Here is a 136,017-nt window from a genome sequence, read left to right as displayed (position 1 = left end):
TCTCCTCCTGCAGAATTTATAAGTTCCATCCACCTTGATGAATATAATGTTACAAATGCTACCAAAAATACATCAATTCTGAGGTCATATGAGGGATGCCAATGGGAATCAAGATTTAAAAAAAAAAAATGTATGATGATAACGGTGGTAAGCTCTGGCCATTTTTGTCTCGATATGGATAAATATAATATCACACAGAAATAAACGTGACAACAGCCAGACAGTGCATGTCACTAGTAAGTCTGCATGTCCTATAGATCTCTGTGTGAATGAGTGGCATATTTTTGTCTACTACACAAACCGGAACACACATGATGCTCACAATTTTGCAGAATCTGCGGTGTCAATATATGAGGACATGAACACATAAACTTGATCTCCAGAGTCACTTCCCCAGCATTTTACTATTTCATTTAAGAAAAACTACTATCAAATGCACACAAAATTTATGATGGAAAAATATTTCAATTGTATACTACCTCTCAAAGTAATAATATTATTTTAAGGAATATTATACAAGATATTATATCCATTTTTCATCCAGTTTTGTTGTGCAGCATCTTATTTGACCAAAAAAAAAAAAAAGTTGTTCACGTTGTATTATTACTATTATTTAACTAGACACAATTCCTGATGATAAGTCACAAAGTCATAAAACACAAGATCCAGAAAAAAAAAATGGAATGGATTTTCACAATTAAAAGGTACCTTACTCTGTGGAGTTTAACTGTGAACAAACAAGATATGGAGGGAGTTGCATAAAAGAAAGAAATCTTAACATGGATCTTTAAATGTATCCAGATTAATCTTTCTTTAGAAAGCAAATGAATATTTACTGGAATAGACATTATTTGAGATTTTCAGGAGCTGGACAAAAGAGGTTGGATGCAAAAATGGGTATAAATTCACTCATCACCTTGTATAATTAACCCTCTGGAGTCGATTAACGCGTATACGCGTTTTGGGGTATTTTCTCCTGATAACCCCGAAAAGAACTTAAATTACACTTTCAGTTTTGATCGTACAGAGAAGAGCAATACATCAATCGAATCTGTAAAGGGTCTACTTTTTTTTGTATACAGACATAATAACAACAAAACTTTGTGCACTTATAAAATAAAGATAACAAACAAGGAGTGCTGTCTGCAGCCTTTGTCTGCGCTGATCTTCAGTTACAAATGCGTCATTAAAATGAACTGTAACTCAGTGAATACTCAAAGAAGAGACATGAGAGAGATATCTATAGAAAGCCTGACATGTCTACTTTTAAAACTAAACGAGTGCTGCTGAAAACAAATATTCTGTGATAAAGTAATCCATATGAAAACAACCCGATGTCCGTTTTTCACGTCTTCCTTCATTATCTTCTAATGCGACCATGCCCCGCGCCGAGCGCGCTTTTGAGATTCAAATGTTTCACTGAAGCGCGCGGCTTTTGAATACGCCCACACAACAGAAGACAACAGCGAGACTGTTCTTCAAGTTTTTTTTATTTTACTGTTTGCTTCGCGATGAGAGGAATAAGACATAATTCACCCCAAAAAGATGTGATGTGGTTGAGGATTTGAGATTTGGATTTCCTCAGAAAAAAGAATGAAGCACTTTATTCAGCAGAGATCATAAACATGAGTAAGTCTCTTTTTATTTATTTATATACTTAAACTAGTTTTCACATAACGTGTAAACATTTTACTAGTTAGACTTTTTCCAAAGACTTTTTCCAAACTATAATTCCTGACTAAATGTATAATCAAGTGAAATATTATGAAGTTTCAATAACAATATACACTACTATACCATTCAAAAGCTTGATGTACATAATATAAAAGTAACAATAAATGTAACTGTAACAAAAGTAACAATCATTGCTGTTCTTTCAATTTATCCCCCCTAAAAAACCTAAAAAAAAATATTCTCAGCTCTTTTCAACATTATTAATAATAATAATAATAATAATAATAATGATAATAATAACAATAAATGTTTTTTTAGTAGAAAATAAGATTGTCTCTTCGATGTCATTGTTGTAGTGCCAGGATTTTAATTTTCTTTTACAAAAAAATAAATAAATAAAATAAAAAAATACTTAGAAAACAAAACTGAATCGAGCTAAAGCTGTTTATCTGAGTTGTAAAGCCCTGTTTTTAACAAATTTTGCAAGTTTATGTTCATTCTGATAGCACCCACCCACCCACTCTCTCTCACTCACACACGCACACACACACACACACACACACACTCACTCACAAAAACATTCACAAGATGTACACAAGCTGACAGTACAGCCTCTTATCCGAGACAGCAGCTTGAATTGTGTGTGTTCTCTCATGTTCTCAGAGATTCAGATGTGTTTGTCATGCATAATTGCTGCAAAAGAGGTAAACAAGGTCAGTTTCTCTCAAAACACAGGGACAGATGTTTCTATGATTATGAGTGTGTGACAGTTGAGAATGTTGGATGGATGGTTGAGTATGTGTGTGTGTGTTAATGGGTAGGTTTATGTTAGAGAAGGTATAAGTGTATGTGTAGGTTTGCTTGTGTAAGATTTCTTTCAATTCCGCACATTGTAGCGATACGTGCTATATTATAGGCAGGAATAAACCCCCTACGGCCCATCTGTGAGATGTAGATACTTGCAGCTGTGTATCTACAGATTGTAGCAAGAGGTTTTATCACATCTTCAATCAGATAAGACAATAGAAACATTGTGATAGCTTGCTTGCAAACCTCTCAGGCAGAAATGTGTCCTAACCCATTGGTTATTGTTAGTACATTGGAAATTATATTAAATGTAGGTTTAAGTATGGGGAGGATGTTCATTTTATCCAATCAATTCTTCTAGCATCCCTTTATTCAAATGCATTTTATTTTGTATGAATATCTGTGATCTTTATTGGTTGGGTAATGTAGAGCTGCTTAACTTGCATTTATTTTTAAAACTACTTCTTAGCCTCAAAATTGAAAATTCAGCACTGTCAGGATATCTTTGCTACCAATATACTACCAATATTTTGCATCAAAAGAGTAGCTGAAGGAACACATTAATATTCATCAAGCACAGAGACAGCAGAGTAAACACTGACACAAACACACAGGATATTTTTTCCATTCATCTTCTTTCAGAATCTGGATAGTGTGTTTGTCATGCTGAAGTTCATTATACGGTGCTTTTTCCTGGAAGTCTCTCTTCTGTGAGCATCTTTTGGACCTCTTCAGCTGAAATGCTTCTCCTTGTGATAGTAATAGGACATAAAAATCACAAGAATGGTGACAAAAGTCAGCATGAAAGGAAATTCATCTGTTTTCTAAATGAACGTTGTAGATCTTATTGTGAATGATTCATTCATATGAAAGTACTTCTCTCTAGTAACATACTGTATATGCCAGACTCCAACCATTTAGTTTGCTTAAACCCTGTCCATTTCTTGCAATAAACTACAAACTCGCTTTCAGATCTGCCTTGACGATAGAACCCTCCATACATTTTAATTTTTATTTATTTATTTATTTATTTTTTGATAATCTCCTTCTCTCAGATATATGGCACAATACGGGAGAAAAGATCTGTCACTGCAGCTGTACGAGCATCTCGTACAGCTTGCTTCTCAATACAGTTAAGTATAATATCCTCCATCATGGACAACCATTATCACTGCATCCTGAGATATAGAAGGTGGTTTTTAGGTAAAGAGCACATTACAAGACAAGCCCGATTAAAACTATGTACCTGTAGTGTTTCGTAAATGTCGAAAACGTGTAATGTTTCAAAGCTTAGGAAACACTGCAGGAGACACAGCTTGTAGCATCTCCACTGAGACTCGGCAGAGCGCTGACTTTAATGACCTCCACGGCTGTGTTTGTGTGTGCACAAACTAGTCTTGTCCTCTTTTTAGCTCTGTTCTAGAACTTAGTGTGCTGCCTCACTGCCTAGGCAGCTGACTTCACAAGAAGCATCCTTATGGTCATGGAATCTCATAAGTGACTGATTTAGAACAGATATTCTAAATATTTCTAAAACAAAGTATGTTGAGACTTGGTGTTAGCATGTTGCAAGTATTATATTAAACATAACAACACATAGCATGAAGTCTTTTAATTTCCCCACAGCTGCATTTATTTGATCAAAAATGCAGGAATATTGTAAAATATCACTGATTTAAAATTAACTTTTTATTTTAATATTTTAAATCTAATTTATTTCTGTGAAAGCAAAGCTGAATTTTTAGCATCCAGTCTTCAGTGTCACATGATCCTTCAGAAATCATTCTAATATGCCAATCTGATGCTCAATAAACATTTCTTATTATTGAAGTTTAAAACATTTTTTTAATAATAATAAGCTCAAAAGAACAGCATTTATTTGAAATAGAATAAAATTAAATAAATAAATAAATAAATAAATGATTGAATAAATGAATATTACTTTACCCACATTTTTTGAATGGTAGTTTTTGAATTATTTATTTATTTTTCTATCTTTATCTTAATGTGTATTTTCTTATTTTTTCCTTTCTTTTTAAATTTAATTATTTATATTTTAAAATACATTTTTATTTTTAATTATTGCTTATAATGAACTTCTTTCACTTTGTCTGCTAGCTACGATTGAATTTTTCAGGGATCTTGGCACAGTACCTTCCGGGATTGCATTGTCTATGAAGAATACATGATGCTGCTGCCTTTAAATTTGGCCCATATGAGCAGTTGCATAATTGAGTTGCCTACTTTTTAGAACAGCCTTCGCACTGGAAACACACCTATGTTGCCTTAAATGCTGCCTCCATAAGCAGCTTATTAAGGTCTGAAACAGAGCATCTGTCTAGTGTTTTCCTGTGTCCCTATTGGTCCCCTCATCCCTCCCTTCCTCGCTGACTTATTCATTTCTGTCCTCTGTCTGCTTCTTTTCTTTCTCTGCAACATCATCCTTCACTTCTCCTTCTCCCTCTCTGTAGCACACTGTTGGATGGTGGTAACATTAGCAGCAGCTGTTAGTTTCTGTAATCCAGCCAGATTTAGAGAGAAGCTGTGCATCTGCGCCATCATGTAGAGAGGGAGAGGGATCGAAGAGGAGGGAAATGGAGTGATTAATAAATATGAACGAGGAGACAGAAGGGGGTAAAGAAGGCCAACAGGGGAGCAGCAGAGAGGGACACATGTACACATTCAGTGATGAGAAGAGTGATGAGGACTGGTAAACCACTAGAAAGAGAGGGAGTAAAGCAGGTCGCGCAGTGGTGGAAAGTAATGATGGTTGGAGACCGTGGTCACAGAGGGAGGCTAATAGCAAGATGGAGGGGATGAAATAAACAGAAAATGAAGAAGAGAAAGTGATATGCAGGAAGATGGTGGCTGTAAACTGTGTCTGTGTTTTGTCCCATATGGGTCATTTAATTCTTGTATTTGTATTAATTTCCCAAATGACCCACCATGTGACACTGAGACAGAACTGAACACAAAGCACAATGGATTGTTCTAGAAAAAAAAAAAGAATGTTGTGAATGCATTTTTATTTTCACGGGGGAGTTCAATAAGAATTAGATGTGTCTGCTAATAGGACTGTTTATTTGCGCTGTATGCATTGTTTTTAGTGCCCGATTCAGTAAAAGAATTATGCAAATCTGCGCTCAGTGCAATTTCTATGGTGCAGTTACCGCTCTTGTGAGTTGGCGTTGTGGAGGACACAGCAAACTATCAGGATCTGGCATAGATTGGTGGGGCTGTAAACAACATTACTTCAACACCACCGCAGTCCAAGTACTTGAATCCAGCACTACACTGCATGTCTGGATAAATGCCTGCTTGTAAAGCTTCTAATCCATTATTTGATGAATAACTGCTGCTGTGATTAATAGAAAATGTTGACATGTCTCATTTAAATGTAATTCTGTTTACCTGCTTTCTGTGGGGGAATTAATGCATCATTAATTACAGCAGATTTTTTGAACAAGGCAGAATCTATTCATGCAAATTTGCATAAAAAGCTGACATTTTTTATGTCTGTGTGTGTAAATATATGTTATTGTTTAAAGGTTTGGGATCAGATTTTCTCTTTAAGAAATTAAGACTTTTATTCAGCAATGATGCACTGAGTTGATCAAAAGCTACAGTAAACACATTTACAATAAAATATATATTTTAAATAAATACTGTTTTTCAGAAAATATTAAAGGGTTAGTTCACCCAAAAATAATTCTGTCATTATTTACTCACCCTCATGTCGTTCAAAACCCATAAGACCTTCGTTCATCTTCAGAACATAAATTCAAATATTTTTGATGAAATCCAAAAGCTTTCTGAACTTGTATAGACAGCAACGCATCTACCATGTTCAAGGCCCAGAAACGTAGTAAAGGACATCGTTAAAATAGTCCATGTTAAAAATAGTCCATGTTAAAAATAGTCCTAGCTTAATTTTATGATGCCACGAGAATACTTTTTGTGTGCAAAGAAAACAAAAATAATAACTTTATTCAATAATTCTCTTCCATGTCAGTCTTCGACACGCATTCAGGAAAGTATCATCATGCATGCGTATGGTGCTGCTGATGCGTTGCGCCTTGTTTACAAGCAGAGGAAGTCTTCGTAAACATGTCTGAAGATTTCTACAGAAAGGATGACTTGCAATTTTTTTTGTCCAGCCTTACTTATTCAAACAAAAATATACAGACAACTAAGAGAGATGGATGTTCCATGTCAGAACGCTGGCTTGGTAAAAAAAATAAAGGCAGCCTTGGTAAACTTAAGAGACTTCCATCCACAATACACATACTGTATATAGAGAGCAAAGCAGGTCACACAGATACACACATATCTATGTAATTGCTTTGAAAATCTTATTTAGATATAAATGTGCTATGCATAAATAATTGCTTCTCAGAATGTCAGTTACAAGAAAGGTCGGGAAAAAGATTAATTTGGAATCAAAATTTTGAAGCAGTGGAATCAAAAGAGGTAATATATAATTTCATTCAGTTATATGTTTTCAGTAAATCCTGTGAAGAAGACATCATCTGTCAGAAAAGTGTCAGAAACACTCACACACACGCACACACCCACAGATTTATGCACACTTTGTTGTTGTGGCTTGACTAGCAGGAATCTCTTGAAGGCTTCCTCCCTAGAGTCGACTAATCAGAGCTCTGGGCTCTGAGAGCTGGAGAACTGGGAATGCAAATGAGAGTCTTAGTGTGTGCTTGAGTGTTTGCCTATGTATGAGTGTCTGTGAAGACTGCTGTAAAAAGATGGCAGATTTTGTTTAACAGGCTAATTAAGCACTAAACTATTTCAGATCTTGCTAAGAAACAGTGAGGGGCGGAGAGTAAGGGAAGAGAGAAAAATCCTTTCCTTTCAAACTGTTTTAATCCTGCTTAGAGTTTTCTGGCTCACTCCTTCAAGCAGACAATGCATCACTGCCCTCTCACTCTCTCCGACTCTCTTCCACTTTCTCAAGGAATCAATGTGACTGCTGTATCTTTGGCCATTAGCCCACGCAATACATCAGACATGTAAAGGAATATAAAACGTGTAAAAGATCTGTGCTTTTACAAAATTGAACAGGATTGCTCTACTCACCCATCTCATTTAGAATGAATTGTGACCTTGCTTTTTTCGAGCTTTGCTTTGCTGCCCCCTCTCACTTTGACTGATATCAGTCTGCAACACAGAAAAATGAGAAGCTGTCTGCTCTTTACCTGCTAAAAACCAAAAATAAGAGAGGGATGATAATATCACTGTGCAGAGCAGATCGAAAAACATGTTTATCTGGATTTGAACTTGAGACCTTTCTCAATGATTAGTAACGCTACTGCATTAGCATCTATACACATTTATAACACATTGTTGAGGAAAATATGCAATTGGGCTATTACAAGTTTGCCTTTTTCTTTATTTGTAATAATTTTGTATTTTAACTGCATATATTGAAAATATATTATTGGGAAAGTGGTATATTAAGAAAGACACCACACATTATATTGAAATTGTTTTATTAGACAAATGGTTTATTAAGAAATAAACCACACATTATATTTTGAAATTGTTTTATTGGACAAATGGTTTTTAAGAAAGACACCACACATTATATTGTAATTGTTTTAAAGCATTTATTGAGCAAATATTTATAGCATATATTTGCAAAAGTATAGCTAGAAATAAAACATGTATTAGAAAGAGTTTTGTTAAAGAATGAAGAAAAGAGATGTTACCATAGAATGCTGTGTTGCAGACGCAGACCAAGAGCAATAAAAAAAAAAAAACAAAGACCCAGAAAAAAAAAATGTGAGAAGGCTTCTTATAGAGTGCTTCTGAGGGAATTTCCAGACCTCATGACATCACAAGACATTGGAATCCACCTGCTCTCAATAAGGGACTGAAGTGCAGTGAGGAAATCAGATGCTGGTTCTGTGGAACAGCTTCGCCGGTGCCAGCGGCCTTCCCATTGATGCCTCTTAACAACCGAGATTGCAAATTATATCTTTGTTTTTTTTTTATTTTTTATATTAGTATTTTGTTTGCAACATATTTAACCTATATACAATAAACTTATAGTTAACTATAACTAAAAAGCTCACCTGCCAAAAGACTCGGAGAAGTCTTCTGTGATCTATTTTGTAAATTTTAAAATTTTAAAATTTGAATCCTTATGAAATAGGACAGCTTTGACTTGCTTTACCTAACCTGAAAATAAATAAAATAAGGTAGAAGGTGTAGGAAATTTAGCACCATAAAACAATATATATAGCCTATATATGTATACATAAAGAAAACAGTGCTGCCTGAAAGTTTGTGAACCCCTTGCAGAATCTGTGAAAATTTTAGAAATTTTAACAAAATAAGAGAGATCATACAAAATGCATGTTATTTATTTATTTATTTATTTATTTATTTTCGTTATTTAGTACTGTCCTGAGTAACAGGGCCGTGCACAGACCTTTTGAGGGGCATGTGCTGAAACTGAAAAAGGGCACCCCCCTCCCTTTTTTTTATATCCAAGATTATTTAGTAAGCCTGCATAAAAAAGGAAGAAATGGTCACATCTTCATGACAAAATTCACTTCTAATAACACAAAATAATAGTCTCAAAAGCTTTAGATTTATTCACGATATAAATAACAACAATAATAATAATATTAGGATAATTAGATAATATAGATAAACAGGGTTTTTAAAGGGCTTCTTTAAACCTAATTACAACAGCAACCTTCTGTGAGCCATGTGCTTGAAGATGTTTATGACTTCACTGTGATCCACTGGGATGTCCCTCTCCCATATATATTCTCTTTTTTAGCTATTCTTTTTTAGCTATTCTGTTTTATAAGCTAATTTGTATTATTTGGTTAACATGATTATGAATGACATTGAGAAGAGGGGAAGGTGAGCAATGAGTCAAGTATTTTTGACAAACTTTTTTGAAATATAATTTAAGTAATTATGTCCAACTCAATTCCAGATTATAAGAAAACTATAGCCATACCGTTACTATAACATATCCAACATGTATCCGCCTACCTGGCAAAAATTTGATACTGTGTTGGACCAGGGATGTTGGTCTCTTGAAGGTTTTCTTATTCACTACACTTTCCCTAAAATAAGCCAGCAATGAAAAAATAAATAAAAATAGTGTGAAAAGTACAGTTGCAGTGAAAAGCATTTCTGAAGGATCACGTGACACTTAAGGAGTACTGAACTGGAGTAAGTGATGCTGAAAATTCAGCTTTGATCACAAAAATAAATTACATTTTAAAATATATTCAAATAGAAAACAGTTATTTAAAATTGTAAAAAAATTACACACATATTACTGTTTTTGCTTGTATTTTGGATCAAATAAATGAAGCCTTGGAATGAATCATGAATTACATTCTGCATGATAAAATATAAAGATTTCACATTGATCTTCTGGTATTTTTTTTTAGTTACTACTACATTACTGTAGTAAACCATGTTTTACTACATTTTATACATGTGAGGACGAGCGGAGAGTATACCATAACATGATTAGCCTAAATGTTAATACAATTAAGTGTATCAGCAATCATAAATCAAAGAAGAAATTTCTTATATATGTTATCTAGGAGACGAGGATCACTCGTCGCTTTGTGTAAGTTCCAGTGCGGGGGCGCACCTGTTATGATTTTCCGATGGTAAAAACAAATTATATATTGTTGTATTACTTATCAATATATAGTTTTTGACCAGCGAATGTGTGCAAATGTGAATTTTGTTTTTTTGTCCGTCATTAAAACGGCGACGGCGCCTCACATTACATTTTCATCTACAGGTTACAAACTAGTTTTTGTAGCTATATAGACGGAGCACTCAGTTTATTACGGAGCCCCTAAAGGTTCATTGTGGTGGAAAAAAATCAGATTGAGTGAAAAAATTTCTGATAAAAATAAAAAATTTATTTTTTATTTTTTTGCGTTCTCTCGCAAAACTTTTGCGTTCCCTCGAGAAACTTTGCGTTCCCTCGCAAAACTTTTGCGTTCTCTCGCAAAGATATTTGCGTTCCCTCGCAAAATTATTTGCGTTCCCTCGCAAAACCTTTGCGTTCTCTCGCAAAGATATTTGCGTTCCCTCGCAAAACTTTTGCGTTCTCTCGCAAAACCAGCTGAGTTCGGACAAACACTTCCTGTTTACTTTACAGCTTGTAGTAGGTTTTTAAACAGCTCCATAAGTTCACAATGGAGCGGTTTCATAGAGTTTTGTTTTGAACTTGGAGAAATAGTCAGTGCATGCTTATTACGGAACGGTTTTGGAACATACTAAAACGCTTAATGTAAAACACTGTGTGAGAGCCGTGGGAACGGAGCGAGGCCGGTGCAGCACCTGCGCCATTCACCGGTAACGAGTCCCGCGAAGGAGAACTGAAGGAAGGACTGATGACAGTGTTGGACGATAGAGGACCAGGCTCGGACTTTATTTTGTGTTTTGGTTCTGTTTGTGTGCGACAGTCGTCCACGAGTAGGCTGTCGCGGTCTTTTAGGTATATTTTATTATTAAAGTTTTGTTTGAATGTTCGCCGGTTCCCGCCTCATTCTTCCCGTGACTATAACGTTTGTTACACACTGGATGACTAAATTCAGTACACGGATTACACACCATATTATTAAAGTAGACAGACAAGCAGAATAGCCCAGAATATGAACGTAACCTGGTAAACTGCACTTTAAGCGTAGGCTATCCCTCATGCTTAGCTTAGAGTTTTATTTTTAAACTTGGACTCAAGTTCAAATAGGCTACAGTCAGCTTTACCTATAGTTTAAGACATGGTTTTTGGGACATTCTAAAACACTTGTGGATGTAGCTACTATAAAAAAGTGACATTGGAGGCCCAATTCGGTAAGGCCTAATAAATACTATTAATGCTAATAAAATTGTAATATTAATAACCTTATTAATAGCTATCAGTAAAGCAAATAGCCATAATACAACGTTTCTCCCCCCATTTAAAAACCGTCAGGATATAGAAAGGATCCTTAAGGGAAGCTGGACAAAGACAGTAGGCTATATAGGCTAAAACCAAAATATGGTAAACAGTTTATTAATAGAATATAGCCCTATTATGCACAGGAAAGCAGACAAGCCCAGAATAGCTAGAAACAAGCCAAAACCTAATGTAAAGCGAAACTGGGCTCACGTACAACAAAATAATAGTTCCAAATGAGCCCCGGCCCACTCCAGTGCGGCACATTTTTGTTCATTATGATTTTTTCTTCAAATACATTGCGAATATGGAAACATTTGGATTTGTGATGAAAGAGAGCAGTACGTGAGCCCAGTTTTCGCTTTACATTAGGTTTTGGCTTGTTTCTAGCTATTCTGGGCTTGTCTGCTTTCCTGTGCATAATAGGCTATATTTTATTAATAAACTGTTTACCATATTTTGGTTTTAGCCTATATAGCCTACTGTCTTTGTCCAGCTTCCCTTAAGGATCCTTTCTATATCCTGACGGTTTTAAATGGGGGATAAACTTTTTTTTGCTTTACTGATAGCTATTAATAAAGTTATTAATATTACAATTTTTATTAGCATTAATAGTATTTATTAGGCCTTACCGAATTGGGCCTCCAATGTCACTTTTATAGTAGCTACATCCACAAGTGTTTTAGAATGTCCCAAAACCATGTCTTAAACAATAGGCAAAGCTGACTGTAGCCTATTTGAACTTGAGTCCAAGTTTAAAATAAAACTCTTTCTTTCTATGAGGGATATAGCCTACGCTTAAAGTGCAGTTTACCAGGTTACGTTCATATTATGGGCTATTCTGCTTGTCTGTCTGTCTACTTTAATAATATGGTGTGTAATCCGTGTACTGAATTTAGTCATCCAGTGTGTAACAAACGTTATAGTCACGGGAAGAATGAGGCGGGAACCGGCGAACATTCAAACAAATCTTTAATAATAAAATATACCTAAAAGACCGCGACAGCCCCTACTCGTGGACGAATGTCGCACACAAACAGAACCAAAACACAAAATAAAGTCCGAGCCTGGTCCTCTATCGTCCAACACTGTCATCAGTCCCTCCTTCAGTTCTCCTTCGCGGGACTCGTTACCGGTGAATGGCGCAGGTGCTCCACCGGCCTCGCTCCGTTCCCACGGCTCTCACACAGTGTTTTACATTAAGCGTTTTATGTCCCAAAACCGTGCCGTAATAAGCATGCACTGACTATTTCTCCAAGTTCAAAACAAAACTCTATGAACCGCTCCATTGTGAACTTATCTATAAACCACTACAAGCTGTAAAGTAAACAGGAAGTGTTTGTCCGAACTCAGCTGCTTTTGCGAGGGAACGCAAATATCTTTGCGAGAGAACGCAAATATCTTTGCGAGAGAACGCAAAAGTTTTGCGAGGGAACGCAAAGTTTCTCGAGGGAACGCAAAAGTTTTGCGAGAGAACGCAAAAAAATAAAAAATAAATTTTTTCCTCCCACCCCAAATTTTTTCACTCACTCTGATTTTTTTCCACCACAATGAACCTTTAGGGGCTCCGTAGTTTTTCCTGTGGTAAAATGCATTTGGCCAAAATCGCATTTTATAAAAGATGAAATGCTACTGTATGCACAGGCTATTTAAGTGTTGGCTATGTATTGGCTATGACTAGATGGCAAATGCTAGCCCTCTCTCTCAGGCGACGTCCCACATGTCTCAGTCAGAGAATCAGTCAGACATCAAATAAATAAAATATGAGCCTTTATAGACATAGTGTTTAGTAGTACTTATTCAAACAACAAGATATTTATTTACCCTTCGCAAAACTTTGTTCAGCTCAGCTGTTGTCTACTGTGCGGCTGCTGTGGAACTTCAGTTGATTCAATGAATATAGAGGGGGCGGAGTTATCAGCTTACTGACAGCTTGAGGATCGAATAAGATTTAAACAAGCTCGTTTTAAGAACTTTCATTTGCTAAATATTTGTAAAACAGACAGACAGACGTAAAGGGTGACCAATAGCATTGATAAAAAAAAAAAAAAAACACCACCAAAAAAAAAAGGGCACTTCGGAGTGTAAGGGCAAAAAGGGCATGTGCTCTGCACCTGTGCACGTGCCTGCTGAGTAACATATTTTACATAAAAGATGTTTACATTTAGTCCACAAGACAAAATAAATAAATAAATAAAAATGGCTGAAATTATTAAAATAACCCCATTCAAAAGTTTGGGAACCAAGGAATAGAGAGAGAGATTCAGTTTCTATTTTCTTTCATCAACAATCATGATCATGTGTACATGAAACAGGTCGTGACTCTTGAGAAACATAACTGGATCACTTACCTGATGCATGACAGTGAAATATACTGTATGAAGTTGCCCCAAGGTGCTTCCAATTTACACCAGTTATGTGTTGAAAAGCAGTTTCAAATGTATCCTTAGATCTCAAAAAGATGAGATAATTGGGTGCTAATGGGCCTCGTTTTGCTGCTCTAGCCAGCCCTGAAAATTATTCTAAATATAATAAACTGAAGTATTGAAACTTGAGCTTTGAGATTTGTTAGTTTTTAACTTTGAGAGCTTTCCATGAGAGCAATACAATCGTTCAACACTTTACACCTACTGTTTGCTCCAGGCGGAATCAACATGATTAGTCATTCTGAGCAGTATAGATTCACAGATACCTGCTGTGTTTTGTTTTGTACAACAACAGGCAACATTTGCAGATATACATCATCTTTACCCATAATGCGATAAGTCTTAATCTGTGTTTATACCATCAAAACAAATAAAAAATTGAATTTAATTCATTCAAATTAAACACATTGAGATCATTCAGTGAAGCTACTTTCATCTTTCACAGAAACTATACAATTGTTCTGCAGTTAACCAAAGTTCTGTCATTCAGTACTTTTACAGGTATTGAATGTGCTAGGTTTTTTTTTATTTTTATTTTCTTAATTTTTTTTTTTAGATGCACACTCAAATACATAAAAACAATAGTGGTTCCCTTTCAGTCGGTCACTCTCGACGTCACGTCGGTGACTGATGAATCGGGATATCGCTTCGATAGACCAATCTACTTCGAGTGTAAACTAAACAAGCCAATGCACATTGGCATGCAATTATTGCATCCAGCTGCTGCTGATCACAGCGTGAGTATAATAAGGCAGCAGGTGCAATGCATACCAGCTTTTTCACTTCGGAGCTGAGTGACAATGTTGTTCTGCTCTACTGTGTCTTCGAGAACTATGAGTTCAGCATGCTCTCGGAAGCTTTGTGTGTTGGTGAGACCGTGCTTCAGCGGTGGTCGTTCCAGAGTCGAGTGGGTTGTGCACTTCAGGCTGCACTACCCCCTGTCGTGGACCAGCTCTTTGTCTGTTACGGAGGCCGGCAGAAGGGGACTGCCATCTCTAAGCAAAGGATGGCCCACTGGATTGTGGATGCCATCACCCTGGCTTATCAGGCACAGGGTGTGCCCTGCCCATTCAGGTTGCGAGCTCACTAAACTAGAAGTGTTGCATCCTCCTGGGCACTGGCTCATGGCACCTCGCTGACAGATATTTGTAGAGCTGTGGGTAGGGCAACCCCCAACACATTCGCTAGATTATATAGACTTCATGTGGAGCCGGTATCCTCCTGTGTTCTCATCTCAAACGGGTAGTGGAACTAAGAGGCCCCAGTTAGTGTCAACTTGCTAAAACTGCTCCAGAGTGTCTGTAGTGTAGACCCTGTTGAGATTCTCCATCACCTTCGGCAGCCGAATATCCCAATTCAGTGGTCACTGACGTGACGTCTCCGTTCCCTCCTTCAGGGAACGAGGGTTACCATACGTTACTGAGACATTCTCAGCTTTTTGGATTCCAAGGCCCCCTGTTGTCCAAGAAAGTACTTTACTCCTATGGAGATATTCTGCTATTTTGAGAAAGCTGCTTGTTTTCAAACTTTAGTAGATGTGTTGGTAGTTTCACTTTCTAATTACAGAAAAATACCTTGCCCTCAGTAGCATTATGTGTATGTGGAATTGGCTTTCGGACAAAAAAAAGTCTCTAAAGAGGCATAATTTTGTGTTAAAGTATGACTTCTATGCACTTCCTAACCTGCAAACCTTTTATTCTCAGTCGGGCTCTAGAACTGCCAGTCAACTCTGAACAAAGATGATTTCATTCCTGCCTTCTCAATATCCTGAGTCAGCCTGAGACCTGGATTCACCCAGAGGGCATGTGCCTGGTGCTCACCACTCTCTAACCCGCCTACCTTTCCTATGTGGTCTTCACTTCTCCTACTAACCACTTCTCAGCTATTGTAAATAAAGCAACAGACAGTCTGTGCTCCACTCCTCTCTCCTCCAGGCCTCCTGACTCTCTCATGTTCTTCACAAACAAGATCATCGGCACTCCAGACACCTGGAGTCTGTTCAAATCCTCTAAGCAATCTCACTAACAGATGATGACTTTGTTATTTTTCAGGGATGGACTCATCATAGGGAAAATTTTACATTTTCTAATGAATCCAAAATGAATACACACAGAAAAAAAAGTAGAAAAAAATTGTACCTTGTACTTTAAACTGTAAACTGTACTTTATTCACCCCTCAAAAGTAGTATATTGTAGTACCTTAGCTCGAGGGTACATATTACTACTCTAAAATACCAGTGTTCAAAGGTAGATAAGGTGCAAAGCTGTCCCTTAAGGGGTACTTCCACCTTGACAAGTTGTTTTACCTCTACAGGTACATTTATTATTATTATTATTTTATTTTTTTTCACTTTTTTTTCTGACAGTGTACTATGTATACATATGAAGGTTTAAAGCGTAAGAAAAAAAATCCTCTGCAGAAATCAATATTTCAGATATTCACAAGATTCTTTTTTTTTTTTTTTACAAAATTCTTCATTGAAGTTGGTATTTTTCAGTTTGTTTCTGAAGGATCTAAGGATTCTCAATAGCAACCTGTTTGAGCTGCTTCAAGAGAACGACCATACACTTGTGTTGTATTTATTAATTTATAATTTAATCATAATCATTTATTTAATTATTAAATTGCTCCATTTAATATTTTTTTTAAACTTGTTTACTTAGATTTTCTTATTGTTAATTTTATTATTGTGTTGTTTCAAGAGATTATTTCTCTTCACGAGTTCCAATTTCAGTCTGTTTAATGTTAATGCTGTCGATGTTATGAAAGAGTAAGGACCAGGGATGTGCACAGACTTTTTGAAGGGCAGGGGCTCAAGTGGAAAACTTCTCATATTTATTTAAAATTTTATCTAAACAAAACATTAAATATATTAACAAAACTCTGACTTACCAATTTATTTTAATTCCCTCACACTCACCCAATTGTTTCATGTTGTTTAATTTTTCAATAGATGTCTACAAAATAATCAATTCATGTAGAGACCATGGTCTTCTTTAGCCTTCACTAATTTTATCGCAAGCACAAGCAAGAACAAAGGAAACTAAGCCACAGTGTGCATGTTTTCTGTGCTACTATTTCCATGTATATATTTACAATAAATGACTGCACAAAGGTGAGGGACATATTTTCACTAATAATTTGTTTATTTTGCTCGAGACAATAAATTGTTTTAATTATTTTGTTTGCTTCTGTAGATTTCTTCTAAATGAACCAAAACAAGCAATCTGCATATTTAAACATAACATTTCAAGGGTAAAGACTGTTGATGTAAATCATTAACTAATAACTGGGGAAGTTCTGTGGTGATATGCTTTATTTAGTTTATCCTATTCATCTGCAATGCCTTATGTCAAATGCATGCATTTTTTAAATTATTATTACTTAATGCCTGATTTGCATATTGATGTGGCAATTCTGAAGACGTTATAAAGTTTATTGTATTCAGCTGTCGTTTCTCACTAAGTTAGCCTGCATGCCCATGGTGTAATACTGCCTTAGCTAAACTTTAGCTAACTTATACCATGGTAGCTCATGGATGTTAGCAAGATGAATTATTAACTATATTTGTCTTTTGGATAATTAGCTGTAAATTCAAGGCATAGGTAGCTTAGGCTTTCGTTCATCACCACTCACCTCCACAGTAAGACAAACACAACTGGAAAGCGAGGGAGGGCTTCACTTCAGCAGCTCTCTGCCTGTCTGTGCCGATCAGTGTTTGCTGCACTCCCCAGAAAAAAGGACACTTTCTCTCCAGGAAGAAAAAGGGCAGGTGCTCAAGCCTCTTTTGATGTCTATATGTGCACGTGCCTGGTAAGGATGATGTTTGGTTAGTATGATAAAACTTGCTGGATTTGTACTGGTCAGAGGAAATATGCAATTAAGCTCAATTATGTGTTACTGCTCCCTTTTTGATAATCATCACTTTGTCTCCTCTCAGGCAACAACTCTTGTCAACTCCTTACAGTGTTATTAACTGATTTTGGATAGCAGACAAGAATTGTTAACTGGTTTGGGATATCAGACAAAACTTTGCTGACAGTTTTAGGTACCTAACGGATGTCTTCTAATAGATTCTGGAGAGACTGGGAGATGGATCCAATATTCCTGCCATCTGATCTAACATTTTTAGCATTGTCGGCAGGATGTTAGCACAATCTAGCATTTCTACATAAATGTGTTTGGATCAATAGCTGATACAAGGAAACGGATTTAGGCAGCAGAGCCCGCATTGTACCTCTTTTTGTCTTGCCCTATTTGCTGCCAGTTTCTGCCTACATCAAGTTGAAAGCACTGAGGCTTGAAAATAGAACAGCACTGGGCATTTTTTTGTACAAACTCTCACCTTCACTGTGCTCTGGCATAGTAAGGGACCATTCAGAGTATGTGTTCTGTTGAAAAAGTGAGATGCAGAACCTGAAAAAAAAAAAAAAAAAAAAAAAAAAACAAGGACTAGAGACGCATTTTAAAATCCTGATAAACTTTTACCTTGTGCTGTTTTCAGAAATCCATGTTATGTAAAAAAAGTTGCAAAAGACACTAAAAATGAGCACAAAAACATTCAAAAACATCCATCTTGTTCATGTTTACATAAAAAAAAAAACAATGGAAAAGCAGCATTTTATGTAAACGGCCCCAACACTCTGTTGTAACCATCACATTGTCAGTTGACTGGTTTCAGTGATGCACCGATTAGCCCCACCCACACTGAAAACTCACTGAACCAAAACTCATTCCCACTCATGTTTATTAAACATAAAACATTTATGAGGAAGGATTGATTTTAGAAAGTTGGAAAATTTGACTTTTATATGACGATGGTGTCAGACAACAAATGCTCTATGAATGCATGTTGGCTTCCTCAACTTTAATTTGTTCTATCTCTTTTTCTTATCTTACCTAAATCTCTGTTGTAGCATTATTAGCCTTTAACAAGTGATTTAAGAAGTTTTGATTAGTATTTACAGCCCTACAATCATAAACTGATACGTGCTCCCTCATTTAGCATAGGGTTAAGGAGCCGTGAAACGAGCTGTAAATTCCACTATCTGTGTTGTCTACTCTACAGCCTGCAGGGTACATAAAATAGTAGCATAAACTAGCTAAAACAGTATGATAAATCATGACAACTATCATGTTTGCTCACCTTTGGTGTGACCTAGTTTGTGCTCATCACAACCAGCATTATATACAGCTGTGACAGTTCACTGATGACAGCGTTCATAATATTTGCCATTATTCTGCTGTGCCAGAAAAATATTACAACTTCGTTGTTGACATATTTCCAACTCTATTCAGCTCAACTTCCATTCAGATGGATTGTTAAGGAGAGTCATCTTAGAGTCAAAAGGGTATGGCCTTTATATAAGTATTTTGTCCTCTTCACTTCTTAGATGCTGAATCCACATTAAGCAGCTCTTACTATCTGTTAAACTGTGCCTGCTTGATCACTCACTGCAAATATTTAGCTTTATATTGCCATTTAGTTAGAAAAACTAATGATTGGTGTCCTAGTTGATTTTAGCATAGATTCAGCTCATTGCTTTATTCACTGGTTGCATTAATATGCATATTAGTGAATGACTAAAGTCATCATTATTACTGTTATTAGTACAGTAGTAGTAGTTGTAGTATTATGTATTTAAAAGATCACCAATTCAATGTACATCTAATACAGTTTGGGGTCAGTAAAACTTTTTTTTGTTTTGTTTCAGCTTGTGTTATTCATAGAATCCTGAAAAATGTATCAGTTTCAATACAAAATATAGCAGCATAACTGTTTTCAAAATTAATAATAATCAGAAATGTTTCTTAAACTCTAAGCCAGCATATTAGATTGATTTCTGAAGGATCAAATGACATTGAAGACTGGGGTAATATGGCTGCTGCCACCACAGAAAAAAATAAAAAAAAAGTTACATTTTAAAATATATTCAAATTACAGTATATACTATATTTGTAATTCTCATTGCAGGACTGACCAGTTATTTGCAGCATGTTTTTTTAAGCAGTGACTCATAAATAATAAGCTGCACTGTCGAAAAAAATCACACCCAGTGAAATGACAGTTCCAGTTCAGCAAAATGACAGTTAAACATCAAGACAATTTAGTTATTTAAACCATCTTCCTTTCTTATCTGCCAGGCTTAAGTGGAGTGAAGGGTTTAGTCTTATCTACTCAGGCGACTGTGAGACTCATCTTCCATGTATCCGCACATATTGGGTAAAGCGGGGATTTAAGGATGGAGAGTAAGTAGACCCCTTCATCCTTGTAAATGGGTAATGAATGTAAGAAGTTGTATTAATTGTTCACTTGACAATAGATGGTAAAAGAGTTGTAGATGTGCCCAAGTGATCATATTCGTATTACATTGGAAGAAGTCCCTTTTATATGAAAAGCACTGTGTTACTTTATTTGTGGAAATAATTACACAATTTCCTTTTTCTTCTAATGGTGGGGCTGTCTGTTTATGAGTAAAGACTTGCATGCCTGATCAATGGTACAGCATGGTCCCATACGTCCAATAAGATTTATATGTATTTCATTATATCCCCTTCAGTGATGGAGATTATTTCACCAGTAGGACTCACACAGTATTTATCTGACAGAAGAGGAAAAACGTTACCGGCTGGTGGAATTGATGGAATATGCACAGAGGGCAAATATATTTGTTTTAGACATTGATTTAAAGTAGCCATTGAGAGGAAGGGGTCAAGAACTATAGAATTCAGCAGCAAACACTTACAATAGCCAAATGGATGAAAGATTTTCTCAGTGTGAAAGGGATGAAGAAAGAAAATATTGATATACTGAGAATGTGAATGGACCACCATTTGAATAGTGTGTGAATTTGTGGTGTACTTGTAAGCATAACAGCATGATTGGTGGTAATTATGTGCTCTTTAGAAGATAAATGCTGCACTTATATTCCTCAGCAACAGTCTGTCCTTCTTTCAGTTACACACAGCACACAAAGACCAAATATAACATTTACATTCATCTCATAAATTCTTTTAAATATCAGGTCCATAATAATGAGATCATTACATTGTAAAAATGACTTATAAATAAATCAACATTTCACATTACATTTACATTATATTCAGAGTTATTTGATGAATAGAACATTCAAAAGAACAGCATTTATTTGACAGAAATCTTGTGTAAAAATGGAGAGTAAGTAGACCCCAAACATCTGAACATTGCTGACCTTCCCACATTAGACATAATTACCAATTCAATGAAGCCTTACTTCGTTGTTCAACACTTGAGTATGTGTTTGTTTTAAGTGCAGATACTGGAATTTTTTTCAAAGCTTGTTTTAAATGAAATAAAAATACAAAAAGGTTTAGAAATCCAATTAACATCCATCTTTTTTATATTATTTTACGATTTGCATTTTTATTTGAATACAAATCTATCAAGTGGAGACTAAGTGCATGGGTGAAAAACAATAAAAATGTTAACCTAAATTGAACACAATGTATCTTTTCTTGAGAGAACATATAAATAATTACAGTCTATCACATTTTGTTTTGTTTGTTTTTGCTTAATTGATAAAGCATCTGACTTCATTCTGTACGAGAGATTAAAGCTTTCTATCATTTCATAATCAAATCTGTTTTATAACATTTCACACATTTTTCAGTATTTATCTTCAAAGATGAATTTCTAGCCTCCCTCACACACAGTGACACAGCAAGTGAATCACTATCTTTGACTAATACAGACAGATATTCTGTTCATTAGAATTCATCCTGAGAGGTGATTACTGTACATATCCGCTACCTGTTCATCATCTAATGGACTAGAAGGGCCAGTGGGTTTGAAAGAGAATAAACTGCTTGTTTGTTTGCCTGTTTTAAACTACATGAGGATACAGATGGTGCTTAAAGACTTCCAGATGTTTGGCAGACCCCACAAAGTCAAAAGATTATGAGATCAAAGTGACGCAGAGGGTGATAGAAAAATGCTGATCTCAGATCCACCCAGAAAGCAACAGAAACATGCAAACTGTCCCCATGTCATGTGCTAATGGGTCTGAGCCAGAATCCGGTCACCCTATATCTATTCTGGTACAGAAAGATATTCATATATCGCTGGTTAAGGTTGAGAAACAGAAAAGACTGAAGAAACAAAAAGAAGTTTACTTTGCACTCCTGAGATGATGCAAACATGTTCTGCCCTCAGATACCCTCCTATCCCTCTACAAACAAGAGCAAGAAGACACAACATCAGCGTTACAATAAACAGTGCTTGTGAGCAGAGCTAGGCTTGGCTCTTTATATGAAACTAATAATGGCCTGAGGCTGCTAGTGAAAATAGAACAAGCAAATAGAGAAGATGTAGAAAGAGAAAAACCTGGTGAATTCCTTCAGTCTGTTATCTGGTAGGAGTGGTGGTGATTGGTGAGGGAGGGAACAAATTTGTACTCAAGAGTGAGCTAAACCTGACAAATTCTCCAAAAACCACCTTTTGAGAACGTCCTAATTTGTAAAACTGGTATAAAAATAAAGTTAACAAAGTTTTTTTTTTTTTTTTTTTAAATGCAGAATGTTTCCTGTAAGGGGAAGGTTTAGGTGTAGGTTGGTGTAGGGTGATAGACTATAAAGTTTGTACAATATAAAAACCATTATGCCTATGGAATGTCCCCATTTAGATAGCTAAGTAAATGTGTGTGTGTATGTGTGTGTGTGTTCTGAACTTAAGTTGGGGTACTTGGACTCAGACTGCTATATGAATGACCTCGGCCTTTTTCATGTAATATTCATATTTTATTTCAGCTTTATTTTAGTTACCAAAAACAAGTTATAAACACTGGTCTGAACTCATGAAAAGTGCATGAATTCTGCTTTTGACAAGCATGATGCAAACTGCCTTCATTTCTGGTTTGAAATGTAAATCAGATCTGATTTTTGTTAATACATCTCAGTCTGAGCAGTCAGATTTTATGTGTTTTTTTCCCCCTCTTTCATCAGCTGTTATGCATTGGGTAATCATCAACCTATGTACATTTGCAAACCTGCTGTACAAACCTAGTCTAGATGCATGTAACTTGCAGTCTATATAGTCATTTAAAAATATCTGATCAGCAAGCCAAAGTGACTATATTTGACACTAAAGCTTTATTTTCCACCATAATCTTAGAAGCCATAAGAATCAGTTTTGTCGGTACATTTATCAAGGTGACATTCCGATTCAAGTGGCAGCAACATATGTGTTCATGTTTGTGTAGGAGTGCTCACTTCAGATGTTCTACCTTTTGGAGTAGGGTATAAAGGTGCTCACTTTCAAATGGAATTCTCCCAGTGCTTTGTGTAAGAGAAACTATCAATGAAACAGATGAAATTAGTTACATAGATTTTTAGCTATGACTTTTAAAGAGAAAAACCTAGAGGGAAAAAGCCTCCCACACCACTATCCACATCTTTTGAGTCACTGAGGACATAAGTGAAAAAATTAGTGATTAAATAATCCTATAACTGGCAAGGATGAAGTGAGGGAAAAAATAGAGTTGGTGAATGTTTGGAGAGAAGGATGAAGAGAATCGATTAGTCGGGATTGCAGAAGGAAGGAGGCTAAGACATCAGCTGCTTGCTTCTGATAACAGCAAAGCCATGTAACCCTCCGCTCACTAATGCACCCTGATCATCACTTGGCGAGTGAGTGTGTGATGGTGCTGTCAGAGTTCTGCTCATTAAGTGGCTGAGTGCTGCCAGTGCTCTGTTGTACTGCCAGCATCTTACCAGAAAGCCAGAAGAGAAGACGAGAACACTCGAAATCTTCTCGCCCGTAATGAACTACACGACCAGGTCAATGAGAGGATGACCCTAACACGTGAAATAGGCGGCCCTCATTATTTCTCACAGTCACTGTGTGTGCTGCTTTAACCATATGCGTTTGTAGATGTAGACACCTGCAACTATGAGTACAGTATATTGTACACTATAGAATGGCATATACTGTATATACGAGACTGTGAATGAGTAGGAGGAATAGTGAGTGTGTCTGGCCTGTGTATAGAATGATGCATTTAACTAAATGAATTCATTGAACCTGGTCTGTTCCTAATATTACACAAAGTGAATAATTTGACTGTGCTGTGATAGGAATAAAAATTTCATTTTTTTGTATAGGAGGTTAAAAGCTTTGACAATCTACTTATATGCTGCTATTAATAATTTTTACTCAGAAATAGCTAGTCAATTTCACAAATAACTGCAAAGAAATGGCAAGTAACACATGAAATTTAATATACATTTTTTAAAGTAGAAAAACTGACATATTTTGGGTGAACTATTCCTTTAACATGCTCACAAGAAAGACCTTAAAATAACTATAAATGTGGCTTGCAATTCATTTTTATCATGCGTGACCTCATCTGCATATAATTTTCAGATGCATTTTGATATTGATACTACATCACACATATTAACAGTACTAGACAATATAAAAAGTAGTAGATTATATAGGCTATATATGCTGAGTGTTAATAACAGAACCTTAAAAAGAAAAGAAAAGAAAAGAAAAAAAGAAAAAATCTGTTGTCTGACATCATCAAATCATTGACAGAGCTTTTAAAATCACACAGTGCAATATATAAGTGTGCCCTTTACATTTTACTTATTGCAGCAAAACACTGCTGAACTGCAGTGGTATTTTTCATCATTTTGCGAAGGCCATGGTCAGGGTTAAGTATAGGCAGCCCATTTTTCTGCATGATGTTATGCAGTGCACATGCCACCAGTGCACTTCCTTATGGGGTTGTACAGCTCTGTGCTATTTGCTCAGACCTCTCCAAACAGACTGCAGTCTCCCACATTATACAATTTATCTTGCTAGGCCATCTCACACATTACTCAGAGTCAAGTGCATGCCACAGATTGATTTTTATTCAAGTGAGAATGTTTTCTTTCTTCTCAGAATATGTTTTCTGCAATTCTGAACACGATTCCAAGAACATGGCCTTCAGGAATCAAAATCATCATGAGCCCAGATATTGTTGCTCTCATTCAAACAAGCTCACAGTGCATCGAATCTTTCCTCTTATTAGCTTGTATTTTAATGCTTTTCGATTAGTTTCATAACATAAATGTAAAGTAATTGTGGATTGCTTCAGATTTGAGTATTAACTCTATTTCATGTTTTCATACTTGGTTTGATTATTTGGTCTAAGGTCATATGCACCTCTTTGTCCTACCAGTCTCTTTTCACATTGTACGTTTGATCTTTATTTCATTTAACGCTTACATTTACATTTAATCATTTAGCTGACGCTTTTATCCAAAGTGACTTACAAATGAGAACAATAGAAGCAATCAGACCAGCGAGAGAACAACAACAGTATACAAGTGCCATGACAAGTCTCAGTTAGTCTAGCACAGTACACGTAGCTAGGTTTTTTTGTTTTTTTTTTCCAAGAATAGAAAATAAAATGAATTATTTCTTATTGTTACATCCATATAAACACTTTCCTATACTTATTTTGTACATATGCAGTGTTTGTATAGTATATAAGGCCCCTCAGGCTCTATCAGGTTAACAGTCCCAGAGCTGGACTTTATATTCCACTCATTATAAAGGTAGTCGGAGTGAATTTGTCAGGACTGCGGTGAAGTGAGCTGTCCTCCTTGCTCTGGCAAAGTATCTGTTTTTAAGCTTTCTAGGGAACTTTTAGGCATCCCTCCAAGGATAGTTTTTGCACGGTTGAGGCAGAAAGATACATGCAGGCATGAATACATTTTTAAGAATTGTTGAAAGTGCATTCAAACAGTTATTTGTTTTTGAAGAGAGAGAGATGATTGCAAGATTGAAAGAGGGCTCATATGCCTACTAATAACAGGATTGTAGGGCTTGTCTAAAAAAGGGCAGTATTGAAACTACATTATATTATATTGAATTCAGCTGTTTTAAGCATTGAACATAAACTGTTTGAATTGGTAGATCTACAGTACAGAGAGATACTTTGACTATCAGCTCTTGTAGGCATTGCAATAGAAAGTTGTGATCCAAAATGTGAAATGCTTCTGTAAGATGACGACACCAAAGGGGAACCATGAGTCAATATTTGAGTTGGACAGCATTTGATACTTAATGCATTTTTTATTTTTTATTTTATTTTTTTGATGATTGTTATTTCAAAACATCCAAAAAGTTGTTGCAATGTTTACACTAGTACACTGCTAGAACTGGAATGTGGTGATGGAATACAGGAAAATAACTGATAATGAAATTATTGCCTTCTAGCTTTAGTTACTCATCGGAACTGAAATGTATTTACTGTGGGTTGCTTTACACTCTGCATAATGGGTCTGATGTAGAATAAGCAATCAAGAGACTTCATATTTCAGAATTGTATTTGCTTTGGGGCTGGTGTAAAGAGGTCATTAAATTTGGTAAAACTGCCTTTTTGTCTGACATTTCAAGATTGGCTTCGATCAGATTAGCAGTAAGAATGTTGTGTATTATTAAGAAACCAGTATATGTCTCAAGTTATTGGTTGATAAACTGATATGCTGACTTAGGTTTAGAAAATAAATATTTTATGGATGTTTTATCCATATTATTATTATTTAATGTATCAATGTCTGTAGATTATTGGATATTTAATTGTTCATGCTTTTATTCTCCTATTTTTGCATTTAAATGATCTTTGACATCATCTAATACTAACCTAATTTTAATAATAATATTTCATACACTTAATAATTTTAATTTTAATATTTAATAAAGTTTCATATTTAAACATTTTAATTTAAAACACTAATATTTGAAGAATACTGTTAAATGAAATCTTTAGCCAATCTGAAAATGAGCATACATTTCCCATACTGTACTTTATAAGACTGTGATGCCCATTTGCACTTATTGTCATCAGCTGGTTGCAAATAAAGTTGAAACAGGATCTAATCGTAGCAGTTTTCAAAATTTATTAAACACAACTCTGGATACACAGAACAGAATAACCATGTAGAAAGCAACAATAGCAGACAACTGAACTAAACCGAACACAGGTTTTAAATACACTGAACTAATCCAATGAGTAAACTAGGAGACTAACTAGAAGTGGGAACAGGAATAGAAAACCAACTCAAAGTCAAACTCAAGCAGACATGAGATATAACCCTGACACTTATAGCTTTTAGTGTTTTATTTATTTTATGTAGTTGCCATGAGGACATATTTTTTAGAGCTGGAAATAATTTGTTAAAAAATCTAACCCATTCCTTGACCCAAATTTCAGTGCTTGATTTGTGCGGTCACAAGTTAAGTAACATGGCCAATGTAGTTTCAAGGCACATAACACAGTAGGAGGGCATGGAACGTGCATGGAAAAGGCATGGATTGGTAGTGTTTTTGAAAAACACCATATGGTATAACTGTACACTACACATTGGCAGGGCTTCTTTTCAAAGTGCTCATGTCCATGGGGAGCTGCTCCGTTAAGAATAGCGTAATCGTAATCACAATACCATGCTGTGCAGAAGGGACTTGTTCAACAGTGACTGAGTATTAAGGAGCAGCATTTTTACAGGAGGATTTGCAGATTCACATCACAGGAGATTTCTGAACATGGCCTACTTTGGAGAGGATGCTTGGGTTGGTGGCATAAGAATGGTGATTCTGTGGAGTTTTTACCAGACGCTTTTAAGATACTGATGGACTGAGTTTTATTAAGGATTTTAAAGATAAGGTACTATGAGTACACAAGGTCAGTAGTTCTGTGAGACTGACAATAATTAGACTTCTGAACTCTTAAAACATTTGGTGGAAGAAAAGGTGGAAAAGCTTCAATTTGGAGAAGGTTTAAAGAACAGTAATTGTCGGAGACACGTGGCATCCAAGTACATCCACTAAACAAGTGTGCCCTTGTATTTAATGTTGTGCAGCTGGAAAGCATGGTTCAGTTGGCCAACTGCAGTACATATTGGAGGTGTAACATCAATCATCAGTGAATTTAAGATGTGCAAGCAGTTTTCAGTAGCGTAATGACTTTCACTGTCCTTCATTTCCATTTGCTGCACAACTAACAGTGAGTGAGGACTAGGAGTTTTAAAAGTACAGGCACTTAAGTACCAACTCAATAACAAAAGTGAAATGATGTAACAATTCCAGTGTTTCTGCAGTAGTACCAATTCAGTTTACAGGTGGCAAAGTTAACAGTCTTACAAAGGTGAAGTTTTAGCTCATTAAAATTGAATAGGTCATGATGTCGTTCCTTCATAACTTTGGAGTATCCAGACCTGTAATTAATATTCATGAGTCACACCTTCATCATAGTTAGCTTCATATGTTTACTCAATGGATGTCTGGGGCTTTAAATCAGAATGAATAATAATTGATTACATAAACAAGAACAACAGAGAATCATGACAAATAATTGTTGTTAATAAAGAAAAGAGTGTATTTTTTTATACAAATGGTCAGATTTCACAATTACAGTACACACAAATTAAAAAATTCCTCTTATAGATGATGAACAGGCTTCAAAATGATTTGCTGTGGAGTTTTCTTCTGAGCATGAAAAGGACAACTAAGTTATTGTATTTAGACAGATCTAAGATTTCTCTGCTTATCAACAAGAAAACTTAATTTTCTGTATACAAATTGCTGTCATGGCACTAAGCACAATAGATAAACCTTTGAAAAATGTGTTTGATACCTTTTTAACTTCTTTTCTTAAAGGGTTTAAAATGTAAAACCACAAACAAATGCCAGACTATTCCCATTCTCTAATGCTAGAATAATTTATGGGCTTTCATTGTATATTTGTATAGATGACACACATCAAATCTTGACAGTAATTCTCTGCTGGTTTGGAACGCTAGCTGCTCGGTTACAACAACAATCGCTCATACACACTTTGACTATGAACTATTAATCTCTGCAAACAATGTCAGTTGTGATTTAAAGAGCCCAAACCACTGGAGCTGACTTAGAAGGAAGCAAAGGAGCATCCATCAATCACAGACAGATGAGATGATCTTAGTGCTTGTTGGATGGACAGAAGGAAGGAACTTTAATTCTTTTATTCATACATTAAGAATGAGAGAAACTCAGAAGTTAAACAAGCAAGGAAGAACAGAACAATATTGTGCTTTTCTGTAATAAAAACCAGCTGTTTTTGCAATGGAAGCTCTCAAATTAAAAGGACTGAATGTGTCTGCACGTCCAAATTCTCAGCGGGAAATGAAGCAGAAACAATTCAAGGCTTCATTAACAAATGTTTGTAAAAGTATTTAAATTGAGCTTTATTGCCGTATTCTTTCAGAGATGCATCCAATACTAAAAGTGTGCTTCTGGTGTGTGTTGGCTCTGCAAGCCTTCACTTTGTGGTTGTGCACCTAGCACATATTTATTTACAAATGTACTGTATGCATTTATTTTTACTTGTATATTTGTTTGTATATTTATTTACTTAGAACCCTCATCTTTTATCAGTATCGTCTTTTGTGTTCCACAGAAGAAAAAAAGCCACACGTGTTTGAAAAAACTTGAGGTAAATTATGACAGCGTTTACATTTTTGAATGATCTTGATCTGAGTTTAGAACCAGAGACACACACCGTCAATTTAGTTATTGGCTGTTTCATGTTTTTGTTTCTTATGTCTTGACAGTCTACTCCCTTTACAGTTCTTTTTTCAAATATATTGTTTTGAAAGTTTTCCTTCTTTTAAGTATTTAAAACACCGTGACATTTGAGTGTCTTTAAAAATAATACCTTTAATTTTTCATGTCCTGCCCTTTAAGAAACTCTGACAGAAGGGAAATGAATAGAAAACAAAAGTTTTTAAAATCAATAGATAATATATTTCCTCCTCAACACTTTTCAAAGCCTGCCATCTCTCTTTTTTGCTATTTTATTATATTCTCTTTTCCTCCTTGCCATGTATCTTATGCTTCTGCTCACCTCCTCCCCTCGATTAACCATTCTTCACCTCCATTTCTGCACATTTTCTCATTTGTCAATTTGTTAGAATAGCTTGAAATGAAAGAGTTTATATTAATTCAATGGAACGGACTCATACACATACACACACCTTTATTTGGGTTCTTCACCCTCCTGCTGTAGCTGAGTTCTTTTTTTCCCTTCATGTTGAGGGACACATTGTTAAGGCATAGAAACCCCTCTAGAGAGTCTGAAAATGTTAAAGTTTCTCAGTTTACTTTCAGTATAGTTTCAGTGGAGCAGTGCAGCAGAAACTTTTTGATTAAGGAATTTAACAGCCCAGCCAGACAGGACAATCTTTTCCAAAGTAGCCTATATATAGAAGGTATAAAGAGAACATTATTAGCATAATTTGCTTCACTGTTAGTCCTTATTTAAAATCTCTTCTAAATTTTAATAGAGATGACAAACACTCTGGTCAGTCCTTTCCACAAAAACACTCTCATTCATCCAGAGAGAGAGAAGGAAAAAAAAAAAACTACTCAGACAGCTGTTTCCTAGCAACAACACATTTGTTTTCAAACAAAGCTCTTTTAAACTTGTTTTTCTGCTACATTTAATTTGATGGTAAAGTGTCATGCATCATCAAATCAGATTGAAATGGGGAAAGAGTAGTGAGAACAAATGCTAAAGATATGCTATTTTAGTGAAATACAAAAAGCTCTATATTAATGATAGTTGTATTTATTGTCAGATGAGCACAGCAGTGCACGAGGAATCTCATACCATAGCTTGTTGACGCGATTATTGATTTGGTGGATTTTAAGAAGCATTTTGGTACATTGCACTAATGCTGACACTGTTATGAAAAAAACTGCTATTAAATGTTTTATATGTGAATGTATGTATGTATGTATGTATGTATATATGTAAATATATGTGTTTGTCTACTAATATCTTATAATATTTCATTAATGTTTCTGTACATTTTCATTTCATTTTCATAAGTTGATTGTTCTTCTAAAGGTTATTCTTTCATGAACATTTAGGGGACTAGTTTTTAATCTTATAAAACAATATAAAGGGAAGCTTCCAAATAAAAGCCTGAATTCACCTGATGCTAAGCTTTTGGTTCTGTTTATAAGGAAAGCTATTCATAATCTGTAGATTTACAGACGGCAGCCAGGCTTCTGAAGTCTTTTCAAATTACAGGAGAAAGGTTGCAATAGGTGGAGAACATCACCTTCTCAAGTACTGAGCCCTTGTTAAAAGAACACAGAGAGAGAGAGGAATATGATTTCAGCTGGTATTTACGAATTGTCTTGTTTTTATTGTACTAGAGGTATTTTTGTTTACACAAGTTTCCCTTATAACCATCTTCATAAAAGAATGCATAGATCCAATTCCAAACCTGGGTAGATTGGATCAGATGTTTGGCTTAAAATGAGAAATTCCACACTATGGGCTTAGTAACTGCGAGTTAGTTTGTTTGTACTTTATTTGGTTTCACCATTTGTTGTTGTTTTTGGACTAATGCAAGGTTTGCCATAAGGCTTCTCACAAAATAATGTGTAGTCACAAAATATGTTCTTTATTGATCCAGTAAACATAGTAAAATTTTGTATTTATAATGTTCTCTAAAAAACTTAAAAGTTAAACAAATGCAAATGTCAGTATAATCATGTGTACACTCTTAAAAATAAAGGTGGTTCACAGTGCCATAGAAGAACATTTTTGTCTAAATGGTTCCATAAAGAACATCTGAAGAACCTTTCTTTCACAAAAGGTTCTTTGTGGCGAAAGAAGATTATAAAAAGTTAAGAATGAGATGGTTCTTTAAAGAACCTTTGACTGAATGTTTTTTTGTGGAACCAAAAATGGTTCTTCTATGGCATCACTTGAAGAACCTTTTGAAGCACTTTTATTTTTAAGAGTGTAAAGGACAGAATCTGTCAAAACATGAGCTCACTGATGTGCTTTCAAACATTATTTCAATCATTCCATTATTATTATTAATATTTTTAAACTTTGAATATTTCAAAAGATCTGGGAATACTTTAAGTCATAAGTTTAATCGGTCAGCAGTTTGGGAATTATAACTTAAGGTAAGTTTACATTTACTATTGTTGAGTGTTTTTTTGTGTATAAATCTAGAATCTTGACTGGGTCTTCTGAAAATCATCCTGGCAGTGATTCCAACTCCAGATCTTGGATCAGAATGACCTCTTCCCACATTGTGTCATTGTGTGTGTGTTATTTTATTTATTTTTATTTTTTTTAAGATCAAAACTGAGCTAGCAGAAGAGCTGCTGAGATATTTTGTGATTAAAGTCTCAGGACGAGTAATGTCTTGTTCTGTTGAGAGTCAGTTGAGGAGAGCATTTTAACTTTGTGTTCCAGAGCACATGACCTTCCGTTCGAGTAAGACTGAAGGAGCAGTTGATCAAATCCTAGATCATTATCCTGCTCTCAGATGTGTTGGTGATTGAGTTGTCTTCATTCACACTGGAGTGAATGTGATGATCTGAACTTGTCCAGACTGCATCTGCTCTTTAAATATCAAATAGTGCTTTTCAACATTCTTAAATGCTGTTTCCCGGTATGTGGCATTTAAACAAGATGATTGTTGAGAATGATGACTCATAAGGGTCACTTCTGATGCTGTGATGATCTGTGTAGAAGTAGAATGAGGTCTCCTACCAAATATTGTTGTAAGAAAGAGTAAAGTGATTTTGTATTCAATCCCCTTTCCCTGCTAAAAAGAAGAATGTTGCTCTACAGCTTTCAAACGATGGGGTTGGGGAATGAGAAAAATGCCATGAATTTAAAATATAGTTGTTATGCTTTCAAAAGGTCAGCTTGTTATATGTTTGAGTTACGGCCAGAGACAGCTGAGTTGAATGATGAAAAGTGGGCCGAGAGGGTGAAAGGCTGTCATGAGGATTCAAATGTTACGATTCATTATGACCAAACGTGTCCCTCAAAACTGTACATCCTCGTGCAACTATGAGGCACTACGTGAGAGAGCAAAATTTATGAGAAGAAAAAAAAGGAATAGGAAAAAAGTAGAATGGAGATTAATGGTGGACAACATTAAAAACAAGTATGAAAACACACACAAAGCCACTTAAGATACTAGCAGAAGGTCATTCTCTCTCCCTTATGGTTTGAAGCTATGTAACATATCCTGATTTGGCCTGTGGGGACACGTTTGGCTGTTATTTACAGTGACTTCCAGTGTGGTTTTATTCCCCTGTTCCTTCTGGCCTTTTGTGAATGCCAGCCATGGAGAGTCACAACACTGGGAAGTTCCAGTGCAGAGCTCAAGGGAGCGTCACAGATAATTACAAACCTCTCACTGATGTCCTGCACTGACAGACAGACAAGAATGGTAGAATCACAGAGGCAGAAACCACTGAGCTGAGAGACCCATGTGAGTAGCTGGAATGATGTAGAACAGAATCCGCCTGACAAGAGCTTATTTCAACCTGTTCAGCCTTTCCTGCTGATCACATTTAATTTTTAAAGAACTGTTCTACTTTTCTAATAGAGCTACTTAAAGGTGCCATATAATGCAAAAAATCACTTTTATAAGGCAATTGAACACAGTTATGTGACCGCAGTGTGTGAAAACAACTAGCCTATAATAATCCACACAAGCAGTTCCAGACTATGACGTCATACTCGGTGAAAGTATCGCCCATTTGTGACGCTCTCTGCCCTATTAGCATATACACAGCCCTGAGTGACAAGCAGCGGTCTGCCATTTATGTTTTCTTGCTGTAGCTGCTGGAGGTACAATGTCAGTGCCAAAGAGCCATTAAAAGTGTCATGTGTTGGGATGCACCAACGAACATAGGAGTCTCCATAGACAGCTTAGGAGACGGTGGTTACATTTCATTTTCAAAGGAAATGTCCTGGAAAAAAACAGGAATGTCCTACTCACAAACGAGGGTCAGTTCAGTGATGGAGTTATGCAAAGATTGCTTCTGAAAGAGGGATCGATATAAACGCTTAGTCTGCAAACGTCCAGACTCCAGACAATGTAAGCATCATGCATCATATTTTGTTTTCCAAAAAATAGCTTCTTGTCTCTCTATAAGGCTAATATTGCTAAAGCTACCACTGTATCTGCCGTTTTCACTAATGCTGCCTTCACGTGCTACTAGAATGATCGTGAATAGCAATGTGGTAGTTAAAAAGTGTGTTTGGAAGCAATGTGAGGATCAGTAACATGGTCACCACCAGTTAAACCATAACAACGGTATGCCTGCGAGCATGAGCTCTTGAAGCTCCGCACTCTTCTGAGAAAGGAGTCGGGAGCATTAGCTCATTTTCTTTTAAAGGGGACATACACATAAACAGCATGTTTTGGTTCACACCCTAAAAGTGGCAATTTCAACAAGCTATAAAAAACTTCACATACACACTCTGGGAACATCAGAGAACAATTTAAAATATTGTATCAATGTATTCTATGGCACCTTTAAGACAGAAAGCACGGGTTGATTCAAGTCAAATTCACATCTTTATTTAAAGAACAACTCATGAAATGATACATTTTTGATTCAATTCTAAAATAAAAGCTTAATGACTCATTAACATGGACATGAACATACATGGACAATTCACACAAAAATGACAAGAGTCACAATTTACTCACCCTCTTGTTGTTCCAAAGTTGTTTTTTGAACAATGAAAAATGTATCACTTGTTTTTTGTTTTTGTTTTCTCTCCATACAATGAAAGTTAAAGGTGCCAAATGCTATATTTAGACCCCAATGACTTGAAATATCTTTAAAATATATAACAAATTATATGAATTGTAAATATAGTTTGTACCAATGATAGCAAAGCTGTCCATTAGCTGTCCACTAGTTCTGATTTGGTGATTTGCTTAAGAAACTTTTTTATTATCAATCTCATAATTATCAATGTTGAAACTATTTACAAAATTCTTTTTTATTGAATAGAAAGTTAAGGAAAACAGCATTTATGTGAAAAATAACAACAGTTAATTAATTAATTATTTGATTTAAAACCTTAGTCTAGTATTTGATGTTCAGTGGACCTATTGGTCTATTCTGTTTTTTGATGAGTATCATAATCATTACATCAGCATCACTGATCGCATGTGATTTGCTATTGCTACTAATTACTCCATCAGTGAATGTCACCTTTTATGTGCCAAGCTCTCCTGCCTGTGTGTGTGTGTGTGTGTGTGTGTGTGTGTGTGTGTGTGTGTGTGTGTGTGTGTGTGTGTGTGTGTGTGTGTGTGTGTGTGTGTGTGCGCGTGCACGCGTGCATGTGTATCTGTGTGTGCGTGATGAGAGAGAGATGCTGAATTGCAGAGAAGGGGAGAGCATGTGATGTGAGAGCGAATCGATAAAAGGATTCCTTCCTTCACTTTTCACTTTGCTGCTTCTCTCTTTACTGCAGCAGTTATAGCTTCATTCCCAACCAATCCTGGGAAACAGTGGGGGAAAATCACTGCTCGTCTTTCTCTGCTCCACTCTCTTCAGTTCCACAATATATTGTTGTCATCAAGGTTTACAATATACAAAGCTCATTCTCCTCTTTCCTCGCCCTTTTCCCCCTCTCTCTCGGTTTCTCCCTTACACTATCATTATATATTAATAGGACTGTTTCCTTTGTCCACCTGGACCTTTTATTGATTTTTGGACCACACTGTTTGAAGGTGAGTGTGGCACAGTCTGGTTTAATTACATTTTCGGTTTCTTTACATTTATCTCTTTGTGTGTGTGTATGACTTATTTCGTGTCTAATAGTACAATACACATACTATCATTTGAAGCTTTAGTTAACAGTCTCTTTCTGAATTGGATGATTTGTGTGAGGAGAATAATAATTGCAATGTGTTATATGTTTTTTTCCCTCACACTTTACAGAGAGAGTGGGAGAATCTCCTTCATCAGAGAACATCTTGGGCATCAGAACGCCCATCACACAAGCTATCAGACTGTAGCCAGTCAGTGTACATGGGAATGATTTGTAGGCATGACTAATAGTAGCCGATGGGCAGGATGCCAGGGTTACTTTCACCTCTTTGAGAAACACCTTTCAGTTATCACAGTGAGTCAAGTACTACTGTATGTCACTGACTTCTTTTTTATTCTTAAGTTTCTACAGACATTTATGGGTCAATGACATGATGCTCATTTTCCTTTGAAAGTCACTGATCTTTAAAGCTCTTCTTTAATGGCATGGTTTTATTTTCTGGATTACAATTAATTTTATATAGTTTTTGGGGTGGCATAAGCCTTTTAATTGCCTCATTAAAAATTAAAAAGTAGAAAAGAAGAATGTAGTTTGGATTCATTTAAACAAAACTGGTTCACTGCTTTAAATATTTGGAAAACATTGACAAAGCATGGGTAGTTCATGTTGTGAAAGATTGTGTTAGATGTGTGAGATTCCCCGAAATGTTTAGTACATTAGAAAACATCAAATACTATTTATAAATTATATTCATGAATTAATAATTTATATTTATAATCAAAATATGTATTTAAAAACTTTTTTTGAAAATAAGAATTGTCAATTATGCCACATTTCATTTTTAGAATGATACATTTGTAACATTTCTAGAATATGGTAAGAGAGCCCCCCCCCCCCCCCTAAAAAAAATCAGCTCTCCCTTAAATGTTTTACAAAGTTTGACTCTGGCATTTGAGGGAGAGCATGCAGGCCACTGCCTCTTCACAGATCTCTGCTTCTGTCATCATGCTCCACCATCCGTGAAAACACACTTCTGCAAGCACACATACAAAGACAGAGAACCATTTTTTTAAGTTAAAAACAGAACATATTGTATTCAAAGCCAAGACAACTCAGACAAACATGCAAAGAATAAGATGTAAATACAGCTGGTGTCCACATTTATCATAGGAAGGTGCACCCACCCCATTTTCAGTTTAAGTCTTTCCAGAATCGCTTGCCTAAGGCTTCTGGCTGAGATGCAGGTCTTACTGGAAGCTCCAACTAACACACACGCACACACACACCTACACCTGCATCCAAAAGCTCTTCTCTGTCCACCATCAAGTAGTCTCAGCATGGGGCGGCAGTTTCCTGAGGCCCTGTAGAGGGTTTAGATGCTGCACCTCTTCAATCCTGTTACATCAAAGTTTGCAGACTCTCTCTGTACTGATACGTGTGCATCCCTATGAGATTATAGTAAAAGTTAAACTGTATTGAAAACTCTTCAGTATAGTTTTTAATGATACATAATACCTGTACCCTTGTTTGCAATAAAAGTGAAAGTGAGGCTAGAAATTTTAAACTGAGTGGACCATGGTGACAGAGTGGACCTCAGTGCCTATTTCAAACATCTTTTAACGATAGCCTACATTAGATAAAAATAGGGATGCAAATTTCAACAGCTAAAAATGGCATTACATCTACTAAAAGTAGCCTGTTATCGTAAGCTATTAACTATGCATAAAACCCATCTTTTTTACTCAAGTATAAGGTGTCATGTCATAAAATATTTTAGTCTGTTGTGTCCGGAATGACTTTAAAGTCTGGTAGTGTGTGATCCTCATTCGTTCTATGTATGAGGGACAGTTTTCCTGTTATTACTAACTTATTAAAAAGTTAGTAAGTAATGTCTAGTGTTTTAAAATCTGGTCAGATTTTTAAAAAGTAGTGTAGTCTGTGACCTTCATACACTATTAGATTTTCTATCAAATCTGTCAACTCAAATCTGCAGACTGCCTCTGACTTTCAGCAACTAGTGTCAACTTCAATCGGTGGAAAATCAGGGCAAAAGTTGTGTAGTGTATTCCCTCTTTTAGAGCAACATTATATTCTGCTTTGAACATCCAGAATCCTATTGTGTCACTTTGACGATGATGATCGATGATGATTGAAATCGTCTGGATTTTCAGCCTATAGAAACTGTATCTCAGGTGTGATGGGTGGGACAATGAGTAAAGACAAATCGAGAACTGTTTTACAGCGGTAGCACACTTGAAATGGATTGATTGCTTATATTTACAGCTTTGCGTTTGCCACAGAATAGAAGCATAAAACTGGAAGATCAGTGCTCATCCACCAGGATCTTATTATTACTTCTTTTTTTATTTTTTATTTATTTTTTTATTTTTATTTTTATTTTTTACATTTACACTTACACATGCAAGTTGTTCATATGTTCATGCATTTGAGCGATTATTATAAAGTATGCAGGATTTTTCTTCTTTCCTCATTTGATTGGGTGGGCCAGCCGTCAATCTGAGTGTCATTGGCCCTTATGTAGCCTCACAACTGAACTGTAGTGGATTTTCCAAAATGTAAAAACTAATATCTGTAAAGTTGAATTTATTTTTTGTTTAGCTCAATATGCAGAGCATGCTGCAGTTATGTCATCTCACACTCTTTAAAGCAGATTGGCTGTAATTTTGTGGAATTCACTATTCTTGCTGAATAAGAATGATTATTAAAAATGCATAGTTATAGTTAGCATTCTTGGTGTGAACGGGCCTTAAGCCAGTATCATAAAATTTGTTACAGGCAGCATCCAGCCAGGACCATCAGCCATTGTTATATTTTGTCGATTATTGGCCTTCAGTCAGTAAAGTTGTAAACAGTTTAAATACTAATAGCCTATGTTTTTGTAATAATAAAAATTGTTTTCTTCTGAAACCTTTGTTGATGTCTAATAACATTTTGATGGGGGCACCACAATCAGGGCTGTAGTTAGGTTATGCGGGGCCTCTGAACTGAACCAAATTGAAATCTCCGAACCCCTCTGGGGAAGCATTGAATCATCACTACCTTTCTTCCTGCTAGTGACGGTCCTGACCCCAGTATATTTTCATATGGGGCACTTGGGCCTAATCATCTCATTATTGCATTGGGTGCAACTGACCCTTTTATCACGTGGATTGCACCTGTGTGTTTTCAGTAATTCATTAGTAGTAATTTTTGCTAAACTGACTGACACTGAGATGATCGCCTGATTAATCTCTGTGCTGTCAGATGTAATCACCAGCAACTGGCAAGGGTAGAATATCTAATGGATAACATGACAAAAACATCTGTGCACCGAGAATCATAACGGTTTCGGTTGGCTCAAACTGCGCTCTTCAAGTATCATTTTAATGAGGCTTATACCATAAAATGAACTCCTCATTTAAAAACAACTTCAGTTATTGTATTGCGTCTTCGAGTTCAATTTGACTTCCATCGCTCACCCAGTCGTTCGTGACGGGTCATTTTATTGCATGTTGAGCTACTGAGAGCGGAGTGGGACTATACGAGGGGTGTGGAAAAATCGTATCAGTGCCGACGGTGTCTGGAAACGAAACTGAGCGCGCACCGGGAGCGCGCTTAACGAACAGCTTCTGGAGGATAGCGAGGAGCTTGGCTCGCGAGTAGGAACCCCCTTACTCTGCCCTGCCGCGCTAGTCTTGTCAAAACGAGACATCCATCGCCCTCTGTCCGGTAAACTAGGACACACTGGGAAACGGATTGAATTCTCTCATTAAATCACAGCACCGCCACAATCTGTCCATCCAGCTAACGGCTTAGGAATACAAAGTTGTATCACTTTTAAACGACTCTTCGGGACTGAACGCCCGTTATTAGTTTTTGGACAGAAACATCAGAATATTTTTTTGTGTTTTGAGTTGCGTTGGCTTGGATATACACGCGTGCGTCGACTTGATTCGCACCATTTTTTCCTCTGTTAATTAGTGTGGAATACCTGAGGACTTTATTCAACGCTCCAGAAGGAAAGAAAATACTTTGAAGAACTGTTTATGGAAATTTGAGGAGTTTTATTTATTTATTATTATTTCCCTTATCAAAGTAGGCTACGTATGATATTACGATCACGATGTGTGTGGTGCGAGAGTCTTCGCCGCCCCTTTTAGACCAGAATTAGTCAGTGTGGTCCCGGAGTAGAGGCTAGATCAGTGTCGTCTCGATCTCACGCACTCTCCTCACTCCCCTTTTCTTCTTTTCCCCCAAAGGTTATTTGTCTATTTCCATGGAATAACTTATCAGGAAAACGACTGAACGACCAAGTGTCTTGTTTTCCCGCCTGTAACTGACAGGCGGTTTAAGGTTTGTTCTTCTCCGGAGAATGCTCAATGATCGATGGGGAATCATGAACAGCTCACCGGAACTCGAAGACGGACAGCGGGGCAAAAATCAGGTGCGTCTCCCACTCGCTTACACTTCGTAAAACATACTGAATGTAGTTTTAGGATGAGATACAATACCTACTCATCTATGTGTGTGTGGGGGTACAGAGAGAGCAGCGAATAGCACAATGAGTTGAGCGCGGCTTGTTCCTGTCACTCCGCATAAGCGCGCCCGTAGATCATGATCGCGGCAGAAAGTGGCTATTTTGTTTCGCGTTTATGCGGTAGCCGAAGAAAAGGGCGCCAGTCATGCTAATTGCAGCTGGTCTGTGGATTTGGCACTAAGTGCTGGTGTTGGTAAAGTGGGAAAGGAGGGAGGGGAATGTTAATATTTAATGATTTTTTTTTTTTTTTGGCTATGCCATTGATGTTGTGTTGGGAATGACTATACTACACTATGTGTGTGTGTGTGTGTGTGTGTGTGTGTGTGTGTGTGTGCGCGCGCGCGTGTGGATAAGCTACAGAGGCACTTTAGTGGGTTTCCCAAATCACATCCAAGGTAAGAGAGAATGAGACAAATGTATGTATGTGTTAAAAGTGTGTAAAACTGGTTTATGGTGAATGCACGTTTTAATGGACCGTAGTAATTTATAATCGGGGTTCAGTTTTGTCTGTGTCAATGATGTGGATAGAGAACCCTTAAAACGGACACACATGTTCAAATACAGTTAAAAACAAAATGCATCAAACCAACCAACACATAGCTCGATAAATACTCAAGGTTTGAGTACACTCCCACACCATCACACAATCAACTACACAGACTGTAGGGGGAGAGAGTGTAGACAGTGCAGTAAGTATTCAAGTTGGATTTTTTTTTTTTTTTTTATAATCCTGTAGGTTGATTAGGCTTAAATGTTGTGCAGAAGTAACAGAAGACATCTAAGGCTTTACATCAACTTAAATGGCAACAAATTTGGGATCTATTTTAAGCTTTTGACATTTGAGTTTGGCTAAGATAGTTTTTATTCAATAAGGAAGGATTTTCCCAGCACACACACAATTGCAGTGGTGGAGTGGAATTGATTGAGTCCATTTTTGCTGACAACAGTCCACAATGGGGTCCCTACATGCATTTTAAACTACTGACTTTATGAAAATTAAGTCAATAATTACTCACTCTCATGTCATTCCAAACCTGCGTAAGAGCTTTGTTCCTCTTTGGAACACAAATTAAGATATTTTTAATGAAATTGGAGAGTTATCTGGCCCTCCATAGACAGCAACGCAACTGAAATGTTCCCAGGTCAAGAAACGTAGTAAATACATTGGTAAAACAGTCCATGTAACATCAGTGGCTCAACTTCAGTACGAGAATACTTTATTTATTTATTTTTTCACAAAGAAAACAAAAATAACATAATTTACTCAACAACCTTCTCCCCCGAGTTTTCCACCATTTTGGAGAGTACCCAAGAACATATTTGACGTAATCAGCGTTGTTTACGTTCGAGGGGAAAGTGCGCACATGAATGGGATCTGCGCAGTAAGCGTTGTTTATGGGTAGGGGAAAGCGTGCGTATGCATTCATAATACTCTTTAAAATGGTGGAAGACATAACTCGGGGGAGAAGAATGGTTGAGTAAATTATGTTATTTTTGTTTTCTTTGCACAGAAAAAAGTATTCTCGTAGCATCGCAAAACTTAAGTTGAGCCACTGATGTCACATGGACTGTTTTACTGATGTATTTACTATGTTTCTGGACCTGGGAACATTTTAGTTGTGTTGCTGTCTGTGGAGGGTCAGATAGCTCTCCAATTTCATTAAAAATATCTTAATTTATGTTCCGAAGATGAACAAAGGTCTTATGAGTTTGGAACGTCATGAGGGTGAGTAATTAATGGCATAATTTTCATTTTGGGTTGAACTAACCCTTTAAGTTACTGTTCCTCTGGAAATTGGTTTTGTTGTCTTAGCTGAAAAAGTTATTTAGAAGAATGATGTTGCAGTGAACATTTGATGATTAATGTCCCACATATTTCCACTGCACATTCATACTGTCTTAAATTGGTGAACTACTAAATATTGGAGAAATTAAATTTTCTGTGAAGTTACTTTGCAATGATTTGTATCGTAAAAAAGGCTATACAAATATACTTGATTTGAATTGAATTGAATTGAACCTGATTTTTTTTTTATTTCTTTCATTGTAGGACGTTCGAGAGAAAATAAAAAAAAAATCTGTAAAATCTCTAAACAATCTACTCAAACACACACTTACAGTATGTATACATGCCTGTCTGTTTTTAAAATCAGCACCATGGACAGCAACAACCACATGCCATGTGTCACATTCAGAACCATGGACAGAACCTGTTGAATCTGCATCTAGAGGACAGAATTTATGAACTAGCTTTTTTGTGTTTAAAACCAGCATAACCACAAGAACACTACTGCTAATGAAAACACACACACAAAAATAAGTCACTCATAGGCTGACAAGTAAAAAAATACCTTTAAATGGTCTCCCCCTTTATGAGAAAGTGTGAATTGAAATTTTGGCTACAGTTTATCTCAGGATAATCCTATTTCTAATGAGATTGTTAGACTGATAGATTTCTTGGTGTCTGTTGTGGATCTCCTAAAACACAAAAAATAATGATGCTGCAACGAACTATAGCAAGGGTTTTTTGAAACCCTTTTTTTTTTCAAAAACCCCTGAACTAATGATCAGCAAATGTGCAAGACAACTTCACCATGCAGACTAGACTGACCAATAATAAACATCAAATGAATAATACAGTGGCCATTAACAGCATGTACAGATTTACAAACGTAATGGGATGTACTGTACAGCTGTAATGAAGAAGGCAGTTTACAATGGTAAGCTAAAAATACAGATAAAAATGAAGAGCAGCCATGAATTGGCCACCACCCATTCACAGATTGAGCTATGAATGACTAATGCTTTCTCCCTGTATGGGAAGAAGGGAGGAGACGGAGACATCAAGAGACAAGTTGAGAGGGAGTTCTGGGGATTCCTGTTAGCTTTAGGATATGGATTGTGTTTTGTTTTATATGAAATTAGCATTCTATACAGCATGGGTTGCTGTTGAAACAAATTCCCTGTTTTTGCATGAACTGAAAAAGTAACATCTCTTGAATTTGCCTTACGTCCTTTAACTGTGTATGTGTGTGGCAGAGTATTTTCTCTATATGTTTCCTTGTGAATATTTTTTTTCCTCCCCCTTGCCTTTCTCATTTTCTTATTCTCCTCTTGTCTATCATTTTCTCCTCTGCTCTCTTTCTCCTTCTCTCTCACCATCTGTCTCTTACCCTGCCTCACCCTGTCAGTCAGTCTCCTACTTCTTTTCCCTCCATCAGGTCAAACACTGACATTTTTGTCAATAAAGGCCTAGGGAGGCATGATCATTTTCTTTTTTTTTTATTTTCCCTGTCCTGCCTTTCCCTTGAACCTTGTCTCAATTTCCCATCTATGCTTGCCCATGTTAATGCATTCTCACGAAAATTGTATATACAGTTAAAGGGATTGTGAGCTACGCACACATCACCCAAGAGCACTTCAGTGAAGAATAGAGATTTGCCTTGGCCATTCTGTGCAGAGTATTGTGTCTTTACACCATGATGGAACTCAGTTAGTGCTGCGTTAGTACCTGTTTTCTCTTCTCCCTCCCATCCACTTCCTGTTACACATTCAGCGCCACATCTGACAATAGCCTCAAACCATTAGCCAATGTTCACTCACGGAAAAGATTATAAAATGGCATTTTATGCTGTGCTTATAGTAATCATAAACATCTGTAGTGAAATTTTCTTAAATTTAAGCTGAGTCATAAATCATGTTATGGGTTAAGCGTGTTGAATTGCACTTATTACGCAGATGAGAAACTATGTAAGTGGCTTATTTTTTGCCGGTTTTTTTTTTCCTGTTTATTTGTTTTTTTCAGTGGGTGCACTCATTGTGTGGATTTCAGCATGACTCACTGCATTCAGGACTACCTATTCTATTGTAGATCAAGTTCAAAATGATGTTCTTAATTTTTTACCCATGTACAGTGCCCTTCAAAGTTTGGAAACATCCCAGGAGAAGTGGGGTTTTGAAGAATGTCAGCATAAATTCTTCATAATTTTGTCATGACTTTGAGTTGACTAGGTACAACACAAACTGTGCAAACAGAAAAATACTACAGCTATGCTTAGAGCATCTCCAAACAGTGTTCTGATAAGACTGTTGTGTCCAAATTTAATTGGCAATCAGACAGTAGAGGCGTCTTTCCTCCATAATGATACCCCCCCCCCGGGGTCAAATATAATACTGTAACCAAGCATCACAGCTGCAAAAGAGGCATGATTGTGTAATAGAAAATATGCTGATACATTTCCAAACTTTTAGAGGGCACTGTATAGAGTATACTTTTCTAAAGGATTTTAGATTTCACACTGTATATACAAACCCGATTTCAAAAAAGTTGGGACACTGTACAAACTGTGAGTAAAGAAGGAATGAAATGATTTACAAATCTCATAAACTTATATTCTATTCACAATAGAATATAGATAACATTTCAAATGTTGAAAGTGAGACATTTTGAAATGTCATGCCAAATATTGGCTCATTTTGGATTTCATGAGAACTACACATTCCAAAAAAGTAGGGACAGGTAGCAATAAGAGGCCGGAAAAGCTAAAAGTACATATAAGGAATAGCTGGAGGACTAATTTGCAACTTATTAGGTCAATTGGCAACATGATTGGGTATACAAAAGAGCCTCTCAGAGTGGCAGTGTCTCTCAGAAGTCAAGATGGGCAGAGGATCCCCTATGCTGCGGCGAAAAATAGTAGAGCAATATCAGAAAGGAGTTTCTCAGAGAAAAATTGCAAAGAGTTTGAAGTTATCATTATCTACAGTGCATAATATCATCCAAAGTTTCAGAGAATCTGGAACAATCTCTGTGCGTAAGGGTCAAGGCCGGAAAACCATACTGGATTCCCGTGATCTTCGGGCCCTTCGGGACAGCACTGCATCACATACAGGAATGCTACTGTAATGGAAATCACAACATGGGCTCAGGAATACTTCCAGAAAACATTGTCAGTGAACACAATCCACCGTGCCATTCGCCATTGCCAGCTAAAACTCTATAGGTCAAAAAAGAAGCCATATCTAAACATGATCCAGAAGTGCAGGCGTTTTCTCTGGGCCAAGGCTCATTTAAAATGGACTGTGGCAAAGTGGAAAACTGTTCTGTGGTCAGACGAATCAAAATTTTATTTCTTTTTGGAAAACTGGGACGCCATGTCATCCGGACTAAAGAGGACAAGGACAACCCAAGTTGTTATCAGCGCTCAGTTCAGAAGCCTGCATCTCTGATGGTATGGGGTTGCATGAGTGGGTGTGGCATGGGCAGCTTACACATCTGGAAAGGCACCATCAATGCTGAAAGGTATATCCAATTTCTAGAACAACATATGCTCCCGTCCAGACATCGTCTCTTTCAGGGAAAACCTTGCATTTTCCAACATGACAATGCCAGACCACATACTGCATCAATTACAACATCATGGCTGCGTAGAAGAAGGATCCGGGTACTGAAATGGCCAGCCTGCAGTCCAGATCTTTCACCCATAGAAAACATCGACAAAGAAGACCTAAGACAGTTGAGCAACTAGAAGCCTGTATTAGACAAGAATGGGACAACATTCCTATTCCTACACTTGAGCTACTTGTCTCCTCAGTCCCCAGACGTTTGCAGACTGTTATAAAAAGAAGAGGGGATGTCACACATTGGTAAACATGGCCTTGTCCCAACTTTTTTGAGATGTGCTGATGCCATAAAATTTAAAATCAACTTATTTTTCCCTTAAAATGATACATTTTCTCAGTTTAATATGTCATCTATGTTGTATTCTGAATAAAATAGTGAAATTTGAAACTTCCACATCATTGCATTTTGTTTTTATTCACAATTTGTACAGTGTCCCAACTTTTTTGGAATCGGGTTTGTATGTATGTATGTATACCTTTTTATATGTGTATTTATTAGTTTAGTAACACTAAATACAGCACATAGCCAGTTTTAATAAAACTGTGTGTCCATCTATGAATTTTATCACCACAAGAGTCGGCTTTGCATGATTTAAGCCACTTGAAATGTAAAAACAAATAATATGGTCTCCGGTTAACATGTTCTCTCTGTCACCTTTTGATATTTTTATTTTACTTTAATATGTTAAAACTAAACACAGTGATGCCACGTAACAGTTTCTCTGACTGTACATAATGCATGAATATTTAATGATTGGTTGATTGTGGCTAAACAGCTTGCTATTACATTTTAGCTTCACAAACCAGTGTTTTCTGTTCTGGATCACAGTTTCATAACCCTGAGTCAAAAGCTGTGCCTTCCTTCTTTCAGCAGTTTTCAGTTCAGTGATTGTAATGTCATACTCTCTTTACATTATTATATTAAGAATATGTATTGTAGCCAACAATATTCTCAAATGTCGTCCTTACGTTTCAAGCAAAGTTTGGACAATCAAGTTTGTACCATGAATAAATCATGCAACAGTGTACTACTTTTGTTGTTTGTTGACCTCGTGTGGAGATATTGTTATCGCTATTAGTTATTAGTTGTGTGCCATTGCTACGAGTTACATATTGATGTAGACTGGCACTTTTATTAAACGATAACGTCATGCTAATAGTTGTACCAATAGATATATATAGGTAGATTCCCCACTCGACCGCTCAAAGCAAGTAGAAGCGTCCAGCATCTAAATAATAGGGCATCTACCTATACCTGGTTGTACATGCATGAATGGTCATGTGATATGCGTTTTCAGTTAGTGTGGACAGAGATCGTTTCTGAAATGCAGTGAAGACGCCAACGTAGATGAGGATTGTTTTCATTTTAAAATGCTGTTTTAAACCGAAAACACACTAGTGTAAACAGGGCCTTAGAAGTTTAGAAGTTTAATAGTAAATAATACTGAATAAAATTTAATATTGAATAAATCTAAATGTTTGAATAATGCTGTTTTATAGAAATACAGCACTTGTTGGCCGCCAACTCAAGTGTTCCGTATATTGCTATTGTAAATACAAACCTGATTCCAAAAAAGTTGGGACACTGTACAAATTGTGAATAAAAACAGAATGCAATGATGTGGAAGTTTCAAATTTCAATATTTTATTCAGAATACAACACAGATGACATATCAAATGTTTAAACTGGGAAAATGTATAATTTTAAGGGAAAAATAAGTTGATTTTAAATTTCATGGCATCAACACATTTCAAAAAAGTTGGGACAAGGCCATGTTTACCACTGTGTGGCATCCCCTCTTCTTTTTATAACAGTCCGCAAACATCTGGGGACTGAGGAGACAAGTTGCTCAAGTTTAGGAATAGGAATGTTGTCCCATTCTTGTCTAATACAGGCTTCTAGTTGCTCAACTGTCTGAGGTCTTCTTTGTCGCATCTTCCTCTTTATGATGCGCCAAATGTTTTCTATGGGTGAAAGATCTGGACTGCAGGCTGGCCATTTCAGTACCCGGATCCTTCTTCTACGCAGCCATGATGTTGTACAGTAATTGATGCAGTATGTGGTCTGGCATTGTCATGTTGGAAAATGCAAGGTCTTCCCTGAAGGAGACGACGTCTGGATGGGAGCATATGTTGTTCTAGAACTTGGATATACCTTTCAGCATTGATGGTGCTTTTCCAGTTGTGTAAGCTGCCCATGCCACACGCACTCATGCAACCCCATACCATCAGAGATGCAGGCTTCTGAACTGAGCGCTGATAACAACTTGGGTTGTCCTTGTCCTCTTTAGTCCGGATGACATGGCGTCCCATTTTTCTAAAAAGAACTTCAAATTTTGATTTGTCTGACCACAGAACAGTTTTCCACTTTGCCACAGTCCATTTTAAATGAGCCTTGGCCCAGAGAAAACGCCTTTGCTTCTGGATCATGTTTAGATATGGCTTCTTTTTTGACCTATAGAGATTTAGCCGGCAACGGCGAATGGCACGGTGGATTGTATTCACCGACAATGTTTTCTGGAAGTATTTCTGAGCCCATGTTGTGATTTCCATTACAGTAGCATTCCTGTATGTGTTGCAGTGCCGTCTAAGGGTCCGAAGATCATGGGCATTCAGTATGGTTTTCTGGGCCTTGACCCTTACGCACAGAGATTGTTCTAGATTCTCTGAATCTTTGGATGATATTATGCACTGTAGATGATGATAACTTCAAACTCTTTGCAATTTTTCTCTGAGAAACTCCTTTCTGATATTGCTCCACTATTTTTCGCCACAGCATTGGGGGAATTGGTGATCCTCTGCCCATCTTGACTTCTGAGAGACACTGCCACTCTGAGAGGCTCTTTTTACTTTACCCAATCATGTTGCCAATTGACCTTATAAGTTGCAAATTAGTCCTCCAGCTATTCCTTATATGTACATTTAACTTTTCCGGCCTCTTATTGCTACCTGTCCAACTTTTTTGGAATGTGTAGCTCTCATGAAATCCAAAATGAGCCATGGCATGACATATCAAAATGTCTCACTTTCAACATTTGATATGTTATCTATATTCTATTGCGAATAAAATATAAGTTTATGAGATTTGTAGATTATTCCATTCCTTTTTTACTCACAATTTGTACAGTGTCCCAACTTTATTGGAATCGGGTTTGTAATTGTATACTGGTCATTTTGGCTTCCTGCACTTAAGCCTAATTTCCTAATGAACCTGAACCTGTCAGTTGATCAGGTGTTTTTAGGTCAGACATTTGGAATCAAGTGAATGTCCAGAGGGCAGAGAACTTGAGAAAATCACTTAATTATTCCTGCTTATTAAGGTTTAATTTTTCCTGAAATAAGTGTGTGTGTGTGTGTGTGTGTGGCAATCAACGCATCAAGCACTAAGGCAATTGTGTGATATTCCTAGGTCTTGGTAAATTTCTGAAGTCATACGCTAAGCTGGCTTTTGTGCATAAGGTTGTTGATTAATGACATTATTTAGCATCATTTTGCCCTTCTGCTCTGTGTTTGTATATGTTTATGCTTATGTGTGCAGTATATTGGGATGTGGATGTGTGAGTTGATTTAACACTGAGTGGTAATTGCATCATTAAGGCCGAATGATGTGATCAGGAATGTCAAGGTTAATCACTGAACTAATTACAGCCTAGAGATAGAGATTAAAGGAGAGGGAAAAGAGCAAGAGACAGTTCACCTTCTCAAGATTTACCAGTCTGTAACCACATCTCACATCCTGAGGACTCCAGCATGCAGACACACACAAACAGTCTGTCAGATGATGACTGTATGGGGGCGGCAGCTATTAGGGTGGCTAATGGCAATAGTTTCACACACCGTTTTTGAAAAACCAATAAACTGACAGATTGAGTGAAATATTCGAAAAGCGAAGGAGGGAGAAAGAGACACACATTGCAGGTTCCACACTAAAGATCCAGGCCCACAGTAACAGTAATCCAGCGCATGAATTATTTACACCGCATCTAAACTCAATCTAGCGAACACAGATCAATTCCTCTGCACAACATAAGGGATGGAACGAAGGCAGTGAGGGAAGGAGAGAGGGGGCAGATTAATAAATGAATTTAAGAAGTTATTCAAATGCTAAATTATTTACATGTCAAATCAATCAGAAGAGCTGAGAATGGATAACTGCAAGATTGCTTCATTTTAAGGCAGTGCAGAGGGGATGGAGTGAGGTGAGAGAACTGGATAAGAGGCGTGGGAGAGAGGTCAGAGGATTAGATAAATAAAACATGTGAATTTATGACCAGTAACTGCTTATATGCAAAGAATCGAGAATTAAGGAAGGTGACTCTACCAGAAACCATGAAGGACTGTGTTGCCATACTGAACTCTAGAACTAATCCCTGAAAAACAATCTACTGTTTAAAAGGCCATTTTATATACACTCCCTCTTGTTCTCCAGCTTGTATAAATCAATGAAAGCGGGACCAACATTAGTGGTGTTGAAACTACTGAGGGCAAGTGAGAACAGTTTAAGTGTAGCTACTGTAAGTGGACTGTAGAGATGCAGGTCCATTTACACTCTAAAGTCATTCCCGCTTGTGTATGTGCATTATCTGTAATTTCCAGGCAACCTGTATTTTCATTGCTTTCTTTATGACAGTTTGGTTATGTTTTTTTTTTATTTTATTATTTCTATTATTGATACCGTAACTGTTATCCGATTCGACAAACCACAGTTGCAAATGGCTCCTGTAATACAGTAATTTTTACCCTTGCAACCTACTTTCAAAAAGCCATTTTACTTTGCAAAACTTTTATTATAAGACACTTCAACACCATATTGGTTATCGGATGATACTATAACTTTTTAATTCACCACTTTGGTTTTAATTATCCATGCTTATTTCCCCTATTTTGTACATTTAGATGACCTTAATCATTTAATAGCACTGTTAAATGTAATATTTTGCAGATCTCACAAGAATGATTCCTGAAGGATCATGTGACACTAAAGACTAGAGTAATGACTCCTAAAAATCCAGCTTCACCTTCACTGGAATAAATGACATTATAATATATATATTTTAATAGAAAACCCTGTTTTACTATATTTTTGATCAAATAAAAGCAGCTTTGGTGAGCATAAGAGAGTTCTTTCAAAAACATTACAAAAATCGTATTATTACAGTCTTTAGACATCTAATGTAATTGTTTGTTTATTTGTATCATCCAGCATTTTACTACTGATGCCTACAGACACAGCATTCCAGTTAGTATCCAACTGAGCACATCAGTGCTTTGAAAAAAGAGAGATAGAGAACCAAAATAAATGGCTTCTGTGAGATATATTTTTTATAGCACAAGGAAACTTTTCTCTGCATTTGGGAAGAATAACTGTCTCTGTTCCCCTTCGTGCTTTCACTATGCATAATAAAACCAATGTCACATGATACAATGGGAATCATATTTTAAACAGTGAGCACAAATCCATTCGTCTGCAGTATTCTTGCGCTGACTGAGCAAAAGTTTGGTGCAAACCCGAAGCAGTATTTGAGGAACATAATGACTTTCTCCATCTGAATGACTCTGGGCCACAGGTGTACTTTATAATGAATCTATGTGTCTCAGATACGGCTGAATGCTATGATTGATAGGTTTGGAGATCTGTCACTCAACATTTAAGCTAAGATATGTAGAGAAATACACAAACAGATGATCAAACCTTTAGAGAGAGGAAAACATTTTTTTTATTGTAGCCTTCCTGTAAAAAAACTGTCATCAAAGTAATGATTTTAAATGATTACTGCATTAGTATTATATAATGGTGTTTTGTGTTTTAAAGGTGTTTTAAAACCAGTGGCGTAATAATGGATATGTAAGATAAATTTAAATGCACAATGCCTCAGCAATAGCAGCAAATGAAGTGTGCTTTAAAGGTGCTCCACATTAAAGCCACTGTGGAGATACTGTCAGGCTTTTAAATGAGCCCAATTAGAGGCAAGGAAAGCCGAATGGCAATTTTATCATTAGCTCTTCTGAGTAATTCACTAAATTAGAGCTGCTCTTGTTAAAGTTTAATTTTGAAACATTCTGAATAGATGGTGATAATTGCCACAAGGTAATAATGAGTTTTGGGCTAACTCACTTTAAACAGGCTCAGAATGAGGTTTGCATAAATTGTAGATGATCGTTGTTAGATTTGTAAGACATTTTAGCATTTGTTTGATTTTTACAAAGAGGAGGTTTCAGTTCATTAGTGAAACAAACTATGCAATAACAGCAACTGAAAATGCTTTTGTATTTATATAAGATTCATAGCTCATCATTATTGTGGCATTATGAACTTTTTTGTTTTTTCTCGGGCCAATAATAAAGAGGTCAAAAGTTCAGCAAGAAATGTTCATTTTTTTCATAATTTACTAACTCTTATGTTGTTCCAAACCTAAAAAAACTTTCTTTCTTATATGTAAAACAAAAAAAAGACCTCATGTTTTGAAAAATAATATTTACATATAAAAGTATATTTAATTGTTTCCATGGAAACAGGTGAATCGTACAGGTGGCTTGTCAGCACTGAGCAGGCAACATGACAGGATCATAGTTTAACATGGCAAGCACATCGCTTGAAACTATGATTTAAACCCATACTGACATTGTGAGAGGAATGTCACCCTGCCAAGTCATACCAGGTTTGTGGGCTTAAATTTAGCTTTAGCCTAAAAGTCTACTGGGGCTTGTTTAAGTGTCAACAGCAATTTCATTCCAGTCATGTTTTCTAAACAAACACAAACTCCCAGAACCATATTGAGTATTTATTATCAACAGTATCTTTATGTTGGACATTAATCTTTTTAGCAAATATGTATCGTTTTATAAGTTCCTTAGTGTTGTGCATTTATCTCTTCACTTGAGTCACTTAGTGGGAAGATGTCTTTTTCCCTGCATGTCTTGTTCACACTGGACCTATGGGTAACTGTGAACTGAAGATGCAAAAAGGTTTGAGTCACTATAGACATAAAGACAGCTAGGTAAAGTATACTTAGCAGCAATTTTAAGATTATTCTACAATTTCTACTGTAGAATACATTTTATACTATTTTATACATGAAAAATGGCATGCTTTGTCATGCCAACATTCAGTGTTTGCCTTGACAAACTTTGCTTTTATTTTTATTTTTTTATTTTTTTATTACATTTAATAATAACTGATATTCAAAAATTCTGCTTACTCACATTTTGCATCATACTGTGCAACCCCATGCAACACCTATTTAAATTTAGGAATTACAGTTTTTCTCCATTGGTTTGGCTCCTTTCTTGAAACAGAAATTACATTCTCAAAACTATAAGATCATTTGGCAAAACAGTCTTACAGTTCAGCACAACACTATAGCTCACTTGCAAAAGCTCATATCTCTCCCAAAACTCATGCTTCAAAACTAAATTCCTTTCCCATATAAAGAGTCAGTGCCACGGAAATGGCAAAGATCCTTCTCAATTGCTTTGGCTCATTTCTTGAAACAGACTGGACATTATCAACACTCTTGGTGCTTTTGCCAAAATAACGTGGATGGTTCGGCACAACACCATGGTTCACCTGCAAAAGCTCATTGTGCCATTGTGAGGCCATGGTTGATGACATGGTCTATAATTGTGTCCCGAATTTCATCCGGGACAGCATGGTGTCTTCGTGCTCCTCTGCCTCTTCCCCCTATTCCACCACCACGCACCCTTACTCCTCCTCCTCTTCTTCTTCCTCTTCCTCGAGCAGGCAGCTGCCCTTGTTCATTTACATGGCCAGGTGCCTTCATGTTCAGAAATTGTACTGGTCCTGCATGCTCAAGCTCTTTACATACATGTTTGGCAGCATTCACAGTCATGGACAGCACCTGTCATGTAACTAAACATACTGCTAGATTTGACACTCAATATCTGTAAAAATACTCCTTCATTAGTCAAGTTCTAGTTTCACCTGACTGTCAATTGCTGTAATAAATTTATCAAATGTTCCAAGGATTCATATATAGTATTAATGGTATTATGTTCTTGACTAATTTTGACAATTGAACAGACTATTGAGCATGTGATGACTTATACATTGAAATGACGCTGACATGTTTTGGAGCGAACAACCATTAGACTCAGAATCAACAATCAGTTTAGATCAACAAGATCTATTCTCTTGGAAATTGTGCTAAATGTAGGCTACCTGTACTTAATCATTTGCAAATATGTACTGAGACATTGAGACATGTACTTAGACATTTGCAATTTGATTAAATGAATGAGAAAATCAATTCTGTTGTGAACAATTGCCAAGTGGTTTGGAGGTTTGTCCATGTTGTTTTGAGAATGTAATTTCTGTTTCAAGAAATGAGCCAAACCAATGGAGAAAAACTGTAAACTGAAATTTCTTAATTAGATTCTGAATGATGCACATACTGTTCTGAAAAAGACTCAAGTGTTCAGAATTCAAACAAGTTGATGAATGCGGATTTGCTATTTTACTAGTTATTTGTCATCAAATTATTATTGTAAATGTGGGTCAAGCCACTTCTTGCATGATGGCAAATAAAAGCATTTTAATGATAAAGCCTGTATTCTGTATTCACAAACTATTTGTTTTTTGATAACAAATGTGAATTCCAGCACACAGCTTTTCCCTTTCATTGGTATGCAAATAGATGAAAGTTGCAAACACCTATGTGGAATGGCCTGGGAGCAAATTACAGCAAAGATCCAAACTAAACTCAAAAAAGGCTCATGTTTATCTCTCTATTTTTATTTATTTATTTATTTATTTATTTAAAAACCTGTTTAAACACTCATCTCATTACAGCATTGCACAACAAAGTGTCACCTGTACAGTGATGACACTTGAAAGCAAGAGGTGTTCTGGTTAAATAATCATATTTTCACAGACACAATTACCAATGCACAACTGTTCATTATGTTGTATTGTCACTTGAATTGTAGTTACTTCTGAGCAATGGTGTGAACTTTGAGAAATGTTTTGCTTTTTCAAACAGGAAATAGCCATTTTTCTTTGCACTATGTGGTATGTTGAATTGATAAAAACTGACTTGTGTCATAGGGAAAAAAGTCTATTACAGGGATGTTTGAAAACAAAGTGTGAGCATGCATTCAATTACAGTTTTCGTTATGCCACAAATTGTCAGTTGCATTGTTAAACAACTGAGAAGGCTGAATTACTCACCGTTGCCAAATATGACACCATCTTGAGAGAGAGAGAGAGAGAGAGAATATTTAGATTATTTAGAAGCTTTCACCACAATCTCCATAATCACTACCTTGCAGCTGTTAAAAAATAAATAAATAAATGAGACCATTAAGGTCTGTTGTCCTGGTCCAGCTATTTTTCTTCAAGAGACCTACATTTAATGGATGACGCAATGAGGTTATTTTATTTTTAGTGATGTGATACCATAATATACTCCAAGATCCCTGCCTTCCAATTGGCTCTGGAGAGGCCTAGCCACCCGCATTGCCCTGAAAAGAGTTTCTGATGGCATGTGAATCAATGCACAGCTTTGGAGGTTAGTAGCTACTCTAACACACACACACAGAGAGTTCTCTTATTCACCCACTGTTGGGTAGGCGTCCTCTCTGATGCTCAGTGTTGGAGAGAGAGAGAGAAAGTAAGCTGTGATGGATGGGTGAGTGGTAGAGACAGAGAGAAGAATGACGGATGGGTGAGAAAAGAACATACGTGAAAGCTACAATATTGAAATTTAAGGTGACTATTATGCTTTGTTGTTCACTTGAAAATGTGAAAGCCTCTTTTCTCAATCCACTTGTTTTCAGAGAGCATGGCTTTGTGTGTTTTCCCATGACTGTATTTTCTGTACCAAAGACTTTGTGCTTTTGTGCTGAAAGTTGGGTATTATGCATTTGGTGTCAAGGGATTTAAGCCATTTATTGAAGCAATTGTCTCCTTGGAAGCATTTTGGGGCTTTCTAGGTTCATTGCTGGAGTAATTGCATGTTAAGTGTTTTGTGTGGGTTACACAGAGACTTTTGAACTCTGTAGTCATTTGCATTAGTCATCATGACACCGGAGATACAGGAGATGCTCTTTACTTACTATTTTGGCATGATATTTCTCCTAAAATTGATTTTAAACACGAAACCTACTTAATCCAAAACTAAAAAAAAAAAAAAAAAATCAATTTTAGGTTTTAGTTTGTCCAGACATTTGCTGACTTTTGCACAAAACTAATTTTTGCCAAAAAAAATATCCAGTGTACTTTTGTCATCCCTGCAAGTCTGAAAATTAAAGGAATAGTTTGCCCAAAGATGAAATGTATGTAATCATGTACTCACCCTTGTTTTAAACATAACATAAAAACAAAAAACATAAAAGAAGATACATCACCAGTCAAAAGTTTTTGAACAGTAAGAATTTTAACATTTTTTTTTAAGAATTCTCTTCTGCTCACCAAGCCTGCATTTATTTGATCCAAAATACAGTAATATTGTGAAATATTTTTATTATTTGAAATAACTGCTTTCTATTTGAATATATTTTAAAATGTAGTTTATTCCTGTGATTTCAAAGCCGGATTTTAACATCATTACTCCAATCTTCACTGTCACACGATCCTTCAGAAAACAGTTAGCCTAAATATATATATAAAAAAAAAAAAAAAAATCCAGGCTTGGTGAGCAGAAGAGAATTCTTAAAAAAAAAAAAAAAACATAAAAAATCTTACTGTTTAAAAACTTTTGACTGATAGTGTATTTCAAAGAATGTTGGTGACCAAACCAGTCTTGAGGGCCATGAGTTGTATGAAAAGAAAAGAAAAGAAAAGAAAAGAAAAGAAAAGAAAAGAAAAGAAAAGAAAAGAAAAGAAAAGAAAAGAAAAGAAAAGAAAAGAAATCATACACAAGTCAAACAACATGAAGGTGAGCCATAAACTATTTGACTGCTTAAAGCAATTTTTTTTTCTTTTTTTTCATTATTATCTTAAAGGCACACTATGTAAGATTTTTGTAATAAAATATCCAAAAACCACTTGCACAGTGTTATATATTTCATGCAGTTGTGTACTTAACATTATTCCAAAAATTCCCAAGGATTTGTAAATCCACAGAAATTCCAGTTTCAAAAATTGCCTTGTCCCTGTTCCTCCATGGTCATGGTCGCCTATCCATGACGTAATATCTACGCTATCCTCGGTTTTTGCTTGTAGAAACTACAAGTATGAACAAAAATGCCACTGCACAGTTAAAGTTAATCCATTACGGATGAAATGAAAAGTGTGAATGCATTATGAATGCAATGGCCAATCAGAGGTGTTCAGATGAGTCATCGCTGAAACAGTGCAGTTTCGTTGTTGACTGTGTGCGTGAGCTGACAGGCTGACCGAATTCAGCTCACGAATTCTCTCATCATGAATAAGTGCAGATGTATGTATGATGTATGTAAGCGATTCATTCATCAGTGTATAGACAGCTTTACTGATTATAAGGGGAGTTTTTTTAAAAGTGCTTAAGCTCACGCTAAACTGAAATCAGTCATAATGTTCTTTGACAATGTAAATGTTCTTTGCTCGCTTTCTTTGTAAAATTCATTCGCTGTTTGAATAACTGTGCAAGGTACAGGTAATTCATTACCTTATCCGTGAACATGATTTGTGAATTCCATTCTTCTCTTAATAGTGAAAATTACGTCTCCCATCATTCCACCCATCTTCACAGCATCATCAAGCTTCGCCTTTGTTATTGTTTTGAACATGTGACCTCTAGCGGCGAAAACTTACATATTGTGCCTTTAAACTCAATGTTTCAATCAAGTAGCTCAATCAGAAATTGTTTCCTAAATTTTTGAATTATATTCAACTGTCTGTTACATTATTATGTCTGTGAGGGGAACCTCAAGTCAATATTCTGTTGTGAGCTACAATCCAAATTGATTTACTTTATCATTCTCAAATATTATGTCTGACCTTTATCATTAGCATTAACTGTCTGCTTTATAACATTAACTAGATGAGATTATATGATGAGCAGGAAATCACTGGTATCTCAGTGGGCTGGAATGCACCGCTGCGGTCTAGCAAATACTTTGTGAGGTCTGAGTCTCTCAGTTCAGCTCGGGGCCAGCTGTCATTCAGCAATTTCCACGGAAAACTCAGGCCATAGCAGTTTAAAGATCACAAAGCTAACTGCAATTTTGAAACCACATCAAGCGATCATTACTTGAAACATAACTTTAGACAGAAAATACATCTCACACAAGCCTATAATCTTTTTGTCCCACTACATTCATGGTGTTTACAGTTTGTCAATAATTTCTTACATATTTCCAATAACAACGTCTTATATGGACAAAACTATGCCTGGTATTGATCCAAAATCCACAGGCTTTTTAATAGAGTCCGATCGAGTATGTCCATATAATGGAGTGAAGTTTTCTCTTTTTCTTTCAAAGTAAATAAATCACATTGAGTGCAAGAGAAAACCAGGACAATCCAGTTTAGTCATTTGTGCTTCAAGACACCCCTAGTTCTACCCCCCAGCTTCTCTGGTGGATCTTCTTATGTGTGTTTGTGTATGCTGTCCTTGGCTCGCCCTTCTATCTCATATTTGTAATGGGCATCACTTCACACCCGATAGCATTTGGGGTGGATTGGAGTTGAAGGATCGCACCCAGCCGTACACATACACACATTTGTTTTCCTATCATGGTGGACACTTTTCATAGAATTCTGTTGTATTTATACTAAGCTTAATGATATTTTAAATCCCTTAACCTTAAAGCTAAACCTCACACAAACTCATTTGCATGTTTAGAGTTTAATTAAAACATTATTTAGTATGTTTAATATGTTTTTCTCATGTGGACCATACAGTGTAGGTGATTTCAGGTTTTACTTTTCCTTTGGGGTCCATGTGGGCAAAATCTTTCCAGTCTTTTGCTTGGAATTCTCAGGTACAGACAGAGGATAGAGGAAGGAAGGGTGAACCGGAGCAAATGAATTTGATTGAAGAGATAGAAAGAGAAAGCGAGTGATGGAGAGTTCATCTTCGTGGTCAGATGCTATTGATTCTTATGTTATTACATGCATTATTCACAGGAAACTCTCCTACGTATGAGCGGAGATATATATACAAGAGGAGCACTGGTTGAAAAATCCATTTATCTTCCTCACTATGGGATATCTCTGCAATGTGCAATTTTGTTTCTTTGTTATGGCCCTAGTTGAGATTGTTGAAAACATCAAGGTGTGTCTATGACTATAAAACAACAATGGTATTGAAGTAGTGAGATGGGTTAGTATACAGCAGTATTGAGTTTTTGTTTTATGTGTGTGTGTGTGTGTGTGTGTGTGTGTGTGTGTGTGTGTATGTGTGTGTGTGTGTGTGTGTGTGTGTGTTTGTGTGAGACATATGTAAAAGATGGTTATTGGAAAGATATGGAATTGTTGTTTGCTGTCAGGAGCTCTATAGCTGAGATATAACAGGCAGTTAGAAAGGAGAAGAAATGCTGGCAGTTTTCCTTCTAGTGTTACATTTGTTAATACTGTGTGAACAGCAGGGTTGGGAATTCTTCTTCTTTTCAATATGTGATTGTGAATTTGAGTTGAATTGGCCACAAATTCAATTGAATTAAATTAGAATGACTGGGAATAGTGTATCAATTATTCAGTCCAGTACACATTTTTGCATCAAACATATTAATTAGTCTTCTGTCTTATCTCCAAATTCCAAAAAGCACTGTCTGAAAATGAAGTGTTTTCCATTTGTGTTTTTGTTGCTTAGTAAGATTTTTTAATGTTTTTGAAAGAAGTAGCTTATGTTCACCAAGTCAAAATGGCAATATTGTGAGGTGTGTGTGTGTGTGTGTGTGTGTGTGTGTGTGTGTGTGTGTGTGTGTGTGTGTGTGTGTGTGTGTGTGTCTGTGTGTGTGTTTATTCCTGTAATGGCAAAGCTGAATTCTTTTTTACATTTTAACATTATGTTTGTCATTTTTAACAAATTTAGTGTGTACTTACTCAATAGAACATGTCTTATTATGTCAATTTTAAAATAAAATGGATTTGGCTTATCATGTGGAATTTACAAACCCGATTCTAAAAAAGTTGGGACACTGTACAAATTGTGAGTAAAAATGGAATAGAATAATTTACAAATCTCATGAACTTATATTTTATTCACAACAGAATATAGATAACATATCAAATGTTGAAAGTGAGACATTTTGAAATTTCATGCCAAATATTGGCTCATTTTGGATTTCATGAGAGCTACACATTCCAAAAAAGTTGGGACAGGTAGCAATAAGAGGCCGGAAAAGTTAAATGTACATATAAGGAACAGCTGGAGGACCAATTTGCAACTTATTAGGTCAGTTGGCAACATGATTGGGTATGAAAAAAAGCCTCTCAGAGTGGCAGTGTCTCTCAGAAGTCAAGATGGGCAGAGGATCACCAATTCCCCCAATGCTGCGGCAAAAAATAGTGGAGCAATATCAGAAAGGAGTTTCTCAGAGAAAAATTGCAAAGAGTTTGAAGTTATCATCATCTACAGTGCATAATATCAGAGAATCTGGAACAATCTCTGTGCGTTAGGCTCAAGGCCGGAAAACCTTACTGGATGCCCGTGATCTTCGGGCCCTTAGATGGCACTGCATCACATACAGGAATGCTACTGTAATGGAAATCACAAAATGGGCTCAGGAATACTTCCAGAAAACATTGTCGATGAACACAATCCACCATGCCATTCGCCGTTGCTGGCTAAAACTCTATAGGTCAAAAAAGAAGCCATATCTAAACATGATCCAGAAGTGCAGGCGTTTTCTCTGGGCCAAGGCTCATTTAAAATGGACTGTGGCAAAGTGGAAAACTGTTCTGTGGTCAGACGAATCAAAATTTGAAGTTCTTTTTGGAAAACTGGGATGCCATGTCATCCGGACTAAAGAGGACAAGGACAACCCAAATTCTTATCAGCGCTCAGTTCAGAAGCCTGCATCTCTGATGGTATGAGGTTGCATGAGTGCGTGTGGCATGGGCAGCTTACACATCTGGAAAGGCACCATCAATGCTGAAAGGTATATCCAAGTTCTAGAACAACATATGCTCCCATCCAGATGTCGTCTCTTTTAGTGAAGACCTTGCATTTTCCAACATGACAAGGACATGCCAGACCACATACTGCATCAATTACAACATCATGGCTGCGTAGAAGAAGGATCCGGGTACTGAAATGGCCAGCCTGCAGTCCAGATCTTTCACCCATAGAAAACATTTGGCGCATCATAAAGTGGAAGATGTGACAAAGAAGACCTAAGACAGTTGAGCAACTAGAAGCCTGTATTAGACAAGAATGGGACAACATTCCTATTCCTAAACTTGAGCAACTTGTCTCCTTAGTCCCCAGAAGTTTGCAGACTGTTATAAAAAGACGAGGGGATGCTACACAGTGGTAAACATGGCCTTGTCCCAACTTTTTTGAAATGTGTTGATGCCATGAAATATAAAAACAACTTATTATTCCCTTAAAATGATACATTTTCTCAGTTTAAACATTTGATATGTCATCGATGTTGTATTCTGAATAAAATATTGAAATTTGAAACTTCCACATCATTGCATTCTGTTTTTATTCACAATTTGTACAGTGTCCCAACTTTTTTGGAATCGGGTTTGTAATATGAGCCTACAGTATATGGAAAATGGATAAAAAGGATTTTGAAGGCCGACCAATGAGGCTTTTTTTTGTATACAGTGTCAAAGCACAAATCTAATTTCTGCAATACAGGTGTTGATGTGTAATCATGTACTTTTAAATTCTAATAATATAACACAGTGTACATGTTGTTGTAGTATTAGTGAACAAAATCCAAGCATTTGGCCACCTGTTCTTGCCAGATAAACTTGTTTGGTCAACAGATGATGTTGTTCCTAGACACACTCAAAAAATCATGTCCTATAATTTTTTTTCACGGAAAGCCTGCCAAGACTAAGATTTTACTGATTTTTACTTATCCACTGGGTGAAAACTGCAACAATATGAGCACCACAAACTCATAAAGTCAAATTCCTTTTTCCTTTTTTTTTTCTGTTTCACTCTCATTGTTTTCTCTCTTTGTCTTTTTTTGTCTCTCTTATTGTTAGTACTGAAACAGCGACGTTTTGGCTGTCAGAATACTCTGAAGTTAGTATGAGTAGTATGATCTCCTCAGGCTCTCTGTTGTCCATCTGCACGCTCTGTTTCATCACTTCCTCTGTTTTTTTTCTTTCTTACTCTCGCAGGTAACTCAAGCTTATGATTTGTCTGAAACGGAGGACAGAATGTGTGTAAAGCTTTCACCTCTAAATTAGCTTAAACATTAGTCAGCTTATACACACCTTACATGCAGATCTGGAACACTCTTGCTCTCTCTCTTGCTCTCTTCATAATGGTATGGTACCAATGGTATCCATGTGTGTATCATGTGAAAGTTACAGGGGTTCTAGTGTACATGGTCATGACAGCAGTAGAAAGATTGGAAAACTGTGCAGACAAGGTTAGTAAGTGTTTTTATAACATTAGTCTCATGGTAACAGCTATAGTGGCTTGTGGCTATACTTTTGAAAGTGTAAACAACATTCAATGTTTATTTTCACAAACTGGAGAATGCGATATGTTGTTATTGTGTGAAACCACATTTGCAGACCATTTTACTTAGATAATGTGATGTAAAAAAAAAAAAAAAAAAATATATATATATATATATATATATATATATATATATATATATATATATATATATATATATATATATATATATATATATATATATATATTAAATGAGGGAAAAATGCAGGCAGAAATTAGATTTTAAACATTAGGAATGGATTTGATCACAAAAAGTTGTCTCTATAGGTGGCTGGATTGGAGGGGTAGAAAAATAAGAAAGTCTAAAAAATAAAAAGGAGTCACAGCAACCTCTTTTTTTAGGAATAACATGCACCATTGTGTTGTTCGGTTGAACACACCAGATCCGTAAGAGTGACTGGAACAGGACCATCTTCTGCTCCTAAGAGCAGCCATACAGAGAGCACCGACAGGCCTTCCTAATGTTTCAATGGTCTGATTCTGTTACCATATAGTGGAGAGCTAATGTAATATTGTCCACTGTTATTGCCGGAGACATTAAAAAATAAAATCTGATGAGATGCTTATGAAAGTGTATATGTTACCTTATGTGTTTGCAAGATAAGAGGATCTATATTACTAAAAGGCCATTATTAGAGCGAAGGGATGATTCTCATGCCAGCTGAGTTTCTAAAAGCACATGTTGGGTTTTCATGGTTTATGGGGTCATTCAGTATGTGTTATGATTTTTTTTTTTTCTAACCCATTACCCTAAACCTAAACCTGAACCTACCCTCACACACATGGGGCAAAAACCTTTTATTTATAAGCTTTGCAAGGTCAAAATTTACAGGTATTACTATCATTGTGGGGACATTGGGTCCCCACGATGTAGGGAATACCAGGACATACACAAACACACAAAGGTTTGTTTGTTAATTTATATAATATAATGTAATATAATATACTATTGGTACATCTCAAGTGAGTATAGTACTTCCACTGTTTTAATATGTTTTAATTTTCTGTGTCCTAAACCTAACCTTCACCTGTGCACAACATTAGATTGTGATCTAAGCATGATTTGCCTGATTTATGAGCATTTTTTACTTGTATAGAAACATAAAATTTTGCCCTCAAAGTATAGGCAAACCTGAATATACACACACACCAAATGACAAAGAAAAACAACACTTCATTTAGTTTTATGTGTGTTTGTTTGATGCAGAAATTCTGTGAGTGTGTGTCCAACTCCTCTCAGCACAAACATTGCTGGTCAGACTCAGACACAGTCAGACAAACACTGCCCAAGGTAAGGGCTTCAATCTCTCACACCATTAAACTTACAGCTTGACATATCATTAGTTCCTGGAACTACTAGTGCATATAAAGTGGGTCCAAATATCTGAGACCACACTGAAAGTCTAGATTCAAAAACTTATTGAAAATAAACAAAATGTTTTTGAAATTTTAAAACAATTAAAACAAAGAAACAACATGACACTAATAGCTGATAATATAATTTGTAATTTGTAAAGAAAAGCATTTTTACTTGGGTTTTCAGATCTTTTTGATCTGCAACAAACGGTTATTTTAATAACCGATTAATCTAATGGTTATTAAAACGCCTAAGTGACTAATCAATGATTATTTCACCAATTTAAACAGTAGGCTTTGTTTGATTATTCAGCTTTTACAATTAGTTAAAATATTGAGTTACACATATTCTAACTAATAAATAAAACAAGGTAATCATTTCAGCTTTTGAAAATGTTACTTATATCACTATTGTACATTTACAGTTATAATTTTTTTTACAATGTAAAATAGATATATTTAGCACACAGAATGAGATGACTTTTTCGTATAGTTAATTAAATGGTAAATGAGAAAGTAACTGTAAAATAATAATAATAAAAATAATTACAGACCAAGTAGTTAAAACGGTAGTTAAAAATTCACAGAATTTAAACTTATCAATATAACTAGGGATGCCATAAAGACAAACAAGGGATAATTGTGATCCTTTATAGGAAAATAAGGGACAGAATAAGGGATGTTCAAAATATCTGTACTGTACCACATCCTGTACTACATCAGTTCCATGTCTGCGGTTAAGTATTTGTATAAAAGGCGGATACAAGGTTCTAAGAAAAAAATCTAATTTGTTTGCTTAAAGTATTTATGTAAAATTATTCTAAAATAAATTTTAATGTCATACAAAAAATGTTGCACACATTACACACAAACCACTGGCCTGTGAAATAGTGAAAGAAGTCATCCCTCAGGTAGATGGCATGTTTTCTTGCCTATCTGGATGTTGTGCTCATGATAATCACATTGTTTGCATTCACCCAAACTGATTTGCCAAAATCAAAACGTGGACGGTGAAGGGAATTGCAGACAGTATGAGTCTCGCTCGCTGTGAACCGGGAGCAACCAGGCGGCAGAGGATTCCACTTGGTCAAAAAGCCTTCCTCGAACGGCTATGTTAACAAATGAAAATTATTTGTGCAAAAAGATTGATTACTTATTAATTAAGAATTTGTTATTTGCATGGTCTGGTAGAGTATGCCTGCAAATAGGGTGCAAACTGAGCTGTTTAATTTGTTAGCGGCTGGTTAGTTAATGTAAACTAATTATAAAGCTGTCATTTGCCTTGCTAGGAGATAATATTTTACTGTCTTCCTTTCCCATCTTTGAATTTTTCAACCATCATTTGCCCACCGGATACCAATTGCCCACCGGATACAAAGCCAGAATGCAGTAACTTCACTTACTGCGGTTTGCCTTGATATTAGCTTAGATTTTGTAGTTACTGCATTTTTGAAACTCTAGTTTTTCTGAAACAGGACAAAATTGAACCAAGAGACTTTGTCACAAGACAGAACAGATGTCACAAAGCCCATTTTAGGACCCAACTCAATTTTAACTAGATCTGTAGTTACTGCACTTTGCCTTTGGACAGCATATTCATCGAAACGCCACTCTCGCACATACACATTTGGCTTATATTCTGCATTTCATCATATTCTTCCCTGTATGTCAGGCCTCTGATGGAGTCATCTATCTCATATCCACTGAAGTGTCGTTGCTTTCTGAATATTTTATGCAAAACATTTTTTTTTTTTTTTGCAGAAACACCCTTCATCTGTCTGGGTGTTAAAATTAAAATTCAAGTGAATGCACCAGTGTGAGGGAGAAAACAAACTTTGCACATAGAAATGCACAGTGTAGCCTATTTATGGTTTTGTTTGTGTTTAGAATATTGTGTGTATGTGTCTGTATGTGAGAGAGGGACAAAGACAGAGAGGGAGAAAGACACTCTGAGAGATACTCAGTTCTGAAGTTGTTGCAGGCTTCACTCAATAAAATACAACAAGCAAAAATAGCTATCAATCTACTGAGGCTCAGCTGGAGAGAATCAGCAACAGAACATGGAAAAGAAAGCAGTCATAATGACGGTTGATCTGCAGGGAGAATGGCTCATACTGTATAGTCCAACTATCAATACTGCCTTCAACCTTTTGAGAGTTTGCCGCATGAATCTGTTTTAGCAGTTTTTTATCTAGATGAAACAGCTGTTCAAAAGGAAACTGTCCAAGGAGCATTAGTGGATTGAGTTCAATTGGATTACATGTAGAATTTAAGCACATCAGTCATACCTGTTAAATAAAATAACATTTGTCCGTTAGTATGAACAGTTGGCTTGAATAAATTTGAAGCATCAGATATCAGTGAATTATGAAGGACCTGAAAACTATTTTAAATAATGCCTGATTTGTTTTATCTTGTCATTCATGCTGGTATCATAGTTTATTATTATAAACATTTATTGGAAACTACATTTAAATGCATTTAAATAATAATTGAAATAATGTAAATCCAAATGAACATGTCAATAAAAATATTAATAAAAATGTAATACACGTAAATACATGTTAATAATATTATAGTATATTATGAATATTCTTAAAAATAAACACAATTTAATAGTGGTTGTTCATTGTTAGCTATTGATAATACATTCACTTATTAATTTATTCTTTTGTAAACCCTATTTCTGTCCTTGGAAAGCTTGAAAAAAAAATCATACTTGCTTGACAGAATACCAAAACCATACACCTGTGTCAGAAGTACAGTAATTCTGTGAAGGATAGACTAGTGTAAATAACAAAATGTATGCAAAAAATTCTGTGTGGTTATTTAAATCATACCAGGAGCTCATCACATCTAGTGCCTCGACATGTTCTACCAGCCCTCAGAGATGGAGGAGGGAATATCTCTGGTCTCTCTGAGTAAATTGTTCACTGAAGTGCTTCCCTGAAATCTTTTTATTTTCCTAGAGTCGATTGTAAAAGCCAACTCGTAAAGCAAGCCATTAACCACCCATCAGTATGGGCCAATGCCAGCGTGGCTGTTTAGCATATTTATGAACAGGAAGGTTTGGGAAAAAAGAGAACATATGTGTACAAGCTTATTCAGGAAATTGCGGATTTTACACAGAGAGCTCACTTCCACTTCAAGTGCATCCTTGCATGCACACACACATGTCCAGACTTCACACACACATTTTTTGGATGGTAAACTCAAAGTGGCTTAATTTGTTTCCCATTAAAGGGAGAACCAGAGATGGAGGGCTGAGTTTATTAACTGCGCAAAATGGGTAATGGAGTGAATGGATAATGCGCATTGACAGCACACACTCACAAACATGGTGCCTATGTATGGTTCTGAGATTCAGATTTATGAGAAGCACTTCTCTGATGAAGAACCTGTGATTACCAAATAAAGCATTTTGATCCATTGACTTCCATTCATACCAGTGTAAATGTGAAAATATGAAAAATATGACTTTAAATCTGCAAGATCACAGTACAGCGGAGTGGATTGCCTAATTTTACTTTCTGATGTATTATATGCAGAACTGAGTAGATTGCTAACCAATTGTAGTCTGTTACTGATTCCAAATTACATGACAAAAATTTTAGTTAGTAACGTAATCTATTACATCAAACAACCAAATTAATATAAACATAATACTCTTATATTACTTTTAAACAAATTTGTTTATCACATTGATTTAAATAGGGTAACATTGTACCATATTGATATAAAAACACTAAGATTAAGAAAATATATTCTATTTGTTGTAATTAACAACATGAAGTGCATTAAACATTACGTCAAGGTTTCCTAAACTTGTGTTCTTAGAGAAACTGCAAGGGGGTTGTGAGTATAATAAAAAGCTAATAATTGATGATCATGAAAATGATAATCATGAAAAATGTCAAATTAAAATAAAAAAATTTAAAATAACATCATCAAAATAAAACACTTATTGAAAAATTCAATATTTAATTTGTTTACCTGCATGCCATGTGACCATTAACAAACGTCAGAGAACTTTGAACATGCAAATATGATATTTATTTATTAAAATACTTATATTAAAATCTCAGTGGTACTTCATGTAAATATATTATGTAAAAGAGGTTCAGATGACAGAAAAGTTTGGGAATCCCTGCATTACTGTGCATGCAAATAAGAAATGTTTTTATTATAAAATTTTATTATGACATAGCAATACATAGTTAAATTACCCACTCATTGATAACTCAAATTAAAATGAATGTGTTAATTAGTAGTTGATGCAATGTTAAAACACTTAAACCTGAAATGATTTTTGTAAATCCAGTGGCCAAATGCTGTGTAGCCATCTAACTAATGACTGGTCTTTGTGTGAAAAAGAGGAATTAGGGAGAATCAATAAATTATGAATAATTTATTGCTATTGTGTGACTGATATGTAATCATGTAATCAATAAAAAGTAGCTGTAGTCTGATTACAAGTTTTTTCAAATGTAAATTAATCTAATTACAAGTAATTTTTGGAATTTGATTATGTAATCCAGATTACAAGTAATCAGTTGCAGTTGCATGTTATTAATTAATTTTGTTAAATTATGACACTACAGAGTGTGGCATGATATTACTAAATTTAGCAGTTTTATACTTGTGATTTTTATTAATACAAATAATAATACATTCTTACATTTTTTGTAGGCCTTTTCTCAGGCTTAAATTACTTTATAGAGATTCTTCATCATATACTCTGATTCAAATATACAGAGAAGAGCCGAGAGGGGAAAAAAGGGTTGTTTGTGTTTGCAAGACAAGAGGAACTATGTCACTAAGAAATGAGCATTATTAGAGCAAACAGATGATTCTCATGCCAAGTTGTGAAAGGAGAGCAGGGTGAGGAACACCTCCATCTCTCTTTCCTTGTCTTTCCTGCAGTTGTGTCAGACTGCAGTATTATTCCCGACGGGCTTTAAAAAGCACTTTCTGTTCTGCAGAAATGGTAATGATGATTATGATGTTATGATGGCTTCAACTCTCTTTGTCTCTCTGTCTCTTTTTTCTTCTGTCTCTGTCTGTCTGCAGAGGATGAGTTGTAGCTATCTGCTATGTACCATCCTTCTCTTCGTGGCCGTTCTGCTCGCAGTCACAGTGACGGGAACCATTCTTCTTATGAACCACTACCAGGCTCCCCCCATGTCGGACGGCCCGCCTCATATTAGCACCAATCAGGATGAAGCCAATGCATTGGTGACAGTTGAGAGGGGTGATGGATCACGCATCAATATCTTCATCGACCCCAACTGCCCTGATTATAACAGTAATTTCCTGCGGCTGGAAGGCGTGCAGACATCTTTGCTGCATTCACTCACTGACCACGATACGGATCTCAAGTCCGTCAAAGGTCAGGATCGAGCGCTACTGGTAAACTTGGCAGAGGAAGTTGCTAAGCTGTCTGCCCATGCGGGACAGCTGAAGATGGACTATGAGTCTCTCAGAAGAGGACAAAGCAACCTGGGACAGGACCTGAATACACTGCAGACTGAACAGAGCAGACTTATACAGGTAATGGCGTACAGATGCACACATAGGCAGAACAGCTGCATCTTCAGAGGTACATACATGTGGGTAGTCGACATACTGTAGCATGGCCATGTTTCTTTCTTTCTTTTTTTTTTTTTTTTTTTTGAAGATTTAAAATTTACAACAAAATGTGTATATGTTTGATTCTATCACAGGAGTTTTTCACCTTTTTTAATCACTCTTTTGTCTTCACTAACTCATTTTTTGTCATCATACAATGTGATGAATTAACTTTTGAATCAAATCAATTAATATGTGGCCTTAAAAGCTGCATGCATAATAATAATAATAATCATAATAATAGCTAAATGCTATTCTGAATAGTTTTTGCTGTTGTATAGCATGTCATAACTCTTTACTTTTTGACATATTAATAGTAATAAAGTAATAATTTTTTAACAGTTCTTCTTCAAAATCTGTTATAGGTGCAATAACTTAAATGGAAACAGTAGTGCACCAAAAAACTAAAATCACTGTTACAATACAATCTCTACATGAACAGAACTGAGCAGGTGTGACTTCTGCTCAGCAATAGATTTTGTCAAACCATTGAACTTCTGGGAAATGGACAGAATCCATAATAAATGATGTTTCAGGGAGGATAATGCTGCGTTAACACTTGCTATGTTTCCCTGAGTCTGAACCTCAGTTCAATTGCCACCCCGCTGGTCTGTTCTCACACTTTATACTGTCTCAAACCGTAGCTCATTTGCAAAATGCTTTTGTCATCAATGTAGGACCCACTGGAAGCTGTTAATCACCATCTCCAGCCAGTTTGAAATCTGAAAGCTAGTAATGGAGATAAATGTTCTCTGAAATAGTCCTTATATATCAGAAGTGAAAGTTTCAAACGAAGTTTCAAGGCGCAGAAGCTGCATATGAATCACATACACCGCGGAAAGGTTCATTTACATTTAATGCTGTACAGAGGTGACATTATCAGCAGAAATTATGTACTGAAAATATTTGAAATATGAAATTATTTTAAAGTCAAATTAAATTAAATTAGAGTCATCAGACAACAACAGCATGGCGATAAAAATAATAAATTTTTGATTATTTTTCTTAATGAAGATTTGGTTGGTTGGTTTGTTTATCATTACTGAATTTAACTGTTTATTATATAATATGAACACTATCAGTCAAATGTTTGGGGTGGGAAGGTTTTTTTTATTTTTTTTATTTTTTTTTTGTTGTTGTTGTTTTCTCTCTTATTCTCGTCAAGGCTGCATTTATTTGTTTAAAAATACAATAAAAAAAAGCTATATTGTGAAATATATTTAAAATTACAGTTCTATTTTAATATATGTTAAAATACATTCCACTGATAGCAAATTATTATTATATTTTTTCATTAAAACAATCATGCTGACCCCAAAAGTTTAGATGATAGTGTATGTAGAATGAAAATTAAAAAAAAAAGTTTACGTATGAAATGTTTAAATGTATACTCCATCCTGACAATTCCACCTGTTTAAGGGTTTTTAAATTCATTTTTGCATAGAATTTACTCATAGCGGTTTAAGCATATGGCTGTGTAAGACACCTTTATTTGGTTTCAGTGTCCACCATGTGTCAAAGTGCCACTGAATTTTTTTTTTTTTTTTTTTTTTTTTTTGCAATATATTGTAATTTTCCTGCACGATTCTTTACAAGTAGAATTTTTGTTGTTGTTGTTGTTGTTGTTGTTGCTCCAGGGCATTTTATGAATGTGTTGGCTTTCATATTGGCGTCCTGTAACATATTGTACTCAGACTGCATTATGCACGGTTCTAGTGTTATAGTCACAAACACTGTGTTATTGCCAGCTGAGGACGGAGAAGGCTGATATGAGGACATTGATACGCTAGATGGCAACTGCTGTACCACTTCTTTCTCTATAGACTACAGTTTCAGGGCTGGGGAACAGCAGATGCCACCTGTTTTTCAGTGTTAAGTGAATTACCACCGAGTTAAAGCCTGACTTTAATCTGAATTACGAAGACTTAAGGTTTAGGATTAACACCATCTCTCTCTAACCATGAGTTACTGACAAGCTACTACACACCAAATCACACAGACACACACGCTGACAAACACACACAGCGGGCAGGAGTGAAAGAGAGTTGTTTATCACTACCAAACACCTGTGCAACAGAGAAAAGCATTAGCTAAATCCCCCCTGAATAGAAAATAATCCTCCATTTTCTGATAACATTTAGACAGCAATGGTGACCTGTGTTTGTGTGCGAGCATCAGTGTGTGTGTGTGTGTGTGTGTGTGTAATTGTGAGGCTTCTTTCTGTTTCATACTTTTTTTTTGGTTGAGCTTTGATACAGTTTGGATGAATAGATGGATTTGTGAATTCTGGAAAGGAGCACAGAAAGCAACACTCAGCACAGGCTTGAACCACAACTGAAGAGTGAAGAAAAAGAGGCAGAAGAGGGTGTGCAGTTACCCTAGAAACCATGTTAAAATGTGTCATCCCTAAATTTATCAAACCTTATTAATTAAGGGCACTTATACCTGTAATTATCTCCCTTTGCATGAAAAATGAAACACAGACAGTTCCCTGGTCACAGATTAAACCCAGTTTGGTATTAAATTGTAATTCCAGTTTAATTGTTAATTTGTGGGGAAACTAGCTCTGATAGTGCACTGAGGTAAGGTTACAGGTTACACATGGTAGCATTTTAGCACATACGCTCCATGAAGCAGCAGGATATGCGCACACAGATGGAATGTAACTCCCCCTCCCCCTCGGAGAGTAAATGGTATCACCTGTAAAAGTGAGAAATATTGGTGAGGAATGAAAGCATTGAGCTCTGTGTGAATCAATTGTAGCTCAAGTGGCATTTTAGCTTCAGAAACTATTCTGTTTACACTCTACACTCTGTTTACATTCTTGAATTCATATTGACATCAGGTCAAATCGATCAGTAGGACTTTACTGAGAAATTACTGTTTATTTAACAAGGCTGCATGAAGTTAATCAAAAGTAATAGTTAAGACATTTATAATGTCATGAAACATTATTATTTCAAAGAAACATAGTTCTTCTGAACTTTCTATTGCTGGAAAAAGTACCATAGTTTCCACAAAAATATAAGCAGCACAACTGACTTCAACACTGATAATACGATATATGTATATATATATATATGTATCTTATATTTTTCTGCTTTTGTTTTGCAATAATGCTTTAATTTGATATAAAGTGACAGTAAATTAATTTGCATGGTTACAATATATATTAGTGCTGTTAAACGATTAATCACGATTAATCAAAGTTATAGAAATAAAAGTTTTTGTTTACATAATATATGTGTGTGTACTGTGAATATATATTATATATATATAAATACAAGTGCTGTCAAATATAAAAACACATACATGTATATATTTCAGAATTGTTTTAATGTTTATATAATACATATATTTATTTATAATATAAATTATATAAATATAAAAATAAACATGTAAATATTTTCCAAATACATACTGTATGTATGTGTATTTATATATACATAATAAATATACACAGAACACACAGATATTATGCAAACAAAAACTTTTATTTAATTGCGATGAATCGTTGGACAGCACTAATAAATACATACACATACAGTATATATTTTGAAAATATTTACTTGCATTTACATGTATATATGTATATTCATAAAATGTATTTAATATATAAACAACATATTTTTTCTGAAATATATACATGCATGTTTGTGTATTTGTTTATACATAATAAATTGTTTGACAGCACTAATATAAATAAAAACATTATATATATATATATATATATATATATATATATATATATATATATATATATATATATATATATATATATATATATATATATATACATACACACACAAACATACACACACACACACATATATATATATATATACATATACAAACATACACACACACACACATATATATATGTATATGTATGTATGTATGTGTGTATATATATATATATATTAGGTGTTGAACGACTTTTGATTTTTTAAAGTCGATTTCTATGTTATGAAATTTTAGTAGAAGTCGACTAGTCACTGATGACGTAATTAATGAACAGTTAAGTATGGAGCTTTGACAAACACCTTGTGCACAGCTATGGAATATGACACAGCGCTCCCCACATGGCTATTGCTCCTATAACAGCATATTTTTGTCTGTTCTTTTGTCTTTGGGTCGTTATATTTCTCACAGATTTCTGCTTGTTCTAAATCAGATACAGATAAAGTAGCACAGTAAAGATTACATTCATATGAATGCATTATTGAGTGTGATTGCATGTGTGAATTAATTCTACCTGGCAGCATCTCTCTACTAGTAGTGAAGCTGTGGGATTTAGTTATTAAGAAATATATGCTTGAACTTTTCAGAGAACTTTTATTGAGAAATCACAGAACAGTGTTGACAGTACATTTCCGTACTGAATGATTCTGTGTGCGCACGATCTGTGATGTAGGAGCTACTGTCTATAGCCTATGTGTGTACGTTACCTTTAAAAAAATAAAAAAATAAATAAAAAAAATTAGAAAACATTTCATTTACCCCAAACTCAATAACAATATTTATTAATGTCATGAATTAATCAAAATTGTGTTTAGTTTGTGATTATACTAATTTCATTTTTTGTTTCGGAAAAAAAAATCTGCAGGATTACCTCTACACCCCCATCCCCAAGAATAGAAAATTCAGAGAACAGCATTATTTGAATTAATCAGGTCAATTTTACCTAATTTCTTTAATAATAACAATAATAATAATAATAATAATAATAAAAACTGCCTAAAATCTATTGACAAGGAAGGGAAAACTTTTTGTATGCGATAGTATAGTTTATGTTCATAGCTCGTCAGTTACAGAATGCATAGACAATGTGTCCTGTTCGAATGTGTACAGTACTTGTCCTTTAAAGATCACTGTACAGGACACATTATTGAGCTGCAGGCGAGGATGGGACACTCATTTAGTATGTTGAATGTGCCTCACAAACAATGAAACAAGCACAAGCTCATGCTCACAGGAACACAGGCATTTTTTTTTTTTTTTTTTTTTATCTAAAATGGGTCAGATCTCTTACATTTATGGGGGAAAGGCACACATACGTATGTCAGTGTGTGTGTGTTTCTTTCAATAGTCTTATTTCTAGGTAGACAAGCAATAGCAGATTCAGCTCACTGCCTCAAGCAGAAAATCACACCGTAAATCTGGCACAAAGACCTTTACAGCTCTATTGCATGTCAAGCATTTGAGCTGAAATGACAGCTAGCCTTATGGAACCTGTCTCCCAGACTGATTTTCCCTTTTCATGGGCTAAAAGGGAATTTTATTTTCAGTGGACAATAAGCAGCTCACATCAATGGTTCTAAGCTTTCTATATAGGAAATGAACCTATAGAGTTCCTATAAGTTAAAGCCATCAAACAAAGATCTACACTTAGCAAAATATTAGTTTTCTGTTGTGCTGAAGAGCTATAATTCAACATTTTGCTGTCCAAGTCACTAAACTAAATCTCAGTGTAGAAGAGACTGCATATTATAGACAATGGCTATATATACTGTATGACTATATACTTTTGGTTAATGGAACCTTGTAGATTTATCTTGAGATAGTAAACACTTAATATAGATGGGGTCCCAAACATGGTCACTGTCATTCCAGACCTGTACCAGACTTTCTTCTGAGTTATTTTGAAATTCTTTAATGCAAGTCAGTATGGTTTTTATTTTCTATATTCTTCATGTTATCTTCTTTTGTGGTCTGTAGAATAAAAAAAATCATACGGGATTGAGTAAATGATGACAGAATTTTTATTTCATCTAACAATTCAAGAATGTCATAAGCTGTTGCCTGCAGTCTTTTTCTGGCTAGATGCCTTGTTAGCTCATGCTGTCAGTGTAATAGTTCTTGTTTGTGTATGTGTTGCAGCTGCTGTCCGAGAGCCAGATTAACATGGTGAAGGTTGTCAACTCTGTGAGCGATGCTCTAAACGCCATGCAGAAGGAAACTGGAGGTCTAAAGGCCAGAGTGAAGGCTGACCTGCAGAGGGCACCAGTCAGAGGAGTTCGCCTTAAAGGCTGTGCTAATGGTAGGGGATCCAGCCTGCCTGACCATCTCTTTTATTTAACATTTTTTGGGATTTTACCTCTCTGTCTGTTGTCTATTTGCGCCACTATACACTATTTTAAAGTTTGAGTTTGTTACAGTAAAATAGTAATATTGTAAAATATTATTACAATATAAAATATAATTCAATGTATTCCTTTTCCAATGTATTCAGTAGCCATTACTCCAGTCTTTAGTGTCACATGATCCTTCAGAAATCATTCAAATGTGCTGATTTGGTGATCAAGAAACATTTCTTAATATGTTGCAAACAATGTTGAAAACAGTTGTACTGCTTAATATTTTTGTGAAAACCATGATATTCAGTAAATAATAAGAACAGCATTTATTTGAAATATAATTGTTTGGAACAATGTAAACATATTTGCTGCAAAATTCACATTTACATGTTGTTTGAACATAAACAGTCTGTGATTGTTTGGACGCGGAGCAGGGGTAGACAAGAATGTCTCCTAAGCGATTTTGAAGTGTTTTGTTGTTGGATGTAATAATGAACATAGCAGTCGTCATTAACTCCTGACATCTGAGCCGCTGAAGACGCAGTGGATTACTTCTGTTTTTGAAGGGAATGCGCCCCCAATCTGCTTAAATGTGTTTATGTTCACCCAAATCATTTGTGATTCGGCTTCACCTACAGAAGAAGTGAGTATTTTTTATGAATCTTTGCAAATCACCTTTCCTAATAACTTGCTGGTTTGCGAGTTTCATTGCTAAATATGTCTAAAGTAAACAGTACAACTCGTCCCCCCACTGAAAAGAGAGACGGGGTGAGCAGAGCTCATTAGCATTTAAAGGAACATACAAAAAAACGGGTTGCTGTTTGCAGAGCTGTTTTTGACAAGGTAAAAAGGGTGATGTTTTACACTACTGTTGAGAAATTTTAACCAAAGCATGTTATAGACTTTTCATTAAGACCCTAAAGATATCAGCTTGTGGAAAATGGGCATCCGGTGACCACTTTTAGGCATCCTTGTAGAATAAAAGTATTTATTTCTTTAAAAAAAAAAAAAAAATTAACAGTTGTGTATGTTTTATTGTTAATTCACATGTCCCTCATCCTTCCAAGCATCCATCCATCCCTCTCTTTTGTTGATTTTTGTTGACATCTTTCTCTTCTGAGAACCATTCAATTTAATTTGCAGTCAACATATGTATTGCTATTATTTCATTGCATTATATTAAATAGTGACAAATTCTTTTTCTGAGGCTCTTAAAAGCATGAAATGAACTTTTCCCCTATCATGCTTTTGCATCACTGCTAATGATAGTTGCCAGTGAGGAGTCAAATTCAGAAAAGCATAGTAGCATACTCTCTACTATTTAAGCTATTACCATTTCCTGGTGTTCAAGATTAAGTAGTCACGTGGCATTTTTTGCTCAGGTGATTGGCTTTGAAAGTACTATGGTCCGGTGAGCAATGATTCAGATGCAGCTCATGTACTCTGACATCAACTCAGAATCACAAGCACTTTGGTCCCCCGAGCAGAGGCGCTCTGATCCTCCTCTCACTGTTGACTCATTGATTCTCGATCCAAAGAACATTAGACAATTTCACGGAAAACTGTGTTTAAAAAGCGCACATAACTATTGCCTTTTTTTTTGTGCCCCCGCTGATCTGAATTCTCATTAGACGAGTCACTGGAAGCTGAAGGAAAGTGTCTGTACTTAAATTGTGCTCTTGGGAGGCTTAATGTGTCTGAAAGCATTTTACCACTTTACTTTTAAGGCCTTGATGTGTCTGCTGGAGCCACAGGTGTGGCTTGTAATGAACCTCAGTATGGAGCAGACGCTTGTATGCAACTGTGTGCCAGTGAAGGGGAGAGTGTTTTCTATAATCAGGGAAAAGGATCGCTCTTTTGGGAACAGAGACCAGTAAACTGAGAAGCGCCAGCTGCCTTGGAAAAAACCTGTGCAAAATTATATTGGCTAACCTACAGCTATATTCCTTTGGTCATTAAATTAGCCTTGGCCCAGTTTAGCTATTTGCTATTTTGTAACCATCCAGTTATCTAGTCTTTGTGTTTTTTTTGTGTGTTTGACTCTCTCTTTCTCTCTCTCTCATTAGGCTCCCGTCCACGGGACTGTAGTGATATATATGCTAGCGGTCAGAGAGAAGACGGCATCTACTCTGTTTTTCCCACTCATTATCCCGCTGGCTTTCAGGTCTACTGTGATATGAGCACGGACGGAGGTGGCTGGACGGTGAGTCACATTATCAAACATGCATATTTGCTTGTGTGAGTTGGTAGTATTGCAGACCTTCTGAAGAGTGATTCATTGGTATTGGTGGTATCACACCAAAGCAATGCTTTTATTTTATTTTAAAGGTGAATGAAATAGGGGAAAAGGAATGCAGTTCAGGGGTCTTGATACATGGATTTACGCACATGGGGAAAATCAGCCTCCACAAAGAAAATATGTGATGTCAGATTGCCCACTTTGTTGATTGAAACTAATCTGAATATTGAGGTGGGCATGTCCTACTAGCACAAATCGACTCGTGTACACTTGCCAACACAAACTTTAGGGATTTACCCCAAAATGAAAATGCTCTTATCATTTACGCACCATCATGTAGTTCCACAATTGTGTGACTTTCTTACTTCTGTGTAACACAAATGATGTTTTCAAAAATGTAAATGAGTTTTTCTCTATACAGTGAGAGTCAATGGGGACCACTGTTTTTGGACCCCAATGATCTTCATCAGTCAGAATATCTTCATTTGTGTTCCTCAGAAGAAAGAAATACATACAGATTTGGAACAACATAAAGAATGTAAATGATGACAGACATCATAGGCATGGAACAACATGTGTGTGACAAAATGACAGGAGTTTCTTTTTTATGTGAACTATCTGTTTAACAATGCATACACAGATTTCTCAAAAAAAAAGAAAAAAAAAAAAGATTTATTCAATCCATTATATCGGCCTTTTTTTACTCCCTAATATTGGGATCGGTATCAGCAAAAAAAATAAAACTTATTGTTGGGCTCTATATCATTGGTCTATATGTAAATATGCACAGTTCACAGAACTGCAGAATTATAAGTGACACATTATAAGTGTTTTGAGGACGTGAGAACATGAGAGAGAAACAGTAGGAAAGACAGTTTCTTCAGATGTGGCAGCAGCACAGATGGTTTCTCTCTGCCCTGTTCCAGCAATCATTGAGTGTGCATGGGCATATTGGAGTGCACTGTATATGGAAGAGAGTAGAATCAGTGGCATCATAGAATGAGAAGGATAGAAAGAGAAAGATGTTGAGAGGAAATGGCTTGAGGCGAAAAAGGGTGCATGCAGTCTGTCAGGCTATTAGTTCTTCATAACTGTCCCACTTTCTGTTGCTCAAGAGACTGTTGCAACTAGAAAAGAAGACATCCACAGTCATAGTGTGTGTGGGGTGGGGGGAGTTGTTGTACTGGTGTTTGTGTATATTGAGGGGAGACTAATGAAATGTAAAAATGAAATGAGCCAAAGAGGCGAAGAACAAGATGAGAGAATGAAGAGATTTAGATACACTACCTTCCAAAAGTTTTTGCGAAAGACATTAATACTTATATTTAGCAAGGACACATTAAATTTATCAAAAGCAACAGTAAAGACATTTATAATATTACAAAAGATTTCTATCTAAAAATGTTTTCTTTCTGAACTTTCAATCACCAAAGAATCCTTTTTGTGACCAAAGAACTTTGATAATAATACTACATATTTCACCACCGGATCAGCATTAGAATGATTTCAGAAGGATCATGGGACACTGAATACTTCAGTAATTGGCCAATGAAAATTCAGCTTTGAAATCACAGGAATAAGTAACTGAAATATCAAAATATAATCAAATATAAAACAGTTATTTTAAATTCTAATAATATTTCACAATATTGTAGTTTTTAATCAAATAAATGCAGCCTTAATCTTTTAATGGTATTGTTAATGCAGAATATAAGTATTTTCACTCAGGCTATCAAACTTTTGGAGGCAATTTTGAAAGCCAGTTTATATATACAGGGCTCCAGACTGCGACCAAATGGTCGCATTTTGCAACCATTTTTTCGCACCGCATTGCCCAACTCATAAGCACTGCCATTTCTGTTGCATTTGAGAAACATCAAATGGCAAACGAAATGAAAGTGAAACTAAACCGTGCTGCGCAGCTGAAACGTAGCGCGGTTTAGCTTCGCTTTCATTTAATTTGCCATTTGATGTCTCTAAAATGCAACAGACAGCTCAGGAGACAAAGGTGATTTCGCGACACTGTTACTGCACAGATGCAACAGTGCTGCGAGATACAGCAAGAAGCATTTGAATTCGCTGCACAATGATAAGGTTGCTGCGAGATTTACTGAGAAGCATTCAAATTCTGCACAGAAATCTCTGTTATAAACAGCGCTGACATATGTCAGGAAACCAGAAGCGATAATTTTAACTGTAACCATGGTGTTGTGGTAGAAATAGTCAAATGTATTACATAATTCATTTTAGGGTTTGTACCTTTTGAGAGAGAAATTCAAGCACTTTTCAGTGACTTTCAAGCATTTCACACAACTGTTTCCAGCACTTTAAGCTCTAAAATGATCCAGTTTGAATTGTTATTTTTAATGGGATGAACAAAATATACTTTGTGGTAAACAAACACTTATGTAAAATGTAAAAAAATATATATCAAATCACAAACGTAACCAGTAGACAGCAGCATAGCAGCACTTATTGGCTTATTAGTCATTCATTTATGCTTTTTCCTATATTTTGAAATTATAAAATCACTATTATAAAATATAAAATCATCAAGAAATCAGATTTTGTCAGAATTATACACTTTTTTGTGAAGTAAGAAAAGTCATAAACTTTTCTTCAATTTGCTACTAAATCACACATAATCACTGAAGTTGGTCAGTTACATATGCTAAATGATACATTTAATAAGAGTGGAATATATACATTTTTATGTACATAAAAAGTAGATTTTGCACCTGTTACTGTTGTTAATAAAAGTACATTTTGTATGCATCTTAACTCAAGCTTAGCGTTTTACTGTCAAATCTGTATAAACAATAAACAAGAAATAAACATGAAATGTTATTAGTAACTGCAGTTATTAATGCAAAACAATAGTCATTTTATGATTAAATCATCTTTATTTTGAATACCACCACACACCACCCCCAAGCGCTACCAAATCTGCTCCTGGCGCCACCATCTGTAGAACTCAAATGTTAGTCTGGAGCCCTGATATATATATATATATATATATATATATATATATATTATATATATATATATATATATATATATATATATATATATATATATATATATATATATATATTTATAAAATGCTTTAAAAGTTTAAAAGGAAGTAATGAATTAGTTTTGATATTGAAGATGGCTTTAAAATAATGGTCCAAACCAAATTAATGAATTTCTTAAAATTGTTAACAACAGAAAAATATGTATGCAATAATGTGACATTTGAAAAAAAAAAAAAAATCTTAATGTGCTCTCACAAAAACCTAGAACCTGAAAATAAATTAATTTATGTATGAACTAAGATTGTGTTCCTCTAGTATAAAAAAAGTATATGTCAAAATGTATTTAAAATACATTTATTTCATACTAAGTATACTTCAAATCTATTGACATATTTATTGACATATCAAAAGACTTACTGATTTAAAAATGATAATTAAACTTTATTTGGAGTAGGCCTATTTCTTTATTGCACAATGCACATTTCTTAATACTATGCCTAAAATTAATCACAATTAATAAGGATTGCATGGTGTCTCTGTAATATCAGTCATTAAATGCAAGATATTTAAAGTGTACCTGAAGTATACTACTTCCTCAGCACTACTTCCACACAATTAAAGTGCATTAAGCATAAAATTATTCCAATTTAGCACACTTTAAGTTTACCAGTTTAGTATACCAAAAGTGCAATTGCAGGGTATTTTTTATTTATTTTTATTTTTTTAAACATAAATATGTAAAATAAATTTGCAGTATACTTAGCACAAAATAAATATATTTCAAATACATTTAAGTAGCCTATTTTTTTTTTTTTACTTGGGTCTCTCAACTCATAATGACCTTTATTTCCATTCCCGGCTTTCGTTTACAGTTACTCTGAATACATCTTTTGTCTAGTTAACTGTGTGTATGCAGATATGAGCCATAATTGCGGGCTTGATCTGCTGCTTTTGTTCCAGTACTATCATTTGTGATGTTTAGTACAAAAATGGGTCATCCTTTTTCACCGCTTTAAGCTTAAGCAGCCCTCCAAAACACACACTGCCTTCCTATTACAGACTGCAGATCCACAGTCACTACACAGGGAGTTTAGGATGAATTCCACCCACTCAGATCCATTTTTTTTGGACATCTAGTAATTCTTTGCATCTGTTCGCAAAGTCATGTACTGTCCAGATGACGTAGCTTACAGTGAAGCGTACCACCGATACAACAAATTGAAATTGAAATGGAAGAATTTATAGACTGAGCCACTTTGAGCCTGTGCCATGACCTACAGCTTTGCTTTAATATCAAAATGAGAGCTCTCAATCCTCTCGTTCTTTACTACGCATTGCCTGCCCTCGTCCTTTTGTTGCCTCTTGTTTCCATTTCGGCAGGGAGCATGACAGAAAAGAGAGAACACTTCTTTTTGCCTGACACCGTGAGCTCCTATAAATAGGAATGACACTTATTTCCTCAGCATTAATGCTAAACAGAGAGAGAAAAGGAGCGGAGATGCAGGTAAAAAGGTACCCATTTCTTTGGGTAAAACCAAACAGAGTTGTTTTTTTTAATTGGTAAGTCCAATTACATGGCTACTGTATACACACAGAATAGAAGTGTCATTCAAGAAAGATGTTTCACATCTTCTATTTTGACTTGATCATGCATTACAGGCTCATTCTGTGTGACTGTTTCGTTCCCCCTCTGTTACCCATTCTCTCATACACACGTGCAAGCACACATCTATGCATTCATGCATGCAAAAAAAACCACACAAGCTCACACACATTATCACCTGTGGTGGCGATATTCTGTATTCCGTTCCTGACCCCCACTCTGCCCTGAGATAATGTATTCCACTATTATTATTTTATCTGCTAAAAGGAGTGGACTAAAAATGAGCACTCTATAAATAATTTATGGGAGCAGATCTATTAGAGTGCTACGTGATCCGGCATTATCAAATGGTGCTTTTATCAAAAGTACCCACAACTCCTCTCTGAAATATTAAAAAAGCACTAAGACCTGAAATGTAAAAGTTTTAGATTGAAACTCAATCTAACTGGGTGGGGAGGGGGCAACTTGTTTTTCTTCTCTTTCTGGAAAAAAAAATGGTTTCCAATGTCTGACTGTTTCTTATTGCTCATTCATGTTTCATAGCCCGGTTGTACATTTCCAAATGTGTGTTTTTCTTTGTAGGATGAAGTCTGTGCCACAGGTTTGTAGATTGGATAAAGTAAGCCTCCATTTTGGTAGCATGCTATGCAGTGTAGGATTTATGTTATCCAATTAGGTTTTGAGATTAAATGATGGGTTAGAATTCTAGACGCAGAGAAATTGAGACATATGGACATAGAAAATAAAGCATAGCAGGAGAAAAATGTCAGACCATTGATTTATTGTATTATTTTTAACTGAAAAAGATTGTGCAGACCTGACCTTTTGGAAATGACCATCTTTAATGGTAGATAAGTGTACTGTATATGTGTGGTTTAAGCTGTTAAATGAAACATTTTGTCCTGTTTGGGAGTACACACATAAGTAAGAATCAAGCATTATATTTTACATTAAAGTTTTGTATGTAAATATTAGGGAATGTATTAAGCACTATGAAAAAAATAACTAACAGTGGTGTTTTTATTTTATTTTATTATTATTTTTTTATTTTTTTTTAATGTACAAAGTTTAAATGTTGTTAAATTTTTAAACATGTGTCCCTGGACCACAAAACCAGGCATCAGTAGCATGGGTATATTTGTAGCAATAGCCAACAATACATTGTATGGGTCAAAATTATTGAGTTTTCTTTTATGCCAAATATCCTTAGAATATTAAGTAAAGATCATGTTCCATGAAGATATTTTGTAAATTTCCTACCGTAAATATATCACAACTTAATTTTTAATTAGTAATATGCATTGCTAAGAGCTTTAAAGCTGATTTTCTCAATATTTAGATTTTTTTTTTTTTGGCACCCTCAGATTCCAGATTTTCAAATAGTTGTATCTCAGCCAAATATTGTCCTATCCTTACAAACCATACATCAGTGGAGAGCTTATTAATTCATTATATATAAATTGAATTATGAACTGTTTATGTTAACTATTATTATTATTGTTGTTATTATTAATTATTATTAATTTACAGCATTTCTTAATCTTAGTATATGTAGAAATTAACATTGGGAATAATTGATAATGTAAATGATGTTTCATGTTAACTATAACAGTTAATTTATAAATATAGCCTACTATTTTTAGTCATAGTCTGGTTAGTTCATAATGCACCATTTAAGGTTAACCTCTAAAAATTTTACTGTTAAAGTATACAAATGTATTTGTATATGTAGAAATGACCATTAATCAAGGTCACTTTAATTATTGCATTAACTAATGATAATGTATACAACCTTACGGTAAAGTGTTACTGAATCAGGCTCCGGTACACTGCCTCTCTCTCACAGACACGTTCCCTGTCTTGCTGTGACATATCCGTGGTAATGATGGACAATGACAGTCTCTAAATCTTCAGATTAAACATCAAACATGATTCTGTCTATCCCAACTGATCACTCCATACTAATCCAGTAATTCCCCTGTCCAGAGCAGGAAAAGAAAGATGGTTAAGGAGAACAGAGGGAGACAGATAAACGTAAGAATTGACAACAGAGGAGAATAGTAACAAGGCAAAAGGAGTAAGCAGGCTGAGAACAAAAGAGTGGCTTTTAAGACCAAGCTTCATAAGTGTGCTGAAACAGCATATGTTCCCATCCCTGCCGGCTGCATTCTCACACCTCCCTGTGAATGTGATCATGTCAGAGAAACATTAAGCTGTATCTCTACAGCCATCATTTTCTTGCCGCATTCATTTATTCTCCTTTTGTATCCGTCTGGATCTATCTCTCTCTCGCCATCATAGCATGAGTCGTTAGAGGCGATGACTACTGCCATCCTGATTAAAACCAGACATCTGTTTTGAGTGTCTTGTAGGCATGGGATCTTGCCCTCATGATGCAATCAGCCTCACCGCCAAGCACAGATTAAACACTGATCACGGCGTAGTGTGGAAAACCGGAAAGCTGGTTTAAGCTTATCCGCTCATGTTTTGGTGTGTTGAGGTCTCCACACACTTATAGTGATGTAGGGGATAATGTACGGTCAGGTGTGATCATCTGGAAATAAGCCCCGGCAGGGGGATCAGGGGGATTATTTCGCAATAATGGCCAACTAATTACAAGCCAGGGGCATCATGCACTTTTTCTTTTATTCCTGACTTACTCTGTGGCATTTCAAACCTATTTGTCTTTTAATTTTAATTCTGCCTCTTCACATTAAAATTTAAATTGCAATCTTGCATTATCTATGCTGCCTCAGTTCAAATGTAATTCAAATTCAGGAACTGAAGGGGTGCTTATTTCACAGCCGTTAGCCACATTAATCTCTTGATTGATTGATTGATTGGTTGATTGATTGATTGATTGAGTAAGCCCTGCACTTGACATGCTTAGAGGAAAAATAGACAATGTGGCTACAATTTAAAAATGGGGACCCATGACTTAACTATTTCTCTCTTTTTAGGTAAAAAAATGGCCATGTTGTACTAATTTGTGGAGTTGTATATGATTTGACATCATTATAAGATTAGGGAATGAATTGGTACAACATAGCTACAGTTTGAAAAAAAAAATTAAGAACCAATTGTGGCCTCAAATTAATACGCTGTGGGAAGAAAATCTTAATTTGCGGCCATGATATCTATTTTATTCCTTTATTTTATTGCCTTTTTTTTTTTTTACGTGTTTCTTGTTCTCATTTCATGTGTGGTGCTTTGAACTTGACACTTTTGCCACAAGCATACATTTAAAAAGTATTTGTGTATTTTCTGGTTGTCAGATGTTTGCTGCAAATATTTTTAGCATCCTTTTCCCCCCCAAATGCCACTTGGTGTGATATTTCTGTCTAATGCAATAAAATACCATGGCTAAAATACAAGTTCCATGGCTGCTTCTGTTGTAGTCAGTGTAGGTTTAAACCAATCATATGGAGTGTGAGCTTAAGCAGCTGTCTATTAAGTTCCTTCAGCTGACACTATCCTGGCAGTTAAATGCACACAAAGCTGTGTTTGGAGACACATGCATTGACTGTCTCATTGACAGATTGACAGACACATTGATCTCTTAATGACTACTAGCCATCCAAGACCTGAGAGGGAAAAACTGCCTACACTATTACACCTCCGCCATGTGCATGCATCTTCCTTATTTTGCAAGTGAATGGCAATAGAGATGTCTTGTGTTTCTCTGCTGCCACCCAAGGGTTCCTTGTCACTTGTTTAAGTACTCTGCAGTGAAGCTTTGTAAGACTCCAGCTCCTAGGGAGAGAAGCAGCAGTGCTGAATATGTTTTATCTGTAATCTTGCTGGCAGTAGGCTGATGAAGGCCAAAGTCTGTAGAAATCAGTATGTAATCCAGTGTTAGAGACATCAATAAATCAAAATGTCTTGTGCTATCTTTTGATTAGCCATTTGCTCTTGAACTTGAGGGAAAATCTACACACACGTTTTCAAGAGGACATTCTGATAAGATTCACTAAACTTTAAAATGAATACATTTTTCCAAAAAAAATAAAAAAAATAAAATAATACTGTGTGTGTGTGTGTGTGTGTGTGTGTGTGTGTGTATGTATATATATATATATATATATATATATATATATATATATATATATATATATATATATATATATATATATATATATATATATATATATATACTAAAAGTTTGAATGTCACTGCATTAGATTAAATATGAAATCAAGTGGCATCTGCTAAACAAATTATGTCAGAATAATATTTTTCTGAGACATTTTTTAAATGATTTGTAACCTACTAATCTCAAGCTGATTTTTAAAATTCACACAGGTCTTCTAGAAGAGTAGAGATATAGGTAACCTATTCATCACATTGAGAATGATTTATTTACTTTTGGGTATCAGAAAGTGTCCATATATAGTGTGTATTAAATTTGAACATTGTATCTACAGGTTTAACCTTAACAGACAAGTCTTAGTTATAAATAATGTTTTATTATTATTATTATTATTATTATTGATTTTGTTATTTTGTTTTGAAATCATATTGTATTAGGAATACAAAGGATTTGCAAGTGATACAATATGTAAGATGGATTCTCGCAATTCGTGAGACTGATTACTGGTCTACAATAACTGTGACGATAAGTAACATAGACAGATGGAAGTGTGAGGAATTCAAGATGAACGAATAGTTCAAACTGATAAAAAAAAAAGTGACTTTTTTTTCCTCCCTCTTACTGACAGCCCAATAAGAACAGAGCCCATATTTCAGTTATTTTTATTAAAGACGGGTGAATCTCTAGGCTAAATGTAAGACCAGGAAAATTCTCTAAAGTTTTATTGGACACAGCTATTAATGAAAACTAAATTATAATTCACCTTACACAAATTATAATTTTAACCGGTAAGTCATGACTTGGGTCTTCTGAATATTTAATCAATGGAATAAAGTCAGAACTTTAATAATGCAGGCTTAATTTTTCATTTTTATTCTCTGTGGAATGTAAAAGCTATAAACCCAAGTGGAACATCAAATGTCAAGTAGCACTTCAGGAACTGACCTGCTATAAGCAAACACAACAGAGCCCTCCTTGAGTGAGGACAAATCATTTTTGCTTTTTTATCATGTGCAAGAAAAATATATTGATTTCAGAAACGCTCTGTACTGAAGAACCACACAGAGCAGACACCACCACAGCAATGCCCTCAGCTGCTATAATCCTTCGGTGGGGATTTTAATTAAAAGAGAATTTTAATTAGTCTGGTCGGCAGCGACTGACATTTTGGGTGCAGTTTGTCGTTTGTGGTGAAATAGCACAGTCATGACACAAAGACCACAGGGCGAGATTCACAGATCACTGCACTGTAAGGGTTGCGGATCAATTACTGTAAACACCAGGGTGTCGAGAGACTAATATTATATGAGGTGACATCAAGCCTTTTAATCGTGTGAATGACATGAAACAGCTCATTGAGCCATCCTCTGACTTTTTTCCCACCTTAATAATAGATAGAGACTACAAACTAACATTTACATCATATGTGTAAAGTGAATTATTATTAATAGCGATGTGCGAAATTACGTTCATTTTTATGGTCCTACATTTAACAAATCTTTCAAGCTCCAAAAAGGATAAAAAGTAATTCATATGACCTAACTGGTGCATTCTTCATGATGAACAGAATGAAATTTATATAGACTAAACATAAAATATGGCAACACAAACCCCAAAGTAATGGCAAACATCTTTTCTCACTTCACATGATTAAGCATGGTGACATTTGAGGTTAATGTAGCCATATTTTATAAAGTTTATGTATCTGTGCATTGGTCATTGTTTAATTTGACGCTGAGAGTGAATTACATTATGACTTGCATTTTGACCTGTTCATATTCAAAGTGATTGTGTCGCTGTAGAAGATTTTATACCAATATACCACTCAAGCCTTTTGGAATTAATTTTAACTTTATATCTTTTTTTTTTTTTTTTTTTTTTTTTTTGGAGCTTGAAAGTTTTGATTTCTTTTGATTTTTCTGTATAGACAAAAACAACTGAAACTTTTTTTAATTATATATATATATATATAGTTCCATAGTTTTTTTTTTTATCTATCCCTTTAAAAATAAGGGAAACTAGCCACAAACATTTTAAGTAAAGGTGTAACATTCCAAATAAAAGGCTTTTTCTCTCTCTCTCTCTCTCTCTCTCTCTCTCTCTCTCTCTCTCTCTCTCTCTCTCTCTCTTTACCTGCATTTGTTGGAAAGATATTGCTTCATTCCTGAAAGCTGTTATGTGACAGGGACAGTGAGAAAGGGGTGGACCGATTCTGATTTCACCTTTAATACTATCTCTCTCGCTCTGTCTGATTTCTCTGACTCTGCTGACACTGTTGTTAGACAGTGATGGTCAATGCCCCTTTGACCTTCACTACTTGCCTGCCTTAAATCTGTGGAAAAAAGGCAAGATAATACCCAGGCATGATTGTATGTGTGTGTGGATGCATGTGTAATTTCAACCTTGACAGTTGTGTCTACCTCAGTTCTGTGCAGGCAGGGTTGATCTCCCAGGAGCCTCTAGGGCAGCTACAGGGCAGGAGTGATGCAGGAGAGAGCAAAACCTTTAAGATGACTGACAGCTGTCATCCTGTACTGGATCGACCCCTTTCCCTCCCCGTCTCACTTCTCTTTCTGAATTTCAACAGAAAAAAAAAAAAAAAAAATCCACCTGCTTATGAATTCAACTGATCATGCATTTGATTTTACTATGATTGTGTTTTACATAAACAGACATTCAGTGATGTAGTTACCCTTTGCATCTATATTTGACATAACTTAGAATCCAAAGAATCTGTTTTCTAGATTTTACAGAGTAATTAATGCAGAGTACACTGCAAATTAGTTGGTAAAAGGCTTAAAACTACTTCAAACATCAATCAAATTAAAGTAATTATCAGTTTTGCAAACATGTCAATTACCCGGAGGGATTACAGATAACGCAGAAGAACAAACACAGACCCCTGAGTGTTGTTTCTGATTACCATATTGCACCGAATGCCCTTCTGTGCCATAAAAAAACACATACACACACATAAAATCTCACACAGCCACAATCAAAGCCAGTGTCAGCGATTTTGACAGACTCATTATGGGCTGGCACATTTGAACTCTTTTATTCTGTGCACGTCCACTATTGTGCTTTATTAAGACGCATTGTCTTTAATGTCCTTCTTGCATAAAGTTGAACTCTAAATCAACTGTCCTCCTTCTTTGCTTGTTGTATACTGGCATGTTTTTATCCTGCAACAACCTGGATTGCTTTGTTCCAATATAAGATGTCGATTTAACATTTAAAGTTGCTGTTTTTAGTTTACTTCATGATTTTTACATGAATTTGTGAGTTCATATAGTTCAATTGCACCTGTCATTTAAGGAAAAAGGGAGACAGGCCAGTTACTGAGACATTCTGACATTCCTGTTCTATTTTTTTTTTTTCAAAGTGACACAAACAGGTTATATAGATTAAAAATTGTAAAAAAAAAAATTAAAAAAAATTAGTATAGTATGTAACTGTCTGTCTATACGCAAATAGATTACGAGCTCTGTAAGTTCTACTCTTTTGAGTCAGTCTTGACTAGCTCAAGATGTCATACTTCAAGAAATCATACTCCATTAAATGATATTATCCTTCAGATCACAATGCTGAGCTCTTCCATCATTGTGTTTGTTCAGGTCTCATATCAGTCTCTGCTGAGAGAGTTTAGTCATTTACACTTTTCATGGAGTTACTCTGAGGAAGAGCCCTAAAATCATACAGTAGGTCTACTTTTTTCAAAAGCACATGAGCTCACACACATGCATCATAACCCCTATTCGGATGGTAATTGTTTATCATGTGAACATACGTAAAAAAATAAATTGCATGGCACCTCAGTAATAAAACTTATGGATTCAAATGGTGATTTATTCACAGTGGAGAAGCAAGTTCTGTGATCCTTCGAACCTGTATGTATGTAACTGTAGGCCTATATAATACATATTTTAAAATTGTATTGCATACCTGTAGCTGCCATAATAATGAAACATTTCAAATGTTTATGTACTATTCTTCTCATTATTTTTTTGTTCTTAACAGCTTCCACTAGCTTCCACAAGTTCTGAAATATTGTTCTTGTAAATACTTTCCAGCATTTCAGTTTTTAAATCAATAAATATGCATTCAAATTACAGTGAAGTGCAACAGTTACCCTACCGTGTTCATTAGTGGTCAAAAAGCATTTAAAAACTGAATTTTGAATTGATGTCTTCTTGTAAACTCAGAGATGTGGATTAGGACCACATGACCTTGGTGTTTGTCAAAAAAAACAGACATTCTGAAATCGGATGACAATAAAATCACAGACTAACCCCTGTAAATTCTGAAAATCTCTCATGTCCTAATGTGAAACAATTATTGTGTGAATCAAGCTATACAGCAGAACACAGCATTACATTTTCCTGTTTTCAGACGTTAATTCATTGAACAACAACAACAACAACAACAACAACAACAAAAAAAAACAACTTAATATCCACTATCATGCAACCCAAGGTTTTGACACAAATATGTGGTTAATCAATATTCTGTTTCTGCTTTTTGTCAGGTAATCCAGCGGAGGGAGGATGGGTCTGTGAACTTCTTCAGGGAGTGGGACTCCTACAGGGAAGGATTTGGCAAAATCACCGGAGAGTACTGGCTTGGTAAGTTGTGTGTTTGTGTTTGTGACAGAGAGGAAGCCTGTAAGCATAAACTGTGATTTTTAAAATTACCCGTGTAAAAAGCTGCCAACACCTGTGCTCCCTCTCAACCACAGACAGCCAGACAATTATATCCTTTCCTAGGTGTTTCTACACATTTGTCTACATTCTTGTCTTGACAGAGATTGATTTTATATATTTTTTATTTTTTATTAAATTTTTATTTGTACCTTTTTGCATATTGCAATTATTTATTCAGTTTACTAACTCATTTCAAATTAGGAAAGTAATTTCGGAATGGTGCATCCTTCAAACCTTTTAGACCTGCAGAGAGTCTTACAGTCAGCAGTACACATCACAGATCTGTCAGGGTTAATTTTGCTAAAACGACAGATTGTGCATCATCCCTTAAATGCATTTATTTGTTGGTCCAACGTAGAAACTGAAAATCACTGAACTAGAGCGCTAAACGTTCATCTCCACATGATCAGTGGATGTGCAGCAGCAACTCGTTCCCTCTGCTTTTCTTCCACTCCATGTAGCAAGTGGGAATCAAATCAACAAGAAAGCCCAAATTGCCGTGTTTACCATTTTTGCGAGCCAAAATGGCTTTTGACAGCCAAAGCGCTATAATCAAGCTCTTAACCTGCAGAGAGGTTTAAACTAGAATCATTATTGTGTGTGTTGGTCTGCGTGAGTGTTTTCGTTCCTCTGTTCACTTAATGAGATGAGCAGTGGCGACTGGCTTGTTGTTCTCTGCGGAGATACAGAGAGAGAGAGTGAGGATGTACAGGGAATATAAAGGTTGCAACTCTCTTTCACACACACAGTGTGTGAGGTCATAAATTGGTGCAACGGATGCAGGATGACAGATGGATGTGGCATCAGTCAGGCCCATGGGAACGTGGATGAAGATACAGTTGTTTCTAATGCTGCCACCCCTCCTCTGCTGGTGTGGCCAAGAGAGGCACTTGCGCTCCAGGGCATACTTATACATGGAAATAGATTCTCATTGTGTTAAGTAGATTATCATCAAAGAGACATACAGTTTGGTTAAGTCAAGTGTGAACTTACAGACCTTGTTTCTCTGCACAAAATCTTTGTTAGCTGCATTGCAGATGGCAGTTATTGCAGTTTCTATAGTGTCCTGTTCTGCTTATTCCCCATAGGCTGAGAGAAGGACAAGAGTAGCAAGCCATATTATAGTGTCCATAGTGGCCGTGTAAAGCTTCTCTCACTCATCGACATTGTTTACCCTTGAGATTTAGATAAAGCTTACATCGTGTTCCTTTTAACCAGTCAAATTCCCTCATGACTCAATTTTTCTTCCTTATCCTTGATCCTCCATGTCATTACATCCACCGAAGGCTTATGGGAGTTGTGGTGATGGCAGAGGCTGCTCTTGTTGGGTGAAATAGGGCTAGTTTTATGATGTACAGTGGTTGAATTTTGAAAAATAGAGCTTCCCCTTCCATTTCAGTCTAGGGCTGCAATCTGTGCCAAAGTAGAAAACTGCTTGAGCTCAAAAGTACAGGTCTGCCAATATTTAAGAAGATGACTCATATTGATTTACTGATTTTATTTTATTTATTTATTTATTTATTATTTTTTTTTTTTGGGGGGGGGGGGGGGCAGCATGCACTCCTTTGGGATTGGCGTTAAATGTCTACCGCTTGTTGCTTAGCAGTACCTCCACTGCACTGATTTTATGTCTGATAAGAAGCAGGAGTCATAGACCACCTTAAATATACCTGCATTATGTTATCTGACCATCATTAATTAGATTTACTTCAAAAGTAGCAAACTTTGAAGTTAAAGATTTTCAACAATAAGCACAAAGCCAGGCAGCTTCGTACTCAACAAAGGATAGGTGGCAAGGATTATGAAGTCATTCAGTTTTCTTTCATTTTTGTAGTTCATCTGATATGGTCAATAGAAATGTGGGAGAAAAACATGTGCAATATTTGTTTAATCTAATGAAGATCTGTCAAGCTTATTTGGATTTTACAAAATGAAAACAAAAAATAATACATATATGGCCAGCAGGAAGGTCATTTGTTAAAAAATCCTTTCATGTGGGAGGTCAAGGCAAGATCTTCTCATGGTTAAAGATGTACATTCTATAAATCAAGAAAGATTCTCCACTTTATATTTTTTTCTCAACCAGAATTCATGCCGTGATCTGTCAGTTATTACAGAAATGTCAAAGTGTGTGTGTGTGTGTGTGTGTGTGTGTGTGTGTGTGTGTGTGTGTGTGTTTAACAGCATGCATAAATAAATAAATAGATGTCCCTTTTCAGGTTACTGTATTTTAAAGGTCATTTTGTAAAATCCAAATAATCTTGACAGATCTTTATTAGATTAAACAAATATTGCACATGTACCTGTGGACAGGACTGACTCAGGGAATTTCACACAAAGGCTTTTATGTGTTTCAGGAGTATATGCTCTACCCACTGTGTCCTGCTGCTGAAAAATAGATCCTTCTTGGTTATAAGAATCAGCTTGAAACCCTGCTTTTTGCACAGTTAAGACGAGCTCTGTCATTGATAACATTATCTAGGGACATTGTCTTATTCAATCCAAATCTGATTTAATCATATAGGGTGAAAAAAACAATGTTAAAGTGACTCACTGGGGAGCTTATTCGCACTTCACATGGAAGATATGACAGAGGAGATGAGAGATCATTATCATGTCCTATTTAGACACATTCGCTTCCTTTTTTTTCTATTTCACTCTGTGTTCTCTTTCTGTCTCTATCAGCAGTTTCTCTTTTATTTCTTTTCTTCTTTCTGGTTGTAAATCCTCACACTCCCCTATCAATTATAGCACTATGAATTATGACTCCCTAACAAAGAGCATCCATTTTCTGTGTGGAGTCACAAGTGCCCCCTCCATAATTCTTTCTCACACAGACACACACACACCCGAGCACGACAACGAGTGCACTTCCCATAATGCACCAACTGATGCTGACTATCGGTGTCATTGGGTTTTAATATTGCTAAGAAATATGATACGCATAAAAAGTAAGAAGAGAATGAAGGGAAGAGAGGGAGGATGTTGAGATGATAGATGTTTGAGTGAGTGAGTGAGTGAGTGAGTGAGTGAGTGAGTGCGTGAGTGAGTGAGTGAGTGAGTGAGTGAGTGAGTGAGTGAGTGAGTGTGTGCATTAGTGTCAATCCAGTGTCACAGAGGTCAAAGTGAGCTCAAGCATACATGTGCTGTGTTTGGAAATACCTCATTGAGACCTCAGAGTTATGAAATGATTTATCTTAATCCACCCGACTGTGGACACACAGATGACATTGCATTTGTAGTTGCTTGTATATCATCTCTGTCCATTTTAAATGCTTTTTCCCCCTTCAGATCCCCAACCTCTTCTCATTCTGCTGCTCTCTCTTTCTTTCTCTCCTTAATAGCCTCCATTAGTGTACTAATCATCTCTGTTAATCATCTTGTTTTGCTCTTGGATCACTCTCGGAGGAAATCAGCACATTTTTGTCATGTTTTCAGCACTGATTGTGGGAGAAAATCAGCACAATTCTGCTGAAAAGATTTAAATATGCTAAAATATGTTAAATGGAGTTTAGAGTACTACAATCTATCAGTAACTGAAAGCATTATAAAATTAGTCTGAATGTTATTTAAACAATATCAATGATGGAAAAAATACATGTGAAACCGGCTTAAGCTGGTTTGCAGACCTTTTTTTGCCTGGTTTTAGAGCTGTTTTGAGCACTTGTCAGGCTAACCAAAGACAAGCTTAGCCACGCTGTGAGACCATCTTAGACCACCTTAAAGGGACAGTTCACTCAAAAATGTATTAAATTTCATGTCATTCCAAACCTGTATGACTTTCTCTCTTCTGTGGAACACAAAAGAAGATATTTTGAGAAATGTCTCTGCATTTTGTTTCATTTATTTATGTATGTATTTATTTGTTTGTTTGTTTCTTTGCTTGTTTGTTTGTATTAAACATTTGGTTACCAACATTTTTCCCCAAAGTATCTTATTTTATGTTCCACAGAAGAAAGAAAGTCATATATGTTTGGATCAACATGAGGGGGAGTAAATTACGATTTTTTTTATTTTTTTTGCGAACTATCCCTTTAAGGCTGTGTGTTTTTGCCATCAGGAATGTATTCAAAACTCTTTCAAAATGCAATTATATGGAGGAAAATTAAACCGTTTAATTTTATGAATGACTTATGTTCATATTATGTGTAAATGTGCTGAGCTTTTATCATAGTTACTATTAAGCTGCAGTTCTACCTTTGATTCAGAAAATATGACCCCTGTGATCTCATCTCTCATCTTTTTGTTTGCTCATCTGTTGATATGGCTGGAGAGCATGCACTGAGAAACAGCCATCATGTTGTGAGTTTTTCTTTTTTTTTTGAAACTCATAAAACTGTAAACTATAATATTTTTTATCTGTCCTCTGTAGACGTACTGTAGTACCTTGCTCTTCAGGTTTTCATCATGGCAGCTTCTTGAAACCACATTTTCAAGAAAAAGAAAAATGTCATTTAAGAGTACATCTTATTTAGTTCGAGGGATTTCCTTTTCTAGTCAGAAAAAAGGATAATGCCCTCGGTTGTTTTGAATAATGACTACTAGAGGTACATTGGCAATGTTTGGAAAGACAGACTATGTCTCAAGTGGAACTCGTCTGTGACTCTGGCTAGATACTCTGCTTTTGCATACAGCTCTGCAGGTGAGTCATTTTTGTGGCTGTGCTCTCTGCTTTTGAACATCTACACATGTGTGACACGTACTATGTGTCAGGAAGTGAGTTAGAGACTACATAGCTGCTTTTCCCCCTCAGGTGTCACTTTTTCTGAGCTGCACTTCAAACTTTGGTTTTCCTTCTGTAACTGGATTCTAGAACACAGTGAAAATAGGTGATGAATCCTCATCTACACTGATCCGGAGGTCTCTGGTGTAGCTCAGGGCATACATCCCTATGTCTTCAGTTTTGTTCTTCAGGACACATCAGAAGCTACATTACTGACTGATTTTTATATATATATACAAAAATACTACTATTATAAATGAATGTTCAGTTATGTTAATTGAAGGTTTTTAAATTATCCTATTTAATTTATATAAATTAATATAAATATCCTACCTTATTTATATTAATTTATATAAATATCCTACCTTAATTTATATAAATTATTTAAATTATTGCCACCATTTAATTTTATTCTCAAATCTTTATTCTTTATTCTGCAAACCAGAATATTGCTTTAATCTGCTTTTGGAAATCAGATTAAAGCCGAAGAGTGGCCTGAAATATAACAATGGGTTAATATTTAGCTTGCATTTCCAAAAGTTCTTTACAGCGGTCACTAGGAAAAGCGAATGATATTTTTGCAGATTTGTGAGTATGCATGGGGATTTTTTTGTATTTTTTTATCACAAACCTTTGAATCTTGTCAGCACGTTGGCGTTTTCTGTGTGTGTGTGTGTGTGTGTGTGTGTGTGTGTGTGTGTGTGTGTGTGTGTGTGTGTGTGTGTAAGCTCACGCAAATTGCATTTTTCCCCCCCTGAGCTTCTCCCTTTGAAGTCTGTGGGAGAACCTTTCCGTTCGTCTCTCATTTTGATGGGAGAGAGAGAGAATAGACAGGTGTTCAAAGACACCCCTCCACTTTCTGCCCTCTCGGCTGGCCTCCATCTCTCCATCGCACTATTCATGCCTCCTGTTCATTCTTCTTCACCAAACACACACTTCACGTTGCTTCCTATGAGTTCTCCGTCCCCTTCCCCTCTTCTTTCTTTCCTTTTCTTTTGCGCAGAGTCACACAGAGAGAAAAAGCATTATGAATATTTTAACTTGTAGAAATGTCACTGAAAGAGGACAGAAAGAGAAAAAGATAGAGTGTAATGATTCAAGTGCTGTGTCTATTTCCTGGAGTAAAACCATGTGAATGTGGAAAAATGGCTTGAGGGATATTTATAACCGCTCAATGCATTTCCCTCGCAAAATACTTTTAAAAACTAAGCAAATAAATCATTAATATTTGAACCTTTTACCGTGGCAAAAAGAGAAGTATAGTCGTGCACGGTCTGTATGAATTGATAATGAGCCAGACAATTGTATCACTCAAATTAGTTGCAAATTGAAGACATTAACACATTAATCAGAATCAAGATGTTGTCTTTTGTCTGTCTAGCTGTCTAGCAGTATTATTTAAATGACTAACAATTTAACATGTTTATTATGCGCACCTAGAATAAATGTTTTGTTTCCTGTTTTAGAATGATATCTGTATTCGTTGAGAGTGGGTTTTTGTGTGTATAGAAACCTAGAGGAGCTTTGAAATTTTATGGATTGTTCTGACCCAATTTTTCCCTGCATAATTGCAGGAATATGTCATTTTTAGAGTGGTATTTATCACAGGTGTGCAGTGTGACTGCCGATGCCGTAGGCTTTTTATTGTGCTGCTCTCTTAAATTTGTGCTCAACACACAATCCGTTTTCTGCCTCAATATATCAGTGTCTATTTATGTTTACTGGCAAATAGGAACTGCCCAGGCTTCATGGCTGTTGACTGCCCATATCACAATAGCAGGGCATCTGGCAGAAGGCACAGAATGTGTGCTGTTGAAGAGCAAGAGTATATACGATCTATCATGTGCACTTTCTCTCTCCCTTTCAAAATATGTGTTTGGGGGTTGGCTTAGCTGTGAGTTAGGGACTAATGTGTCCCCAGAGGTCAGATAAACCTGGCAAAATCTAAATTTTTTTAGATTCAGAAAATGCAAAAACATATTTTAAGGTTAGAGTTTGAATTAGGGTTAGTCTAATTTAATTGTTGTGTGGGCGAAATACCGGTTGACACAATTAACCGGCAGAAATTTATCAACTGATAGAGATTTAAGACTATCATTTCTATCGCGGTTACACGCTAACATGATGTTGCTGTGCTACATGATCATGAAAACGTCTCGGTTACGTATGGCAACCCTCGTTCCCTGAAGGAGGGAACGGAGACGCCACGTCGTTGACCGACGAAAATGGAATATCGCTTCGATAGACCAATCTACTTCGAGTGTAAACTAAACGAGCCAATGCACATTGGCATGCAATTATTGCATCCAGCTGCCGCTGATCACAGCGTGAGTATAATAAGGCAGCAGGTGCAATGCATACCAGGTTTTCGCTGAGGAGCCGAGCCGAGCCGGAGACCCGGCGGCTCAGCGGTGGTACAGCAACCATGGCAACGGGACGTGACGTCTCCGTTCCCTGCTTCAGGGAACGAGGGTTACCATACGTAACCGAGACGTTCCCTTTCAGTCGGTCACTCTCGACGCCACGTCGGTGACCGACGAAAATGGGATCCCTACCAAAGCGCCATGGGTGCTGCCCCTTCCAGTGCCCTGTGCGAGCCGCCTGCGCCCCTATTAGGTGTAGGCCGGGGCTCGGAACAAGTAGCTCCACTCACCATTGTCAAAGCACTACCTCACTGGGTGAGACTGGATAACACTGGGAAAACGTACCCGTTCCACTTGGAACAGGGACGCTGCGGAGGCTCCATCCTTCCCGAAGGAGGTCTCGGGAGCAAATACACATATAGCATCCGTTTAGGTGTATATGGAAAAATCTGAGGTGATTCAAACCCTCCTGGAAAGGCAGAAGTCTGCCGGGGAAACACAGGGCTCTAAGGCTATACCGTGGACTATACGCATACGAGTACCGCTTAGGTCTCAATATGGAACCCAGCCTTCCATGGTTCTCACGGATTCATCATGAAGGCCTGGCGCCGGACGTTCCGCCGTGTCCAGCTGCCTAGGGTGATGGAGGATCTCAACAGGGTCTACAGTACGGACACTCTGGAGCAGTTTTAGCAAGCCGACACTAACCGGGGCCTCTCGGTGCCACTACCCGTTTGAGGTGAGAACACAGGAGGATACCGGCTCTACACGAAGGCTATAGAACCTAGCGAAAGTGTTAGGGGTCTCCCAGCCCGCAACTCTACAAATATCTGTCAGCGAGGTGCCACAAGCCAGCGCCCAGGAGGATGCAACACTTCTTGTTGAGTGAGCTCACAACCTGAACGGGCAAGGCACACCCTGTGCCTGATAAGCCAGGGCTATGGCATCCACAATCCAGTGGGCCATCCTCTGCTTAGAGACGGCATTCCCCTTCTGCCGGCCTCCGTAACAGACAAAGAGCTGGTCTGAGGTCCTGAAGCTTTGTGTCCGGTCTACGTAGCATCTCAATGCTCGGACGGGACAGAGCAAAGCTAGGGCTGGGTCTGCCTCCTCCAGGGGCAGCGCTTGCAGGTTCACCACTTGGTCTTTGAAGGGTGTAGTGGGAACCTTGGGCACGTAGCCGGGCCGGGGCCTCAGGATTACCTGGGAGTCAGCCGGCCCAAACTCTAGGCACGAATCGTCGACCGAAAATGCGTGCAGGTCCCCTACCCTCTTGATGGAGGCCAGTGCAAGCAGGAGCACAGTTTTCAATGAAAGAAACTTTGGCTCGACTGAATGCAAAGGCTCGAATGGGCCCTGCTGTAGTGATTTTAGCACCAGAGTCAGGTCCCAAGAGGGTATGGAGGGGGGCCGGGAAGGATTTAACCTCCTGGCCCCTCTAAGGAACCTGATGACGAGGTCATGCTTACCTAAAGACTTCCCATTCACGGGGTCATGGTACGCAGCAATAGCGGCATCCTGGACTTTGAGGGTGGAGGGAGACAGCCTTCGCTCCAGCCCTTGCTGCAGAAAGGAAAGCACAACCGCAATCGGGCATCTTCGGGGGTCTTCTTCTCGGCGAGAAGAACACCACTCGACGAACAGGTTCCACTTCAAGGCGTAAGCGTGTCTCGTAGACGGTGCTCTTGCCGAAGTGATGGTGTTCGCTACCTCCTGGGGCAGGTCACCTAGAACCTCCGCGTCCCGTCCAGGGACCAGACATGGAGTTTCCAAAGGTCTGGACGCGGGTGCCAAATGGTGCCCCGTCTCTGAGTCAGTAGATCCTTCCTCAGAGGAATCGGCCAAGGAGGGGCTGTCGCGAGGAGCACCAGTTCGGGGAACCAGGTCCGCGTGGGCCAATACGGCGCCACTAGCAAGACTTGCTCCTCGTCCTCCCGGACTTTGCACAGTGTCTGTGCAAGAAGGCTCACTGGGGGAAACGCATACTTGCGTAGGCCCCGCGGCCAGCTGTGTGCCAGTGCATCCCTGCCGAGAGTTCCCTCGGTCAGGGAGTAGAACAACTGGCAGTGAGCAGTCTCTGGAGAAGCAAACAGGTCTACCTGAGCGGCTCCGAACCATCTCCAAATCAGCTGGACCGTCAGGGGATGGAGTCGCCATTCTCCTGGGAGCATTGCTCGAGACAGCTCGTCGGCTGTACGGTTGAGCAGGCCTGGAACGTGAACGGCACGAAGAGACCTCAGAACCTTCTGACTCCAAAGGAGGAGGTGGCGGGCGAGTTGTGACATGCGACGGGAGCGCAGACCACCTTGTCGGTTGATGTACGCAACGGTCGCCGTGTGTGTCCGTTCGGACCAGCACATGCTTGCCTCGTAAGTGACCTTTGAGACGGTTCAAGGCAAGGTGCACTGCTAACAACTCTAGGCAACTGATGTGCCACTGCAGCTGCGGGCCCGTCCAAACCCCTGAGACTGCATGCCCGTTGTACGTGGCCCCCCAGCCGGTGGTGGAGGCATCCGTGTAAACCACAGCATGCCTGGAGATCTGCTCTAGGGGCACCCCTGCCCTGAGAAACGCAAGATCTGACCACAGGGTGAGGGTTTTTGGCGACAGGCCGGTGTAACTTGGACCCGGTGAGTGCCGCGCTTCCCCGCCCACCTCGGGACTCGGCCATAAAGCCAGTGCTGGAGCGGTCTCATATGTAATAGGCCGAGCGGTGTAAGTGCCGCTGCGGCCGCCATATGCCCAAGGAGCCTCTGAAAGAGTTTCAGTGGGACCGCTGTCCTGCTCTTGAATGTATTCAAGCAGGCTAGCACCGACCGCGCACGTTCCTCTATGAGGCGTGCTGTCTGTTCGACCGAATCCAACTCCATACCAAGAAAAGAGATCCTCTGCGTTGGCAAGAGTTTGCTCTTTTCCCAGTTGACCCGAAGGCCCAACAGGCTGAGGTGCCAGAGCACCAGGTCCCTGTGTTCGCACAACTGATCCCGAGATTGTGCTATTATCAGCCAACCGTCTAGATAGTTGAGAATACGAACACCCTGCTCTCTGAGGGGAACAAGAGCCGCCTCCGTGACTTTCGTGAAGACACGGGGAGACAGGGACAGCCCGAAGGGCAGGACCTTGTACTGATATGCCTGTCCTTCAGACGCAAACCGCAGAAAAGGTCTGTGGCGCGGAAGGATCGACACATGAAAGTACGCGTCCTTCAGGTCGATCGCTGCAAACCAATCTCGGGGACGGACGCACCCGAAGATGCGTTTCTGCGTCAACATCTTGAATGGTAGCCGATGAAGGGCCCGGTTCAAAACTCGCAGATCCAAGATCGGTCGTAACCCACCGCCTTTCTTGGGTACAATGAAGTAGGGGCTGTAAAACCCCGTCCTCATATCGGCTGGAGGGACCGGCTCTATCGCGTCTTTCGCCAGTAAGACTGCGATCTCTTCCCGCAGAACAGGGGCATCGGACGCTTTCACTGTAGTGAAGCGGATACCGCTGAACTTGGGGGGACGCCGGGCGAACTGAATCGCATAGCCGAGGCTGATGATCCGCAGGAGCCAGCGAGACGGGCTGGGTAGCGCTGACCAGGCGCTTAGAAACCGTACAAGCGGGACCAGCGGAACCACAGCCGTACCCGCAGTGGGGCAGCGAGGTGGAACACAGGGACCCATCTCGGGCGGCTTGTGAGCAGGCCTGAGTGTGGTGCGAGTGTGGGGTGCAGGGCTCACCTGGTTCCACGGGTTGGCAGAGGGTGCGTGAGTAGGGCCCTTGTTGACGCTCTCGAACCGCCCGCTGCTGCCATCTGGCGAAGGAGGAGGATGAGTGAGGTCCGGTGTTTGGCCGTCCGCAACTCTCCGTGCCCTCCTGGGACCCAGAGACAGAGAAAACCGCTCTCTCGTCGAGATTTCCAGATTCTCCCCTGGCCCTCCTCCAGGGGAGGGAGAGGTGCTTTCACCATCCCCCAGAAAGCGGCTACCTCTCTCTGGGCCACCCGTCCCGGGGCCTCTTGCTCTTCCGCTCACCGCCAGGTTTGACGGGGGCCCAGGACGGGTGGGGCGGCCTGCCTATGCCCAGCTCTACGGCGCCACTTGCTGGAGGCTGCTGCGGATGCGGCGCGGGAGCGGCTGGACGCAGGGGGCCGCCCTCGGTGACGAGCAGGCTGGGGCGTTGCAACCGGCGGACGGGTGGAGGCAGCAGCTGCCCGCCGGGCAGAAAGTTGGACCGCCTCACTCTGCTCCCGTGCAGCCAAGAACTGCTGGGCCAGGTTCTCGACCACGTCACCGAAGAGGCCGGTCTGGGACACAGGCATTAAGGAACTGATCTTTGTCGGCGTCCCTCATTTCAACCAGACTCAGCCAGAGATGGCGCTCCTGGACCACAAGCGTGGACATCGCACGACCCAGAAAATGCACGGTGACCTTCGTCGCTCGGAGCGCGAGGCCAGTGGCGGTTCTGAGTTTTCAGAACTTCTGGATCGTAACCACCCTCGTGCAGGTCCTTCAGTGCCTTGGCCTGGTGCACCTGCAGTAACGCCACAGCGTGTAAGGCAGAAGCAGCTTCCCCGCAAGCCATATAGGCACCGCCGGTTAGACCAGACGAATGCCTATAGGCCCGGGAAAGAAGCACCGGGTCTCCCCGCCAGCAGGAGGCAGACTTAGGACACACTTGCATCGCTACCGCCCGCTCCACTGGGGGAATCACCGAATACCCCTTCGCTGCACTGCCACCGAGGGTGGTGAGGGAGGAGGAGCCCACCAGCCAGTTTCTGGCAGTAAAAGGTGCCATCCACGACCTGGTGAGCTCATCATGCACTTCCGGGAAGAAAGGCACCAGGGTGGGGCGCTGAAAACCAGCGCGCGCCACCTTGAGAAACCAATCATCCTGCCTCGAGGGCTCGGGACGCGGTGGAGATTTCCACTCGAGCCCTACCCTTTCTCGGCGGCCCGGGGAAAAGCATAGCTGTCATCTCCGGATCCAATTCAGGCTCCGCCACCGTCCCAGAGGGCAGCAGCACAGCTGAATCTTCATCTGACAGCTCTCCCTCCGATGCTGAGATCGACATCTGGTCAGGGGGAGGCCCACTGGATACCACTGGTACGCTCTTTAAAGAGGGCCCAGCGCGTTCCGTGGGTTACTCCTCTGGATCGGAGATGCAAGAGGAGTGATGGTCCCCAGAGGGTTGGTTCCCTGCGGGGTTTGCCACCACTATAATCCTCAAACCGCCCGTGCTACTGCTGGAAATGGTTTTCGTCTGTCGGCCGCCAGAACGAGCCCCAAATCGCGGCAGCGGCAACGGGACTCCGCCCCCTTTTTTGAAGGAAGCAGAGCCTGGTTCGCAGCTCCGAGACGGTCATCTTCCCGCAGAGAGAAGATGACTCATCCACGAAAGCTACCTCAGCGTGTTTGCCCAGACACGTGAGGCAGCAATCGTGACCATCACCCGTTGCCAGGTAACGACCGCACCCAGAAACGCACGGGTGATACGGCATCCTTATAAGGACGATCCGTCGTCTTTACAAAGACGCACCCATGAAGCTCTTTTAGAGAAATTTGCTCTTTAGGAAATGCTCTTTTAGTGCTGAGGCGCACAGGGGAATTGGCCGCTTGCAACACGACAGGGGGTAGTGCAGCCTGAAGTGTGCAATCCACTCGACGCTGGAACGACCACCGCTGAAGCGCCGTCTCGCCAACACATGTAGCTTACGAGAGCGTGCTGAACTCGTAGTTCACAGCAGACACAGTTGAGCAGAACGATACTAACGCTCGGCTCCGAAACGAAAAGCTGGTATGCATTGCACCTGCTGCCTTATTATACTCACGCTGTGATCAGCGGCAGCTGGATGCAATAATTGCATGCCAATGTGCATTGGCTCGTTTAGTTTACACTCGAAGTAGATTGGTCTATCGAAGCGATATCCCATTTTCGTCGGTCACCGACGTGGCGTCGAGAGTGACCGACTGAAAGGGAACTGCTGTTCTTGACTGAATCACTTTTGTAACTTCAATAAAACATATCATATATAAAACAGTCATTATGCCTTTCATCTTTGATCAAGGAATGATTCCCTGTTCTGATGTCAAAAAAGTATATATATATATATATATATATATATATATATATATATATATATATATATATATATATATATATATATATATATACTAAGACAGAACTGCTGGTGGTTCCAGCTAACCCATCGTTACATCACAACTACTCTATACAGCTGGGTTCGTCAACCATAACTCCTTCCAGGACAGCCAGAAACCTAGGAGTTTGCCCTATACAACATTAGGAAGATTAGACCCTTCCTGTCAGAGCAAGCCACCCAACTTCTTGTCCAAGACTGGACTATTGTAATGCTCTCCTGGCAGGCCTTCCTGCATGTACTATCAAGCTTCTACAACTGATCCAGAATGCAGCAGCGAGGGTTGTCTTCAATGAGCCAAAAAAAGCTCACGTTACTCCTCTCCTCATCAGGTTACACTGGCTACCAGTAGCCGCTCGCATCAAATTCAAGGTACTGATGCTTGCCTACAAGACGACTACTGGCACGGCACCAATATACCTAAACTCACTAGTTCAAACTTATTCGCCCTCCAGAAGCTTACATTTTTGGAAGTGAACGGCGCCTTGTGGTGCCATCCCAAAGAGGTTCAAAATCACTCTCACTGACCTTTTCCTGGACTGTGCCTAGCTGGAATGACCTCCCAATCTCAATTCGAACATCCGAGTCTTTACTCATTTTCAAAAAACATCTAAAGACTCATCTTTTCGCCAGCACTTGACCAACTAATACTAGCACTTACCTTTTCTTTTCTTGTCTATCCTATTCTTGGAAAAAAAAAAAAAAAAACCTTGCTACGGGTTCTGTGCTAGACTAACTGAGACTTGTCATGGCACTCTTATACTGTTGTTGTTCTCTCGTTGGTCTGATTGCTTCTATTGTTCTAATTTGTAAAACGCTTTGGATAAAAAGCATCTGCTAAATGATTAAATGTAAATGATTAAATATATATATATATATATATATATATATATATATATATATATATATATATATATATATATATATATATAAACTTTCATCATAAATTCGACTTTGGTTTGTAATAATCAACGATAAAACATTCACCTGAAAAAGCCATCCAGGAGCACAGCTTCACATTCACTCTCTCTTGTTAATTGAGCAATCAGTATGATAATTCAAGACAAAATGTAGCTTAGTCAAATGTCTTCACAATAATGTTTAATTGAAAATTCTGGCACACCTGAGTTTTATGCGCACAGACTTGCCTGTTTGGCCCCTTCTTTGGTAGAAAAGCAAGAAGGGCGTAAAATACTCCCAATGTTTAATTATTCCAAACGAGCCTCAGGGAAAATCTCAAGGGTTTTAATTAAGCCTGAATAAAAGTTGTTTAAATTACATGTGAAAGTAGCAGGTTTCTTTTCCTCTTTTCAAAAATAAATTATTATATTTATATTTTGAATGAAGAAGAGACTCAGTTTTTTATGCACTCATGGAAAGTTGCTGTTTCCCTCCTAATTTTTTTAATCCTCATTAATTCATTCATGCTTTTCTCTATCAATTTCCTTGTGCGGATACTCATATGTTTGTAGTTACTCTGCGCCCTGCACGTCAAATTAATTTTGATAATTCAACTCAGAGTTTATATCTGAGGACGGTTTTGCAAGATTTTTTCTATCCGGTGTGTATGGGTCTGGTGCTGGAAATGTGAACAAAAACAACAAAAAAAGACCTGGTTGTTTTCAGTTCAGCTTTAATGCATTACTCTGCATAATAATAGATGTTTGAGCATTTCAATGTTTTTTTGCATTCATATTGGCGATTCATATTGGCTGTTTAACACATTACAAATAATTAACATAATTAATGCAGACTCAGTTTTTCTGCTCACGGAGGCTATGATTATTTTTTTTTTTTTTTTTTTTTTTTCACCATTTCCTGTGGCTTTTATGCTCATGCTATTTGTCTGTTGCATTCTGAGTTTGGCTACTTAAAATTAATCTCCAAGATTAAGCCACACAGGAGTAAGTGTGCATAGATGAATCAATACTTATACTGCTAACGTGTGTAGAGAGGACAATGGATCAATATAATTGTGTTACGGAGATATAGCTTCATGTCAATTTTTGCACAAACTTCTTCAAATTCGTTAACGTGCTTTATGAAAACGGTTTGGTATATCAAAAATCTTTTGATAACTTTTTATCAGAATGCTCTAAAGATGATCTGAGTTTTGATGAATATTGGAAAAACCATCTAGATGAGCTCCAAAACGTAGATTTTTAAGAAAATTCTAAATTGTGAAAAATCTTGACCTGTAGAAATGTAAATTTTGATATGCATTCGACTCTGCATGAGTGAAGAAATCAGAGGAAAAAAATACTTTTGCTTTTAAATATTACGGTTCAAATATTATTAGCATAAATGTGCAAATTTGACCTATTGATGGCGTTAGAGAGTTTGAGATAGAGACTCCAAATTTTCTATGGTTAATATTGAGACTGTCCTCTATCTGTGTGTTCCAAATTTCATAAATTCGAATGAGACATCTCTCATTCGAATAGGAGTAATGAGTTAACACTGAATCATTGAGTTAATTTTCACAAAGGCAACACTAAAAAGACTTTTATTTTATTTGGTTTATGCGATGTTCATCGTAAATCCATAAACATTATTATTTGAATATATTAATTAAATTGATGTGACGGATTAACAATAACAATATCTGATAATTTGCAGTTGGCTTTCTAAATATTAAAATTATTAAAATATATTATTAATTGTTTGGAATTAGTAATTTTATGCTCAAAATCTTAAAAAACAAAAAATCTATTTAACAACGTTATGTGTATTGGCAGTATAGACCTCATAGTACTTGCTAGTACTTAAAAAGTGCTATTAAACAAATAAAACTTTACATTGACTCTACATTTATTTGGGTTAACATATTAAAATATTCACAGCCCTAATTCATAATTTACACTCATAATCCAATTATACTTCCTATGACTAAAAATAATCTTAAAATTTATTCTCTTTCTCTGTTTCTCTCATCAGGGTTGAAACAAATCCATGCCCTCTCTATCCAAGGAAACTACGAACTGCGCATAGATCTTGAAGATTTCGAGAACAGCACAGCTTTTGCACAGTATGGTGTGTTTGGAGTTGGACTGTTCTCTGTTGATCCTGAGGATGACGGTTACCCCCTCACCATCGCTGATTACACCGGAACTGCAGGTACATAAACATATTCTTATATTTACAGACAATGGATCAATATCTTCAATATTGTGTAATTAGTATGCCTTATTTAAAACACAATAACTTTGAAAGACCCGGTATGCAAATCAGTTAGCATGATTACGTCTTTGTCAACAATAATAAGTGCTTATTCATTCAGACAATTAGTCCATTTCAGTGCTTGGTGGCATAGACAGAATAATCATGGCACTTTATTCACTCTTTAGTTACTTCTTAGCTGCAAACAAAACATTGCTCTATCACAGGTCCTCTGCAAATCACCACACAAAAACAAACACTAAGACTGGGTATCAATACACATTCCCTAATTCAATTTGATTCTGATTCACAAGCTCTCAATTTGATTCAGATTTGATAAAAAAAAAAGTGCTCTTTAAAAAGTACCGGCTGATTTGAATAATTTCTATAGTCAGTATGATTCTGACTTCACTTGTCACAATGTATCTTTTTTATCACTAAAAAGAACCAGCTCATTTGTTCATAAATCAGACTACACTGGTCATGTTGAATGTTTTTGCATGCAGTCTGCCAGGGACCATACAATAGTAAGACGTTCCTTATCATTATTTTGTGGTACACTATCTTTTTATTGCATCACATTAAAAACAGACTGCAAACTCATCCACATCTCAAGTTATTTTTTTTAATGCTTCCATTAAAGAAAAGTAAAAAAAAACATAAAAAAAATCTTAACAGCCATTATCGGGATTATTTAGAAATCTGATATTATCACCCAGTCCTCGCAAACTCAAACACACACACACACACACACACACACACACACACACACACACACACACACACACACACACACACACACAAACATACACACAAATACACACACACACACACATAAACATACACACATACACACACACATACACACACACACACACACACACACACACATACACACACACACACACACACACATACACACACACACAAAATGCCTCCCAGTCGATTACTACCATTGACTTAAGACAAATGTCAAGAACAGACACAAACTGAATTGGAAAGCTCCTCAGAGTCCTGTAAGAAACAAGAGAGCAGCGAGATAAACAGAAATAGAAAGAGCATTCTGAGTTTGAACTCAAGGGCAGGTGCAGAGGAAAACACACAAATTCACCATGAAGAGAGCGTGAAGGAGAGAGGTGAGAGATCTCCTGTCTGTACAGCAGGTATATCCGGGCTTGAATTGGATCATGTCTATAGCGCTGGTGTCAGGTGAGCAGGTGGTCTCTGCTGGGCAGCATCTTCTTGCCCTTGAGCTGCTGGGTTTCCTGTTTGCTGCCTGACAGGTCTCCCCTAATCACAGCGCTGAGAATATTATTGTGATCATTTGCATTGAATTTTGACAGACAGTTGTGCTCTGGGCCGGCCTGGTGGGGCCTAATACGTCTCAAAATACAGACAGCATCAAGGTGACTCCTTTATTCACGCTGGCATGTGAGCACAAATAAACCCACGCATAAGTTTGTGCACATACGGTATGTTTCATGCAGGTTACACATTTATACCAAGCATTTTTAGAGAGTCACATGTGATATTACCACATCACCTGAAGGCTTTCTGAGACAATAGTATCCCCTTGACAAATGAAAAGTGATTCCCAAGAGCATGTGACCGAATCTGAGAGTTTGCAAGGACATGTCTGGATATAACACTCTTAATTACGAAATGTCAACGGCAGCAATATAAGTATTTTCTGTGGGCTCCGTGCGACCCTAGTGTGACTAATGGCTTTTTCCCATAGCTGCGGACAGAATCTGTCAAGCTTGAATGACGCGCGTTTCCACTGGGAAATTGAGCACCGGTCTGGGATCCGTTTCTCTGTATATTGTCTTTGATGTTATTGAGTTAAACTGACTGTGGATCAGAAGATTGGAGATCTTCAAGGTCATGGGCTGTTAGAGAAGAGGAATTGAGGTTTAGAGCTTTCGTTCTGGAAATGTCTTCCTTTTCTGTGAATTGTCCCTTGTATTTTAAGCTGGATGAAAGGTTGAACTTAAACTGGTTCTGAACAAATCCCATAGCGTTTTAGAAATACCACCTGACATTTACTGCTATTGTACTCATTCTGGTACACTTTCTTTTTCTTCCTGTCTCTCTCCATCTCCATGGAACACTTTGTTCTAGCTCTTGTTTGGATTATATTCTCTATTCATGTTGAGCTGAAAGGAACAGTTTATAGGGCAACAGACACATCACCACCTGCCCTCCTGCCAAAATATCCATTGAAGTGGACAGCAGGCAGGATGGCTTTCCAAATCCCCTTTTCAACCACAGAAATGGTAAAGGTTTGTTTCTGTTGGCCCACCACAACCAATGTCTGTTGCCATCAGATAAGACTGATGCTACAAGACACTTCTTGAGGGAAGAAGACTTGTCATTGACCCACAAGTTGACCCTTGCCCCACAGAATTCTGAAAGAATTTTGGATCTCGAAATACTTGCCTGACACAAGGGCTGTAATAAAAAGAATCTGCAAGATACAAATTCTCAAAATAAAAGAAAGCGGTGGCACATCCATGCCATTATCATTCAGAGATACGTGCATGGTTATCTACCGATGTACCATTGTAGTGCAGACTAACCCTTTTACTAAAATAGAAACTGATGCATGCATGGGTGATGCTTCAGCCATTTGATGCCATGTTATTACCCTTTGATTACAGAATAGGCAGTAAATATAGGTTGACTATATTGGAAATGGATTGGAAAGACAATAATGCATAATGCCACTGCGTGCTATAGACCAGGGGTTTTCAAACTGAGGTGTGGGGACCTATAAGGTCATACAAGGTGGAAAAAAAACACACACACACACACACACAAAAAACTCAATTAATCCTGATTATTCTGTTAAAAGCACTAAGGCAAATATTGTGAAAAATATAGTGCAGTGCATACAGTTTTGTGTGTCTATTTATCTATCTGTCTGTTTTATTTATTAGCTCTGCTTTCTCACAGCATACTTCATTTCATTAATATTTTGTACTTGTTTTGTAACTTTCTATGGAGATTCTCCACATCATTGTTGCCTTCAGCTGAAAAGTGAAACACTGAAAAGCACTAGTGAAACTAATTGAAAATGTGTCTTTTCAGATTTGTCTAATTTCTAGTTTGGGGTCAGTAAGATTTTTTTCTTCTTCTTTTTAAGAAATCAATATTTTTATTCAAGGACATATTAAAGGATCAAAAGTTTTACAGTATTACTCTTTGCTGTATTTTGGTCAAATATATGCAGCCTTGTCGAATATAACTAAGAGAAAACAAAGTCTTACCAACCTTATTTAAATAGTATGCCTTTACAATGTCAAGCTTGCCTATTGGTATAAATGGGCCTTTATACATAGAATTATCTACAGTAGTTGCCTTTATATTAATGTAGTACTCATGTTTACTATATGTGCACTTCAGTGTCATCACCCAATAAAGTCCTGCTTCAGCTACATGTTCCAGACAGCATAGAGTGTGTAACTTAACACATACAGTAACACATAACTTAACACATTTCAGCTAATTATAGAGTAGCACCTATATGCATTTGCGCGCAAGTTCTTTAAAGAGGATCATCAAAAAGGCAATGGTGAGACTGATGAAATCATTCAATACAGAGTGAGTCATCCGATGCAAAATGTTGAGGTCTTATGAAAGTGTGACGGAAGGAGACAGGAGCAAAACAAAACACTCTGTATGCATAAATCACACCCAAATGAGATAAAATGCTGAAAATGCTTTTATTTGAGATGATTTGCTTGTGTATGCTAACTCGTCTCATGTATTTCTAGGCATCTAGAGTTGTTTGTGTGAAATTACTTTCTGTGATGATTTTCACAGCGTTATTTCTAGAATCACAAAAATCAGCTCTGTTGCAACCTAAACACATATTAACATTTAAAAGTTTGGGGTCTGTAAGATTTTTAAAATGTTTTGAAAAAAAGTCTCTTACCAAGGCTGAATTTATTTGATCAAACATACAGTAAAAACAGTAATACTGTGAAATATTATCAGAATTTAAAATTAAAATTTTATATATATTTTAAAATATAATGTATTCCTGTGAAGGCAAAGCTGAATTTTTCAGCAACCATTTCTCCAGTCTTCAGCGTCACATGATCCATCAGAAATCATTTTAATATGCTGATGTTCTTATTATTATCAATATTGAAAACAGTGCTGCTTAATATTTAGTAAAAGCCTTTTTTCAAGATTCTTTTGCTTACACTTTTAGTGTAATAAAAAAAATCAAGATTATTTGATGAACAGAAAGTTAAAAAAAAACAGCTTTTTTAAAAAATCTAACTCTTTTGTTGCAAAGAAGAGATGGGATCATCATTGAGAGTCTCAATGGGATTATCCTGGCTGCTGGCCAGGGATTCTTCCCTTCATATTCTCCTGGCTAAATAAAGGATAAATAAAACAAATAAATATCTTTACTGTCACTTTTGTATCTTTTATTAAAGGTTTTTTTCTGAAAAAGAGTATTAATTTCTTTCAAAGAAACAATCTTACAAAACCTTACTGACCCCAAATTTTTTTGAACAATAGTTTAATTGTCTTTCTGCTGTTTTCCCTTTATTTTTGTGTATACCCGTAAACAGGAGATTCATTGCTTAAGCACAATGGAATGAAGTTCACCACAAAAGACAGAGACAACGATCACTCGGAGAACAACTGTGCTTCGTTCTACCACGGCGCCTGGTGGTACCGCAACTGCCACACATCCAACCTGAACGGCCAGTACCTGCGCGGACAGCACACCTCTTACGCCGACGGGATTGAATGGTCGTCCTGGACCGGGTGGCAGTACTCACTAAAATTCACAGAAATGAAAATTCGGCCAACGCGCGAAGAGCGAGAAAGCAAGTAACCACACAAAAAGTCAAATTTAAATGTAGGGAAATAAAAAAAAGACTTTAGTATGGGACTTATGGTGTGGAAAACAACAAGGACAGTGGTTGTTGCTAATCTGAAAAAGAGCTTTTTGTTGTCCTGTTTATTCATTTGGCAGAAAAGTCGCACTGTTGTGTGGCCGTGCTGTAAGTCCTGCCCTCCATATGACAATCTCTTTATCATCAGGCCTTGAAGTTTCTTTACACCCCAGCTGTCAGATCTCAGCTCACCCCTGCACTGACTCAATACCGTGAGTCACACTTCAGTTCTGAGAAAAAATGACACTGAATCAAGGATCCTATTATCTTGCCACTGGTTAGGAAATGAATTAATGGAGGACTATGTACGACAATGAAATGTTGGAATGGTTCCTTCTGTCAGCAAAGCTCGTTTCCGTTCTCCCTCTTTTTGTTTAACACGCAATTAATACGCTAAATACACATGCCGAGGCCAAATCTCCACAAAGTCTTCATATCTGAAAAAGAAGGCTAGTACAAAAGAAGAAAGTGTGGAAGATGGGAGGGAAATGAGAGAGAGAGAGGCGGTCTAGGAGGAGAGCAGTGCAAAGGTTTCTGTGGGAGTGTGTCTCTCATCTGTCTGACAGGTTATTAGTGAGCATATTGGCCACTTTGTCTGATCGCCATTGCCAAATGATCATAAGCCAGGCTCTTCATCTCGCACATACGCAGATGGAGGCTGTTTATGTGTGTGAGCCAGATAAAAGGAAAATGTGATATTGTCTCGTTTCCTTTTCGAGCGTGTTTCTGTCTCAGCACAAGTTTGAGTGTTCTCGAGGAATCTCTTTATCGGCCTGACAAGCTCGCTCGAGTGTGTTTACTTAGCACTCATACACACGTAATTTGTTCACGCATGCCTTTGGACGCCGTGTCACAATGCTAATTTAAACGAGCCGCCCTGTCCTCTTTTATGTGTGAACGGTAACGTGTATATCAGCTCATTCACTGCCGTCTCTCTCTCCAGCTCACCTTCCAAAGGTCAGACATCTCGAATGTGAATATAGTGTTTCTTTCCCCTCATGCTCGAACAGCTCCCTTCATCTCTCGCCCTTTCTTTTTTCCCTCATGGTCTTCTCCTCATTTGTTCTCCCTCCACTCTCCCTTCACTCTTTGGGTTTGTTTTCTTTGGTCCCCTGTGGAAGTGGAAAAGGTCAACATGTCATTTAGTACAATTACGCTGCCCATTGTTCTCTTCTTTGCTCTTTTCTGACTTTTTCCTTTTCTCTCACTTCTGTTCTTCCCGATTCTGTTTTGTAATTCATCCCTCTCTCAACCTAATTGTGTTTAAATCCCCATCATCATCATGATGACAATTTATTTGTACTTTGCTTAAATTATGTAATTTTGAATTTAAAATTAAGAGATTTACATATTTAATATTATTAACGCACTAACAAAACTTTTGTTCCCACCCTTGTTTGTTTGTTTGTTTTTATGTATAAAGACGAGCAGTTTTCATACTGACTTGTGAATGAACTTGTGCAAGTGTAAACACTGATTCATTCATCTTGGATTTTGCAGTTTTGAGTTTTACTTTATAAATGTAACAAGAGCTTTAAGATATGTGTAGATTTCATGTACAGTGTGTATGTTTTAGAGACTTTTAGCGCATGTGAAATGTTTTCTTATGGGAAATTGACAAAAGCACACAAACAAAGCTTTAGAAAAGATCCCTCGATGTGTCCTGATAATGCCTGCAGTCATGTGACTGGGATGGAATGGACTCTTGTTTTAAATTCTGGTCTGTCAGGAGGGGAGTTGAAATCCATCAAGCGTACACCAACAAATAATGAGCACATTATTTGAGAAAATATGTGGAGACGACTGTAAAAGCAGCATTACAGGATGTTGTCAAGATTCTTAAATGGACACAAGTGAGTGCTCATCCTTGTCTCTGGAGTCGCATCTAAGTATGCACCACTTTAACTACAAAGTTGCCTCTGTCAGTTTGTCTCTTTGTTGTGTATTTTCTATTGTACTTTTTTTTCTTGTTCTCTCAGCTCTGATTTTTCCCCCTCCTCTCATTCTGTGGAATTACATCACAATCGGTCCCTTTTCTCTGTCACCATTTGCTTCAAAGTTAACCATGCTGCCTGTTCAGCTGTCAATAACATTTCTCTAGTGCGTTGCCATGGTAATGATCCCCTGAACAAAAGCTAACAGGCTGAAAAAAGAATGAAGGAAAGAGATGTTAAATGATGTAACTATGTCAAGAAAGGACGAAAAAGAGTGCACATTATAAATGGGACAAATACAATTTGAAATCATTTGTAATTAAGGGTCTCTGTGAGAATGAGTGTGTGGAAATGTGTGTGCGTGTGACTGAATGAAACAGAAAATATACTTGTAAAGAAAAAAGTAAATTGTTATTTCTGTGTATGACATTGGCTCTTCATATTGTGTGCATATAAAAAAAATCAATAAATAACATATAAATAAATTGATATCTGCAGTGGCACTGCATGGATTTTGAGATAGATCTCCCATGCGTCTTTTCTGTGCATCCATACACTCATCTCTCCATTTCCAGCAGGAAATCTTTTCATCACCCTCTCCAGCTGTTTTTAATACTCACATGGGCGTTTGCTCTCAACACATTACACTTTTCACACAGACTCAGGGTTTGTGATTGCTCCTTATGGATGCGTTTCCTCAAACCTTTGCTCTATAAATAAGTCTAAATTTGTTTCTGGCTGAATCTTTATGTGTGGTTTAAAGCAATTGGCAACTGCCAAAGAACATCCTGTTCCCATTTCCCAGTTTTAACAGGCTGTGTGTGTGTGTGTGTGTGTGTGTGTGTGTGTGTGTGTGTGTGTGTGTGTGTGTGTGTGTGTGTGTGTGTGTGTGTGTTGCTGGATCTCTGTGTTGAGGGAGTTACAGTGGATGAGAAACGATGGAGAAAGTTGGCTGCATGAATGTGTGTGTGGGAATGATAGAGAGCAGCACATGGGATTGCGTGTGAGTTCACTGCTGAATGCGCTGGTCCTGTTTTTGCTGCAATAATGGCAACTCCCCAGTGAAGACACCAGCACAAGAGATGAGCAATAAAATGTAACCTAATGGCCATTTCTGCTCAAAAGTGCAAAAGAAACTGACACAAACATTGGCAACCTAGACCATCATTGCTATATCAGAAAATGTAAAATTTTGATGAAAAGAAAATATATAGAAATGCTTGAATTTATATATATATATTTACAGTGATGGGGAGTAACTAGTTACATAACAGATTGACATAATTTAAATAAGTTTAGGCAAGGCAGGGCAAGGCAAGTTTATTTATATAGCACATTTCGTACACAATGGTTATTCAAAGTGCTTTCACATAAAAGGAAGTAAAATAATCATGTAGAAAAATAATAACAAAAATAAAACAAGCAATTTTAAAACTTTGGAAATGATTTAAAAATTGACTTATTTAAAATGAATTTAAAACAGTTAAAAATAGAAAATGATTTTACATAAAATACAGTGAATACGTAAAATACAGTGCAATCAGTTCGGACATCGCACAGTGCTTATTCAATATATGCACAGCTAAACAAATTAGTTTTGAGTCTAGATTTAAATGTGACTAATGTTTTAGCACATCTGATCTCTTCTGGAAGCGAAAGCGTGCTCACGGATTATGAATTCTTGGGTACGGATTCAAAAACCCAGGGTACGGTTTACAAAATCTGAGCGCACGGCTTGGAAATTCGTGGGTACGGTTTGTTAATCCATTTAAACAAATTGAAAAACCAGTAAAAAATTTTAAGAATTTGTGAGCACGGTTATAACCTGAGGGGACAGATTGCAAAACCGTCGCCACGGATTGATTTTTTTTTTTCTCCTACAGGTGACGTCCCGGGCTCCGTAGATGCCTATCCAATAACTGTTTTTCCCCCCATTTGGGTTTATGTATATGTTTTATTTTTTAAGATTAGCTGGTTTTTTTTTTTTTTCTTTTTTTCCCCTAAGGTGTTGTTGGATTCCAGTGTTTCCTGTCATAGCTATGCAAAAATTTGATTTCAAAAACAGGATCATAGCTATTAAATTATCTTGTCATGATTATAAATCTGTATTTAACCTCAGAATGATCTTGTGATTTTGTGGTGGCTGTGATTTAAAATGAAAATATTTTAACCTTAAAGAGCAGGTCATATGGTATTTTAAAGTGTCCCAATATTGTACTGGAGTCCCCTACATCAGGTTTAAATGCATCTAAGGTCAGAAAACATTGTAATTTTCTCAGAATATACATTTAATATAAGAGTCATTTGCCAATGATTAGGAAATGATTCGTTTCAAGCAAGTTCGGAGCAAGCCCCTCCCTACTCTGCTCTGATTGGTCAGCTGGCCAAACCTGTTGTGATTGGCACAGAGATGAGTCCTTGAGCCAGTTAGCCAGCGCTACCATTAACAAAGCACCTTTACATAAAACAATAATATAATCAATCCGTTCTTATAATGACATAAAATACAAAAACACTTATGCAAGCGAATCGTGCCCACTGCTAAACTGTGAACACTAGGTGGATACGTTAGCCGAGTGCTAACGTGACTAACTGATTAAACAATACAGTTTGTAAACCAAAATATGTCTACTGTAATGTTTGAAGAACAACAGACAAAAGACGCTTGGTCTTAACTTTTAATCAGAACGCAGAACAGTTTGTATCACAGGGGCACCAGCCGAAATCACTCATCTCTCCCGCATTAACCCTGTAACTGCCAGTGTAGCACAATAAACAGCAATTTCACAATTATTATAAAGTCTGTGTGCTACACTACATTCTTTATTATTAAACAAAGTAATTAGAACAACGTCAGTCTACAATAATCGACATATTCTTAGGTTCACTGCAAATTTTTAGAACTACTTAAGTAAGACAGTAATATCGTGCTTTACCTGGAAACCTAAAGCTGCACTAGGTATACATCACATATTGGCACAAAAAATTATATTTTGAGCACTCAACTGAAAATGTACACCTAACGTATCAATCGTACTACTTACAGGTCGTGGTTCAGAGAGCTTGTTAGTCCAAATTAAGAAGATTAGAAGCCAACGAAGATAAAAGCCCAGATTAGAGAAGCAGTTCTTGATAAAATGACAAGCACACAACAAAAGGCTCGAATTGTATTTCTGTGGTATCCTTGAACACCGCGTCTTCTCAACATGATGTAAACGCACTAAGAGCAAAAGTGTGTGTGGGCAGGTCAGACTCTGTTCGTATTTCGCGGGCAGGCGGGGATTATGCAAATGTGTTACCCAGTGACGTACACCGGTAACAGGCAAAAGAGTCGAAAATATAACGACTCGTTAAGGCGATTCAGAACTGACTCTCTCTTTTGAGAGACAATATCTTTATTTATCATGCACTTTTTTGATTAACAACTTTGCAGATTGTTTTCATTTAAGGATAGCTAGGTTATAAACTGCAAAAGAGAGATTTTTCAAAAACCCATATGACCTGCTCTTTAAATTAAGTGAAGTATTTCGAAAGTCAATAATGTGTTAAGACAATAATGTGTTGAGTACTACTGTAAGGTTAACCCTGCCTGGTTTACATGTTTGAAAATGATTAACAGTTGAAAACATTAGAAATTTAGAAAATTATTTAAAAATAATCAAATGTAATCAGTTACATTACTTTAATAATAACTGAAATAGTTACACTACTTTTTACATTTTAAATAGGGTAACTTGTAATCTGTAACCTATTACTTTTCTAAAGTAACCTTCCCAACACTGTATATTTACAAAGACTTGTAATGAATGAACTGACAAGTCAGAGTCCCTTTTTATTACTTTATCTTATGTTTCAGTATAAAGGATGGTTTTAAATGTCAATGCTGTTTCCATATTGTTGTTGTTGTTTTCTGCAGTGAACAGCTGGTAATTGAAAGTGCATTAATATTTGCACTAAATTCTCTTTCTAAGAATTACCTTTTGTGACCTTGAGCACAAGACTAATGCCAAAATCTAAATCTAAACTAAATCTTACCCAAAAAAAAGTACTATCTACTATCTACTTTATTAACTGAAACGAGAGAGAGAGAGAGAATGGTTCTACAGTGAAGTAGTGAGTGAAGTTTGTGTGGGATGACAGCGATACAGATAAGAAGGGGTGTGTTAACTGTACGAGCATGTCAAAAACAGATGAAAAGACAAGAGTGTTCTTTGTTCTCTCGAGATATGCATGCTTTCTCCTTGACAGACCAGAAAGTTTGTTGTGATACTGTATCCACAAAGGAATAGATGTATCATTCAAAAATGAACCTCACACTCATGCACATCTATGCCCATATAAACTAAAGGTTACACATCAAGAGGTATTTTAAAAATTAGGTTTAGTAGAGACAATCATTATCCAGCATCTCATTGTCTCACTATCATGACCTTTTCATGTTCACACTGAATCCAGTTTTATTGTAGTATGATTCCAGTTTTGTAGGTTGTGGGTATGAAGGCTCTCATCTTATTGCTGCCTTGCTCTGCATGTGTATCTGTGATTTTGCCATTGGGATGATGAGAGGAAGGGAAATGTCAGAGGAAAATTAAAGCGATTTTATTACCATGGCAGCTTCTTTTATGTCTTGCAGACCCGACGCCTGTGCATGAGGGAACCTACATTAGCATAACAATCAATACCTCCGTGTAGAGGGAGTGAAGAAGAGACAGATTTATTATTATTATTATTATTTTAGATTGAGTGTCGGTTTCCTCCACTCCAGATTTACCTGCTGGCTGTCTCTGAGGCAGAGGTAAATGAAGTCAATCATGGCGAGCACATCCAAAATTATTTGTGTGTGTGTGTGTACATTCTATGTATTAACCTCTCTCTCCTTTCCTTCTCAAACTCACTTTTCTCTCACTTTCCAGGAGAAGAAAACAGCAAGATAAGTTAAGCACTGGTGAATCTAAAGATCTGTAAAACAGTCACATTTGCAAGTGTATGACGCATTTGCCACAGTCTTGAGAACCCTGGGAAGAAAGCTAAAAAATGATGCTGAATATTCACAAATGACTTTAGTTATATTCATTCAATAAGAATTCACATGATAAATACATAATTATGCTTCTAAAAACCCACTTTAAATGCCTTTTAATCCACTCCTGGTCTTTTCTTTTACTCCCTATGCATTTTTCCAGGTATTTCATAATTAATAGTTTGATTAAGGCCATTGTACAGCCACAATAAATCTACTGCATGTTTTTCGTCATTTGAAATATTTACAGCAGGTATTGCTTGGCTGGCGTTAATCAGTCTCAGGAGGTAAAAAGTAACAGTTTTATATCAGTCCACCTGGAAACAAAGTTGCTAAAAAAAGACATTTCTAAAATGTCTATTTCAAATGAACACTGATCGTTTAAACTTAATTACAATTAAAGATACTTTTAAAAAAAGTTTTACAGTTTCCACACAAATACTAGGCATATTTATAATAAGAAGAAATGTTCCTTGAACAATCAGCATATTAGAATGATTTCCCGTGACAGTAACAGTATTACTGTTTTTACTGTGTTTTTGATCAAATAAATGCAGCCTTGGTGAGCATAAGAGATGTCTTTTAAGAGATGCCATTTTTAAACTTATGAACAGCAATGTACAATACATATTGTCTGTGAAATAATCATATAGTAATAGTATTTATTACCTTTGTACAGGAATTACACAGTTCTATAATCTAATTCAAATAAACTCACCCCTAAACACCACATAAACCATTGTTGTCACTATAGAGTGCATGTCAGTCAGCATTTTTTTTTCCTCTCTAAGGAGGGTTGTTGGCTAGAATAAGCTGCAGTGTTGTCAGACCATTTGCTGTTTAGTTAAATGTCTGGCTATGCAAGACTGACATCTTAGTGCCAGCCTGGCTGTGTTATACTTTATTCCTGCAGGACACTTGGGGCAACAACAGAGAATACAGATGAGGTGCAACCCGCTTAAGGTGTTTGTGTTGTTGTTTGTCGCTTCTTGGAGGATGATGTCATTAAGGAACAAAAAAACTAACTGGATTGACAACGAAATTGGGAAGAAAATGACTAAAAGAGACTAAATGTCATCAGTTCCTGTATGTATGCGTGTGTGAGCATATCTGTATGTGCAGACAAACATAGTAACTTTCTGACTTAAAATTAAACCCAATCATGCTCACTGTAGACTGTTTATTCTCAGCGTCAGCGATTGCATGTGTTTTCTGCTATTTAGAGCATTGCCACCCACTGGCAGCTCTGATGCTGGCGCAGAGAACCAAAGCTGTCATTACCACTTCAGTGAGCAGTCTAGTCCATCTTTAACCCTTTTATGCCTCAGCGGACCAGAACCATTTCAACGACAGCCCTACACTAAGACATTTATTTTGAAAATGTTCTCCTAAGATGTTTATGGTATATGTTTGTTTCAGTGAATGACAAATCAACATGCATGGTGTTGTTGTTGTGTAAGGACTGATAAGCAGAAGATTGCTGATTTGATCAGTGAGTAGTCCATGAGCATATGCAGAAATCTCAGGGGGGTCAAGGGAGGGACAGGGCCACCCCATCTGAGGGTTGTCCCCCCTGAAATTATGATTAAAAACCACGCTGTGTATTGTAAGTAACAATGTTTTATACTTTAAATAACTTTGTAAGTAGTAAAACAACACAAACGCAAACAGGGCAAACATCCGTTTAGAAAATTTTTGAGTCTCCCCCTCCCTTGCCTCACAGTACTTTGGTCCAAATGCCTGCTTTCCTCTTTTACATCACCTCAATGTTGCCAAGTCCATGGTTTTCACACAGAATAGGGCTACTTTAACACTGTTGCCGCATGTTGTTTTTCATGTCAGTGGGTTGAAGTGCCTCCAATAATGTGATATTTAGCCCTGGAATGCGAATTTTACTGGAGGAACCCCACTGAAAAACGTGTATTTTACCCCCAGGAACGTGATTTTTACTGGGAACCCCCCCTCAAACACTTTGCTAGTTTTGGGTTAGTTTTGAGTAGCAATTGGGTGTTTTTTTGCAAAAACCTGACAACTCTGCATCATCTACACCAGGGATCTGCAACCATGCTCCTGGAGAGCTACCATCCTGCAGACTTCAGTTCCAACCCTGCTCCAACACACCTGTCTGTAATTATCAAGTAGCCCTGAACACCTTGATTAGGTGGTTCAGGTGTGTTTGATTGGGGTTGGAGCTGAAATCTGCAGGACAGTAGCTCTCCAGAAGCAGGGTTGGAGATCCCTGATCTACACACACACATACAAGTCCGGTGAGCAAGAACAAAGTCAATAGTTGTGGAACTCCAGTAAGCAAGGCTGTCAAGGCTATTTTATTTACTGAAACATAGGACAAAGTGATTATATTTTCTTTAATACTGATGATTTCAATGTTTTTTTTTTTGTTTTTTTTTTGATGAGTCCATTATGTTAGCAATAATAATGTTACCTTCTTGACAGATAGTAGTGTCTACAATGGACACGACCGATGTCATGGCATGAGCACAACAGCTTTAAGTTGTCTAATTTGGCACGGGCTCCCTGCTAAACTAAGAGTAGTAAGGCTTTCCTCTGTGTATACTTATCCTTACAAGTATAATTTTAGCTGGATTATTTGTATCCCCTTCAAAAAATGCTCCTGAGAAATTTTATGTATATTGTCCCCCCCAACAATTAAATGAAATTTATGTCCCTGTCCATGAGCGAATACTATTGAGCCCTTGAGCAAAGCACTTAACCTCGGGTTGCTTCCGGAGGGTCTGTCCTAGTAATAAGTGAACTGTAAGTCACTTTGAATAAAAGTGTCTTTTGCTAAATGACTCCCTTCATAATAACTGAGACAAAAGCACAGTTTCAAAATTAGTCAAAATTTAATTTGTAACTTAGTCTATAATTTGTCCTGTGACATCAAAACAGTTTAGGTTTCCTTTTTTTTTTTTTGGTCCATACAATGAAAGTCAATGGGAGATCTTTGGTTACCAAATTTTTTGTTGTTACCAAAATCAAGTCACTTTTTTAATAATTTAATAACCAAACAGTTTCAGTTCCCCTATAGACTTCTGTTTTTTGTTGTTGTTTTTGTCTGTAGAAATGGAACCAAATGTTTTTGGCAAAGTGTTTCCAAGTATCTTCTTGTATATTTTACAGAAAAAAAAGGTATGCAACAATAAAAGGGTGAGTAAATTAATGACAGAATTGTCATTTTTGTGTGGATTATTCCTTTAAATATTTTCAGATTTAGAAAACAAAAAACACTGTGAGGCATAGTTATTGCGTTATACAACTGTAGGGCAGTTTATTGTACAGTTTATAATTTTTGTTGTTTTAACTTTTTTTATTAAAGCAGATGCCATTTTAAAGTAAAAAAAAGAATGCAGCAGCGAGGGTTGTCTTCAATGAGCCGAAAACAGCCCATGTTACTCCTCTCCTCATCAGGTTACACTGGCTACCAGTAGCCGCTCGCATCAAATTCAAGGTACTGATGCTTGCCTACAAAACGACCACTGGCACGGCGCCAACTTACCTAAACTCACTAGTTCAATCTTATGCACCCTCCAGAAGTTTGCGCTCTGCAAGTGAACGACGCCTTGTGTTGCCATCCCAAAGAGGTTCAAAATCACTCTCACGGACTTTTTCCTGGACTGCTCCCAGCTGGTGGAATGACCTCCCGATCTCAATTCGAACAGCTCGAACAGTCTTTACTCATTTTCAAAAAACATCTAAAGACTCATCTTTTTTCGCCTGCACTTAACCAACTAATACTAGTACTTACCTTTTTTTCTTTTTTCTTTTCTATCATATTCCAAAAAAAAAAAAAAAAAAAAAACCCTGGCTACGTGTTCGGTACTAGACTAACTGAGACTTGTCATAGCACTTGTATACCGTTGTTGTTTTCTCGTTGATCTGATTGTTTCTACTGTTCTCATTTGTAAGTCGCTTTGGATAAAAGCGTCTGCTAAATGATTAAATGTAAATGTAAATGTAAAAATTGGCTAAAATGAATGATTAACATGACAAAATATTGACTAAATAAAAAATATTTTTTACCAAAAACTATGACTAAAACACTGTAATAAATATTGTTGCAAACAAATGAATTACAGTAACTGAAATCAGTTACGATTTATCTGCATGTGGCATCAAATGCTGTCGTGTGATCATCTTCTGCAGCAGGTACTGTACCACTGTCAGAGTAAAACAGCTCACATAAAGACGTCTGAAACTTCACCTTCCTGGCACTTTTTAGAGGAAAAGAGAAGTGTATATACATTTGTGTGTGTGAGTGTGACACGACTGCTATTTGAGCATCCGTCTCCAGCTGTCATGACTGGGTTTGATGTTCCTGGGGTGACATCCCCCCTTCATCTCCCCTGTCACAATCCCATCTCTCTGTCTTGCCTGCACTCACTTCGTTTTCCTTTAACGAGAGAAATGTGTCCATCATGACATATTCCAATCCTTTCTCCTCCTTTTCGTTTCATCACCCCACTGATGTGCTTTCCTTGTCATTAGCTGAACATTTGCTGTGTGACTCTTGGCTGCAAAAATATGCAGACCTATTAATAAGCAGATGCGTGACACACAGACCAAATGTAGAATTACATGCATTTGAACAGCATACTTTTGCTAATAGCTCACACAGTTATTAGTATTATTATTGGGTTGTGGTAGTTTATTAAACTGCGCAAGTAATTTAAAGGTTGTAGGTTCAAACCTATCAAGAGGCCATGAGCAGGACGCTTAAAACCAGATAAATTCAGAAAGACTGAATGTAATACATAGTGACGTTTCTACAGCAGATGCTGCTTAAAAATGCATTGCATATGATTAACTATTTGAACTAATAATATCTGCAAACTATATATACAGTATGTTCTACCATTCAAAAGATATTGAATATTTTCAAATATTATAACAATTTAAAATAACTGATTTCAATTTGAATATATTTTCAAATGGTATTTTCAGCAATCATTTCTCCAGCCTTCAGTGTTACATGATCCTTCAGAATTCTTTTTTAATATGCTTTATGATATGATGCTCACGAGACATTTCCTCAATTAATTATGGTACATTTGAGTACTTTTTTCACTCTTATTCTCATTCATGTCCTTACCAATAGCAGATGAGAATGAAGGGTTGAATTGGAAAATCTAGGCCAGTAATCCTTTTTAGATATGAGACTGTTATAATGATTTAAGTAAATTTATTTTAATATTTGTAAAAGAAAAACTCCTGAAATGTGTGTTTGACACTAATAAAAGACGACCAAATTCAGCTTCATATTGTAATAGTCTTGTGCATGTAAACATTTTTTTTTTTTTTATGAAATACCATGGGCAAAGAGAGGTTCAATGCCCTTGCTATGATTTCAAATGAAAAAATGAATTCATGCATGAGCTGCCAGATCTCAGTAGGAAAATCACTGCCAAGTTTGCACAAATGAACAATCAGCTGCAATTTCTCTTTATTTCAAGTGAATATTTCACTCTGATTTCATTCAAATGCATTTCAAGTTATTGCTTTTAAAGTGTTTTTAATAATTTGTCTTTTGCCAATGTTCAGCTGATTTTGGTATACTTTTGTTCATCAGTTATGAGATAACATAAACCACCGTAGGCTAATGTGGAAATTTCCATTGCTTAATCCACATTCACTTTTTGCTTACTATGAAATAACTCGTGCCATTTGGAAATAACTCATAGAGGGTTAGTCAGCTAATTGACTGTACCCTACCAAATAATAAAAAAAGATGCCACTGGTTATAAGTGTTGCTATGGTTAATATCATCAGCTAAATGACTAAATAGTAGACTTATTACCATTTCATTCATTCTGCCCAGCTGGGTGCCTTCTATCCATCTGTATTACACTCTTTAATGCTCTAAATCTCATCCATTCTGTTACGAGTGTCAGATTCTGAGGTCCTGAAGGACATGAGTTAAAATGCTGGAACAGCATAGGCTTTTCACAGCTGGTAGAGGAAGAACTGAAGAGTGAAGCGAATCTGCCACGTGAACAGCACAGCAGCAGTAGCTACAAATGGAAAGTGAGTGATAACAAAGGGGAAAGGTGAGTGTGCCTGTTCATCTATCTTAGTGTGCTTGTGAGTGTGTAATGCCGGCATGGGTGCTTGACTCCGTGAGTGATTGCTGTCAGGTTTTGATTGTATCATTATGCTACTCTCATTCAGTCATTTATGTCTCCTTTCAGTAAATAAGCAGCATGCTGTGGAAAATATGCACCAATGATGCACAAGGGGCACTTGTAAGCACATGTAATGTTAAAGCAATAGTTCACTCAAAAATCATGCTGTTCCAAACCTGTATGACTTTCTTCTGTGGGTCACATAAGATAACATATTTTGAAATGTCTGAATGGGCTATAACAACTGAAACAAAATATCTGCCCTCATGTCACATCATCCTCATTAACTAAAAGGAAAAAAATTGATTTGACTGGCCTAGTGGGCAGGGGAGAGAAATAAAGAGGAAATATAAGAGGATAGTTGGAGGCAGGAAACCGAAGAAGTGAGTTAATAAAGAAATTCACCACAGGGACCAATGGTATCCCATCAACACAGGTTAAACCAACAGCATCTGACGGGACAGGCTTCATTTCCCATATCAGCAAAGGTGCTTTTGTACGTCAGAAAGACCAAGAGAAAGAGTCCAGGTGTTTGAGATTATAGGTCTTCAAAAACAGTCTCTATATCCACAATCATTTCATTATTTATTAAGAAAATGACTATTGATGTAGACGCCTGAGTCACTTTGTGGCAAAATGAGTTCCTGGTCTCTGTGGACCCAGAGCTATTGACTGAAGTGTGTGTTACAGAGGATGATATTTTTTATAGGTTTGCTTAGTCTTAATGGTGTTTGCAAAGCTTTAGGCCCTCAAAAACACATGGGATTCAGTTTATTGAGGTTCTGAGTTAAATCAACACAATTCCTTGAATGGAGACAATGTGTGGGGTGCTCGTGTGTTTGTAAACTGCAGGATGTTGACTTAGTAAAGCTGAAAAATTGGTTGCGTTTTACAAAGTCTACACAGGTTAGACAGGTTAGTTTTCACTTCAAGCAAAAGACCTAAAAATATCAAATGGATTGAATAGTAAATACCATTGTTATTTTAAATGTTTTCACAAGAAGTCCCTCACCAAGGCTTCATTTATCTGATCCAAAAATGTAGTAAAAACAGTACCATTGAGAAATATTATTACAATATATTCTAAAAAAAATTTATGTGATGGAAAAGCTTAATTTTCAGCAGCCATTACTCCTGTCTTCAGTGTCTCATGATCCTTCAGAAATCATTCCAATGTGCATTTCATATCATTATCAATCTTGAAAATACCCTAGTAAAAAAAACCTAAGCCATAATTTATATAAAATACATTTATTTCATACTAAGTATACTTTAAAACATTAACATATTTATTGACATCACTTAAGTACTGATTTAAACTTATAATTTAACTTTATTTGGGAACATTTCTTTATTGCACAATGCAGATTTCTAAATATTATGTCTAAAATGTGTTTTAATATAAACTAATAAGGATAAAGGATATAATAAACTAATAAGGATTATATGATCCCTGTATAATATCAATCTTTAAATGCAAGATATTTAAAGTGTACCTAGTTGCCATAGTTCCACTTTAGCACAATCAAATATACTTAAAGGCACAATATGTAAGATTTTTGTAATAAAATATCCAAAAACCACTTGCATAGTGTTATATATTTCATGCAGCTGTGTACTTAACGTTATTCCAAAAAATTCCCAAGAATATGTAAACCCAGAGAAATTCCAGTTTTAAAAATTGGTTCATCCCTGTTCCTCCATGGTCGTGATCGCCTATCAATGACATACTGTAATATCCAAGCTATCCTCGGTTTTCGCTTTTAGAAACTATAATATGGGCAAAAATGCTGCTGCACAGTTAAAATAAATCCATTACGGCTGAAATGAAAAGTGTTGACTGCAGTATTACATTTATATCTGCTCAATGTTACATCATGACTCTTACAGTGTTCTGCATTATAACCAATCACACACGAGTCTGTTGAGCTTATGAATGCAATGGCCGATCAGAGGCGTTCAGATGAGTCATCGCTGAAACAGTGTAGTTTCGTTGTTAAGTGTGCACGCGCGCTGACAGGCTGACTGAATTCAGCTCGTGAATTCTCTCATCATAAACAATTGCAGATGTATGTATGAAGTATGCGATTCATTCATCAGTGTATAGACAGCTTTTTTGAGGGGAGTTTTTTGAAAGTGCTTAATCTCACACTAGACTAAAATCAGTCATATTTGACAATGTAAATGTTCTTTGCTCGCTTTCTCTGTATAATTTATTCGCTGATTGAATAACTGCGGAAGGTGCAGGTAATTCATTGCCTCATCTGTGAACATGATTTGTGAATTCCATTCATCTCTTCATCTCTTAATAGTGAAAATGATGTCTCCCATCATTCCACCCGTCTTCACAGCCTTTGTTATTGTTTTCAACATTGGACCTCTAGCGGCGAAAACTTTCATATTGTGCCTTTAAAGGTGATGTATGTAAGTTTTTGACTCTACTAAAGCATAAAAATACCATAATATATTTGCATAAAGCATATTTAAGAAACATGTTAAGTTAACATACTTGTTTATCTGAAAAACAATGCTACAGTCAGTTATTCTCCTTTGAAAATGTCTCTGTTTTAGTTTGTTAAACCCGCCCACTGCTAGTTTACCCAATTGTATTTTCGGCACCCTGGGTTGCCAGTTGGAGGAAAACAGTACAAAAAGTACAATTGCACACTCTCAGAAATAAAGGTAAGGGTCCATTTTTGACAGCTTTTGTGAGATTGCAGGGTATTTTTTATTAAACATAGTATTCATACTTTACTTACATATTAACAAATTTAATTCCGACTAGTAAAACAACCATTTTTTCCAGGTTTTCACAACAAAACCACACCAAATGCTACAAATATCACGTTAAAAACTAGCCCAATAGGGGTCCCCCATAAAAAATTGCGTTCCGGGGGATAAAATACACATTTTTGGCAGAGTTCCCCTGGTAAAATTCGCATTTTAGGGTCTAAATATCACGTTATTGGGGTCGCTTCAACCCTGCGGACATGAAAAACAATCCGCGGCAACAGTGTTAAAGCAACCCAATTCTGCGGGAAATGCGGACATGGCAACACTGGTAGCTACAGCAAATTTTAAGATTACAGATTTATTGCTAATATGAAATATGTTATTGGAATAACTTATCTTTTGAGATTCATTCTTTCTCTATTCAAGTAGTATTAACAAGATGGCTGGCGAATGAGCTGACCTGTTTTAATAGGATTTTGCTGTTACTCACTCCTGGACTCTCAGCATATGCAATCAAGCTTCTGCAGCTGATCCAGGCACCTGCTAACTGGCCAATATTCAACATTCATAGATACACATAGCACCTGAGCTCCACTCCTACACTGGCTTCCATCCCTGCTTGGATCAAGTTCAGAACCTCTGTCTTGGCATACAAAGCATTTAACAGGCAAGAACCACTTTACATACAGCTAATGCTAAAATCATCCTCTTTGGCCCAATATGTTTATGTCATCCACTCTCACATCTGTGCCTATGGATACTGCACAACATTGCATAATGCATTAATAATGTAGGGCTAATGATGAATTAACTATTAACCGGTACATATAAGAAATACATTACTGTGTGTTTTTTATTAAATACTACAGAGAGAAAAAAAAAATCATGCAAACTCCCTTTAGACTTCTCATCTTAACACATGCATTTACAAACATCTCCCATGGAGAACCAAACTCTCATTAACATCTACAAACACTCCAATATAAGTTTACACAGTTTATGAGCTCCACACTTTTTAGGTTTCACAGTTAAATCAGTTTAATCAGATGTGCCATAAAACATGAAAATGCAGTCACATGGTGCATATGAAAAGACTGAGTGACAGTTCACATGGATCACTATGAATGGAGATAACAGCATCTTCTCCATATGGATCACCCACCTAAAATAGCTGACACAGAGCAGAGCTTCAGTAGTTTAGCCCGTTGTTTCTCAACCCAGCAATTTGCAAACCATGTATGCATAATTTATGTACATATCCAGGGCTACCAGGAATGAAAGCAACAGTTGTCCGTTTATAACAAGATGCATTCAGTGCTAAAGTATTTCAACACTTTTGAAGTAAAAAATGTCAAATACAAGCCAGAACAACAGCTAATTTTTATAATAATAATAATAATAATAGTTTTTGGTGTTTTAATTAGCAGTTACAATGTCTGGATGATCTGGCATGCAATCAAATGTACATCTATTTAAAAAAAAAACTGCTATTTAGTCATCATCAATGTACAACCCTTAAAAAGGAGCCTCTAGTAAGAATATGTGCCAGTGACAATCACAAATACATATGCATACATACATATAGCCTATTAAATTTAAGAAATACCACTCAAGCAAGACTGCTTTTGTTTTGACTATCTCAAGGCTGTGATTCGGCCATAAGCAATAGGCCACAGGCCAAGTGCCACAGGTAATTTTAAACAGTTAAACAGACAAAAAATAATGTTTATTCGCTTACATTTTAGACATGATACATCAGGTTATTTGGTCTCTTTTTTTTCCTCTGCCAATGAAATATAAATTCCCAACATTTTGAACAAATCATTTGAGTAAATGATTCAGTAACTCACTCATAAAGACAGTCACTTAGCACCACCAACTGGTGTAACTATGTAGCATGAAGTAAAATGGCAGACAGACAGAATGTCTGGAACAAACCCAGACAGGTAGATTGATACAAACAGTTTAAAAAGTCCCAGCGCTCTCAGCCCCCTTAAAACACTGTTAACACAACCAATCAAATTAGAGGACCGGAACTAACTGTTATACAGTATAGTAAAGGTCAATGCTACACACAGATACTGTGATGATAAGAATGTTGTCCTGCTATGTGAGTCTAACCTTGTTGCAAAGTTTATTGGATGCCCATAACCTCATTTTGCCTCTGGTATACCAAAGTCAGCTATTTATTCTCTCTCTCTCTGTGTGTGTGGTGTTTTGGCAGATAGCTCTCTCTCAGATATTCAAATGAAAATTCACTTACTCCATGGCATTATGTATTCCTTCACAAGTTGCACTATGCTGATTTCCATATTTCTTACAACAATGTATGCTTGTCCTCACCAGAGCCCAAATGACAAACAGCCCAAATGTGTTTGTATTTGTTAGTGTCATTTAACTGAAACAGAACAGAGAACGAGTGACACCTAAAAACCAAGCTGTTAAGAATGTCTCACACAGTCTTTGGCTCGTGTTTTACACTGAGGTCCAAAATACTGAGATGCAGATCAATCTGGGATTTAAAATCTAATTTAAACCTGAAAAAAAAAAAAAAAAAAAAGAATAAATAAATAAAAATGTTCTCAAATTATGCTGGAGAACGATCATCAAGTTTTATTAAAACCTGTAAAGTCTGAGCAGCTTGAGTGTTGCTGCCATTAAAGCTAAAGGAAGATGAACCAAACACATTCTATAACTAATGTTAATATTTCAGTTCACCACAGGAAGAATAAAAAATTTAAAAAGTAAAAGAAAATAAAACTGATGAATGGATAAGGACACCTGGAGAGAGACAGGGTAATTATGGACACAATTTCATGAAGCTCTTTATTCATGCTGAGTCAGTCAGTGCTGGAAATCATGACTATTGTGTGTGTTGTTACAGAGCTCGATTTACTGCCAGCAAAACACATTGGCCTTTTGATACAAAAAAAGGCAACTGTCAGACTTTGTCCCGCGCTTTGTATTGTGTTAATTTGTCCCAAGTGTTTCCTATGTTTCATTAATCCCAGGTGTTCCTCGTCCTCCCCTCATCAAGTCCTGTATATTTAGTTAGTCCCATTCTAAGTTTCTCTGTCAGCTGTTAAATGTTTTCCTGTGTTTTCCCCATTGCAAACTCCATTAAATTCCACGTAGAAGTGTTCTCCAGCGTCTCCTCGTCTGCCTTTTCCAGCGTAATGTGACAAAACAGCCGCCCAAGACAGAAAGTAAAGTGGCGCCTGTTCTCCCCACGTTTATTTTCAGTTTTTTGAAAAGTGTTTTGTTTTTCCTGCTCGATCCAACGTGCTTAAATGGAGGAACGAGGAATGTTTATCACAATGGCTCAGGTGAGTCCAGACACCATCATCTTCGTGAGGGCATTTGTGCCGCTCGCCTTCGCCAGCTCCCTCGAAGGAGAAACCCTTGTGACCCTATTCTGGATCGGCATGACATTCCATCATTTCACGGAGCTCCAAGACACCAACGCCCTCGACTTGAAGGTGACAGTCATTCGGTGTCTGGAGAGTCTCCGACCCCAATCTGGAACCCCTCCGCCAGCAGTTCCCGAGTCAAGTCAGCCGGCAATTCCTGAGTCAAGCCCGCCGGATGTTAATGTGGTAAGCCCGCCAGACCTCCATGTGGCACTCGCTCCGGTTCCCGCTCCACGTAATCGCCCTCCAGAGCACCCTCAAATGCCGGCTCCAGCCCCAAAACTCGCTCCAGTGCCAGCTCCTCGAAAGCATTTTGCTGTGCCTGTTCCTCCAGAGTGCCCTCCAGGGCCAGCACCACGTAGTGGGGGGGTTGTAGGGCTCCAGCCATAGAGGTGCCATGGCGCCCCGAGTCCCCTGCTCCGCCATGGCCTCCCGAGTCCCCTGAGCGGGTACCGCTCTGGAGGCCCACTGTCCCGTGTCTGTCCTGAGGGACCTTCAGAGCACCCCCAAAACCTGTTCCAGTGTAACGTGACCGCAATAAAAGCTTAGCCCTTTAGTTTAGCCTTATAATGTGCATGACAGTATACACATGTGTGTGTGTGTGTGTGTGTGTGTGTGTGTGTGTGTGTGTGTGTGTGCGTGTGCGTGCGTAGGTAAGATTATTATTATTATTTTATATATATAGATGTTTTAATGTTTTTGGAAATCTCTTATGCTCACCAAGACTCTGAAAAATAAATATACTTAAATGTATTTGTATTTTTGGCATAGTAAACTGGTTTACATAAAGTCTGCTAAATGGAACACTTAGAATATTTAAATTGATTCATATATTTATTTTTAGCAGGGTGTATGTATGTATTTTTTGATAGATTTATTGCTTATGCAAATGCGGTGAAGAACAGTTTTAGGTTTAGTTTTGGCTTTAATTAGAGTAGCAATGGATTGTGTGAAGAAATGAATTCATTTCATTTCAACAACTCTGTTGTTGTTGTTGTTGTTATTGTTCCATGCCACTTCCTCCCTGATTCATGTTAATAGCAAATGACTGAGTGCCTCGTCCTTGACATCAGTCTGTAATATACATCAACAAAACCACAGGCAGCCTGAGCTCTAGAGGCAGTCATGTTTATAAGTCACTAAATATTTACAGTCCATAGACTATATAAATACAATACATAAACTAAATCCTGATAGGCTGAAAGAAAATATCAGAGATTATAGTGAATATTTTTTGGAATCTGGGTATTGAGGAACCCTGGCAAAAATTTTGCAGTTGTTGTTTGTTTTGATATTTTAGGCAGAAAGAATAAATTGAAGGTACACACTATTGGGAGGCTTCTGGCGATCACAGTGAAAGTGTTGCTGATGAATGAAAGGCGATTGGTATTTTTTCCCCCAAGTGGTTCTGCAGAGCTGACAGAAAAAATACTGCCAACAGACAGAGCGAATGATGGGAAATTCATGTGCTGCTCTTCACACACAAAAGCATCACAAAAAGCATTTCATGAACACATGATTCTTCCTTCAAGAGCCTAACCCTCACCCAATTCTCTTGTAGCAAAATATGTGACAAAAATACACAAGTGAGCACACCTGCCTGCACGTCTCCTTCATAAATGTCTCTTGTACACACAGCTTTTTTCTTTCTGCATTACCCTTTTACCCAGTGTCACCTTTGCAGAAGGTTAAATAGCGTTATGGCCAAAGTGTATACAAACCGATTGGGTTTGAAATAAGCAGGCACGACAAACAGGGCTGAAAAAAAGAAGGAAAAAAGAGAAAAAAGAGGGGGGTTGTAGGGGGGTTAATAAACTGGAGCCGAGTTTGAATGAATTTCAGCCAAAACATCCCATGCCTCAATTCAGAAGCACAGAAGCTTTGAAACTCATTTTGTTCTACAATTTCAAAGTGATTGTGCACAGGTGCATTTGTGTATGTGTGTGATCATCTGCTCTATTCGTGCCATATTTTTGCTAAAGTTTCATTAATTCAGTTCCGTAATCAAATCCATTGAGCCCCATGAAAGCATTTGTTTTGTATTAGTAAGCCATTTGTCTTCATTAATCAGAGTAAATTATGTTCTAACACTACTTTTTTATGTCAATCAATTTTCTGTCTTAGTCTTGATGGATGTTCTTCGCTAATCACCTTTGTGTGTGTAAGACAGTGTATTATTTATCAAATGTGAATCCTTGGAAATAGCATGACATTAGGCTAGCAGAAATGGTTTTACTACAGTATGTCCAGAAAATCCTTCTTCTTGATGTTTTAAATACATAGTTAATGTGATTATTCGGCACCTTCAATAATATTGTGACCAAATATGACTATTATAATCAAACAGAAAGCTAGAGGACAACATCTGAGATTGGATTTAATGCTGCCATATATAAATTTTTTATAGCACTGCTAATCATGTTAACAGCGAGCCTGTCCTAAACAGAATCAGGCTACATAAAAGTGTGACAGAAAGGCTTTATAGATAGACTTAATATTGTACTAATACCAATTATTATGATATTGGAAGCAATGGCAGGTAAAATGTGTTTTGAAGTGTATGTTTGTGAGCACTATCATTTAGTTGTGCACAGCTTTTTAGAGGGTGTCCAGTGGTCTGTGAAGTCAGGCTACTTTCACAATTTATAGTCAAGTCACAGCACACACACTGTATTCCCCAAATAGACTGTTCTTAATGTCACCAGATAGAAAAGCGTGACAAACATCATGGAACATTTTCAGTAGAATCAAACTATTTCTTTAACTTCATGTGTTTTTATGTCCTAGGGGCTGAATTTTATTAAAACTTATTTTTTGTTGTTGTTACTGTATATATGAAGGCCATGTCATTCATTTATTTATTTTCTATTTTATTTTATTATTATTATTATTATTTTTTGTAGAATGTATAATTTTAGCCCTATCCCAGACCTAGACTTTCAGCCTTAAACTCTGAAAATCTATTATAAAGATATGCATTATTGCAAGTTTTAAATAATGATGACCATCGTTTGAGATATAGGTGGACATGGCAATGTGGTGAAAATAACTTATAAAAACATGGCAGAAACATTCATGTGATGCGTGTATGTCTATTATTGGACATTGTTATTGGACAAATCAGCCTGTGATTTGAGAGAATTGTTGGAGACTTCCAGGCTGTTAATTTTTGGCTCAACTGTAGTCCAAATGCAGCACAAAATGATTTATTTTCTTGCAATATTTTGGAAGGAGTTCTGATTTACAGAAATTTTTAAGGTATATTTTGGGGCTTTTATACTTTTATTTTGGCAGAACAGTATGAGGCGGACAGGACAGAAAGCAATGCAAAAGGAAAGAGGGGAACTGGATAATGAAAGGATCTCGAGCCAGGACTCAGGTCTTGACGCAGGTTATCTGAGGCACTGCCACACCATATGTCCGAGCTCTGCTGCTTACTGCTATTTTTTATTTATTTGTTTACATTTTTATTTGGCTTTTCATTACAGAGAGCCATTAATAGCAATGAATGCAATTACATGTGTCAAAAATGAGTCATAATCTAACCTCCTTAAGAATATCAAAAGTCATACTGTATGAGAAATAGAACTTAATTAAAAATGTATAGCATTACACTTATAATAAAGCAGATCATTGATTTACAATTCATATAAATAAATAAAAACAAAGTAAAAACATAAATGATAGCTTGCCAAATGATAGCTTGCCTAGGCTAACATTCATATTCCAGGTTTCCACATTTTTTAAGAAATTAATGGTTTTGATCAAGTATTTTCAAATATATTCATTCTATAAATATGAAACTCTCTAGATTTTCCACTTCAAGCGAATTCTAATTAATTGAAAGGCATAAAACTGGGAGGGTTTCTGGTCATAAAAGTGTGTTCCTAATTAGATTTGAATATATTGTGTCCAATAGAATCCCTGAGGCTCTCAATAGGGTACACACACAGGTGACTACAAAAGCAATAGACCTACCAATTCAAGGACTTGCCCTTCAGCCATGCATCAAAGTGTGGCGGAGATGAAACTGCCCAAACATTTTTGAATAATTTCTCTGAACACAAAGGCCACGGTTAGGCACATGTAGTGCATTGTTCAGTGAAGTCCTGCATCTGTCTGGCCGTGTGAGTGGAGATAAGAGGATACACCAGCCTTCTCCTTCATTTTAATGCTGCACTAGTTGCTAATTGATTCTCCCCACAATGTTTGTGCAATAGTTAAAAATGCAGCTCACGCAAACACATTCACACACACAGACATGTTGTTTATCCTTATCATCATTAGCATCATCTACCTTTTTCTTCATTTGACCCCTGCAGTGACCAACAAGACATAGCAAACACACCCCACGCTGCTAAGAAATGAAAGCATTACTCCTTTTTCACATGCAAACACATGCACACAGTGTATATAACAGAAGGTTTACTTTAGTTCGAGAGGAGAAAGTGTGGCGATCGTGTGACTTAGCTGAGGGCTTTTAATAAAGCTTGTCAGCCGGCAATACGCCACCGGAATTAAGAAAATGGGATTTGGGGTTTTCAGCCGCTTGACGCACCCTTGCACGCACACTTCTCTTCACTAAGAGTGGGAAGCATTTGCCGTTTCTGTTGTTTGTAGTCCCCAAGCAGCATTTTAGAGGATAAAACTGGCATCCAGTGAGATTATGTAAACACAGATATACATGTTCTCCCAGAGATGTACATTTATATTTACACGCAAGGAGACTTAGGAAATGAAATATTGC

At 37.1% G+C, this 136,017-nt stretch overlaps 1 protein-coding gene and 1 long non-coding RNA gene across 3 annotated transcripts; both read left to right on the top strand.

Moving 5' to 3' along the window:
- Positions 1–17,555: 17,555 nt before the first annotated feature.
- On the top strand, positions 17,556–20,871 carry LOC122137366. Its single transcript, XR_006154797.1, has 3 exons — positions 17,556–17,665; positions 19,997–20,101; positions 20,413–20,871. It is a non-coding gene; the product is annotated as an uncharacterized LOC122137366 (long non-coding RNA).
- An 18,178-nt stretch (positions 20,872–39,049) lies between these two features.
- LOC109080057 (fibrinogen C domain-containing protein 1-like) lies at positions 39,050–114,456 on the top strand. Of its 2 annotated transcripts, none has more exons than XM_042724243.1 (7): positions 39,050–39,925; positions 68,443–68,922; positions 74,881–75,040; positions 77,144–77,280; positions 90,552–90,648; positions 106,893–107,072; positions 111,704–114,456. In XM_042724243.1, exons 1-7 carry the CDS (start codon positions 39,854–39,856, stop codon positions 111,970–111,972), a joined length of 1,395 nt encoding a protein of 464 aa, XP_042580177.1. In that variant the 5' UTR covers positions 39,050–39,853; the 3' UTR covers positions 111,973–114,456. The 2 variants fall into 2 exon arrangements, with proteins under 2 accessions (XP_042580177.1, XP_042580176.1); XM_042724242.1 differs by lacking the exon at positions 39,050–39,925 and adding an exon at positions 63,203–63,307.
- The last annotated feature ends 21,561 nt before the right edge of the window (positions 114,457–136,017 follow it).

This window comes from Cyprinus carpio, chromosome B5 (genome assembly GCF_018340385.1).
Source record: "Cyprinus carpio isolate SPL01 chromosome B5, ASM1834038v1, whole genome shotgun sequence".
Lineage (NCBI taxonomy): Eukaryota > Metazoa > Chordata > Actinopteri > Cypriniformes > Cyprinidae > Cyprinus > Cyprinus carpio.
This window is presented reverse-complemented; position numbering and strand designations above follow the sequence as displayed.

Coding starts and splice junctions, on each gene's coding strand:
- LOC109080057 (XM_042724242.1), top strand. CDS start 63,203: ATGTGTGTTTGTTTGATGCAGAAATTCTGTGAGTGTGTGTCCAACTCC. Junction 68,923..74,880: donor AACAGAGCAGACTTATACAG/GTAATGGCGTAC, acceptor TATGTGTTGCAG/CTGCTGTCCGAGAGCCAGAT. Junction 75,041..77,143: donor CCTTAAAGGCTGTGCTAATG/GTAGGGGATCCA, acceptor CTCTCTCATTAG/GCTCCCGTCCACGGGACTGT.